General features: G+C 41.7%; 1 protein-coding gene across 1 annotated transcript; it reads right to left on the minus strand.

The window, feature by feature from the left end:
• Positions 1 to 87226: 87226 nt before the first annotated feature.
• Positions 87227 to 90751, minus strand: SOX11 (SRY-box transcription factor 11). The gene has a single exon (XM_030555484.1). It carries the CDS (start codon positions 90485 to 90487, stop codon positions 89279 to 89281), a length of 1209 nt encoding a protein of 402 aa, XP_030411344.1. The 5' UTR covers positions 90488 to 90751; the 3' UTR covers positions 87227 to 89278.
• Between the last annotated feature and the right edge of the window lie 53428 nt (positions 90752 to 144179).

Consider the following 144179-nt stretch of genomic DNA (forward strand, 5'->3'; position numbering starts at 1 on the left):
CAACCCTGACTCCAAGGATGAAACAGCACTGAAGATTATAGTTTGCAAATACATGTCACAAGTGGAGTTTGGCATCATATAGATGAGAATTATTCCAAAAATCTGCATTGTAAATTTCACTACTTATGTGCTGCTTTGTCACCTTATCAGCTTAATGATCTAAGATTATTAATATGACTGGGTGAACTGGAGCAGGGCCACATCCACTAATATCACACCTTTGAATAATTTATAGAATGCACAAACATAGTTGAAAGGAGCAGGCACTAAGGGAGTTCACTTCTTTATGCAGAGGGTAATTTCGTAGTACCAAAAGCAGCAATAGATGCTATAATCAGTAACATACTGAAAAAATGATCACACAAGCCCTTAGAGGATAAAATATTACAGGGTATGAAAGCTAGAGAGATACATGGATGACTCTAGATGAGCCATATGGCTTTTTTCCATCCCAAAATGTTAATTTTATGTTACTAAGTATCACAATTACCCTGGCATTCTAAGGGGAAACATTATGGGTATAGCCCAGCTAACAAAAGCAAAGGATGCTGGTTACCATGTCTGATACCCGCTTTGGGGGGTTGGCTTCTTTTTGTCCTATCTTTGAAGAGATTTTTCTTCTTCATGCATTTTTTACTCCAAACCAGTCCTAATAAACATCAAAGCAGCTCTGTTGAGGCAGACCACATGAATGCAAAGTCTTCATTTCAACACAAATAGAACGGGTAAGTATAGTTTATCAAATGGAAGAGAACTGCATTTTCTAACTTGCCAATCTCTTTCTCACGTAACGTCTTTTCTTTAAAGCCATCGCTTCATCTCTAAAACCAAAACATAATATTTCCTGAACTTGAGCTGAGCAAGACAAAATTTGTAACATCTTCCTGGAGCAAGTGTTTTCTGAATAAGTACAGAGATATTGCTGTCCATCCCAATCTGATTCCATTATCAGGGCTTAAAACTAGCTAAGAATAATGGGTGGAATGTAGTCAGTGACAGCCCCTAAGGTTTTTTTGTTGCACTTTTTTTGTACTTTGCTGATTTTTATATTATGTTTTATTTGGCTGCTTTGATTTATTATGGAGGAAGCCTACTTGGCAAGGGATCAAGTTGACCCCTATATGCCCTGAGTCCGTCTGATATTCTCTTCCGTTATTTTCCATTAAAGATGATGTAGTTTTTTTAAACACACATTTGTGGATTTTTATACTATGTTTTACTTGGCTAGATTAATGTATCAGGAGGGCTCAGGGAACTTGACATGTTAGGAGTCAGTTTTTGGGGGTGGGGAGGGGAAACAGAAACAGCCTTATTCCACAGTTGTCTAGCTCACGCCATTGTATGTTGTTGGCCCATGGTCCTCTCCCATCTCCCTGGGGAAACTTGCACCTCAAGGGCACACTCAAGGAACAGTCTCTGCATTTCTTTGAGTGCAAGAACATTGACCATCTCTGGCCTTTGCAAAGATGTGCACATGGGGAGAAAGGTTTGCTGTGCTCACGTGTACAAGAGCCAGTGATCTATAATGTATTATAAAGATAGAGAATTCACTGCCACATGAATTTACAATGTATCTGGTTAGTTTTATGATTAGGGCCCTACTAATTTCACGGCTGTGAAAAAATGTGTCACAGACCATGAAATAAGCCCTTCCCTGTGAAATCTGTTCTCCCCCATTCTGCTGAGAGCGCCTCAGTTGGGGGGTGCCAATCTGGGAAAGGATTTGTCCATCCCCTGCCTGGCAGCACCATTGCCTGGCAGCTCTTCAGGGGAAATCAGACCCACCTCTGAGTGCTTCCCCTTGCTGCAGGAAACTCTGGGGCTGGGCAGCAGCCCTGGAAGTTCCTGCAGCCAGAGAAGGCGAGTCCAATCTCCTGCTGCTGCTGGGAGCACCCCAGCCGGGTCGCTCCTAGCTGGGAGTCCAAGCCAGGCTGGGAAGGGACAGGATTTATCCTTCCCCTGCACAGCTGCTCTAAGGGTGGAGAGAGAGCAGACCCATCTCCTAGTATCTTTTGGGTTGGGACTCCCAGTTACATCTGAAATATCATGCTGTTGTAAACAGCTGAAAACGGAAAATTGACCAATTTAAAAACCATCTGGCCCTATTTATGATCAGCAACAACATAGCTAGTCATACGTAGGAATAGACGTGATCTAACTTGATGCTACATTGTGGATTCAGATCACACTTGCAGCCAGAAACCATTCCCCACATCCCACATAGCTGTCTATCCATGTTATAAAGGGGTGGGGAATAGACATCTTCCTCTGAAGCAATATTTATGAGTCACAGCTGGAGGCAGGATGCCAGACTTGATGGACAAACCAATGGTACTGTATGATCTAGAATGACAAATTGTATGTTCTGGGATCTCTACAATGAGAGATCATCTTCTGAAGTGCATTTAGGATGTATGTACAATGTGTATTGTAGAACTCCAAGGAGAAAAAAAATGTTCCGAAACAAAATAAAGGTAGCCAATTGCTAGTGTCCAGTTCAACTGTGTGTGCAAAGTTTCTGGCATTTTTTGAGTAGTGAAAAGCAGTTTTCATGATTTAGAAAAAGCTTTCTCTGCCTTAAACACCTCCTACATCAGGTAGAAAAATTGGCTTTGTGGTAGCAATGCTATCAGCATCATATTATCTAGCAGAAACAGACAACCCAGCCAAGACTGATTCTGAGATGAATGCTTCTCGCCTGTGGATACACAAACTTTTGCCTACGATGGGGAGATGCATCTGCAACATCTAATGTATTTAACCTCCCCCACCTTCATTCACTGATGTAGACTTGTAGATTTTAAAGTCAGAGGGACCATCGTGATCATCTAGTCTGACCTCCTGCATGTCACAGGTCACAGAACCTCACTCACTCTTGTACTAGGCACGTAACCTCTGGCTCAGTTACTGAAGTCATCACATCTTGATTTAAAGACGTAAAATTACAGAGAATCAACCAATTACTCTAGTTCAAACCAGCAAGTGACCCATGCCCCACGATGCACAGGAAAGCAAAAAGACCCCAGGGTCTCTGCCAATCTGACCTGGGGAAAAATTCCTTCCCTCTTCCAAATATAGTGATCAGTTAGACCCTAAGCATGTGGTGATACCTACCAGAGACAGACCTGGGAGAGAATTCTTTGTAGTAAATCAGTGCCATTCCTCTCTAGTGTCCCATCCCTGGCCATTAGAGATATTTGCTAATAGTCACAGGTGGACCATATGCTCATATAGGGAATTTTATCATACCATCCCTCCATAAATGTATCAAGCTCAGTCTTAAAATAAGTTAGTATTTTTTGCCCCCAATATACCCCTTGAAAGGTTGTTCGAGAACTTTACTCCTTCAGTGGTGAGAAACTTTGATCTAATTTCAAGCCTAAACTTATCAATGGCCAGTTTATAGCCATTTGTTCTTGTGCCACCATTGGCCCTTAAGTTAAATAACTCCTCACCCTCCTTTGATATATTTATAAAGCAATCGTATCTCCCCTTAACCTTCATTTTGTGAGGCTAAACAAGCCAGGCTCCATAAGTCTTCTCTGATAATAAGGCAGGTTCTCCATTCCTCTGTAGCTCTTCTCTGTACCTATTCCAGTTTGAATTAGTCTTTCCTAAACATGGGAGATCAGAATTGCACACAGTAATCCAGATGATGTTTTACCAGTGACATACATATTGGTAGTAATACTTCCTTATTTCTACTGGAAATTCCTCATCTGATACATCCCAGAATTGCATTAGCCTTTTTCATAGCCCCATCAGATTGGTGACTCAATCATCCTGTGACCAACATCTAGCTCTTTGTCCTTCTCTGTTGTTTCCAACTGATATGTCCCAAGCTTATATGGAAAAAAAATCTTGTTAGTCACTAAGTGCATGACCCTGCACTTTGCACTATTAAATTTCATCCCATTTCTATTAATCCAGTTTCCAAGATCATCCAAATCTTCTTGTATGATATTCTGGTCCTCTTCTGTATTGGCAATACATCCCAACTTCGATTCATCTGCAAATTTTATTAACACACTCCCACTTTTTGTGCCAAGGTCATTACTGAAAGTGTTCTATAAGACTGGTCCCAAGACCAATCCTTGAAGAACTCTACTAGTAACCTCCCTTCAGCCTAACTGTTCATCTTTCAGTGTGACCCATTGTAGTCTCCCCTTTACCAACCAGTTCCTTACCCACCTTTTGAGTCTCGTATGAATCCTCGTCTTCTCCAATTTTACCACTAATTCCCTATGTAGTACTGTATCAAATGCTTTGCTGAAATCCAGATAGATTAGATATAGTGCATTTGCTTTGTCTAGAAAATCTATTACCTTCTCAAAGAAAGAGATCAGGTTGATCCGGCATGATCTACCCTTTGTAAACCAATGTTGTATTTTATCCTAGTTGCCGTTTACCTTTATGTCCTTAACTTCTTTCTCTTTCAAAATTTATTGTAAGTCTTTGTGTACAATTGAGGTCCAACAAAAAGGGCCCACAATTTGGACCCAGTAAGCTGTTTGAATTGGGCTTCCACCTTGGATGTGGTCATTTCTACTTCCTTATCCTTGTTCCCATTAGCCATCCTGCCACTGCCCCCAAGCTCTTCATTACCCTTATTAAAAACTGAAACAAATTCATGCCATGGTCCATATCTGGATTATCTTTAATCTCTACCCCATCCCCAGTGTTTAGCAGTCCCACTTCTTTTCTTGTTTTCTTTTTATTTATATGGATAAAGAACCTTTTACTATTGGTTTTAATTTCCTTTGAAAGGTTCAACTCTGACTTTTGGCAGTTCTCACTTTATCCCTGCACTTTCTGACCTCCAAGAGGGAGCTCTCTTTGCTGATCCATCCCTTCTTCTATTACTTGTAGGCTGTTTTCTCTAAATGACCTGTCTGAGATGCTTATTTGTCCAATTTGGTTTGCAGCCCTTCCCTTTAATTGTTTGCCCCCTTGCTTGGGATACTGACAAAGTATCTGAAGTCTAAATTGCAGAAATTAATTACAAGCTTCCTCCATATTCATACCTTGAGTTCTTCAGTCCAGTCCACTTCCTTAATTAATTCCCTTAATTTTTTTAAGTTTCCCCTTTTGAAATCAAGGACTCAAATTATAGATCTAAACTAAATGGAAGGATAAACAAAAATAAACTGAATTAACTAATGATCAATTGAATCAAGGTTGTCCTCTACTAGTGGCGCTGGAACATTTTTAATAGTGGGGATGCTGAAAGCCCACCACCTGACTCTATCCACTCCCCCACACCCCCAGGCTGAGGCTGGGACCCTGGGGTGCACAGGGCCAGCAGCTGGGAGTGCTGCAGCACCCCCTGCACTGCTAGGTCCCATGCCTATATCCTCTACAACCAGTTCTTCTGTTGTCTTTGTTACTTGTGAATACTAAATCTAAAATGGAATCACCTCTTGTTGGTGAGAGAACAGGACTCTGTTCACTTTCTCTGTAAATGAACAAGATTGCATCAAAAAATAATTTTACTTCATGACTAGGAACAATTTCTCCTCTTAACGGAAACAATCTGCAAGACCGCAAATATAGACTACCCGCTCAGGTCAAAATGGGTAACATTCTTAAAATAGAAAAAGGATGGATTTGTTCCCAGTATGCCTGGCATACAGGCTATTGCAGAGATCTGATCACATCCTTCACATTAGGACCACACACATTCATGCACATGTAGATGTAAAGTCTGCTCAACAGCCAATAAATGTGGTTTATATCCTTTCCTCTCTCAGGAAGGAACCCAGCTATTTTTAAGTCTGGGTACACACACGGCCGAATATAACAATATTTCTTATATAAAAGACAAAAGATCTTAAATGTCTTAAAATTCTCTACTGTTTCTCTTCCTTAATGTGCTCACCCATTCTTTCCCTGAGAGAATCAAAGCACTTTCAGAAAAGCTTCTTATTTATAAAGTTTAGATCAACCAATCAGAGGACAGTGACAAAGCCACATATCTTCACCTACCACAAAACTAATATACTTGTACCAGGCAGCTTTCAAACAACAAACAATCTACAGACTAAAATTTGTTCACTCAAATAATTAAACAGTGGTGAAGAGTGACATCACATCTTTCTCACAGATCACTTGTGAAAAGGGGGGCTAAACTCTTGAAATAAATTGTTTGTTGCAAATTTTCCAGCCAGATCTAGTTACAGTAGAAACCATGACAAAGAACTTGAAAAACCATGATCCTCAGATTTCTCAGGAGCAACAATCTATGGAGGGAACATAAGGGAGGAAATATGCATTTGTTAGAAATTCCAGCCATTTGCATGCACTTTTCCAGTGCTGTTTTGGTAGTAAAGCACAGTAGCACATACACCCAGTGGTGAGCTGGAGCCGGTTCCCACAGGTTCCCAAGAACCGGTTGCTAAAATTAGACCTCCGTGGAGAACCGCTTGTTAAAGGGCCAGGGAGTGGGCAAAGAACTCCGGTCTGCAAGCCGGACCATCCTGTTGCTCCCAGGAGTCCCAGCTGTGGAGGCTAAGGCTCCCCCCGGCCCTTTCCTTGCTTCCCCCCAGCTGCAGCGTGGCCAGCCGCCGGCATCAGCTGGGCAGCTCAGCTGAGTTCTGGAGTTGTCCTGCTGCCGCTTTTTGAGAGTCCTGGCAAGGTGTGTGTGGGAGGTTCTGCTGCAAGCTCCAGGGCTCACCAGAGGGGAGGGGAGGGGTCAAGTGGCCCCACGAGGATGTCTCCCCTGGGCCCTCCCCAGCTTCCCCCACCCCGAAGATCCGCAGCATGGCCAGCAGCTGGGCAGCTCAGTTGAACTCTGGGCTGCCGGCAAGGTAAGGGGGCTGCAAGCTCCGGGGCTGTGTGGGTGGGTGGGTGGGTAAGCGGGGTAATTTGCCCTGGGCCCCTGGTCCCACGAGGATGTCTCCACCCAGCCCCCACAGAGCTGCAGCATGGCCAGCAGATGGGCAGCTCTGCTGAGCTCCTGAATCATCCTGCTGCTTTGAGCTGCCGGCAAGGTAAGGGGGAAGGGGCTGCAAGTTCTAGGGTTACCAGGGGGCAAGTGGGGCAATTTGCCCCAGGCCCTGCAGGGGCTCCTGGACCCACAGGTATGTCTCCCCCCCCACCCTGGCCCCCACTCCACCAGAATTTTTTATAGGGAACCGGTTGTTAAAATTTTGGCAGCTCATCACTGCATACACACAGGTGCTGACTTTCCAAAGGACCAGACAGTGCTTGACCCCCAGCTCTGACCTAGACCCTGCCCCCACTTCATCCCTTCCCTCAAGGCCCCACTCCATCCCCACTCCACCCTGCCCCCCCTCTTCCCACCCTCACCCTGCCTCTTCCTGTCCAGTTCCACCCCCTCCCCCAAGCATGCCATATCCTTGCTTCCCCCTCCCCCGCACACCACAAAACAGCTGTTCTTGGTGGGTGGGAGGTGTGGAGAGGGAGGGGAAGGCACCTATCTGCAGGGCCTGCCAGCCGGTGGAAGACCGGGGTGGGGAGCTTATGGGGGGCTGCCAGTGCTCCAGTCCCAGACCACTCACGGAGTTGGCACTTATGACATACATTGATGAGGGAGTGGCTGCTAGTTCTCAATCAACTGACTCTCAGTACAGTGTAAGTGTAGCCATGTTGGTCCCAGGATATTAGAGAGACAAGGTGGGGGAGGTCATATTTTATTGGGAGAACTTCTGTTGGTGAGAGACAAGGGGTATGGCTACACTTGAAATTTCAAAGCGCTGCCGCGGCAGCGCTTTAAAGTGTGAGTGTGGTCGGAGCGCCAGCGCTGGGAGAGAGCTCTCCCAGCGCTGCACAAAACCACATACCTTACGGGTGTAGCTTGCAGCGCTGGGAGCCGCGCTCCCAGCGCTGCGGCACTGTTTACACTGAGGCTTTACAGTGCTGTATCTTGCAGCGCCCAGGAGGGTGTTTTTTCACCCCCCTGAGCGCGAAAGTTGCAGTGCTGTAAAGTGCCAGTGTAGCCAAGCCCAAGCTTTTGAGGCACAGAGCTCTTCTTCAGGTCTGGGAAAGGTACTCCCAGTATCACAGCTAAATTCAGGTGGAACAGATCATTTAGCATAAGTAGTTAGCATATATTCTAATCTAACGGTCCATTCAAGGTAGAATGGCCTGTTAACACCTCTTCAGTCATAGGACAAAAGGAGGGGGTTAGTGGGTTACAGATAGTAAAAAAACATAAATCCAGTGTCTCTGTTCAGTCCTTGGCTTTTAGTGTGTAGCAGAGTTATTAATTTAAGCTTCCAGACTCATCCTTTGAAAGTGTTGTGCAGGTTTCTTTTGAGAATGAGAAATCAGATATAGAGTGGTCACTTTGTGAAAAGTGTTCACCCCCTGATGATATGGTGTTTTTGTCTTATTTTCCTGTGAGAGTTCATTTGAGAGTGTAGTGATTGTCTGGTTTCACCCACAGAATTGCTTTTGGGACATTTAGTGCACTGGATCAAGTATATCACATGTTGTGACAGGCATGTGTAGGACCCATGGATGTTAAAAGGTGTGTTGTGGAGGGTGTTGATTGGAAACCTGCACAACACTCTCAGAAGACGAGCTTGGGAGCTTAAATTCATAACTCTGTTCAGTCCATTTACTGTTGAGCAGATACACTGGATTTATGGTTTATTACAACAATCTGCAGAGCTGTCCCATCCATTAGATGGACTGGGGCAACTGCCCTGGGTCCCATGCTTTGGGGGACCCCAGGCTTCAGGGGGATGTGTGGTCCAGGGTGGCCTGTGGGGCTAGCGGGGACCTGGCGCAGGCAGCAGCAAGCGACCCAGACTCAGCCTGGCCGCTCCACCCCACTGGTTCCTGGAGTTGCTTGGGGGAGGGAGTGGAAGCCAGAAAGAGGCAGGACAGGGTTTGGGCGAAGTAGAGTGTGGGGGTTGTCCCAGGCCCTGCACTCCCCTAGGGAGAGTCCTGAAAATCTGTAACCCACTAACCCCCTCCTTTTATTTTATGGCTGCAGGGTTATTAACGGACCACTCTACCTTAAATGGTTCCTTATAATATGTGCTAATTACTTATGCTAAACTATCTGTTCAAGCTTGTATTTAGGTGCCACACTCAGAATATCTTTCCAAGATCTAAAGAAGAGCTCTGTGTGACTTGAAAACTTGTCTCTCTCACCAACAGAAGTTAGTCCAATAAAAGATATTACCTCACCCACATTGTCTATCTCAACATTTGTCTCACTGCTTTATATGATCCTAAGCAAGACAAATGCTGACAGGAAAAAAGAAAAAAAAACAAAACAAAAAAACAAAAAACAGAGTGACACAAGCAGCTCATTTATAAAGACTAATAGTTTTGTAATATGAAAAGCCAGATCCAATGCTTAATATAAGCTTGCTACAAAGGATAAGAATGATGGTGAGAGACTAAGCACTGCAACACAGCCTTCCACATAGTTTCCAAATTCCTGAAGAGATTTCAAAAAAGCATATGTGGCTATATAACAGGAGAGGCAAATCTGTGTTCCCTACTTCATTTCCCAAGTTCAGCCAGAATTTTCCAATGAAATACAGGTTTCTAGGCCTCAAAAGGTTTGGGTCACTTTGATTCATGTTAGTTTATTGCATTACACCAGATTTTTTTTGTTAAATAAAATCACTTTCATATATTAAGAAGTTATTACGGTTTTATATGTGGCACAGAGTCCATGATTCCCACAGCTACCCCAGCTGCTCTTACCCAGTGTAAGGGCCTCAGGAGGAAGAAGAGGAACAGGGGGCTTGGCCCTGGGCAAAAAAAGTCTAGGCCAGGCCCAACCACTTTCAAAAAGTGGGACAGCCATGTCCTCTTGCCCCCTTTTCTCCCCCTCCCCCCCCCGGCTCATTCCAGCACTTCTAGTGGAAATCATAATAGGAGTGCTGATAAAAGACTGATCTATGTTTCTGGTCCTTGTTATATGACATGGATCAGGTCTAGAAAAAGTCACATGGTGACATGTCTACTGACTTCAGTGCCAACTTATTACTGTTTGTATATTTTACAGTACATTAGAACCTTAGAGTTACGAACACCTCGGGAATCGAGGTTGTTCATAACTCTAAAATATTCATAACTCTGAACAAAATGCAAAAGAAAAATGCTGCTTTTAACCATCTTAATTTAAATGAGAGAAAAACAGAAAGTTTCCTTACCTTGTCAATTTTTTTTAAGCTTTCCCCTGTCCCCCCCCTTTTTTTTTAGTAGTTTACGTTTAACACAGCACTGTGGTGTAAAGTATTTGCTTTTTTGTGTGTCTCTGCTGCCTGATTGTGTACTTCTGATTCTAAATGAGGTGTGTGGTTGACCCGTCAGTTTGTAACTCTGGTGTTCGTAACTTTGAGGTTCTACTGTAGGTCAGAGCAGGCTCCACTAAACTTCTTGAAAAAACACTCACTGCCCCAAAGACCTTGCAATTTAGGTTTGCTGTTACTATTATAATGGTGATATTCAAGTGATAAGCTTTGAAATAATGAACTAACTTGCGTTTTGTCTGCACTTTCCCTTCTAATTAGAACTGAATGAAACTTTTTTGAAGAGTAGTTTATTTGCCTAAAAATACAGTTTCAAGTTTGTTACCAGATTTGCCCATTACTTTGGGGGTGGGGGAGTATGCACATTTATTAAGGTTACTCTTCAGAGTGTGTAGGGGGGTCTGTACTTCTATCAATGTTCTGCTTCTGTCACTGGTGTTCTAATGCAGAGCTCTCCTTCTCCCTTCTGCAAGTTCCCTCCCAATGGAGCTATCTTGCAGGATCTAGGTTCTTCCAGCCCCAGAATCAGACGAACACACATACACACTAACAGAGTGCATCTGAGAGGACCGGGTTGATCAGCATTCCGATGCTGACCCCTTATATACCCGTGGACTCAGTAGTCTGGGTCAAGCAGCACTACCAAGTTGCCACCCTCCTATGCCCCAGGTTCAGCACATCCCTATCCCCACTTTCACGCTACAATTGTTCTGGTGGTACCCCGGTTGATGAGCAAACCCCACAGGATTTGTGGGAGCTGCAGGGATCTTTATTTTAGGTACAAGGAGCGTTACTGCAGAGCACATGGGGAAGCCAAAAAACACTCACAAGGGGAGTGGGGGGAAGAGAGAGAGACAGAAGCAACCAGCTTAACCATGAAAGTTATTTATTTGTGAGGTAATAACTATACAAGGGAAGCCAAAACAAACAAAACAGTTATAATATAAAATCTAACTTAAATTTGATTATAAAAGTCAGATCACACAAGTCAGGGTCAGAAGGCTATACCTAGGGAGGGAGAGGGAGAGAGAGAGAGCTGGGTTCTCACCACTCCATGAAGCTTGACTCAATCGAGGTTCCCAGGTGGTGGTGATGGTAGCTGAGGGTCTGGAATGCTGGAGACAAGCAGAGCCCCTAGCACAATCAGGCAGGAGAAGATTAAGACCCAGTGGAACTGATGCAGATTTTGTATCCAGGGCACTTACTGGAGCATGGGTAGGGGTTTTTGTAGAGAAAGAATAATGGTTCAAAGTAGAACACTATATTTGTTTGTGGGTAAACTGATGGCTCAAGGCAGTGTACCAAAGTTGTTTTGTTCAGGCTAGACAACAGGAACTGATTATTCCTGGCTATGGGCAGTGTTCCTTCGAAGGAGCTCACAATGCAATTAGGCAGCTTCAGTATTTTGGATACCAATAAAGGATTTATTACAGAAATGGTCTGATAACTACTGAGCTGGGTGTGCAGGTGTGGGTACATTAACATCTGGAGCAGAGATTCCCCATCATGCCGTGCTCCCCTGCTTTTCTGGTCCCAGAGTTCTGTGCAGTTCTTGCCTTGGAATTTCTGTTCTCCATCCTGTATGCTAATGGAGATGCCTCCCTGTCCCATCTTTGATGCAAATGAGGCTAGAAGAGTTTCCTTAATCCTGTCACCCTTGTCCAGAGGGGTTTAGGTGTGTCTTCCACTTTCTTTTCATTGCTTTTTGTAAGCCTTTCTTCTGACTGGCTTTGGTTCAAGCAAAGGCTGGTGGGGGGAGAGATCTTTAGTGAGTCAGACAGGCTAGGTACTGCACCCTGGTTCCCCAAGAACACAGAGATGATAGGTAACAAGTTGATCGAAACAAATGGTGCGGGATTTCAGGAAGTCAAAACATTTTTACATTTTGAAAACTAAACCTTTTGACTTTTGCTTTTTTGTTTCTGAAGTAGAGCCAGGTTTATTTTTTTTTCAAGAAAGGGTAAAAAAACACTACACCTGATTTTCAATTATTTGCTCAATCCCACTACTAATGAATCGCTGGACTATCTCTAACATTCCCAAGCCTGAGAACCTTTCAAACAGCTGCCATTATTTTGTTTTATTACAGTCTGAGGTATCAGATTTTAAATGACATAATACATTTTATAGTTTTCCTATAAATCGTAAATTGTGATATTCTGTTCCTCTCACCAGCCCAGTTACTTATGCAACCAAAAACTAAGAGACCTCAGTTTCCATTCATACACTCTATTTATTAGGCTCTTCTAATGTACTAAGTGTAAGGAATGTTGCTTTACAAACAAGCTCAGCTTTCTCATCAAGAAGAAGAATTGTAGGCCAATTTTTTTTTAAAAATGTCCACTAGTTTTGAGTGGCTCAATTTCCGAGTGGTCATTTTGAGAAATCTATGGCCTTATTTTCAGAAAGGCTGTGCCCTCACAACTCCAAATAAAATAAATGGTAACAGCAGTTACTGAAATCAGATGCTAGGTATCTCAAGCTGCATATCCAAAACTTCAGATACCCAAAATCAGTAGATGTTTCTGAAAAACGTTGGCCTTAGTGGCCAACTGTTTACATAAAAAACACCTACCACTTTTTATCTATACATACACACACTGTTACATGACTTCAAACATCCCATATTAATAAATTCTTCAGTAATCCTCCTGCCAATCCCTAAATCTGTTCCTCTCGCTAGTTATTAGTTTAATATACTATGTAATTAATATTTGTTACATGTAACATTTTGTACATGTAACATGTACACAGCCTCAGCTGGTGCAAATTGGTGGAGCTTTCAAGTCAGTGCTAATCTGACTACACAAGATGAGAATCTGACCCACATTAATATCAGAGTATTTATTTATGAATAAATATTTATTTATAGATTAAAGATAGGTTTGTTCTATAGAAAAAAAAGTCTTCAACTTTTAGAAAGCTATGTTGATTCTTACATTAAGTGGACACAACAGCTAGCCACCTACCTCTCAGAATTTTGATTCTTAAGATAAGAGTAAAATGTACAACTTCCTGAAAACTCATCTAAACCTAGGATAGTACAGTACCGATGAAATGATGGTATGATATTCAATTCTACGACCAGATAGCCTTCCAAGCCACCAAAGAATGCATTTGACTAGCTGGATGATGAGCAGTTCAACACAGCCAAGAATGTTGTACTTATATCACTCTATGAAAAACTACCAGTAGAGCATTGGAAACTGGAAGAGTCGCAGTTTGGATCAGTTAAGAGAGAAAGAGAAAGTGAGAGAATCATTAAATAACATCTTGAAAACAAAGTAAATGAGCTAAGTCCAATCAGGAAGTGAAAACCTTAAGCAAGACTGATTTTTAATCACATTAGCTTTAATTATACTGTCAAGGAAAGAAAACTATTTACAACCAATCCTGGCACAGGAGCTATACTTTGGAGTGTTTGGACCTGAAGATATCTGTATTGGGCATGCAGCCTTACCACCTTGAGTTGCAATCTGTCAAATCTCCTAAACTAAACAGGGTTGGGACTGGTCAGTACTTGGCTCGGTCATCCCCAAGAAAGCCCAGACTTAACAGGAAATGCTTTTCTTAATGAGACTACTGAACCAGTGTCCCAGTGTGTAGCTATGTGGTACTCTGCTGCCAAAGATATCATCTTTGAGATGACAATTTAGGCTCTTACTCTATGTGATCATTAGAGATCCCACAGCATCTTTCAAAAATCTTTCAAAATTCTAATTTGAGTAATTGAAATCACCTTGTCTAAACTCCTTCTGATTATTTATATTACAGGGGCTCCTCTAGGCCCCAGTCAAGATTAGGGCTCCATTTTGCTAGGTACTACACAAGCACGTACTTAAAAAGATTCTCTAAATAGATAAGTCAGAGAGCAAACAGGCAGCGAGGGATGAAGTGACTTGATCACGGTCACATAGCAGGGCAGTGGTTGGGCTAGGAATAGATCCCATTTCTCCTGACTCCTAGTACCATGTCCTATCCATCAGGTCACAGCTCTCATCTTCTGAGGCCTTCAACAGTTCAGTAGGACAAGAATTATTCTTCACTTTTTATCCTGATCTCTCATATCATCTGTCTGTGTACTGTTCAGACACTTCCAGGTTCCACCTCACCAGAGCTACATTTCAGTGGAAGGCGAAGTGATCACTCTTCATGAAACGAACTACCTAAGTCTCCTTGTTTTTATTTCTATGTACACTTATTGAATTGCCATGAAAGGTTAGAGTGATTGAAGAATGCAAGGGCTTACAAGGATATTGTCTCTGTAGAAGCAGAGCACCACAGTGATATGCGTACCATTCTGCTCAGTGACAAACACCTAACCTATCACTGTATCCTGCAGACTGGCAGCAAAGAAAAGTAATAGAAAATTCATAATCTCTTAAATTAAGATGTCTCACTAGAAAGCAATTCATAATCAGAGGATGAAGTTATTGACATTCAAACTGGAAAGGAACATGAAGATGACCTTATTTCAAAAAATGTTGTTGTCGTGTCATTATCTGCATAAAGCTTGCACCATTGATTTGTACGGGAAATGGATCTAGTTCAGATCTCACCTAGAGACCACTTATGTTAGTAGAAACATAATACAGAGTTCTAATACCAAGTGTTTCATCAGTAAATCTCAAAGCATTTTACAAAAGTCAGTATAATTAGCCCCAATTTACAGATGGGGAAAACAACAGTAACATAGTTACATACCAGATCAAAGGTTCAGCATCATGTCTCTGGTCAGTACTAGGTGCCTTAGGGACAAGGGTAAAATCCCAATAATGGACAATAAGCTTCCCATGAGAACAATTTTCTTTAACTCCACGTACACAGCATCTAGTTCATATCATGGAGTATAAGGGTTATATCCTTTGTACTGTCTAATGTAATGGAGATGTAAAAACTCAATTAAGAAGAAAATTTGCTCACAGAATGTGTGCCCATCATCATTTTTTTATAAATTAAACCAAGAAAACTAATTGCAACACCCAGAACCCTCCATAAGCCCAAGACAACAAGCAAAAGCATTAGCATGCTATTTAAGGAGGACAGAAAATCTGAGGAGAACCAAAAATAGTGTGTGAATTATTAGTCAAATAATTTGTTAAAGCAGTTTTTCATTCACTCATTTAAACACAATATATTTTTGCAACATTTAATCATCTTCATTTCACAATTTGCCCTCACTCCTGTATTTTTTTCCCAGTGATCACACCTTTGTCTGCAGGGCAACTTCTCAAATGTGGGGCACTCAAGAGGATGTCCAAATGCAAGATCTGGATACTCTAATTGGCACGTACATAAATAAGGTCTGAATTTAGCAGTCTTATCCAGTACCCATAGTAGTCACTAGAAAGTTTCATGGAATCAGGCATAAGCGTGATGTGAGTATCCAAACATGATTTTGCAACCTGCTAAGATTCTCATCATGGAAAATAAAGTGTTTAGTCTTACCGGAATGTACATTTCATTTCTGTTCACAACGCTTATCCTTAATGCCCCTAAAAAGGGTTTGCATACTCTTCCTTTACTTCAAAGGAAATACTAGCTAGTGGGTCCACACTAGGCAGTTGTTTACAACTCTTAGCTATCAATGCTCATTTCTGAATAAAGAACACTCAGAAATAATGTTTCTAAGAGCACAAGCCTGGGTGATTTTGGTTAAAATATAACAGGCCATACAGAGGCCTAGATGGGGATATGGGATACAACGTATGTTTACAAACAGATACACACACACACACACACATAAGCAATTATCCCTCTCCCTGAATCGCCAAGCCTGTAAGCTCTTTGAGTCAAGACCTCATAATCAAAGATTTGAAGGCCAGAATGAACTATTAGGATACTCTGCTTTTACATGAGCTGTAGAAAGTAACCCAGTAATTCCTGTAGCAGTCTCATAACTGCTGCATGAACTAAAGCATATCTTTTAAGAAGACATTCAGTCTTGATTCAAAGATCATATGTATACTGATACACTCTCTAGTGCAACTGGGCCCTGATCGTTGCTCCCAAAGGCCCCAAAACATAAAACAAAAGAATTATGGCAGCAGTTAATACAAAAAACCTATTGGGAAATAGCTCGGTGTGTGGGGGGGGAAACCTATTGGGAAACTCCATCTCCCCGAAGTCTAATGTTATCTGTCATTGATTTGAGGGGGTGACATATATCCCGAACAACAAACATCATCCTGGCGTTGCCATTCAACAGCTCAGTGGGACCGTGGGCCTTCACAGCTTAACAGCAGAATAAAATAGTTACATCCATAATGATCATTGTCCCATATAGTTTGGACCTTCCAATCTTCTCTGCTCCTACTATTGTTCACAATGCACCATAGTATTTGCTTCTTCCTCTAGTAAAGTCATAAATGTCATTCCTGCTTCAGAAGAAAAATATAACCTAATTGGGTAGATGAGGAGTCAAAACACAGTCTTTGAGGGTAGGAGGGAAAAACAAAAGACAACTGGGCAATGTATGCAGCACTCATTCTTTTATTTAGTCATCTTTCCCTCAGAAAAGTCAAGATTAATTGGTGCCGTGGGATTCGTGTTCAATGGACTCTTTCTGAGTTTGTAGCCTCTCATCTTGAACTGACATTATACACTTCCCATCATTGTCAGTGGCATTAGCTATATAAGCATTTGCTTCACGGCAGCAGCATCTTCTGGATGAAAGTTAACCTTTAAAATGTCAAAAGCAGCAAAGAATCCTGTGGCACCTTATAGACTAACAGACGTTTTGGAGCATGAGCTTTCGTGGGTGAATTCATGTGACATGCATCCGACGAAGTGGGTATTCACCCATGAAAACTCATGCTCCAAAACATCTGTTAGTCTATAAGGTGCCACAGGATTGTTTGCTGCTTTTATAGATCCAGACTAACAAGGCTACCCCTCTGATACTTTAAAATGTCAGTCATTGAGCATTCCCTGTAGTCAAGCTCTCTTCAAGGTTAATAGCATTCCAAGTTGCATCGATAATAAGTACTGGAAAGACAGCCGCTCAAATACAGTTACTTAACATATACTAGGTATAGTCAAGGCCAAGGGGGGAATGGAGCAATGGTCCAAGACAATACCTAGCTCAGAACACAACATTGTGGCAAGTGCTCTGAAGTACCAGAGACAATTCCCAGGGGCTTCTTTATCTCATTGTTAAAATACTGCCTCCCCACTAAAAAGAAGCTTGGAATGATTTCCCTGCCTCTGATAGTTCATCCTTGGCTCCGTTCCTCTTTCTACTCACCAGCCAGATTAGCTGACTGGACACGCAGACTGGAGTAAGCTGCTCCATGAAAAGGAGTAAAGCTACTTACTTCCACTAGAGAAATGGGAAGCAGGGAAGGAATTTTAACTGTCACAATTCAATTTCTGGCCTGTTCACATGGCTATGCAGCTACATGCCATCCTTTCCCCAGGAGAGACTATAACATTACAATCTCGTTCTTTATCAGAGCTGCAAGATAACAGCCCAAGGCAGTATGAGGTAATGACAAGCATCAAATATTACTGTTCAGCTCCATGGTATCCAGCTATGCCAGGCTAATTAGATTGTGGTTGCTTTTAGCTGATAAAAACGGTTAATTTTAAAAGAAATTAGCCATCCTTTTGATCTTGTTGATCACCCAGTTGGTCTTATTTCCCCTCTCATGCAAGAAGCAGACCACAGCCACATCCATTAGCAAAATTAGTTTGTGCATCTTTGCATTGCTAAATTATTTGTTTCAGTTCTCGTGCATGTAGGATCTAACTCTCCTGCCACAAGTCATTAGAGCAGGCCTGCACAACTCATAAAGAGTTGAGCGCCATATTACTCCAAAGAAAACAGCTGAGGGCCGAACCCCCACCCCCGGGTGCTGCCAAGCCCTCTTGAAACACAACACCCCCCCAGCGCCACAAAGTCTCCCTGAAATACTCCCCCACCAGCACCACCCGCCCTGCGGAAACAAACCCTCCTTCCCCAGCACTGCTCCACCGGAACAGCGGTATTGAACCTTGGTAATATGTTATAGCGGGCCCCTAAGGCAGTATAATTAAGGTAAAAGAAAAATGTCTTTTTGCTCAAAATAGAATAAGATCTTCCCCAACTCTATAATCAATTGCCCTGTTGAATGAATGAGGTATGAATGAGGAAGGTTTGGAAGGCAGCATCTCCAGACAGCTGCAACCCTTGGGGAGGGGATGAGAACCAGACCAGATCAGTAGAACAGGTCAGCCACTGACTTCTCGCTCGCCTACTCACTCCCTGCCACTGCCCGCCCACTCACCTCCTCCTCAGGCCCCTACACCTTCGGTTCACCTCCTCACCCCCCGGCCTCTTCAGCCCCTCTCCCTCACCCGCTGTTTGCCTACTCACTCCCCACGGACCACACAGTGAGCCCACACAGGCCGCATGCGGCCCCCAGCCACATGTTGTGCAGACCTGCATTAGAGGCTTCAGTGAGGTCATGGAGTTACACCAGTGTAAAAGTGGTCAGAATCAAACCTTAGTTACAATATCATTTGCATGGTCTGTGGTACTGAAGGCTGCTGTTAGCACCCTATCCCACTCCCATTAAAGTCACTGGAAAGGCCCCATTTATTTCAATGGAAGCCGGTCTGGGCCTCATGCTCTTCTGTGCTTACAAATGAGAGCACCATTAGTTGAGATCACAGCACAACAAGGAACATTCCAATTCATGCAACAAACTCCTAATGCTGTTCTCACCCCATTCCACCCTTTGAAGACATTAATGTTAATCAAAGGTGGTTGCTACAATAACAAGCATACAATATATTGTCATAAGATACTGTAATATATTAAAACTAAAATTAAATTTTTACAATTTACCTCTTTGTTCATCATGTGTCATAGTCAGTGCCATTCATGGGCACTGGAAGTAGCTGAAGTTCAAAGGGATCTGTTCCTTTTATGATCAGTAACAATATTTGCAGTTAAGATAATTATAAGGATAGTCCAACTTCATGCCACATAGTGTGAGATGATCATCTCAAAGAAAGGGGTCAGAATGGACAGTTAGGAAAGGACCCAATCCTCTTCTTGAGGACAGTGCTGCAGTTTACTGAATATATTATGGGCTTTCTGAAAAGCATTAGGTGCTGCCCACTGCTTTCAGCAGGATATTGTACAAGAAGGTTAAGTGGTGTTGATTTTAATCATGCTGTGCCTGCCCATATCAGGGCTGAACTTGGCCAGAAAAGCCTTCCTTGACATATGGAATTGCAGGGGAATGCAAGGATTATTCAGTCCCTGAAGCACACAGAACCCCAAAGGAAGTGTGTAGAGGGATCACTCATTGGTCAGTGCACCCCCTCCTGGCCAAGTGTGCTATATCAGCACTTCCATTATACTTTGACTCTAGTATTCCTCTGTCAATAGCCATTGCAAGCCTTTAGTAGTTTGCCCCTTCTCACAACTAAGCCCTCCAGCCAGATCACTTATAATTTCATTCATTCCAGGTGATAGAGAGTACAACAAAATAGATGTCTTGTGACCTTTTCCAAGGCCTTCAGCCCCATGCTGGGCTCAACAGTCCTTGACCTGTCTTTGTATCAGGGGACTTTTACACCCCTTTCTAGGGAGAAGGTAGGGGAACACAGACCCTTCCTTCACTCTGGGTGCCAGCACAGGGTCCTTGTATTAAGTAGCTTAGGTCTCCTTCCTCAGGCTCACTGCTGTATGTCTGAGCCATTTCCTACCCACATCTGTCTCCAGGCCCCTTTCACAAATCAGCTCCTTCTAGGGCTTTCTCCCTGTGGCCTAGCTTCTTGTGCTGCTTCCTGCCAGTCTCCTCAGGCTCCCTAGCAACACACAGCTCCTCACAGGGTGAACATTCAGAAGATGTCTGGGAAGTCCCTACCTAAATACCTTTCTCTGAGATCACCGTCCCCGAGCTGAGATCTAATAGCCTTTTATCAGATTCAGGTGCTCATTAGCCAGTTAGCTGCCAACCAGCCACCTAGGCAGTTATTTACCTCCAGGTGGGCTGAGGTGGGCTCATTTTCTTAAAAGAAGCCCTCATCATGGGTAGACTGGGCCCCTTACTAGGCCAGGTATCCTATGATGTGGGCAGGGCTTAGGTGCCTGTGGATTCCAATAATTTTCTAGGCACTTAAAAGTGAGTCCCTGTGTGGATCTGGCCCAAAATGCCTTCAGGTGTTCCCCCTTGGACAGTGCTCCCTGTACTCTGAACTGTGCCTAAAAGACACACTTTAGCCTTCAAATAAATAATCACAGACCATTATTTCTAATTAAGCAGCAGATTTCAACTGCTGGCACAGACTTTGGGTCAGGTTGCAGCTGTGCTCAAGATGTACATGGCCAAAGAATTGTGGCAAGGAGTGGAATCAAACAAATTCTCGCTTCACTTCTGCCTTAATAAACTGCTGTAAGGCCTGGTCCACACTATGCAGTTAAATTGATTTAAACAGCGTTAAATCAATTTAACGCTGTACCCATCCACACTACAACACACTTTAAATCGATTTTAAGGGCTCTTAAAATCGATTTCTGTACTCCTCCCCAACGAGAGGAGTAATGCTAAAATCAATATTACTATATCGATTTAGGGTTAGTGTGGACGGAAATCAAAGTTATTGGCCTCATCATTTTACAGTAGCTACCCACAGTGCACCGCTCCAGAAATCGACACTAGCCTCGGACCATGGAAGCACACCACCGAATTAATGTGCCCTAATGTGGATGCATAAAATTGATTTTATAATATTGGTTTTATAAAACCGGTTTTCAGTTATTTTGATTTTATGCTGTAGTGTAGACGTAGCCTAACACTCTACATGCATTCCATGGGCAGATTGCTAAAAGGTCATGGTATGGCAAAGCTTGGGGGTATGGTCCACACACTTAAGCATATAAGCACTCTGACCCAGTCCCACACACCTCCATCTCATGTAGGTCATTTCTGCCACTGGCAAGAGGTTTAATTAATGTGGTTTCGTGCCTGGAACCAGAAGGTAGCCTTTGGTGTCTGAATTTCCTTACAGTTGTCAGGAAACTTCTGACATGTTCTGTAAACAGTTGTGCTTCATTTTTTTGTGATTTTTTTATAACATGCTTTAGGCAGACATGTACATTTAAACATTTTTATTGTACTTTTTTCCCCAGCTGCTACAGGAAGTAGGCTACTGATGTAAAAACAGGGACAGGAAAAATTAGAACAAATCTGCTATTGTACTTTATATATTATCTGACATGCAGCAAATTGAAAAAAGTAGCTCATGTTTAATTCTATACCTAACTGAATCATGTTAAGTGGTGCATCACGCATGCCACAGTCTATTAAATGTGGCAGTTCTTTTGTCTATAAATTAGGGCAGTCGGATGAGAATGGTTACAATAAAGTAAATTGTAAATACTCACCTTGTTGTAGTTGTTTTCAAAGCAATCAAAAGCAAAGTATGTTTTTGGATTCCTTCATGTATTTGTTAATTTTATCTTGAAGTGCTAAAAAGATTGCAAATAAATATTAAATAAGACTGGTGTGGGAGACACGAATGCCAGGGAAGAGGGGAGAGAAAAAATCAACAGCGTAAGATTTAAAACACTACTTAAAAACCGGTGAACTGTATCATTCAGCAGCTATTTGTTTGATGCATAAATGTGTGGGAAAAAGCCAGAGGGGGAGACTTTGAAATGCAATGCCCAACTCCCACTAATAGACAATGGGGGTTGAGTGCTTAATTCCAATTTATACCTTTGACAATCTCCCCCATAAAGTGCATGGGAAGGTCTGAAAGATCAACAACTGTTAGGCCTCTGCAGGATTTAATTAGATTGTCTTTGGAGCAGGGAACTTGGGTTGAAATGTAACTTAGGCTAGCTGTCCATGTAGGGGAGTAACAGTAAATAAGAACCCACTGATCCCCTCAGAGGGCTATTCAGACTGTGGGTGCAGGTGCAGGAGAGGAAGAGGTGCTATTTTCAGGAATAATGCTATGAAAAAACTATTGCATATCAACAGTGGAATGATCCATCTGTTTGAAAAGTTTCCTATCAGTCCCTAGCAGACATGGATCACAAGGTGAAAGCACACACACTTGGCACATTCCATGCTGACTCCAAAAGGATGAACAGTTCTTACTCATCAATAAGTAGGGGAGAAGATATAGGAAGTATTACAGAAAAAGATTCAGAAGGACCATCTGTAGCCCGGCTTTACAAAATTGTGATGCTTCTATTGAAAATCCAATACAATTTCACTGAGCCTGGAACAAAACAATTTTAAAGTTATTAGTGTAACACACACAACAACTCAGGCTTTCAATGTCTGAAGAAACCTGTGCAATTACAATAGCAAAATATTGGAATTCCATTCTTTAGACACCTTTCTCCAAGGTGGGGAGGTTGTACTGCAGTAAAAGGAGACAGTTGTGAGACAGACATTGAATTATTTAATTATTTAATATAAGATTCTGCCACCATTATTCCTATTGAATTGTACTTTAATTCACAGAAAGGCTATACAAGGAAATAAGAGTTTTAATAAGTTTTAAAAGTGCTCGTGATTTTTGTATAGGAAATCTTATTGTGCTAAAATTCATAGTACAGTATAAGTAGACTATTGAAACTCCCTAGTCCTAGAAATAAAATTAAGAGAAGTGAAACGGGCTACAGATGGTCCTTCTGAAGTTTTTTTCCTAACAGCTTGAACCAGCTGATAAATTCACTAAATTAAAAAGCCAACGTAACATATAGATTCCACTGCTTACTGTCCCTCTGAAGATCAAATTGTAGTGATAACCCTCCATTGACCAAAACATATGCCTTTAGTGAAACATAAAAAGATTTAAGCAAAGTTCAACTCAAATCCAGATTTTCACAAAAAATATATATATAAAAAGGAAGGTCTATTTGACCTGGTCAAATTCCTTCTTGATATCTAAGAAGCAGATCAGTGAATTTAACTGCATTGAGGTAGACAAGTGGATTTGATTAAATTTCCCTTTCATCATTACCAGCAAAGTGTTACCCTTTAATAAAAGCACACTGATCTGTTTATTATTTCCAGGAGCTACTTCTCCTTTCTTAGTGACCAGATTTTTTGGCAGAATTTAGAATCTGCTTTTATGTGAAAAATTTGACCAAGAGGTACAGCTGTACAAAATATTTGCATTACTCATGTCAAATGAAACTGCCTGACTTTTCACTAGAAAACATTTGCCTTGTTTGACTACGTTTGTTAAAATTCCATCCTCCTGCTTATTGATTCTGCAAGAGGTGGGAATGTTGTATTTGACTCTAGGGAAAAGACTCTCAGATGGTATAATTCAGAATAGCACTAGCTGAGGGTCTGGCTCAAGATTTGTAGTCTCTAAATCTAAAAACAATAATTGAAATAAAATTTTGAAGGTGCAGCTGCTTACTTACATCCATTCTCTTCCTTGGTGACTAGTGGGTCAATTGATCAGGTAGCCAGGTGGGCACACTCATCATCAGCATGACCACAAACACCACAAATCGATAAATACAAAAAGTCCTATAAGCCGCATTATTCCAGCCCTGTAGTCTAATAGGTTCTGTATTCACTGGTACACTAGACAATAATCACAAGTCTGGGATAAGAAAACAATGTACCCACTAACCAACTGGCAAAAAGAAATGAAAAGAATAGAAGACCACCATAAAAGGCAGGTATGCATCCTTATCTTCCCCATAGTCAAGAGGTCTGTTTCTGAAATAATTGGCCCTAAAAGGACTATGCAGTTGCACTCATGTGACGACATTAAGCAGAACTATTAGATAGAGCAGATCCAAGTAGCCAGCTGTGCAAAACAGATACTTTTGGACTAAGATGAAAGGTGGGAATAGAGAAATAAAGAAAATATCTCTTGCTGTGGTAAGAGATAAGGGCCGAAGGGGGTTTATTTGTTTTGGGTGCCTTGATATTTAGGTGCCCAGCTTGAGATGCAGAGCTTGATTTTCTTATGTGCTGATGTCCCAGACCACTCATTGACTTCAGTTGGGATCATAGGTGCTCAGCATTTCTGAAAATCAGGACCAGTTTGGGCTCTTGACAATTGAGTCTCTAAGATTCAGTTAATACTTTTGAGAATATTGGCCTTGGAACGTAGTTCATAGCTGAAGAAAGGAAAACACAAGGATTCCCCTTTCAAATTCTTGAGTATGGATGTTACTGATGCCAAAATAATCATTTTCATTGGAAATTATTGTTGCTTGAATTTAAAGAGAATGTTTAATTATTTTTCCATATAATAAAGACTTTGGAAGTGTGTTTTTGATGTTCACAGACAGTAATAATTAGAGCTGAATTAGTGAGGAATTTTTTTGCGATTATTTTTGCAAATTCTGCATTGCATTTTCAATTTAGCCACGTGTCTTTTCTTCCATTAAAATTTTTGCAAATGGCATTTTATCACAAAAATGTTGCTGTATGGTTGTTCTCTGTATGAGCACTTGTATTCACACAGGAACATGGGGATTCACAAGCAAATGTAAGTATTTGATGTCCACAGGGAAAGTTCTTGGCTCTTTATAACATTCAGTCCACAGACAGAAATAATGCTATCACTTAGGTATCCAATCACACACTACACATTAATAGACATATTTCAAACAAATAATATGCAAATGATCCATAGACTGCAATAGGCTTACATACAGTATTTATTATTATTTTTGTTATTGTATTGTGGTAGTGCCTAGGAGTCTCAGTCATGGACCAGGACCCCACTGTGCTAGGTGCTGTACAAACACAGAACAAAAAGATGGTCCCTGCCCCAAAGAACTTACAATCTAAATATTCTAAGCTGTGATCTATGATTGTTGTGCAATTATGAATAACAAGCAAATCAAAGTCTGTTCATAAATAATTCATGAACTGAAACAAGAGCCAGGACAAATATTTTCAAATGTGGGTGCTTAACGGTGAGATTTTTAATAGGGTTTAAGTGACTTAGGAGCATAAGTCCCATTGAAAGTTAAGTTATAGTTATCAAGTTCCTAAGAGGGAGATTTGCAAAGGCATGAAATGGCAGTTTGGCAACTATCCCCCATTGGAAGTCTGCCTGTAAGAGGCACAGTCATGAGATGGTTTCCATTAGGACTTATACCTAATAGCTGGAGGAACACGTGCATTGAAAAAGTTTCAAAACACTGTAATCAGTAGGGAAATACTTCCAGTTACATAGCCATACAGGGATTAATTAAGTGGCCATCAGGCCCAAGGGCCTTATTCGACATTAGGCCCTTTAATAGCTTCCCATACCTCAGACGCTGCCATTGGGACTCTGCCAGTGCTCTTCATCTGTTACACTAAGAGGAGAGATGATGATACAAATAGTTCATCATTTCACTCAATCTGGTTTGCAGAGTTTGAATTATATGGTGGTTGACAGAAATCTTTAAAGACCTTTCTAATTGTTCATATTTTAGTGCAACCGATTTTCTTATATTTAATTTCACCAATAATTCTGTAGCAATTTTCCTCATTTGATAAGATACGATTTTATCAGCTTAGCTAATATTTTCAAAAAGAGCTACTTTTGTATTCAGTACAAACCTGAAGCACGCTATGATTTTATGAACCATATGGAGAATAATAGTACCTAAATGGTCATGTACATTTACACTACCCTTACCCTACATCCCTGTTCATCACTGAAATGTGCTGCAGCAAATCTTTTGGTCCCAAAGCTCAAGGGTTTAGGATGATGCTCAGCTTCACAGATGACAATACACTAGGGTTTTTCCTAATGAGAATAGGATCCCGTAAGATGCTGGCGCTTCCAGATCTCTGAACTCCTTGAAACTTGGTTTGTGAGGATTATGATTGCTTTTGGCAGCTTTGGGCACCAAAGATAGCATTTATTTTCAGTCTTAAGTAGCTTCTAGGAACAGGGATGGTGAATTGTTATAATTGTTGAGGCTGTTGCACAAAAGTAGATCCTTTATTTAATTTAATTCTTTAGAAAGCAATGTGAAAGGATCCAGGTACACCTCAAAATGCATGTACTAGCAACCTCAACAAATACACAGTCCTATTGAAAGATCCCTTCTCTTCCCATTGCATACTCTCTCTTGGTTGTACCCATACCTTGCATGACTTGCGTAAACTTAAACTTAGATGGTGAGATTCTCAGAGAAAGGACACTATCGCTCATTTGTCTGTAAAGTGCTGAGACTTATTGTGCTATAGAAATAATAGATATATTAATTGAACGACAATTCTCCAAATGTTTGTGGCAGAGTCCCTCTGAATACTGACATTTTAGATGAAGGCCAGATCCTCAAACATATTTAAGTGCCTAACTCCCATTGAAATCAGTGGGAATTAGGTACCTACATACCTTTGAGAATTTGGGCTGAAGTACCCAGGAAAACAAGCCCGAGGACGTTTACTCAGATTAATCTTCAGTAATATTTTTCCTTCTTGCCTTTAAGAATACATATTGTTATTTTGGTGCTGCAGTATTTGTCTCCTCCCACTCGTACCTGTGCACTTTTTTTTATCTTGGAACAGCCTACCCTTCCCCATCAATCAATCTACCATTCTTTCTTAAAACCCTCTTGATTCACTTACTTGCTTTCAACTACCAATGATAATCTGCTCCCACTCTCATGCCTGAAATAGATGTTTGTTTTAATTGTCTAACTTTGGGCCTGATCCTGCAGGAACTACCAAGCTTAGGTGTTGATTAAGCAGGATTCTTGAGCCAAGGGCATCAGAAAGGAAGGGGTCAGGGGGCCATGGCCCCCCACTTTTTCCCAGCCGTAAGGGTGAGTAAGGGGAAAAAGGGGTGGAGAAGAGCAAGCAGGGGGCAGGGCCTCAGGGAGAAGGAGCAGCATGGGGGCAGAGCCATGGTTCAGGTGCCAGTAGCCTCCTCCCCCTTTTAGGAAGCTTCCACTGCCTCTGTCCTGAGCGCTTGCTTAACTATAAGCCCATTAACTTCAGTGGAAATACTCATGCTTAAAATTACGTATATGCTTAAATGTCACGCTGAATCAGGGCCATGGTGCCTACATCTATGAGTAGTCAGTTGTGTTGACTCCAGTAGCTTATTCATGATGCATTGACTTCAGTAGGAATACTTAAGCAATAAGCAGTGTGAGTTAGTGGATAGCACACTGAACTGAACTCAGACCTAAACAATAAAAAAGGTGCATTTTTTTACCTCAGAATGACTTACACACATGATCTATCACAAGTTAAAAACAAGCACTTTAATTGTACTGTGAGGTAAACATTCTAATTCCCCCTCTAGGGGCTGACCTGTGTGAGTGTACCTCATGATACAACTGAAGTGCCTGGTCTTCACTGTGTTTTTGCCTTTGGATAACTCCTGAGCATTAGTTATCTTTAGGTAAAAAATGCACCTTTTTAAGGAGTTAAGACATGTCCTCAGAAGACCTGTGTTCTGTTCTTGGCTCTGTCACTGGTATACCTGGTGATTCTGGGCAATTCAATGTGCCTCATCTTTCCCATCTGTAAAACGGATATTTTGTAAAGCAGATATTTATATAATTACATCACTAACATTACGTTTGAGTCACTTCTGTGATCATGTCAAAAGGAAATATGACTGAGACATTTTACATGTTAGAGTGGGCCCTGTCCTTACTGCTTGCACCTATTCCTTATTAACTATCCCTCACTAGGGCAGCTATATGATAAAAGACTTTTACAACTATCATTAACAATCCAAGATTGGCATTCTACAGTTACAGCAGGAGGCAGAAAGTTGAAGGATAGTTATCAACTAAAGAATAATTCAACTAAGAATAGAACTGTCTGCTTTAAAAATAGTAAACCCATAAGCATCTAGATGAATTTTGAATCAAATCACTTAGTTATGTTTTCATATTACAATCAATGTTATAGTTAAAGTCACTGGAGCTCTGCTGATTAAATTAATTGGAAATTCATCCCCTTCTGTATACAGTATTGGAGAAATTCAATTCAGAGAGATGTGGACATTGTAAATATGCTATATATCGTTTTAATTAAAGCCACAGATATCTTTTTATCATAGAACTCACAGTAGCTCACATTGTGATGTAAACACTGAACAAAGTAACTAGAGAATCATTGCATCTTGGCAGGAATATAAAAATATCTTCCCTTTCTGTCATGTATAACCTTGATATTGAATGCTGAAAATGTGCTGAATGACTGAACAGAATTTCAATATCCCACATCTTGGCAAAATATAAGATGGGGGAAAAAAATCTCTTTAACCATCTCTGTCCATGTTTAAAGTGTTCTCTTAAATACTTCTGAATGAAATGGAGAACATCTGCCCAGAAATGTTTGATATTTCAGGGTTGCTAATGTTAAAGGTGAAAAATATAATGGTAATAGTCATGAAATGATGATCAGAGACTTAGTTAAAATGGACATAAACAACACCGCACTTTTTTAGGAAAAACTAAAACACTTATTACAAGCTTTGTGGCTGTATCATAAGCTAGGATGGGCACAATAATGATAACAATCCTCAGATAAAAAGCAAAAAGTAGACTATGTGTTTCTCTGATCACTGTAAGTAAATATTGACTACTGGATAAAACTCTACACAAAACCTGGGGTAACTCTTGTGTTTAGTTTCCTGAAAAAAGGGACATTGGATAGTATTAGGGAGAAGAGGAAAATGAATTATACTGTGCTGTTTTTTATCTTGATCCAACTCCTATTGAAATTAATAGAAGCTTTTCCATTGATTTCAATGGAATTTGGATCCAGTCCTTAGTGTGTAGTAGGATTTTACATTTATTAGCACTAAATTTTGCCCCATTGCCTGCATCTCACATTGCTTTAATAATGAATCTCCCCTAGTCACTTTGTAATTTGATTACACTTTCCTGCTTATTTGCAAAGGGGGGCTGTTTTCAACCTATATAACCTATGCTGTTCTATACAGCCCATCATTTCTAGAGGCCCCCAAATCCCTTCCTGGCTTCCCACTGACTCTAGGGCATCAGTGGAAGCTGCAGAGACTCACAAACAGATCTGAAGAGCCTAGGGTGGCCTGCTTTGTAGGAGGCAGGAGGGGGCCTAGGGATGTGGTTATGACATCTGTGGATGGAGCTCAAAACATTATTTTCCAAAGGGTCCCAACAAAACCTATAGCAAGCTCCACTGCTATTGCTTCAGTTCTGCTTCAAATTTGTCACAAATTTGGTCACACTTGTGGTGATTTTGCACCAAAAGAATTGCCTGGTAAGGAAAGAAATGTAGCACTCAGTAGGATGCTTTCATTGATAAATAAATTAATTTGTTAATTAAGCTGGCAAAAAAATCTCTCTGAAAACAGCATCTTGAATAGGGCCAGAAAAAGCTTTACAGACTGCAGTTTGGAAACCACTGATTCATACTGCACTGTATGTATAAAATAAAAAATATTGTGACAAATTAGGTTCTCTCTTTCTGAAATTGGCTTATAATTTTTCAGAGCCTTATATAAAAGCAACAACGTGGGAAATGGTTCTACAGGCATCTGGCTATCTTCTTTTAAATGTTTGTTTTTTATTTTTCAGTCAGGGTCCCATCGGTGGCAGCAGTAAAGTGATGTGTTTCAAACTTTCCTTTGGGAAAATCAAATAAACCCCAGTGCAGTAAAAAACGGCAGTTTTTGAGAAGTCCACCTTTGAGCTTTTATATTAAATTCTGTGTGTGTGTGTGTGTGTGTGTGTGTGTGTGTGTGTGTGTGTTAGAATTAGTTACATGGAGGCATTCCTTCCTTCTAACATAGAAAAGAATTAGGCGATACATTAAAAGCAGATAACAGATAACCTTGTTTGCCTTTTACTCGACCTTTCTTCATCATTCTTAATAGCAAACATCTAGCTATTGATTAGTTCATTTTAAATGCTGCTAAGGTAAATGTCATACTGCTTTGAACTGATGAAAGAATTGAACAAAGAAGAATCACAGTAATTGTGACATGTTAAAGAATGCAGATCACAAGCTTTGAACACCCAAAAAGCTAATGTAACCATTTTCCTTCATGTATTATCTTAGAAATGAAAGAAAATGCATGGTATTGCTGTCAGATAAACTTAATTTAACTCAAGGCACATCTTTCACATCTCCCACAACATGCCTTTTTAGCAGGAACTGTGACTTCATTCTAAATCAATACGTTTTCTGAGGGAACCTGACTCCATCATAAATCATCATTTACACAACACATTTCTGCTAATAAATCTGCAGTGAAAAGGGATAAAGAGGAAACTGGTTAACAGTAACTGCAATGTTAAACTAGGGTAAAATAATATAAAATACAAGGTTGTTATTGACACCTGTATCTGCAATACACCTCTACACCAACCACTGTTGAATTAAATGTGCTTTTTTCAATAAAAAGCCATCTATAAAGTTCACGCTAATGTCCAAGGCAGAACCCAAGCTACTTGTTCTTTATGGGGAGATGAGGTATTATGAATGTAATGTAGCTGCAAACCTAGCCAACTGCATCTTGAGCAGATTTTCAACAGCCTCTCAAGGCAAGACACAATTTGAAACAAATACACATTTTGTGGTTTAGATGTAAAGCCAAGGAACTGATTACCCAATAGACTAAAAATTTCCTTTCAAACCTCAATTGAATGCACAGTATAATCAGTTATAGGGCTAAAAACACCAAATCTGGGTTAAACAAAGGCTAAGTGATTCTGTTGTTTTATTGATGATGACATAAATGACTGGTAGTGCATGGAAATCTGGAAGGTTGAGGGTTGTAAACTTTCCTTCTGCTCAAGAGCAGGGCTTAGGAAAGCTTACTTCTTTTGAAATCCAGGGTTTTCAGAAATAGGAACATAAGGTAGGGCTCCTAAATCCTGATTTAGAAGAGCTTTTGAAAGGCCCAATTGAGAGTTAATGTCCTCGCTTCCATTGGCTTTCAATGAAAGCTGGATGACCAGTTCCCCTTTCTGCCTTTGAACTGCCCCCACCCCACAACTCTTCAACATCTAAATAAGTGGGCAGATTTTCAAAAGTGTTTCAAAAGTCTCGGGCAGCTGTTCCTGAAAATCTGCTAATCTATTCAGGAGCCTGAATATGGGCTTAGAGGCCTAACTTCATGCTTCTGTTTTTGAAACTCTTGGCAACCCCTACCCCCCCAATGTCCTGGTCACCAAAGTGTTTACATCATTGAAAAATCATGAAATATTGAATCTTAAAGGGTGGGTGTCACCTAAACATGGGCCAGATTCTGCCAATGTATGCAAAGGAATAGTTGTGTATTTTTAATATATTAGAAACCACTTTCATGGGGTAGTTTTTTTTTATGATAAGGCTCATAGTAATACTTAGAGGAATATTGCAGGGTAAAAGGACAGGTGGCTGGATGGCTCAGCAACTTGGTAATATGGGCCATGATTGTGATTTTCATTGGTGTAACTCAGAAGTAACTCCATTAAAGATGACATAGCATTGGTATAAATGAGATCAGAATCAGGACCACAATTCAGAATATTTCAGGTTTAAGGCTCTCATCTTGCAAATACTTACACTCACTGACTTCAATGGGACCAGTCCCATGTGTGCAAGTGCTTACAAAGTCAGTACCTCCTAAGTCACTAGTTCAAATCCTGCCCAAGCTCTTTCTGTCTGGTGATATTGGTGGCTTAGGGAAAATGAGTTTGTGGTCTCAATCCAATTCCTGCTAGCAAGAAACAATATTGAGTGGCAACATTGTCTGCAGCCTTAGCAGAGAGGAAGGTGATTGAATGGGCATGGAAACTAAACCTTCAAACCCCTATTAGTGATCCGGCCAGGCCAGGGCAGAAGCAAAGGGAGGAAACTTGGAATGTTTTGTGGATCAGTAAAGGACTTCACTGTGAAGGGCTGTCACTCTGGTCCCTTACATGAGCAACAGATTTACATTGTTAAATCCTGACCCTTGACAATAATGGTGATATAACATTAGAGGAAATTATTCTCTTGCAGCACCAAACTCAAATATTTTAAATGATTAAAAATTGTTTTAGCAATTTATTGAAGTTCCTCTGCCCTTATCTATTTATCCTCAGAACCTGTCACATCCCAGAGGTTTTCTATTTTAAAGACATTGACATTGCACACACTTTGAATCAGCTTCCAAAGTTAAAACTGAAAGGGGATGAGACTTCAAAAAGCATGAATCAAATATTATTTTATTAACATTTCCAGTAGATCTGCTAAATAAAGGAGGACAAAGTGCTCTTTCTATTTTAGCTTGGGGAAAAAAACTAAGACTTAATGTGGGATTTAACAATGTTGCATTGAAAGAATAAAATATATGTTAATGACTTTCAGCATCTGTGTCCTTTTTATTGCTCTGCTAGACTTTTAATAAAGGAGTTTCTTTCTTTCCTTGACAATGATATATGGCATATAACCTCATTTGATAAGCTGATGACTTGACAATATTAAGTTTTATTTTGAGGTTACATTGCATTCATAACTTTATCTTACTGTGTCTTATTCCCTTTTCCTGAGTAGCCATAAATTCAGCTCATTTCTGGTAAGAACAGCCACACAAGCCATTGTCACTAAAATTAGTGTCCACACTGGGGCGCAGACAACCACCAACAAGGGTTTGTTTCTGAAAAGTGGTATGCATCTCCTGGGAAGTACTCAGGAAGTTCTTCCTAAAAAAACTATATTGTAGTATAGCCTTAGTAAAGGCCCTGACCCATAATCCTGGATCCAAATAACCCCTGTTTTTGAGTGAGTTTGGATCAAGAGCTAAACTATGTGGCAGAGACCCATTAGTAGTTACAATACAGTACTGAACAGAACCTTAGCTGGTGCAAATTGGCATAGCTCCATTAACTTCCATGGAATTACTCTGACTTGCACCAGATAAGTCAGCTGTTCTTACCTCTCTGAAGGGAGAAATAAAGTGGGACAAAAGAAAGGGAAATATGGAAACCCAGAGAAAGCAAGAGAGCCAAGGAAGCCCCAGAAAGTTAATAAGGACCAAGATGATGTAATTCTGCTTACATGTTTTTGACAGAGTCGCAGCTTTCAGATCCAGAGTGGCCTTTCTTATTTCAAATGTAACAACATACCTCACATATTGTATTTCACCCCAGGGAGTCCTTTTCAAGAACCCAGAGAATCCCACCACTTCTCCTAGTAAAGCACTCTTGAAGCTCATATTATAATCACCATCTCCCATCCAAGAATAGACAAGATTACTCTGAGAAGTCATCAACATTACTCCTGAATCAGAAGAACAATTTGGCCTCTGTTCAGTGACCCAGGTACCGCCTCAGGGTATGTCTACACTACCTGCCTGATCAGCGGGCAGAGATCGATCCAGGGGGATCGATTTATCACATCTAGTCTAGATGCGATAAATCGATCCCCGAGCCCTCTCCCGTCAACTCCTGTACTCCAGCGCCGCGAGAGGTGCAGGCAGAGTCGAGAGGGGAGCAGCAGCAGTAGACTCACCATGGTGAAGACATCATAGTAAGTTGATCTAAGTACATCGACTTCAGCTACATTATTCATGTAGCCGAAGTTGTGTAACTTAGATCGATCCCCCCGACCCCCACACCAGTGTCGACCAGAGCTAGTCTCAGAGACTGAGTGCACAAAATGCATCTCTGCTCCTACTGAACAGGGTACAATAATTCTTAGCATTTTTCATCCTTCAAGCATTTTACAAACTTTAACTAATTGATCCTCACAATACCTCTGTGAGGTAGTTTAATATTATCCCCATTTTCATAGGCAAAGAGGTTAAGTGACACAGAGCGAGTCAAAAATGGAACTGAGGAATTTTGTACTTGTTTTCAGGCCAACAGACTACACTTTTTGGTCTATAGGTCTTGTCCTGCATCCATGGATTTTAATAACAAAGATGTTGTGCCCAGTTCCTCAAAACTATGTAGGTGTTTAATTTCTATTTATTTTAATGTGAGTGAGAGTAACCCTGACAAACTCCGGTCATCAGCAGGTGGGATTGAAGCAGGGATCCCTTAGTACATGAGCCTGTACCATATGAGCTAAAAGCTAACTGACTTTTAGCTAAGGCTGTAAAGCAGACTCATTCTCTCTCTCTCTCTCTCTCTCTAAGTGGTCTCAATGCCACTAGATGGGACAGAACACAAAACTCAGAAGGCACCTACATACCTTTGAAAATTTGAGCTTTATTGACTTGAGTGGTTTCAGAATCAGGCCCTATGAGCTAAGGCATATATACCATAATGAGATTTTAAAATTCTGTCTTTAGATTGTCTTGCATTTGCTGTATTCTTTAAAGAGCTTTATTTGTTCTTTGTAACAGAATTAATCTTTGCAGGACCAAAGATAAGAAAGTCTTCCTATGCTTTTGAACACACATTAGTGTGTCTTTTAATTTATTGTGTGATATCTGAGATGATTATGTGTGCAATTGCTCTTCCACTCTTCTCTAAGGATACATTTGGAAACAAAATACTATATCTCCTAGTAAAACACATTAATAAATAAATAAGTCATTTTATCTAGTCTTTCAAAGTCTTTTTATAGTCTTGCTTCAAAAGACTTTAGTTGTCTCTTAAATCTTTTTCTTATTCTTTCCACTTCTAATTTCAATACAAAAAAAAATAAAATACTTTGGAGAGCCACTGAAAAACCTAGTTAAGCCAGGGATGAAGGCAAATGAGAGACTGTACTGTAAATATAAATGACAACTGGATTACATCTTACAGAGTGGTTTTGTCCTGTGTCAGCATTTTAGAGCCTTGCTGAATAAGGACACTTTTGTGCCCTCAGTTAAACACTCTACTTATTTTTAAATGTCTGCTGTCTCATATAAAGAACACAAAATTAGCATTCTGCTGTCTGGCTTATTACATTTATCCTATACAGCAGTAAACTTCCATGTGATGTGGTGTGTTTGTCTAAGAAAATAATAACTGACATTTACATAGCCTGATTTATCTAGAGGTCCCCAAGCACTCTTCAAACTGATTTGCAAATTTTCTACAGAGGGACAACTTCAGTCATCAGTGACATGCAGCCATGCCATGGCTGGATCCAGGCAATACTCAGCAGCATTAAATAAGGGTTCCCACCAAAAAATGATGAATACCCTATCTAATTGAAAGTACAGGAATTATAGAGTTAAAGGTAGGAAGACTGCTATTAACCAGCTGGAATATTAACAGGGCTTTGGGATTTATAACCCCTATTTATATATAAGCTCTGGGACACATGTAATGACCATAAGTGTCAGCACTTTTGGTTTACAATTTGGGAAGAAAGAGTCTACAACAGCATAGTGGCTCATAACACCATGCTCAGGCATGTGTCCACCAGTGACTTAGAGGGAAGAATACAGCCTACAAACTCCCTTACAGCATCTTGGCTTTCATTGCAGATTTCATCTGAGTACTGCAGAGACATAACACTCTTTAGGTTACAGTCGCTGATGAGATCACAGTAAAAGATGGTATGGCTTCAGGAGTCAAAGGAGTATTTCTTGCTCAAATAAGCACACCATGCCCATTTCCTTGTCATGTGATATGCTGTTGGTCTGATCAAGTAGAGGCAATGGCAGTGCAAACCTGGGGCCATAGGTCTATGAAACCAATGGCACATACAGTAGCTTTTCTTTGAGGATCTTCTTTGGCCCTCATGCAAATCTTTAAATCCGTACCAAGGAATACATGGAAAAATGATTAAGATGTACATTCATGCTTCTTAAAATGTGGTCTTACTGTGAAAAATGACTATGGTCCAGATCCTCAAAAGGTATCTATGTGCCTGACTCCTATTGATTTCAATGGAAGTTGGGTGCTTAAATAGCTTTGATGAACTGAGTCTATGTAAAAAATGGCACCTTCTTACTCAACGTCCTGCTGATCATTGCAGGGGAGGCAGTGTTGCCCTGTGGATACTGCAAAAGCTTAGCCTTTAGTCAATCTGGGTCTTTTCCTCAGTCTGTCTCTAGCCCCATGTATGACCTTAGGCAAGTATATACAGGATGTGAATAATGGTACTGAACTCCTCTGTGAAGTGCTTTACCTCCTCTGTGAAGTGCTTTAAGAGCTACTGATACAAAGTGCTATGTAAGAGGCATGCACTATTTAGTGGCAAAAATAAATAGAGCTAGTTGCAAAATGTTTCTTGAAATGATGAGAATTTTTGACCAGTGCTTTTTACTGCTGTTAATTGAAATGGTGCTCCAGTCCTGGGGCACATGTGCATCCCAGTGCACCTGTTCCAAAACTGGTTCTTAAAGAGGGTTGGGCTTTATGGAACCTGTGCCTGATTTAGCCTGCTTACCAGAGGGTGGGTCTGAGACCAGGGTGAATCAGGTTACAGCCATGTGACAGGGCTATACTATATAAGGCAAGTTGGTAGTTGAATCAGAGGAAGAGAATTACGGGTGAGGTATTCTGGTAAAAAGTTGAAAGATTTTTTGAGCCTGGGAAAGGGCTGGATTTGTTTTGAATTAAACGGTTAATTTATGTTAGGGCGCCTAATGGTTGAGGATGCCTAGAAGCCCACTCAGGTGAGGAGGTGGAGTGGAGGTGAGCTGGGGCAGGGGGGCATGGGGAGGGCCGCCTGCCATAACCGCTGCTTCTACCTGTGACTCCACTAGCCAATGAGAGGGCCCCATTTGGGATGTCATGCTGCCAATGCAGTAGGAAGGGAATGTGTCATCAAAGGTGGCCATTAGCAGGTTGTATGGTGATGAGAGCCATAGAAAAGCCTATGCATGGTCTGCAGAAATGCAGGCCCTGAACCAGCAGAGCTTAGAGCAGACACTTAGCCGCCATGTACCTCCTAACGGGTTTCTTTTCCTGTATTCTTTATGAGGGTTACAATAGCTGTGTTCATTTCCTATACTTCCGGGACAGGGATATGTTGTAAATTGGTTGGGGTAGGATAACGCACGTTTCCGTGGCCATGTGCCCAGTCCTTCTCCAAGCTGATCCTCTGAGATTACTCTGTGACAGTGCCACAGAGGCAGCTGACTCCTGCTCTGTTGCGAAGGGAGATCCTTGTGCAGAAGGAATGCCCTGTGCATGGCACCCAGAGAGAGAGAGTTCCCAAGAATATAAGTAGATTTCATACCAGGAATGTGTTTGAAAACAGGTGTGACTCAAGCCCTCCCTAATAGGTTAGGATACTTTGCATATATTTTGTTACATTAAAAATTGTATATCTGTCTGATTCTGATCATCGTGTTTGGGAAAAAAACATACACACTTTACTGTCACTTCAAATATCAAAATGTCTAGTCTCAATATTTATTATTGGCAGCTTATTTTTCCTTTCCAGCAATTTGCTCTTTTGGAAAGTTACTAATACATAAGATTGGACACATTGCTAAAAACTTTTAATTGCTTGAGAGATAATAAACATTAATTTTATTAGGGCCTGATTTGGCAGCCCTAAATTACTTGAATAAGTGCTACTGAATTTTCATGGGACTACTTGCATAAGAAAGTACTGTTCAAAGAGATGAGCATTACAGAATTGGCCCCTGGGCATGCATCTTTGTGAGCCTCAACCAAATAAAACTGATTCTTCTTGGGGGGGTTAACATGAGGTGCAAACCACTATAATGCATTAAAGCACTGAAAATTCACTTAAAGTAAAATAGTCTCAATATACTTTTAAATGTGGCTCATTAGTACTTAGCCTAGGGATTAGTGAAAAGAACATATTAATTGTAAGTCATTAGTTCAAATCCTGCCCAGGTCAGATGTAAATCAGGTTCTGAAGCAACAAAGCTCTGTAATCAATGAGACTATGCCTATGTTTAAACTTACCTGTGTGCTTAACAGCTTTGTTGGACTGGGGCCTAAAAGTCCATGTTTTTTGCTTGGCCTATATAAAATAAATTGATGGCCCTAATTAAATAAAATCTGCACCAAAGGATTAAATAGCAATGAACTATTTTCTCCCATCTAGAGGTACTCCCACTAAAGCATGGTTGAGTGACATGTTGGGAAGCTTTTGCTGCCACTGTACCTGCTCTATGTATAGAAGATTTAATTCTCCAGTACTGTAAATCTGGCATCTGTCACAAGACTCACTTTAGAGAGAACAAAACCAGGTCTTTGGCTTTTTTAAAATGTTTTTACAGCTACATTTAATCAGTACATTCCCTTCTTTGTTGCAAAAAGAGGTGGTAATTAACTTGCTGTCCAAAGAAAGCATACTCTCACACTAGCATAAAATCTGAAGGGGAAAAAAAAGATTTCCCCTAAACCAATCAGTGCCTTTCATTAAACTCATGCAATTACTGAGATTACAAAAAGATCAATGCAGTGTGTCTTCATTTTATTAAAAAGGAAAACTAGGCAGTAACATAAAATCCAAAGAGACACTGCCTATGTATACATCAAGGTCCTGCTTATATGTGGAAGTATGTATGCATAGTAGGATTAACCAGTGGTGTCATGGACTTATGATTTGCCTCTGGAGAAGGAAAGAAGATCAACAGATTTTATCTTGGTCAGGAGCAAACCACAGAAATTAGGATTTCTTTGTATTCCAGGATTTCCTGGCTACATAAAAGCAGAAATAATTAGCAATTTTTCAGTGGAGATTACATATCTGCCAATGTGCTTGTTTAACTCTAGTCCATATTGTGAGATGAATATGTGACTATTATTTGTCACAGATACACCATTTTCATAGGGCTGAATCTGTGCAGCAGAGGACTGCATGGCACACTGTAGGAATTTATACTTCTAGAGCTTTGGGGTCCCTAATTAAAAGTAGACCTATTCTTCCTTTGAGAGTGAGAAGTGTTGAGCTTCATAGCAGTGGTACAAGGCTCAGCATCTAATCCAGATGTGATAAAGCCAGGGCCATCTGTGTGGAGGCTTTGTGCCTTTGCACTGGTCCCAGTCAGCCCCCAGCTTCCTTGGCCCCTTCACAGCTAGGGTTGTGTAGAGCAGTGCCACCATGATTTCTGTGCCAGTTGAGGATGTCACAAGGGAGATCCAGCCACATAAGAAAAGTTTGAAAGGTTCCTATATGAAAATTAGAGCTTGTTAAACAATTTTGAACGACATATATAGTAAATACTGAGGTAAAGCTATTTAGTTGCAAAGGCAACTGAAGTTTCTTGGGGTAACCAAAGCTATAAAAGGGCTTAAAAGACACAAAGATTTGCAGAACCTAGTGTCAGACTATGGGGACCATGATAACCACCCACAAACATTTGAAGGGAGTAAAAACAAAGAAGAAGAGGAATTATTGAGAATAGTACCATCATAAAAGTCATATCAGGTATAGCTAGTGGTAAAGGAATCTTTACTGGTGCCACAATAATACTTCTGCATTTTACATAGCTACCACTATGGGTGTTTTCATGCCTAATTAAATTGTACTGTGCAGTACTTTGAAAATATAAAGCAGCGTGTAAATGTGGAGTATCTTTATTGAAATATATTCAATGTCCAACAAATTCAGACAGCCTATCAGATTTCCATTTAACCTAACTTGCACCTGATACCTGGCAAGTTTCCTTTAATTCAACAGAGCCATTACGCTTGCTTTGGAAACACACTCTGCATATTATTTAGACACATGCCTCTAGTAGTAAGATATTCAAGCATAGACATCTGTCTTTTCATGTGATTGCTAGATGTGTGTCACAGAGAGACAATTGTGAATGATAGGGAGTCATCATGCAGATTAATAGTTAAGAAATGTATGTTATAAGTTGGAAGGCTACACTGAGCATCTGATTGGATTCATTAGTGATGTTGACCTCAGTGGGAAGGCTCCAATAGTTTTCCTTTCTTTGATTAATATATCTCTAGATATTAATCAGCCTTTGGTTTTAGTCTTTACAGTAAGTCTGATGTTGCTCATTACATTTTTCTTGTTTTGAATATTAATTATTAACTAATTATTGTTTACATAGTGAAAAAAGTGTGCTCTTAATAGAGATGATGAGGTAATCTCTACCCAGAGAGATCTTAATCTGAAGAGTGATTTAAAATATAAGGGTGAAATAAATCCTGGCTCCATTGAAATCAATGGCAAAACTCTCATTGACGTCACTAGAACCAGAATTTATTTCACTCTTCCCCCACTTCTTTTGCCATCTTAAATCTCTATGTGGGGCCAGGTTCTCCAGTGAAGTGAAGTTGCTATGTGCTGCATTGCCATCTTAATATGGACCTACAGACAACTAAAAAGGGTGAATCTCCAGTGGTGCAGAGCTGTGTGGACACTCGCAGATTACTCCTTTTCTTTGCTACGGGTGTAGCGGGACATGAAGAATGTGGCTGGGGGAAAGGGCGCATGACAGGGATCCCTCCATGCTGCACAAATCCTTGGCTCTGTTTTCAGCACTTTCTCGGCAGTTGCAGCTTGGAGTATGTTAGAACCACAAAGCCTCCACACAGATGTTCCCAGCTTGATCACATCTGGAGAGATTCACTAGATTAGATGCTGAGCCTTCCACCACTGTTATGCAATAATAGCATGCATAGCACTGCATGAGATAATAGCACTGCATGAGAATCAGAGGCATCTCTCACGCCTAACTTCAGCAATGTGTAATTTGGCTGTAGTTGAGGTCATGGCCCATTACATTTACACACAATCTGAAAATCCTACAAAAACAGATGGAGAAATGGTAATGACAAGACAGACATAAGAAATCCCATGGTAGACAGTAATAGGTAAAATAAATCCTCATGCTGAGCCCAATCTCAAAATCAATGGTAATTTAGTGTGAAAGGAATGCAGAATCAGACCTAGAATATTCTGGCAAATGTCTTAAAAACAAGCTGTAAGATTTCCATGAATAAGTATAGCCTGTAGATTATTGTCTACCACCACAGTGAGAAAGAAGCCAAGAAGCCAGTGCAAAGTAGTTAGGAAGAAAAGAAATCAAATGCACACATACAAAATGAGAATAACTTGCTAGGCAGCACACACACACACACACACACACACACACACACACACACAAAGGATCTGAAGGTTATAGTGGATCATAAACTGAATACAAGCGTGACAGGTTCGGTCACAGAGACCCCCTTGGCGCTGTCACCTAATGTGCTGAAGTCACCTCTGAGCCTGTTTTCCCTTGGTACTTCCAGAACCCTGCCTTGTTGAGCCAGACATGCTAGCCTGCTGCAACACAGACCCAGGTCTGGTTCATGCTCCCAAAGCTGCAGACTTTAACCAAAAACTGTTCGGCAGGTCACCTATCTCCAGCACCCAGACACCCAGTTCCCAGTGGGATCGAAACCCCTAATTAATCTGTTTTAACCTGTACACGGCTTATAAAACATAAACTCATAAGTTGTCCACCCTCTATAACACCGATAGAGAGAGATGCACAGCTGTTTGCTCCCCCAGGTATTAATCACTTACTCTGGGTTAATTAATAAACAAAAGTGATTTTATTAAGTATAAAAAGTAGGATTTAAGTGGTTTCAAGTAACAGACAGAACAAAGTAAGTCACCAAGCAAAATAAAGCAACAGCATGCAAGTCTAATCCTAATACATTAAGAAACTGATTACAGGTAAAATCTCACCCTCAAAGATGTTCCAATAATCTTCTTTCACAAACTAGACTCCTTCCTAGTCTGGGTCAATCCTTTCCCCTGTTAACAGACAGTCCTTGTTAACAGACATCTTAGGAGGAAACTAGGGGTTTTCTCATGACTAGTAGACCCCTTTGTTCTGTTCGACCCCCTTTTATAACTTTGGCACTAAGGGGGAATCTTTTGTCTCTCTGGGTCCCCACCCCTCCTTCTGAATTGAAAAGCACCAGGTTTAAGATGAATTCCAGTATCAGGAGACATGGTCACATGTCCTGTGTGACCCAAGAATCCATTCTTCCAGGGCTGGCCCTCATGCACCCAGGAAGGTTTGCAAGTAAACAGACTATTTACAACCACTTGTCCTAGTCAATGGGCCATCAAACTTCCAAACCACCATTAATGGCCCACACTTTGCATAATTACAATAGGACCTCAGAGTTATACTTCATATTCCTAGTTTCAGATACAAGAATGATACATTCATGCAAATAGGATGAACACACCCAGAAGGTTATAACCTTTGTTATGATACCATATGAGACCTTTTGCATAAAGCATATTCCAGTTACATTATATTCACACTCATAAGCATATTTCCATAAAACATTATGGAGTGCAACATCACAACGAGTCAATAGAGTGATGCTGTTGTGAAAAAGAATAAAATCATTCTGGAATGTAAGACACAGGAGGTAATTATCCCACTCCACTTGGCACCGGTGAAGCCTCAGCTGAAGTATTGTAACCAATTCTGGGTTTCACACTTTAGGAAAGATGTGAATAAATTATAGAGAGTCCAGACGAGAGCAACAAAAATAAAAAAGGTTTAGAAAACCTGACCTATGAGGAAAGACTGAAAAAAACTGGGCATGTTTCGTTTTTGAAAAGACAGAGGAAGGGACATGATAACAGTCTTCAAATATGTTAACAGCTGTTGTAAAGAGGATGATGATTAATTGTTCTTCATGTCCACTGAAGGTAGGACAAGGAGTAATGGGCTTAATCTGTAGTGAGGGTGATTTAGATTAGATATTAGGAAAAACTTTCCAACTATAAGGATAGTTAAGTTCTGGAATAGGCTTCCAAGGGAGGTTGTGGAATCCCCACCATTGGAGGTTTAAGAACGGGTTGAACAAACACCTTTCAGGGATGGTCTGGTTTACTTGGCCCTGCTTCAGTGCAGGGGCTGGACCTGATGGCTTCTCAATGTCACTTCCAGCCCTAAATTTCTATGGCCTTGGCTACACTCACACTTTACAACGCTGCAACTGGGGTGTGAAAAAACACCCCCCTGAGCGCTGCAAGATACAGCGCTGTAAAGCGTCAGTGTAATCAGGGCAGCAGCGCTGGGAGCGCGGCTCCCAGCGCTGCACACTACACCCGTAAGGGATGTGGTTTGCATGCAGCGCTGGGAGAGCTCTCTCCCAGCGCTGCCGCTCTGACTACACTCACACTTCAAAGCACTGCAGAGCGCTGCCGTGGCAGCGCTTTGAAATTCCAAATGTAGCCATACCCTATGATTCTGTGAATCTTTTTCTAACGATAAGAGTAGTCAAGCACTGGAAGAGCTTTCCAAGGGAGGCTGTTGAATCCCTATCATTGGAGGGTTTTAAGAACAGGTTAGACCAACACCTGTCAGAGATGGTCTAGGTATATTCAATCCTTCCTCTGTGTGGCAAGATAGACTAAATGATTCTTGAGGCCTCTTCAAGCCCTATGTTTATATGATAAAGAAATAAAAGGAAAGGGGTTTTTTTCTATGATATGTTTAGAATGTTTAAAGTTTTACAAGGCTATAGAAGATTAACATAGGTTTTAGTAGCAATTGAAAGCTTGATCAGCCCACATTACAAAGAATTAAGTAACGGAGTGATAATTGCTCATTCAGGACTCACAATGTCCAATTCATGCAAGCTTTAAACACTTATTACAATCATGGCATCATAGGGAGCACAATCTTCCCAAAATAGTGCAGGTGATTTTCTTCATTTATCTCCCTGACTCTGTCTTCTCCTCCCCATTTATATTACCTCTTCTAAGATCATGTAATCCTTCCAGTCTACTAAAACTCAAAATGCAAGAATAGTCTATGTGAACATTTTAAACAGTTCCATTCAAGTCAATTCCTCAGCATCACATAGTACTACCTCAAGTTGGGTGTAATGGTACATTATATGACCAGGCTAAAAGTGTTCAACTTGAACTGTTATAAAATCTTGGAATTAAGAGACACACAGAGAGAAAATGTATTTGGTCATCTACTCCATTACCTGCCTGTGCAGGATATCTCTCCATAGGGTAGTTTTCATTAAGTTCAGTTTTAAATGACAGACGTAGTGGAGCTTCCACCAGTTGGCAAGTTCCTCCACAGGGTAAATAGACATTTAGAACGTTGTCCCTGATATTCTGCCTAAAGGTTCGATTGCTTAATTTCATCCCATTACCCTTAGTTATAACCCTTGCGCCGCCCTGAATAATTCCTTTCCATCCTTGGCATTCACACCATTCAAACTGGTTGTGTTATGTCCTACCCATCTTAATTCTCATTTGGTCATCTAGTTGTCTATAGATTTCTTAAATGTCTTTCCTCATAAATCAATCTTTCCAGTCCTTTCTTTATTTTTTGTTGAAATACTCTGAACTCCTGCCAGCTTGGTAACCCATTGTTATGTGACTTGCCCCAGACTTAACACAGTATATTTTAACAGCATGGTTAGTGGAGATATTCTCTAAACTTGCTCAACTGGATTTTAAAACAAATGTTGTAAAGGCTACTCTAACTTGTGCCAGCTGGCAATAATATCTAAAGTAGCTTTCAGCTGAGCACAGAGAGATCATGGTGTGTTCAACCTCTGACCACTCTTTTCCCCATTCCTGACATATGCATACATCCTCTTCCCCTCCTCGCCTGACATGTCCCCTCTGTTGGGGGCTCCAATGAGGGTGATACAGGAGATGTATATTCTGGCTCTATGCCCTCTTGGGACTCCCCCATACCAGGGCTACCTTTCAGCAGGGTAGTTGGAGACAAAATGGGACAGATATTCTAGACTCATTGGGGTGCTTCATCCTAACTGCTACTGCTACACAAAACATTATTATTACTAAAGAGTGTATTAAGTAGGTGCACTTATTAAACTTTTGTGGCCCTTTCTTGGGGAACAGATTGCTGGCCTATATTAGTTATGTAAAGGTTTGGAAATGACAATGATATTATAGTCTGGCTGTGAAAGCCTGAACAATGGCTTTCTAGGCTCTTCCTATGTAAAAGTTAATGTACATTTACTTTTATTTTTATATACTATTTATGAAGTCCATATGTAGTGAAAATTATAAAAATCTACTTCACTTGATTTTCCTCTGGAAAATACAGTAGCTTTTTCAGAGAAAAGCATCTTTGTCTTGACATCCAATCCCTGTACACTTACAAATGAACAATAATAACTAAGAAGAAGAAAAGGGCTCTGCACAGGTCAAAAGCTTGTCTGTCACCAACAGAAGTTGGTCCAATAATCACTAGTCTTTCTAAACTGCAGATGTCTTCAAAAAAGCCATCTCACATGGAATCTTTTTTACATTTACTGTTTCATTGCCCAGCTAATAGATTGACAGCCGTGTGCTAAAGGTGACTGCTTCCACATACACCAAAGAAAAGAGTGACTACAGATCACATTGCCCTAAAGAACACTGGAATGAGGACACACCATGCAGCATCAGCATCCAGGCTAAGTTCTACATGCAATGATTAAGCATTTCTGGACAACCTTCCTGCTGTAGGCATATTCCATCTGTTTCAGACTGCCCTACTCACTTCTACCAAATATGACAGGAAAATAGTTATGTGGGAAAAGGCTGCTACTTTATTAATGATCAGGAGGAAAAAATGTGCCATAAATTATTAAGCAGAATCCCTACTGATTTACAAATCAATAGTATGATTTGCCCCCAATTTACAGTAGTAAACCATCATAAATAACAACCACATTTATGCTAAATCTATGTCTGTGGTCCAACTCCCATTGATGTCAATGGAATTCTCCCCCTTGACTTTAATGGGAGTTGGAACAGGCCCTGTAATATCTAAAAACTACCCTCACTGTGATCATGGTCTTCCTGAAAGCCATATGCATTGGTCAACAGAATCTGCATCAAGGGTAAATTTGCTCACAATGATTAAGGATCTCTGCACAACTTCCTTGCTGTAAGCATATTCCGTCTGTTTCAGGCTGCTCTACTCACTTCTACCAAATATGACAGGCAAATAGTAATTGTCCTAGTGCTGTGGTCTCCAACCTTTTTACGGCCAAGCTCACTTTTTGAATTTAGGGGCAACCCAGGACCTACCCCGCCCCTTCCCTGAGGCCCCACCCTTTCCCCAAAGCCCCGCCGCACTCACTCAATTCCCCCCTCTTTCCATCAATCACTCTTCCCCACCCTCACTCACTTTCACCAGGCTGGTGTAGGGGGTTGGGGTTCAGGAGGGGCTCTGGGCTCTGGGCTGGGGCCAAAGGGTTTGCAGTGTGGGAGGAGGCTCTGGGTTGAGCCTGAGGCATGGGGTTGGGGTCTAGGTAGGGGTGAGGGTGCAAGCTCTGGGAGGGAGTTTGGGTGCAGGAGGGAGTTCTGGGCTGGGGCAGAGTGTTGGGGTGTATGAGGAGGTACAGGGTGCTGGCTCTGGGAGCTAAAGGCTGGGGTTTTGGGTGCAGGAGGGGGTACAGGAGGGGGTTTGGGGTGTTGGAGGGGGTATGGAGTGCTGGCTTCAGGAGGAGGCTCATGGCTGGGGTGTGGCCTCCCGCTGGGTAGCATTTACCTCGGGCAGCTCCCAGTTGGCAGTGCAGCATGGCTGCTGCTAAGGCAGGCTCCCTTCCTACCCCAGCCCCCTGCCACTTCCAGCCAATGGGATCTGCAGGGACGGTGCTTGCAGGCAGGAGCAGCATGCAGAGGGAGACCCATGCCTTCCCATCCCCGGGCCACGCTGGCCACTTCTGGGAGCAGTGTGTGGCCCGGGCAGGCAGGGAGCCTGTCTTAGCGGCAGCCTTGCTGCACCGCTGGAGACCGTGATAGAGTGGGAGATTTTCTAGGATTGACCAGTGGATTGCGATGGACTGGTTGGTGACCACTGTCCTAGTGTAAGCCATGTGCCTAATAGGGAGTTATCTCTTTAAGCCCACGTCCAGACTAACCCGCAGCATCGGCGGGTTAAAATCGATTGCTCGGGGATCGATATATCGCGTCTAGTCTGGACGCGATGTATCAATCCCCGAGCGCGCTTACATCGATTCCGGAACTCCATCAACCCGAACGGAGTTCCGGAATCGACACGGAGAGCCGCGGACATCCAGACGGGTGAGTACCTCGATTTTAGAAATTCGACTTCAGCTACGTTATTCCTGTAGCTGAAGTTGCGTATCTAAAATCGATTTTAATACCTAGTCTGGACGTGGCCTAAGAGACTCATTGTGGGGAGGTAGGAGTGAGTTGTGTCTGGGTCATTGTTACTAGGCTGATTAAGCACTCTACATCCACAAGCTTCTGGAACTGGGTGTGGTTGGTAGGTTTGGGACTGCTCCAATAAGGTTCCCTGTTGCTGGACTCAGACTCCATGAGGGCAAGCAGTCAGGGCAGCTGCTTTGCAGAAGGCCATGTGACCTGTGTCAGTTGGGAGAAGCTGAGCCCAGGAGCAGGCTGTTGTCTCTAACTCTGAAGCATTTTGCAGCAGGTTAGTGCTATTGTTAACCCTCTACCAGGGAAGCATGGGCAATGCTAATTACAGCCAGGGGAAACTGGGAGAGAAAAATAACTTCTATGTTAATTGTATACTGTGAATGTTGTTTTGATTTCAACCAAACTGTTCTAGTTAAATTGTCTTAACTAGTCTGAGTCACCAACTTTTCTTAAAGTGTAGTAATGGGGAAAGAGTAGTTTCTATTTTGCTATTCTTAGTTTTGTATTTTCTTGCAACAGAGTTTTCTTTAACTCTATACACTTAGCTGTGTGATTGGTTAATCAGTTAGCTGACTGGCTAGCAGTGATTTCAGCAGAGGAAGAGTCTGCCTGAATTTCAACTAAAGATTCCTACAAGCAAGTGGAGGAAAGATGCTGTTTTAGACTCAACAGACTGTGTATATTTGGTGATCAAAGGCTCTAACTCAGACTTAGGTGAACAAAACCTAAGCTTTTGGGACCTCTCAGTTTCTTCTCACTGCGTTTCTGTGGGGACTGAACTGTTCAGATTTTAATTTGTTTTCTTTATTTATGTTTATGTATAATTGTGAAGGTAATGTCTGTGGATTATAAAATAGCCATGTCATGCTGTAAAAATTAGATTTGTTTCTTTAGCATAAGATTTTATAAAGTTATTTAATTAAATTCATTTCTTTAGTTCCTTTTGGGACTTGAATGTGGGGAGATTGACCCTGTGTGATCCTTGCTGAAAATCCGAGCATTGGGTCCCCAGCTATTTTATATGGGAGTTGGGTTTTTTTTAAGGCACTGGAGAAAGGCAATGAAGTGAACTCTGTCCCACCCAAAGGTTACACTAGCAGATCAAATCAGTGGTTTATGCAGTCTAAAATCCTGTCTACCATTATCCTGTAGCAGATGCTTCACAGGAAGGGCAATAAACCTTATTGTAAAAAAATGAAAGCCCAAGGAATAAAGCCATTTGTGAGTAATAGGGACACCCAAAATGTACATCTGTGCACGTTTATACCATACCATACCATGCCATCCCATCCCATCATATATTCTTTATTTACCATATGGTTGCAAAAATAAGAGAATTTATCTCATTACCACTATAATCAAATAGAAAACACAACCAGATAAATACAAAAAACTCACCACCACCTTTCTTTTGCCACTGCCAAAGACTCTTCTGTTTTTTATACAATACATCAGCTCTGAGATCCATCTCTTAAGTGGCATTGTGACGGGTTGGATCACAGAAACCCTCTTGGATGCTGTCACATGATGTGCCAAGACTTCTACCTCTGCTTTCCCTGCCAGTTCAGGACTTCAGCACCCTGTCTTGCTGAGCCAGACACTACCGTCTGCTCCAACACAGACCCAGGGTCTGAATTACTTGCCCCAAAGCTGCAGATTTACCTGAAAGCAGCTAACAGAAGTGTTCTTGTCTTTAACACTCAGATGCCCAACTCCCAATGGGGTCTAAACCCAAATAAATCTGTCTTACCCTGTATAAATCTTATACAGGATAAATTCATAAATTGCTCGCCCTCTATAACACTGATAGAGAGATATGCACAGTTGTTTGCTCCCCCAAGTATTAATACATACTGAGTTAATTAATAAGTAAAAAGTGACTTTATTAAATACAGAAAGTAGGATTTAAGTGGTTCCAAGTAGTAACAGACAGAACAAAGTAAGTCACCAAGCAAAATAAAATAAAATGCACAAATCTATGTCTAATCACACTGAATATAGATAAGATCCTCACCAGTTCCAGAATGCTCCCTTTTACAGACTAATCTCCTTTTACCCTGGGTCCAGCAATCACTCACACTCCTTGCAGTCACTGCCCTTTGTTCCAGTTTCTTCCAAGTATCCTGGGGAGTGGAGATGCTCTCTTTTTAGCCAGCTGAAGACAAAATGGAGGGGTCTCCCAGGGGTTTAAATAGACTTTCTCTTGTGGGTGGAGATCCCCTCCTCACTTCTATGCAACATCCAGCTCCAAGCCCTCGTCCAGACTAACCCGCGGCATCGGCGGGTTAAAATCGATTGCTCGGGGATCGATATATCGCGTCTAGTCTGGACGCGGTGTATCGATCCCCGAGCGCGCTTACATCGATTCCGGAACTCCATCAATCCGAACGGAGTTCCGGAATCGACACGGAGAGCCGCGGACATCGATGCTGCGTCGTCCAGACTGGTGAGTACCTCGATTTTAGAAATTCGACTTCAGCTACGTTATTCTCGTAGCTGAAGTTGCGTATCTAAAATCGATTTTAATTCCTAGTCTGGACGTGGCCCAAGATAGAGTTTAAGAGTAACCTGGGCAAGTCACATGTCCATGCACGACTCACAGTTTTTACAGGTAGCATCCATTGTTTACATGCTACCTTGAACTTCCTCAAGTAGACTTCTTACGTGGATTGGAGCATTCCAAGATCAATTGTCCTTTAAGTGTTTCCTGATTAGGTACTTAATTTCAACATTCCTTTCTCCAGGAACTGACCAAATGCTCTACTAAGGTTATTTAGAAATCAAGCCAATACACAGCCAACATTCATAACATTCATAACATCGAATACAAAAATGATACATGCATGCAAATAGGATTAATACGTTCAGGAGATCATAACCTTTACGGAGATATGTTACATGATGGCATATGTAGCATAAAACACATTCTAAGCATATTTCCATAGAGCCTTATGGGAGGTACCATCATAGGCTTCCCACCTGTCAGGACCAGATCATGGGCAGTCAGACATAGTGGTCAGAGCCAGGGTCCACAGTCAGGAGCCAAGAGTCAGCTGGGTCATGATACCGGGAGATCAGAGACAAAAGACTAAGCAGAGATCAGAACCACAAGTTGGTAACCAGACTCAGGATATCCAAGGGTCAGAGACAGGGGACAAACCAGAGGACAAGTCAGATGCTAGGAGACAAGCCCTCAAGGTGCCAGGAAGATAAGCTGCAGGAATGGAAGCTGGAGGCACAAGGTACACAGTCCAGAGCAGGTAGATTCATAGATTCTAGGACTGAAAGGGACCTTGAGAGATCATCGAGTCCAGTCCTCTGTCCTCATGGCAGGACTAAATACTGTCTAGACCATCCCTGATTGACATTTATCTAACCTACTCTTAAATATCTCCAGAGATGGAGATTCCACAACCTCCCTAGGCAATTTATTCCAGTGTTAGAAACTTTTTCCTAATGTCCAACCTAAACCTCCCTTGCTTCAGTTTAAGCCCATTTCTTCTTGTTCTATCCTTAGAGGCTAAGATGAACAAGTTTTCTCCCTCCTCCTTATGACACCCTTTTAGATCCCTGAAAACAACTGTCATGTCCTCTCTGTCTTCTCTTTTCCAAACTAAACAACCCAATTCTTTCAGCCTTCCTTCATAGGTCATGTTCTCTAGACCTTTAATCATTCTTGTTGCCTTCTCTGGACCATCTCCAATTTCTCCACATCTTTCTTGAAATGCAGTGCCCAGAACTGGACATAATACTCTTGAGGCCCAACCAGTGCAGAGTACAGCGGAAGAATGACTTCTCATGTATTGTTCATAACACACCTGTTAATGCATCCCAGAATCATGTTTGCTTTTTTTGCAACAGCATCACACTGTCAAGTATCAGAGGGGTAGCTGTGTTAGTCTGGATCTGTAAAAGCAGCAAAGAGTCCTGTGGCACCTTATAGACTAACAGACATATTGGAGCATGAGCTTTTGTGGGTGAGTACCCACTTTGTCGGGTGCATGATCCAACGAAGTGGGTATTCACCCACGAAAGCTCACGCTACAATACGTCTGTTAGTCTATAAGGTGCCACAGGACTCTTTGCTGCTTTTAGCATCGCACTGTTGACTCATATTTAGCTTGTGGTCCACTATAACCCCTAGATCCCTTTCTGCCATACTCCTTCCTAGACAGTCTCTTCCCATTCTGTAAGTGTGAAACTGATTGTTCCTTCCTAAGTGTAGATCCCAGTTGTTCAAACAGCTTCCTTTTCCTGCTGATGATTTAAGTAGGACCAGCAGGTCAATTGGTGACTCTGCCAATGGTACAGCAGGGTAGAGCCTCAAACTGGGGCTCGGCTTCCTGGATTAGTAGCTGTCAGCAGGCTGCTCTTAAAGACCCAGGTCACAATACCACCTGTCAAAATCCTTGTCCTGGGCCAGTTTGATTCCTGTAATCTTACCTTTGTTGGCCTCCATGTATTTCATCTTGCTTATAAAAAATGCTCTTGAAAAAATTGTCTTCTCCTGGTGCTCTGACATTGCCACTCTTCTCTTTTGAATCCAGTCACTAGATTTCCCCTTATCTTTTCACATCAGGTTCAAGTTTCTTGCCATTACTTTCAAGGTGCTACACAGGTCTGCCCTTCCAACATTCCTTCTCCTGATCTATTTCTACAGCAATGCTCACAAAACATGACCAATATATCATTACTAATACTTAGGGCAGAGGTCCCTAAACTGGGGGGCACAGAGGAATGTTCTCAGGGCATGGCGGGGCTCAGGCCAATCCCTATGGGGGCAGGGAGGAAGCCCCACCCAACCCCTCCCTGTCCCTGGTTCTGCTCTGGCTACATCCCTGGCTTCCTGCCCCATCTCCAGCCTCGACCCCAGCTGCAGATCTGCACCCAGACATGGGCCCAGCTGCTGACCCTCATTGCGGACTAGTTACTGCTCTGCTCCCACCCCTGCCCCAAGCCTCAGCCCCTGGCCATGGATCCAGTCCCAGCCCTGGTCCCATTTCCAGCCCCACCCCCATCCCCAGCTACAGCTTGATCCTCGGCCCCCTTATCCTAGTCTGCGTCCCCTCCCCTTTCTCCATGGAAAGGGGCAAGGGAGGCATGACCCTGAAAGGTTTGGGGATCACTGAGTTATGGGCAGTTGGTGATAGCTGATTTTGAAAATCAAGGAGAAAACATCTGTTTGCAGGAGTCTTATCTACTATTGTTAATTTCATTGCCTTGCACAATGGGGCCCAATTACAGATGGTCCAATTTTTTCATCCAAAACATTTTTTCCAACAAAAAATGTTTAGTTTTTAAAAAAATGTAAGCCATTTGCAAATAAACTTACAGCTTAATAAAAAAGTTTGGATTGTTCATTGAAATTTAGACTCTGTATTTTTGTGTCCCCTCCTTTTCTACTAAATGCAATAGAATGAATGTCTGAGGTCCCCCTTCTTCCCCACACACAATTTTTAATTTTATTTTTGACAATTTGTAACTTTCCAAACCTTCCTTAACTTTGGAAAAGGTACAGAGAGGGAAAAGGAAAAAAGAAACTCTGTAACTCTGCCACACTAACTTTTCAAAAAAGCTGAGAAAAGCTTTTAAAAGGCACAGAGTTACAAAGTTACACAGTCTCATTTTTCCTTTTGCCACACACTTTTCTAAAGTTGAAGTGGTTTTGAACAGTTACAGAGCATTAAAAAGCAAATGAAAAAGTGAGAGGGGAAAACAAATAACAAACAAAAAATGGATATAATTCACTTTATTGCACAGTGACAAAAAGGAAAAGAAAAAAGGGGAGAAATGATGTAAAAAACGAAATTTTGACTGGGGCCTGTGGAAGTTATCAGAATACAAGTATTAAAACAGTAATGCCCTGATTCAGCACAGCACTTAAGCGCATGAGGAACTTTGAGAACATGCTCAAGTGTAATCACTGAAACAGGATTCAGGCATGTAGTCTTCTCACCTTTATGCCTTTATCTATGTCTCCCTTTCTCTTCTTGTGATCTAAATAATCTTCTCCCTGTTATCCTCATACCTCCATAAAACACCTCTTCCACTAACTCTTTAAGCAATACTTCACCAAATATCGAAGTGCGTCACTTGGAGACTGAACCTTCTGATGCATCATCTGTAATACTATATGAAGCTGATTTATCCAGTAAGCAATTTGAGATAGGACCAAGTCTTCCATTCTGTTTGTACAGCTCTAAATACATTGGTAGCATTCAATAAATAATAATTCGCAATAATTAATATGGGATGGCATCATCTGTTTGGCAGAGAGGTAAATTGTGGAATGTAAATGAAAAACTGTAGAGGTATCTTCAGAATCTTTTGTCTTGTTCTTAGAGTCCAGACAACACTGAAATACTTATGAAAATAGCCATGAAAGAGCTGAGAGCGGAAAGAGACTTCTGGGTACTGATATTAAAATGGGTATATTTAAACCCTGATCCTGTGACTAGTAATGCATGGATTAGCCCCATATAGAGCCCTAGTTACAAGTTTGGGGGCCTAAGTATCTCACTTTATTAAAAATGAAATTCCATATTTACATCAGTTTCCTATGTATAAAAACATTTCTATTTTCCTCTATAAATCCTCACAATTTTTAAATGAGCACCAGTAGTATCTTCTCTCCACATACATAGAAATGGATACCATAAACCGAATTACCATAACTACTTATTTAAAATCCTTGAATATAATACCTATTTAGCTGCAAATGAAGATTTCCTAATTCCTTCAAAAATATTCTCACTTGAAAGAAAAACAAACATAATTAATTCCTGAGAGATTTTATTTTCTGCTAGTAAAGTACTTTCTAAAACGTTAAAGAATTTTAGCCAATAACCTGAAAACAAAAGTTATATGAAGAAATACACTCTTTTGGCTCATGCTTAAACAAGTGTCCTGTCATTGTGGCAGGATTAAGAGAAGCTTAAATGCAAAAGAGTTACATGGAGGTATCCAGTATTCAAATAAATTCTGTTAGAAATTGTTTCTGGCAGTTAGAAATGCACAGTTATTTTGGTAAACTGGATTATAATACAAGGGACAGGGCCTGTCTTTATGTTCTCTGTTTGTACATCTAGCATAGTGAGGTCCTGATCCATGCCTGCAGATCCAAGGCACTATGGTAATGCAAATTATTATTAATAATAATTTATTTACTTAGTAACTCACTCATACTGCGCTAGACCATACAGCTGTGTTACAGCTCACCAGAACTTCCACAAAGCAAGATTAGACATGGACTGATGGGAAAGCTGTGAAGAAAGTTTGTGAAAATTTCGTCCATTTCCCCCCTGAAATTATGAACATAAAAACATTTCAACAAGTTCTTCTGCTAATCAAAAATCACAGGAAATTTCCCCACTCCAAAAAAACAACTAACATCAACAGAAAATAAAACAAACAAAAAACCAAAGAACATCACAAAGGTTTCATTGAAAACACAAACTTTGGAAATCTCAACCAGTTCTACTATTGCTGTAATAGTGAGGTATATAACTGTCATTGTTTTCTATTATGTCTGCATTCCATGCATAGTCAGGCCACAGTGACTCAACAGCTGAAGTTTTATCCTGGCATACAGTGTGTTCAATGAAAGACCTAGGATGGATCTGGATCAGGGGGGAGTCCCTTCTTTGGTTGGAATCTGAAGGGAACATACACAGGACATTACGTATGCCTGATGGTTTGGGTGGACATCTAGTCTAAGAATGCACCTGTAGCTCATTAGAACTGTTCATTACTGCTGTTGCCTCCACCTCCCTTCTTCCTTGTCTGAACCTCCAATCAGACCTCTACATCTCTGCAACTATTCTGGTCATATCCATAAATATCACCCAGTTGCCTCCCCCCCACCATGTATTTCATTTTATGAGCTAATCAACTTGACACCCTTTTTTTTTTAAATGTTAATATCTAAATAGGTCATAGAAATGAACTGTGGCTGAATCAAAAAATAATAATAATCCTGAAAAATCCACTTTGCTGAAACAAACCAAACCAAAAATAAACAAACAAACAAAAATTGTTTCAGGTAAAAAAAAATGTGTTTGACCTGAAATGCAGTCTTTTAAAAAATAAATCTGGCTAAATTTTGAAAAAAATTTTTGTCTCAAAATGAAGGTACAAAATGTTTCATCTGGAAACTGTTGAAACAAATCATTTCAACTAGAGCTGTCAAGCAATTAAAATAATTAATCTTGATTAATTGTGTGATTAATTGCACTGTTAATAATAGAAAACCCATTTATTTAAATGTTTTTGGATGTTTTCTACATTTTCAAATATATTGATTTCAATTACAACACAGATACAAAGTGTACAGTGCTCACTTTATATTTATTTTTTCTTACAAGTGTTTGCACTGCAAAAAGACAAAAGAAATAGTATTTTTCAATTTACCTAATACAAGTACTGTAATGCAATATCTTTATCATGAAAGTTGAACTTGCAAATATAGAATTATGTACAAAAATACTGCATTCAAAAATAAAACAATGTAAAATGTTAGAGCTTGCAAGTCCATTCAGTCCTACTTCTTGTTCAGCCAATCACTCAGGCAAACAAGCTCGTTTACATATGCAGGAGATAATGCTGCCCACTTCTTGTTTACAGTGTCACCTGAAAGTGAGAACAGGTGTTCTCATGGCACTGTTGTAGCCAGCGTCACAAGATATTTACGCCAGATGCGCATACTTCAACCACCATTCCAGGGGACATGCGTCCATGTTTATGACGGGTTCTGCTCGAAAACCATCAAAATCAGTGCGGACTGATGCATGTTTATTTTCATTATGAGTCAGATGTCACCAGAAGATGGTTGCTTTTCTTTTTTGATGGTTTGGGTTCTGTAGTTTCTGCATCAGAGTGTTGCTCTTTTAAGATTTCTGAAAGCATATTCCCTACCTTGTCCGTCTCAGAATTTGGAAGGCACTTCAGATTCTTAAATCTTGGGTCAAGTGCTATAGCTCTCTTTACAAATCTCACATTGGTACCTTCTTTGTGTTTTGTGAAATCTGCAGTGAAAGTGTTCTTAAAATGAACACGTGCTGCGTCATCATCTGAGACTGCTATAACATGAAATATGAGGCAGAATATGGGTAAAACAGAGCAGGGGACATACAATTCTCCCCCAAGGAGTTCAGTCACAAATTTAATTAACATGTTATTTTTTTAACGAACATCATCAGCATGGAAGCATGTCCTCTGGAATGGTGGCTGAAGCATGAAGGGGCATATGAATGTTTAGCATATCTGGCATGTAAATATCTTGTAATGCTGGCTACACAATGCCATGTGAATGCCTGTTCTCACTTTCAGGTGACATTGTTAATAATAAGGGGGCAGCATTATCTCCTGTAAATGTAAACAAACTTGTTTGTCTTAGTGATTTGCTGAACAAGAACTGAGAGGACTTGTAGCCTCTGAAGTTTTACATTGTTTTGTTTTTTATTTCAGTTACAACACAGAATACAAGATATACATGGACATGTAGAAAAACATCCAAAATATTTAATAAATTTGAATTGGTAGTCTCTTGTTTAACAGTGCAATTAAAACTGTGACTAATCACGATTAATTTTTTTAATCGCGTGAGTTAACTGCAATTAAACAACAGCCCCAATTTCAACTCTTTTGGAGAAAAAAAATCTTTTTTTTTCTTCTTCTTTTTTTGGCTGAAACTATTTGCCAAATTCATCTCAAACTCTGACTAGTTTCAATCAACCTGAAATCTCAATAAATCTGAAAATTTTCATCCAGTTCTAATCAGGACCAAGTACTGTATACTTTTCATGAAAGTGATACTATTGACAGATAAAATTATCAGAGCCATGCTGTGGATGGCCCTGCATCGATGCACTAGTGCATGGGAAAAAGCACAAAAACCTTACTTCACTTCTTTCTTTGTGCACTAGCGAGCCACAGTGTTTTTGGGCACTATCATTGCTCCCTGAAATCACTGGCTAGGCTGGCTAGCCTCCCCCCAAAGTGCTGAATCAGAATATGTCAAAGCCTCATCTCCTTTGCCACAGCCAGATGAGTTGGCTATGTACAGTGGAGAGTGCACCGCGCACCCACTTAAGGGGGGGGACTCAGCTGCCATCCTTTAAGCTTGAAGTAAAGCATTTTGGCAGGAAGACAAAATTCCTCCTCCAGCTTCTGTGGCAGCATGGATCCCTCTCAAAGAAGAGCCCTGACATTAAGATACAGACTAGCCCTTAATATTGGCAAAGCTTTGAAAGCGAAATCACAACACATGTACTGAATACTATTAGAACTGAGCCAAATTTTCAAAATGTCTGTTATGTCTGGCATACACACAATCACTGTACAGTCCTTGAAGAGAAAGTGAATTTGGCAAAATGGGGCAAACTTTCAATCACACTTAGTAAGAACACGCCGTTACCTTTTATGGACTCACCAGTTGGATCTTGGGACTCAAATGGATACTCCATTCTTTATGAAGCATTTACACCTGTTGGATAGTTTGTATATCCTGCACTTTTCTTTCCCACTGCACCATTGATACTTACCACTGAGTTCAAACTTTCCAGGCAAGTGATGTAGATTCGTCATATAACTTTTCTGTTTGTCATTTAGTAATCAGGTGCATGCATCATAAAGCAAAAACACCTTTAGAATTAAAATTTAAGCAAGTTGTATGTAACTTTTAAAAAAAGGGTGATAATCTGATTTTAGCTTTAAAATACAGAAACATATGCAAATATTTCTCCAAGTGCCATCCCTGCCTTGAATTTTGCTGGCATCAAATTACAGTGACCAGATTATTGTGACTGATGCTTCAAATGATGAGCTCCAGAATTCTATAGTCAGTGATTTTGAAACTGGCATCCTATGCTATTTGCCTCTGAAATGTGGAACGTTTTTCTGTTTCTAAATGTTGCTTCAAAGTACAGTACTCAGATTTCTTTTTCTGAGAAAAACATTGTTTTGAGAAACATTAGTTACTGCCACATTTTCTTGCACTTCCAGTAATGTATTCTGTACAGCTGAGAGCAATTAAAGTATTCTGACTATGTAGAATGAAATATTGTATTATATTTAAATACTTGGGCAGTAAATACTTTGAAAAGTAGCTAGTGAACAGTGTACAAATGTCTGTCATAATAATTGTGCATTCACATCTATTACTGATCCTCAGATACAAAATCACTAAGAAAAATAATTGGGATGGGGAGGAAGTAAACATTCTTTAAAAACAAGACTTGCCTAAGAGCAGAGTTTCTTTCCCTCTTATCCCTGGTTATCTCTTTTCCGTCTTACCCTATCCCATGCTCTCTGGTGGTTTATTTAAAAATACTATAAAAGGGTTTTTATTCTTCACAAAGCCAGCTGTGAATTTAAAGGAAACACAATAAACATGTATCATAATTTTTAGATGACTATATTTATGGTATTTACCTGAGAGATTGGAAACACTCTGAAGGAGCTGGTCTAGATTATTGGGTAATTAATGCATGTTTAAGCACATGACTCCAATAGCCCCTGTTGCTGGTTCATTTTGTTGAATGATTTATTTATGGTATGTTTGTGAATTCAGGCCCTTTGGTGGATGATGTCATCTTTCTCATGTATCACGCATGCAGTATTACTGGGAGAAAGGCAGTAATGGGGCTCACATTCTACTACTTCTCTCTGTGCTCCATTTGATTCCTTTCATCTCCACAGTGTATCTACATGGTTCACAAATGCATTTCAGCTGCTACTGTAGACAGAAGGCATCTTAAAAAATAACGTATATTTGCATGACAGTGTAACAATGCTGGTTCTGTGCCAATTCAGGACAAATTGCTTAAAACAGGGCAGTTACAGCCCAAGGCTGGGATTTTTCCACCTCTAAGGCAAACCAAACCAGCCAGACCAAAAGGACTTTGGTTTCACCCCACTGGCTAACCACAAATCATGCAAGCAATTCCCTTAGACACTCCAGTTTCCCAGTTTCACCACCAGTGCCACTCGTTAAGGGGACAAATGGTTATGAAAACCAATATCCCAGTAAAAGAAAAAAAATGTTCTCCTGATCCCGAAGGACCAAGCCCCAGACCCAGGTCAATATATAAATCAGATCTTACCTGCAAATCATGCTGTTGCCAATCCTTTAGAATCTAAAATCTAAAGGTTTATTCATAAAAGGAAAAAGATATAGATGAGAGCTAGAATTGGCCAAATGGAATCAATTACATACAGTAATGGCAAAGTTCTTAGTTCAGGCTTGCAGCAGTGATAGAATAAACTGCAAGTTCAAATCAAGTCTCTGGAGTACATCCACAGCTGGGATGGGTCGTCAGTCCTTTGTGTAAAGCTTCTGTTTGTAGCAAAGTCCCTATAGAGGTATGAAACAGGATTTAAGACAAGATGGAGATGAGGCATCAGCCTTTTATAGTCTTTTCCAGGTGTAAGAACACCTCTTTGTTCTTACTGTAGAAAATTACAGCAAAATGGAGTCTGGAGTCACATGGGCAAGTTCCTGCGTACTTTGCTGAGTTACAAGGCGTATCTGCCTTCCCTCAATGGGTCAGTTGTATAGCTGATGGTCCTTAATGGGCCATCAAGCAGGCTAGGCAGAGCTAACACCAACTTGTCTGGAATGTTACCCAGAAGCATAGCATAAGTTTCAAATACAGACAGTATATAGCCAATATTCATAACTTCAGCTACAAAAATGACATAATCATAACATAATCATAAGCATAATCATAACCAGCTACCATAACCTGGTCTCAGACACCTCATTTGACTCCCTTTATACAAGATTTGGTGCCACTTCAGGACTTTGGTTGCAACCATATTCTATATGGTCCCAGTTCAAATCAATAACGTGACAGACAACAAATGACAGACATTAGTTTTAAATCCATGTTCAGTGTATGCCTTGCTATTTCATGGAGAAAACAAACTATTCTATTTGGTATTATTCAACCATCCTATAGCCATATATGCAACAGATTTCCAGAATGCTTCACATACCTTAAGGCTAGTAGTCATTTAGGGGATATGTTATCCCAGGGGGTGCCAAATGAAGGCGACAGTACAGACACTCCCCGACTTAAGTTGGAAAAGTATACCCGACCATTATGCAAAAAACCTCCAAAAACAAACACACACACACACCCTCCTATTTCTAGCTTACACAAATCTGCATTTATGGAAAAAGTTCCGTAAATCAGGTTTGCGTAACCCGGGGGGTGTCTGTATGTGATAAACCTTGTAGAATAAAGATGGTTGAAAAACAGAAGTACTTCCTTTTTGTTTGTTTTAAATTAATAGGCAACAAGTTTAAAACAAACAAAAGGAAGTATTTCTTCACACAATGCACAGTCCTCCTGTGGAACTTGTTTCCAAGGGACATTGAAGGCCAAAACTATAACTGGTTTCAAAAAATAATTAGATCAGTAGCAATGATCTAGTGGCAATTAGTCAAGATGGTCAGGGACGCAACCTCATGCTCTGGCTGTCCATAAGCTCTGACGGCCAGATGCTGGGACTGGATGACAAAGGATGGATCACTTGATAATTTCTTTTCATTCCCTTTGAAGTATCTGACATTGGCCACTGTCAGAAGACAGGAAACTGGGCAAGATGGACCTTTGGTATGGCCCAGTATGGCCACTATACATTCAGAAACATTTTACATTAAATTTTTTGTTGAAAATTTTTGTCCCTTTTTCCATGATAAAATTCCAACCCTACTATCAGGTATGTGCATTTCGCACCTATAACTCCTATTACAGATTTATCAGAATGGAAACACAGCAAGATCATTAAAGCACATCCTCTTTCAGGAAGCCTGCTTTCCACTTGCCTGGGTAAGAAAGATGTCACATGCATTATCCTCCCCCTTAGAACTCACCCCTGCAAGATGCTGGGAACACTCAGCTCCCACTGACTTCACATAGAGATGTGAGTAGGTGTTCAGTACCTCACAGAATCAGGACATTACTCTCTCTAGAGAAGACCCTTAATTTTTGCCCTCCCAACATTTGCCTTACTTCTTCTCTCCTGAGGCTTGATAAAATTTAAAAAAGAGCCAACCTTTTTGAATGTTAGCTCCTGCAGGGTGTAGTGTTTTCAGGGGCAGCATTTCTGCGGATGGAACTAAACTTCCTGAGCTGCCTTAGATACCATCCACAGGGACTTGGCAGTCTCTTTAATAGTACATGAATCTTTCCTATAAACAGCATTTTGAACCTCAATGCTTCTTTCACATTTATCATGCGTATATATTTTGAAGAAGAAATCATTTAACTCCTTCTGTTGTTTGGGCAAGAATCCCTTTTAAATCCTCCCTGATGCCTATCAACTCCAATATCCCACCCAGTTTTCCTACATGTTGAATTCCTGCTGCCTTGTATGGAAGATATGTATGGAGATAAGAAAATTTGATTCAAGATCCATTAGTAAGATCCGAGAGGAGATTTTCGCCTAGGAACCAGAATTTTTTTCAATTAATAAATCTTTGACCAAACGTGAAATACACAACATAGAGTTATATGGTTTTAATACAATATCCTAAACAAAGGCCATTGGACTGGACAATTAATTTTCCTTTCACATGCTTATTGAGAAAGGAATATTTGAAGTAAGATTTGTGAATTTTTTTCTCCTTTCATTTTCACAACTTTATAGACTTTACTTTGATTTTAAAAGGTAGGAATACATTTTAGGGAAAATTTTAAATAGACACCAAAGATGAGAATAGCTTAGCTAAGCTTCAGATCAATGTATAACTTTATCTATGGGAAGCCTGAATCCATTAGTGAATTCAACTAATAGGTCAAGAAAAGTAATAGCCAAATAAATATTTTATTAGCATTTTGTGAAACTTGGTAATGGGAAAAGCCTACTAATCCAACAGAAGTAGGAGTCTTCTTTCAATAGCAGGTCATTACTCAACAGATACTGTCTCCAGTTTCATACTAAGTGACTTTCTCAGGGATAACTGGACAAAGATATTTTTACATTAATTTAATTTATCACTATAGGATATGGTGGGCTAAATTCTCTGCTGGTATAAACTGATATCTCTCCATTGACTATACTGAGGCAAATGGAGCTGCACCAGTTTATATTAGCAGAAAATCAGGCCCTTTTTTTCTAGAAAAACTCCTTTTTCATCATTCCTATATTTTGGTAGCAATGGTTGAATAAGGAAAAAAAAGTGAATAATTATTTGATTATAAAAAAAATTGCCAAAACTCGCAACTATGGGGCTTCAATCACCACTGCCTGACTCTCTCTTTACACTGGTGTTACTCCATTGAAGTCAATAGTGTTTCACCAGTGTCAAATTGGACTAACTTGTGATGAATCAGGCCAGATCTAATTTTCCACACTATTTTCTCATCATTCACACTTGAAGACGACATTAATACATTTAAAAAAAATCAGAAATGAAATACATAGAAAACTGAGTTGTATGTTTCCAATAAAATTTACAACGATGAAGACGCTTTGTCTAACAAAAAGGCCAGGGCACATTTAAATATTGTTGTGCCTCTCACCCCACAGGAACCACAAGAACTTTACAAATACTGTTGGCCAATGTTGCACTCCTCACTCAGGCAGAATAGCCACTGAAGTCAATTGCAGGGTCATTATTCTTGTAGCCCCTTCAGAAGTAGCGCTCCCATTCGCTTTTGGGAGAGTTCTGTGTGCTACGCAGCTGCAGAACTGGAGACTTGACATTGATATTTAAATAATACATGGGGAACATTTCTCAAAGAGAAAGAAATGCAAAGACTTTTTTGTTTATATTCTTCTAGAACTTTCCCTCTCTTGTTCAGACAGTATGGGCTAGATTTACAAAGGAACTGCCTCTCTAGGTGCCTAAGTCCAACGTTTAGATGTCACTGGCATTCACAAAGTCCTTGCCCAGCTGCTACCTAATGCTTTAGGTGTTTCTACCAGTAGGAGTGTGGAAGACTTCCTAAACCCTGATGACACTGAGCTGCACTACACCGTAGCTAAGTGTCAATGGGAGCAGGGCTGGCTTTAGGAGGTGTGGGGCTCAATTCGAACAGTTTCGATGGGGTCCCAGCAGGGATGACTAAAAAAAAAAAAACACATAAAAAAACACATGAGGCTTGTACTCACCAGCGGTGCTCCAAGTCTTTGGCGGCACTTCAGCGGTGGGTTCTTCACTCACTCCAGGTCTTCAGTGGCACTGAAGGACCCACCACTGAAGTCCCAGAGCAAGTGAAGGACCTGCCACCGAAGTGCCGCTGAAGACCTGGAGCGCTGCCAGGTGAGTAAAAATTAGGAAGGCACCTCTAGCCAGGGAAAGGATTCTCACTGGGTGCGGGGCCCTCTTACGCATGGGGCCCAATTCGGGGGAATTGGTGGAATAGGCCTAAAGCCGGCCCTGAGTGGGAGTCTCAAATTAGATGTTCCCCTGCCTATCTTGCCTGAATGTAGTAAGTATGAATTGAGTTCACTTAACCGGTATGGAAAACAGCGAGGGGCAAACTCTGCACATTTCATACCAGTAGTTTGAGTATTCATCAAGGAGGTGAGATGCTTAGGTTTGAATCCCTGGTCTGCTTTATTTGGAAATAGGGAGATGAATCCAGCTTGCCTTCCCTCCAGGACAGGGCTCTTAACCACCAAACTATTGGATATGCTGGGGGCATAGGGATGTCATTCTTCTGTTGATATTGTTCTATTGTGTATAGATACTTAATTATTCACTGGGGCAGGTACTTGAATCTGATGCTTCTACACCCAAGGCAACTGTGCTACCCACTAGGCTACAGACTCACTCACTCTTTTCTGACCCAATGGAAATGTAATGATTTACTCCAAGTGGAACAGCTTCAACAGGCGAGACAGAGAGACCCCACCACTGAATACCCAACATTCAGTTCATGGTTAGGGCACTCACCTGAGAGAACAGGGATCAAATCAGGCTGGAATTTGAAAACAACTCTCCCATATGGGTGCACTAACCCTTGGGCTATTGGCTATAATGGGATGGGACTCTCTCTCTCTCTCTCTCTCTCTCTCTCTCTCTCCTTTTTTACGAGAAAGAGCTGACCTGGCTTAGGTGCCTAACTCCAGGAGAGGGTTCACAGCTGAGAATCCTGATCATAAGGGGGCACATCCTTGCAGACTGTCAGTTAGCTGCCTATATACCTTTATAGAGCTGGGCCCTAAACCCTGCCTCTTCATTTCACTCTTGGCTAGCTTAGGCAGCTTCCCACTCAGTTGCTGGCTTCTGTGAATCCTGTTCTTAGGCACTTAATTTTAGACGTACAATGCATGGGGATCCTGGGCAGCTAACACAAGGCTGTGAATTCCACTGGGTGGTAGGGCACTTAGGAGACAAGTGTTTCCATGCATAGGTCTCTTTTCTGAATCTAGCCCTATTATCATAAGCTACACTCTTAGGAAAAGAAATCAATCCATCTGGACTAGATAAGAAGGAATCATTAAGTATTTTTCCTACTTAAGTATTAACTTAATTTAGTAACATTGACTTAGTGTCCTGAAAATGGAATACTCCCTTGATCAGTATCTTGTGGTGTAAATTTCAGTGATCAGTGAGATCACAAAGTAGCCATGCTTTAAATACAGATGGGAATTTTTACTCTCGAGGATAAGAGATTAAACTAGCAGTTCTCAAAGTGTGGGTTGGGAGTCGATAGTGGGTCACGATCCCATTTTAATGGGGTCGCCAGGATTGACTTAGACTTGCTGGGGCCAGGGGCCAAAGCCAAAACCCAATCCCTACTGTCTGGGGCAGAAGCCCTTCGGCTTTGCCTCCCTCCCTCCTGGAGCAGTGGGATTTTGGCTTTGCTCCCCCTCCCCTGCCCTCCAGGGTGGCAGGGATTGGGCAGGATCAGGCTTTGGTCCCCCTTCCTGCGGTCTTGTAGTAATTTTTGTTGTGAGAAGGGGGTCGCGGTGCAGTGAAGTTTGAGAACCTCTGGATAAACCAAAGCTAGAAAATCATAATGAAGGTCATACTCACTGAGACAATCCCTCAGATAAAACAAAATGACATATGTATAATGGACCAGACTCTGATCCCTTTCTCATGCTGAATACTATCAGTGCCCAGCTCCACTGAAGTTAATGACATTACTCATGGAGCAAGGTCCTGATAAATTTCAGTAAGGGTATCAAATCTGGTGGAGTGCTTCTAACAGCACTAGCAGGCTCATCTTTAGCCAAAAATGACTAGACCAGGGGTTCTCGCAATACATATTTTGGTGGCCTCAGAGTGCAGCCACAAACTCTTGCTGGTGGCCAAATTGACACTTTTTCCTAAAGTTATTTATTTTTTCTAAAGTTAATAAAGTTATAGGCACATATATACATCTAAATCATTGTAATTTATTTATGTAAGGTTTTGGGTATTTTGTTTTTTTTTTTTGCAGACTCAATAATTAAAAATCATGCACAGTTATCTCTATTCTTTACTGGACCTAACAGAATAGAAACACAAATAAGGTGCTTTGCACATTCTTGTTTTTTTATTATTGTTTCTTTTGCTTTTTTGGCAAAAGTGGTTATCTGTATAAAAATTCTGAAGTAAATTTAAAAGTGCTTTGACATAATTGAAGTCCAAATAATAATGAAAAACATATCTGGGTGGCTTGGGTTTGCGGAGGGGAGGGGATGCACGGCTGCAGCTGGCCCGGGGCTCCTCCGGGCAGATGCATGGACTCAGGGATCTGGGCCGGCTACAGGAGGGGGGTGCTTGGGGCTTCTCCGGGTGAGGGGCTTGTGGCTCCAGGCACAGGGGTTTTTGGGGCTCCAGCTGCCGGGGATGTGGGAGGGAGAGTGAAGGCAGAACAGATGGAGTTGGGGGCTAACCTCCCGAAAGGGAGGCTTCTGCCCATGAGCCCGCTGCTTGCCTCCTCACCCTCCCCATCCTCCGCTTGCCTCCTCTCACACACCCATGTTTGCCTCCTCACTCCTCAGCTTGCAGCCCTCCCCACCCCCGCCTCCCTCCTCCTCACCCTGCTTCTGGCTCACCGCTCGCCTTCTTACTCCCCAACAGGCACCTCCCACTCACCGCTCACCTCTCTGCTCACTTCCTCACCCCCTCAACCTGCTGTTTGCCTCATTGCTCACCTTCTCACCCCCTCCTCACCACCTCATGTTGCTCCTTAAGCATTGTGTGTCCCATCTGTGTCTCCAGAGATGGAGCGCATGCAAGAGCAACAGGGAGGAAGAGGAGGGGTTGATGCTTCCTGCACCCTGCCCAGGAAACTGCCGTGGCCACCAGGAAACCTCCTGGTGGCCACATGTGGCCATGGTGGCCGCATTTGAGAAATGGTGGACTACACTATGTCCCCAGTTACACCTGTACAACCTCTTTGAAGTCATAGGCCTTATTCTCATGTACACGAATGTCCCTTTTATACTGTTCTGGCAGCGTAAAGGAAAACCTTACTGTAATTGAGAATCAGGATCCTTGGGCTTAATGCCATAGTCCTTATTCTCACTGAAGGCATAAGAGCAAAAACTGAGTGATTAGAATTACAGGCTGCAATTCACTGAGGCATGTATAGTTTCTATATATGATTCTATGTATGTTATTATTTCGATAAGCTGCCTATGTGTAACTGAAGGTACAGTTCATCACTGAGTGCATTAGTTATGGATTTTTTTGGATGGAATACAAATAATATGTGCAGTGGATGAAAGAGTAATTGTTCTCAGGCTCCAAATTCAGAGTTCAAGCAGCTGGTTTCCCCTTAGGGCACTAGGAGTAGGTGTGTTGTGAGAGGGATGGAGAGGCAGGAGCAGGTCCCACCAGGCAGTGTGGGTGGAACAGGGAGACAGATTTACATCTCCAAGTAGTGGAAGCAACAAGGGGGGATTGGCTTCTGCCTGCTCCATGCAACACCTCACCCCAAACAGTGGAAGCAGATGATGGTTAGTGGAGGAGCTTAGAGTCTATCCCCCTGTACCCATCAAAGGCAGTTGTGGTTTACACATAGTAGAGACTTCCTAGAGATTCACAGCAAAATTCCCTGAAGATTCCTTCCATACAGAGCCTGCTCCAAACCAGGGCAGAGCAGGGCTTGCCTTATAATTGTGCTCTGGGTTGTTGCAGGCTGTACCAGGTCCAGGCGCTAGAAAGGAGAGCAGGGAGCCTGTCTCTCCTATGCTTTCCTTCTGCTTAAACCCAGCCAGCATGGAAGAAGAAGCGGTATCGTTCAAATGCAGAGGGGACAGAATCCAGACTGAAGGGGGAGGGGTGATAGATTGAGACAAGGAGGTGGGGTGGGGAGTGAGATATGATTGCTGCAGTTGGGCCTGGGAGTAGCTCGTGTGTTCTCCAGGCAGGCAGACTAACGAGCCCAGATGGGATACAGCAGAACTACCTGATTGGCTGAAGGGAGCTAAAAGGTGTGCTCTTATTCCCAGTAACACTGAGGAGGCTGCTAGCTAGCTGTTCAATGCGTATGCCCACAGCTGTGATTGTTCCTGTGCCTATCTTGTTCCCAGTCCTCTCCAGTTTGTTCCAGCCCGACTCCCATGTTTGATTCCTGCCTGGTTCCAACTCAGACTCCTAGTTCCTGAGTTTGGCTCTGACCCTGAGAGCTGTTCCTGGTCTCTGACTCTTGCCCGAACTGCTATGCCTGACTGGCTCCAGCTCTGATCACTAGGCATGAGTGCTGACAGGGGACAGGTTGTGTAGGCTGGCACAGGGTAGGGAGAGTGCCACTGGGAGCTGAGGTGAGGGACAGACTGGACTGGTTGGGCAAATAAACTGAAACTGAGGACAGAGGTAAAAAGGGACCCTGGCAGCTCCAGTCAGCACCACTGACCAGACTGTTAAAAGTAACCAGTCGGTGGTGCAGAGGGATTAAGGCAGGCTTCCTGCCTTCCCTGACTCTGTGTGGCTCTCAGAAGCAGTCAGTACGTCCCTGCAGCTCCTAGGCACAGGGGTGGCCAGGGCAGCTCCATGCACTGCCCCTGCCTGGAGCATGGCTCTGCAGCTCCAATTGGCTCAGCACCGCGGCCAATGGGAGCTGTGGGGGCAGTGCCTGTGGGTGGGGGAAGCACACAGAGCTGCTTGGCTGAGTCTCCACCTAAGAATGGCAGGAATGTTTCCAGGGAGCTACCCAAGATAAGCGCCACCCAGAGCCTGCACCCATCACCCCCTCCAGCACCTGAACCCCCTGCCCTAGTCTTGAGCCCCCTCCCAAACCCAAATTCCCTGCTAAGGTCCAAATCTGGGACTAAGGTTATGACATGGTGTAGCAGCGGTTGGGAGATAGACAGAATCCAGAAGCCAGTAGGAATATTATATCTTTCTTTTCTCTGCTAAGGGCTTTTTAGCAGAGAGAAAAAGTTTGGTTTTAAAAGGGAAACAGAGAGAATTTTTTTTTCTGCTCTCTCTGGCAGTTTGTAGCTTGCATCTTAAGCAAGAAATCATTAAGGTGCTATTAAGAGTCTTTTGTCACACAATAGCACTCCCATTGAGAGTCATTACCAGCACTATATAAATGCAAATAAAGTGGTTTTTCAGGTTTACTTAACATTGAAGATTAGCTAAAGGCACTGACTTCAGGAGGCAACAGAGCCTGCAGTTCAGAAGAGAAACACCGGAGGGCACCCCAACACAAGAAAACAGGAACCATGTCTACCAAGACAAAAATGGAGGCCGAAGAACAAATCAAAGAAGCTGAACACAGGCGACAACTGGAAAAAAGACAAAAAGAGGTGGAGCTGAAAGAAAAGGAAGAAAGCATCAAACTGGCAGCCTACCAAAGAGAACAGGCAGCCAAAGAGGCAGCACACAAAAGAAAACTAGAAGAAGAAGAGGTGGCCCACCGAAGGAAGCAAGCAGAAGAAGAGGCAGCCCACAGAAGACAGATAGAACTCCAGAGGGAAGCCCACCAACAGGCCATGGAATTAGAAAAGGCTAAGCAACAGACTCCAGCCAATCCTAACAACCCATTGACCATTATTGCTCCACAGCACAGGAAATTTCCCACCTACAAGGCAGGTGATGACACCGAGGCCTTCTTGGAAAATTTTGAAAGAGCCTGTCTTGGGTACAGCATCCCCGAAGACCAGTACATGGTAGAATTAAGGCCACAGCTCAGTGGACCTTTAGCAGAGGTGGCAGCTGAAATGCCTAAGCAGCAAATGAATGACTATAAACTTTTTCAAACCAAGGCCAGATAGAGAATGGGGATAACCCCAGATCATGCCCGTCAGCGCTTCAGAACCCAAAAGTGGAAACCAGAGGTGTCATTTCCCAAACACGCCTACTACATTGCAAAAAACTATGAGGCCTGGATAACAGGAAACAACGTTCAAACCTTGGAAGAACTGAACCTCCTCATACAAATGGAGCAGTTCTTGGATGGTGTTCCTGAAGACATCACACGGTACATACAAGATGGAAAACCCAAAGATCTCGCTGAGGCGGGGGAGATTGGAGCCAAATGGATGGAACTGGCAGAAAGCAAGAAAGCTACTGTCAAGGGGAACGATTACCCCAGGGGGCACACAGACCATAAACCCTACAACCAAGGACAGCCAAAGACCCCACATACCACCCAAGTAAAGCCACAGACACCCTACCCTTCCACCTCACCAGTCTCCAGTAACTCACCTCGGCCCAGTGACCCATCAGATGGAAGATGCTTTAAGTGTAATGAACTGGGACATATCAAGGCCAACTGTCCCAAGAACACCATGTGAGTGCAATTCATTACACCACCATCACACCAAAGATCCCCAGGCCCAGATGCCTCTCAAATACCCTTGGAGCGAAGGGAAAATTTGAGAGTGGGCGGAAAGAAGGTTACTGCGTGGAGAGACACGGGGGCACAAGTGTCAGCTATCCACCAATCCTTCGTTGACCCCAAATTCATCAACCCAAAGGCCAAAGTGACAATTTACCCCTTCATGTCACAAGCTGTAGACTTGCCTACAGCTCAACTGCCTGTCCAGTACAAAGGCTGGTCAGGAATGTGGACTTTTGCAGTCTATGACAATTATCCTATCCCCATGCTACTGGGGGAAGACTTGGCCAACCAGGTGAGGCGGGCCAAGAGAGTGGGAATGGTTACCCGTAGCCAAACCAGGCAAGCTTCCAGACCCATTCCTGTTCCTGAGCCATCCACAGAGGCCCCGTCTGTGTTACCAGAGACCCAGACAGAGGTAGTGGACCCGGATTCCATGCCTACCACTGAAACAGCCACAGCATCTCCAGTCCCAGGCCCGGAACTGGAACAGCAACCAGCACCAGCGATTGCAACCCCATCTTCAAACTCAACGCCAGTGGGCGCCAGCGAGCCACAACTGGCAGAAGCAACAGACAGCCATACCCAAAAGGCTCAGCCAGAGCCTGAAATACCCTCAGGTGCACCAGCGGAGAGCGGTTCACCAGCAACGAAAACAACCCCATCACCTACATCGCTTCCAGAGGGACCAAGCCCAAGTCCACAGTCTGAGGAAGAGCTGGTGACCCCAGCCTCAAGGGAACAGTTCCAGGCTGAGCAGGAAGCAGATGACAGCCTTCAGAAAGCTTGGGCGGCGGCACGGAGCACCCCACCGCCTCTCAGCTCTTCTAATCGATCCCGGTTTGTTATAGACCAAGGACTTTTATACAAGGAAATTCTTTCTGGTGGACACCGGGAAGAATGGCAGCCGCAAAAACAGTTGGTGGTTCCAACTAAGTACTGGGGGGAGCTCTTAAGCTTAGCCCATGATCATCCCAGTGGCCATGCTGGGGTGAACAGAACCAAGGACCGGTTGGGGAAGTCCTTCCACTGGGAGGGGATGGGCAAGGATGTTGCCAAGTATGTCCGGTCTTGTGAGGTATGCCAAAGAGTGGGAAAGCCTCAAGATCAGGTCAAGGCCCCTCTCCAGCCACTCCCCATAATTGAGGTCCCATTTCAGCGAGTAGCTGTGGATATTCTGGGCCCTTTCCCAAAAAAGACGCCCAGAGGAAAGCAGTACGTACTGACTTTAGTGGACTTTGCTACCCGATGGCCAGAAGCAGTAGCTCTAGGCAACACCAGGGCTAACACTGTGTGCCTGGCCCTAACAGACATCTTTGCCAGGGTAGGTTGGCCCTCCGACATCCTTACAGATTCAGGGTCTAATTTCCTGGCAGGGACCATGGAAAAACTGTGGGAAACTCATGGGGTGAATCACTTGGTTGCCACCCCGTACCACCATCAAACCAATGGTCTGGTGGAAAGGTTCAATGGAACTTTGGGGGCCATGATATGAAAATTCATCAACGAATTCTCCAATAATTGGGACCTAGTGTTGCAGCAGTTGCTGTTTGCCTACAGGGCTGTACCACATCCCAGTTTAGGGTTTTCACCATTTGAACTTGTGTATGGTCACGAGGTTAAGGGGCCATTACAGTTGGTGAAGCAGCAATGGGAGGGGTTTACGCCTTCTCCAGGAACTAACATTCTGGACTTTGTAAGCAACTTACAAAGCACCCTCCAACACTCTTTAGCCCTTGCTAGACAGAACCTAAAGGATGCTCAAGAAGAGCAAAAGGCCTGGTATAACAGACATGCCAGAGAACGTTCCTTCAAGGTAGGAGACCAGGTTATGGTCTTGAAGGCGCAACAGGCCCATAAGATGGAAGCATCATGGGAAGGGCCATTCACGGTCTAAGAGCGCCTGGGAACTGTAAACTACTTCATAGCATTTCCCAATTCCTCACTAAAGCCTAAAGTGTACCATGTTAATTCTCTCAAGCCTTTCTATTCCAGAGACTTACAGGTTTGTCAGTTTACAGTCCAGGGAGATGAGGCTGAGTGGCCTGACGGTGTCTACTACGATGGGAAAAAAGATGGTGGCGTGAAAGAGGTGAACCTCTCAACCACCCTGGAACGTCTGCAGCGGCGACAAATCAAGGAGCTGTGCACTAGCTTCGCGCCATTGTTCTCAGCCATCCCAGGACGGACTGAACGGGCATACCACTCCATTGATACAGGTAATGCTCACCCAATCAGAACCCCACCCTACCGGGTGTCTCCTCATGCCCAAGCTGCTATAGAATGGGAGATCCAGAACATGCTACAGATGGGTATAATCCGCTCATCTACCAGTGCATGGGCATCTCCAGTGGTTCTGGTACCCAAACCAGATGGGGAAATACGCTTTTGCGTGGACTACCGTAAGCTAAATGCTGTAACTCGTCCAGACAACTATCCAATGCCACGCACCGATGAGCTATTGGAAAAGTTGGGACGTGCCCAGTTCATCTCTACAATAGACTTAACCAAGGGGTACTGGCAAGTGCCGCTAGATGAACCTGCCAAGGAGAGGTCAGCATTCGTCACCCATGCGGGGGTGTATGAATTCAATGTCCTTCCTTTCGGCCTTTGAAATGCACCCGCCACCTTCCAGAGGCTGGTAGATGGTCTACTAGCTGGACTGGGAGAATTTGCAGTTGCCTACCTCGATGATGTGGCCATTTTTTCAGACTCCTGGCCCGAACACCTACTACACCTGGAAAAGGTCTTTGAGCGCATCAGGCAGGCAGGGCTAACTGTTAAGGCCAAAAAGTGTCAAATAGGCCAAAACAGAGTGACTTACCTGGGGCACCAGGTGGGTCGAGGAACCATAAACCCCCTACAGGCCAAGGTGGATGCTATCCAAAAGTGGCCTGTCCCACGGTCCAAGAAGCAGGTCCAATCCTTCTTAGGCTTGGCCGGATACTACAGGCGATTTGTACCACACTACAGCCAAATCGCTGCCCCATTGACCGACCTGACCAAAAAGACCCAGCCAAATGCAGTTAAGTGGACTGATGAGTGTCAAAAGGCCTTTACCCAACTTAAGGCAACACTCATGTCTGACCCTGTGCTCAGGGCCCCGGATTTTGACAAAGCATTCCTAGTAACCACGGATGCATCTGAGCGTGGTATAGGAGCAGTGCTCATGCAGGAAGCAACAGATCACAACTTCCATCCTGTCGTGTTTCTCAGCAAGAAACTGTCTGAGAGGGAAAGTCACTGGTCAGTCAGTGAAAAGGAATGCTATGCCATTGTGTACGCCCTGGAAAAGCTACGCCCATATGTTTGGGGACGGCGGTTCAAACTACAAACTGACCATGCTGCACTAAAGTGGCTTCATACTGCCAAGGGGAACAACAAGAAACTTCTTCGTTGGAGTTTAGCTCTCCAAGATTTTGATTTTGAAATTCAACACATCACAGGAGCTTCTAACAAAGTTGCTGATGCTCTCTCCCGTGAGAGTTTCCCAGAATTCAGTAGTTAAAAAGTGTTCTTAAAATGTAGAAGTCTGTTAGTTATATACTTAGGGGTATATGTAAAGGTGCATGTGTTGTATTAATCTGTTTATTTTCAAGTTCTAGAAGGAAATCGCCGCCAGTGAGCTTCCCCACTGTCTGCAATTTGGGGGGCGTGTCATAAACAGATAGCTAAGGGTTAATGTCTCTTTCACCTGAAGCACCTGACCAGAGGACCAATCAGGAAACCGGATTTTTTCAACTTTGGGTGGAGGGAATTTTGTGTCTGAGTCTTTTGTCTGTCTGCCTGCTTTCTCTGAGCTTTGGAGAAGTAGTTTCTACTTTCTAGTCTTCTGTTTCTAAGTGTAAGGACAAAGAGATCAGATAGTAAGTTATATGGTTTCTTTTCTTTGGTATTTGCATGAATATAAGTGCTGGAGTGCTTTGATTTGTATTCTTTTTGAATAAGGCTGTTTATTCAATATTCTTTTAAGCAATTGACCCTGTATTGTGTCACCTTAATACAGAGAGACCATTTGTATGTATTTTTCTTTCTTTTTATATAAAGCTTTCTTTTAAGACCTGTTGGAGTTTTTCTTTACTTCAGGGAAATTGAGTCTGTACTCACCAGGGAATTGGTGGGAGGAAGAAATCAGGGGGGGAGATCTGTGTGTGTTGGATTTGCTAGCCTGATTTTGCATTCCCTCTGGGTGAAGAGGAAAGTACTTTTTGTTTCCAGGACTGGAAACGGAGAGGGGGAGTCACTCTGTTTGGATTCACAGAGCTTGTGTCTGTGTATCTCTCCAGGAGCACCTGGAGGGGGGAAGGGAAAAAGGATTATTTCCCTTTGTTGTGAGACTCAAGGGATTTGGGTCTTGGGGTCCCCAGGGAAGGTTTTTCAGTGGGACCAGAGTGCCCCAAAACACTCTAATTTTTTGGGTGGTGGCAGCAAGTACCAAGTCCAAGGTGGTAGCTAAGCTTGGAGGTTTTCATGCTAACCCCCATATTTTGGACGCTAAGGTCCAAATCTGGGACTAAGGTTATGACACCCCTCCAGCACCCAAACCCCCTGCCCTTGTCTTGAGCCCCCTCCCAAACCCAAATTCCCTTCTGGATAAGGAGCTGGGCTCAGGTACACTGAGACTAGACAAAGGTTCTATGAATATATGAGTGTGGAGGGAGAGAGAATGGGTGTGTGTGGCGAGTGGGGCGGGGGGAGGAAGAACTAGGACTGAGACACAGAATCCAGAGGGCTGAGACTAGGACTGTGTGGGCAGAGAGACTGGGCTGGGTTGAGAAGCCTGAGGGGCAGAAACTAGGACTGGGTAGGTGAGGAGAATGGGACTGGAATGAAGAGCTGGGGAGGGGAAGAAATAACACTTGGGGCAGTGACAAGTTGGAGAGGACAGAGCACAGGGGGTCAGCATGGGGTGGGGGAATAGTCAGAAGAGTCAGAGGTGCCATTTCAGATTGGGAGGAGGGGCAACTTTAACCGTGAGTCCAGGGGTTACTTAGGCATCTGAAAACTCTAGCATTTTTTGTTGTTTTTTTTGCAGATAATAACTTAGAAATTAGCTGACAAGAGCCCTGTATCTAAATCCTAAAGAAAGAAAGAAAGAAAATATATATATATATATATACACACAAACACCGATTAAAACCATATTTTAAGCTTATATGTAAGTTTGGAATAGGGTTACCAGATAGCAACTGTGAAAAAAACGGAATAGTGGGTGGGGGGAAATAGGCACCTATATAAGAATGGGTCATCTGGTCATCCTAGTTTGGAACAATTAGGCGATAATACAGCAAGATATTCCAAATCCCAAATCTTGGAGTTTTAACACAGATGTCAGAGATACAAGTTTGATACTTTATACACTATCTTTAGAAGAGAGAAATAAAAATAAATACAATCTGCTTAAAATCTGCTTACTTTCTCTAACAGACACACTCTGTGTTACTGTCATTACCTACTCTATTTTAGCCAATTGTTTTTCACTCCACTGAAAACGTATTTACTTAATTTTAACATAGGTAATTACATTTATTTTCTCTTTTCATTAAAAACAGGAATTTATTTTTCAAATTATTTCGGCATTTATGTTTACCAATCACAAGCATATACATTTGACTCCATCATTACTATTAGTATCAGACTTGAAATTACATTTATTTTCATATGAATTTTAAGGTATTTACAGGTATAATTAAAAATACAATTTGAAAATAAGTGACCTTCATCTGCCAGATGTCCAAAGTTATGTGTTTAGCTAATATTTGTTTGTTTTTTGAAACTGACATTGCTAAGATGAATGCAAGCTAAATTTACATTCTAGAAGGATATTAGTAGAAATAAAATTATGAAATGCTCAGACCAATCAAAAAACTAAAATAGCAGCACTGTAATCCTTAACGAGCTTTGAAAGAATAAAATTACAAAGAATGTTATGTGCATTGCACATTTCAATAGGAAGTATCAAGAAGTAACAACAACAATAATAATAAAAGTGTGTGTGTGTGTGTGTGTGAGAGAGAGAGTGTGTGTGTTGAGGGGGGCAGTGTGTGTGTGAGACTGTCTGTCAAAGAGAGAGTGTGTGTGTTGGTGGGGACTGTGTGCCTGAGTAAACATGCCAGCACACTATCTCTTTAAGCCAAGCACTCAGGAGCCTGAACACTTGTTCAGTATGGCAGTAGCCACAGCTCCCACTCCTGAGCCAGAGGCACCAGCACATACAGGCTCCCTGCCCTGTCCCAGCTCAGTGGAGACCCACTCAGGCACGGTAACGTCTAGCATAGGGCAAGGCCCTCAGCACCGCACCAGCCATGGATCAGCTTCCTAAAGAAGGGGAAACTGCTGCAACAACAGGAGCTGGGCTGCCAGAGAGCAGCAGCTGCTGGCCCAGTGCCCAGCTCTGGGAGAGGTGACTCCGGGGGTGGGGGGGAGGGTTGCAAAGGCAAATTTTGGGTTGGCTATAGCCCCCACAAAGCCCACCAGCACCACCCCATTCATAAAATTATAATGTGGTATAAAACTGGGAGGGGGGATGGGACAGGTGCCCCCTTGTACTCCCTAAATGGTGCCCCTGAGAAGAGTCTGCTTGCATAAAAGCACACTCCTCTCCAGAGCATGACTCCCCATCCAAGAGTCACAAGTCTCGCCATTCTTCTGCTGTCTGCTGGTGTCTCTGAAATCCACTAGCAGAGTGGTGCATCCCTCTCTAGAGCTGGTCCACATAGAGACAACCTACTTCTCAATCAGCTACTCCATTAACTCAAGAAGCAGGGTTTTGAGCAGTCGATCAAAATGTTCTGACCCTGCTGATGACCCATGTGGGAGTCAATATGATGTTACGTGACGGAGTTTATGCTTTTTCAGATTCGTCTTTTAAAAATATAGGAAATTACACACAAAAACTGTTAAAAGAATATTTTTAAGACTGCAAAATCAAACACTCGAAAGTTAAGGGATGTCAGAATTGGGGTTGCCTATGTGTTTGCATTATGATAGTGATTCATTACATGATTACATACTATTTTTTTCCACAGGACCCCCACCTCATTCAAGATGGACCTGCTCTGGGGATGAATAAGAGTTGTGTACCTATTGTCAGTACCAGGAGACGGTGGGCCTAAGCCTGCTAATAGTTAAGGCCCTCTCCTTTAGCTGGCTGGGGGGGCACCAGTAAATCCAGGTCATAACTGAATGCTGAGGTCCGGGGACAACAGGAACCGGAGTGAGAGCATAGGGAAAAATCATGGGACTGAAAAGAGATGCCAAGCAGAGAACCACAACAGGACTCACTGCTCCTCAAAGGCATCCAAGGAGGCAGTGGACACTGCCCAATCACTGCTGTATAGTGAAGGAAACTGTGGTCTGTAGGATCCTGCTTCACTTGTAGAAGTGGAACCTATTCTGTGAATGAGGCAAGGGACTGCAGAGAGAGAAAGGTTAAGGCGATTGAATTCTGCCCTGGAGAACTGGATTCTATTCCTGCTCTCTGCCACAGAGTGATATTAGGCAGAACACTTAAACTTTTCACAGGTGGGGATTTACGGTATGTTCTTAATTTTGAGTACCTAACTTGAGACCCTGAAGTCTGACTTGCAGAAGTGCTGAACTCTTACAGATGCAGCTGAAGTCAATGGGATCAGTGCTTTAAACTGTACATAATGCTATATACTCAAAAGTGTCTCAAATGGGGCACCCAAAATTAGTGGATACTTTTGACCTTAATGTCTCTGTGTGTCAGTTTCCCATCCATAAAATGGGTATAATACCCACTCACTTCACAGGGGTGTTGCACAAATAAATTTAATGTTTTCAGAGCCCTCAGATACTGTAGTGATGAGAACCATCAAAAAGCCCATAAGGAAATTAATTCTGTCTTCAATGCAGGGTTTTAACATTATACAATAAATAAGGTGTGGGGCCATATATTGAACAGAGAGGACAAAACCAAAATATTGAATAGTTGCCCATTAAGAGAGCACCATCTATTCTGTGCACTGAATGAGGTCCTGTAGAAAAAAATATTGTGTGATGATGGAATTAAAGACTATATTATAATGCATACGCACAAAGGGGCCAAATTAAAGTTACTTAAGCAATCTTAGTTTTGGTATATCCTGACTTTTGAGTGATTGACTCTGCAACTTTAATAATCTTCTGTTGATGTGGGGGTTTTGTGTGTAATATATATTAAGAGCTACCTTCCCACAGCCCCAGGGAATGGCTGGAAAGAGAGCCTGTGGAGAAAGGAAGATGAGGGCTGCCACAGCCTCTTATATGACTTTATCATATGCCTTCAGTATCATTTTATTGTAAAACTTTGTATGATATTTTATGTAAATGATATATAAAATCATCGACTGCAGTCTTTGAGGTGTCGGAGGGTAGTATAGACACTTCTTTTGCACCAAAACACCATCTCTACTGTATTTTCCTAACCACTGTTGTGATATGTGGGAATGTCCTGAATTACCAGATGCTACATAATTTAAAGGCTAGGTGGCTTATTAAGTGTGATTATTTCTGGATTACATATGGCAAAACTGAGGCACAGGGAAATTAGGTGTTTTGCCCAACATCACACTACAAATCATTATTAGAATTGCAAATAGAACTCAAGACTCCTGGCTTACAGTTTCCTACTCTATCCAGCGGACAATGTACTCAATGTAAAAAACACTGCAATACAAAGTATGTTGTATTTTACTCAACTACCTAAGGAGAAGATTAACAAAAGTATTAGGAGGGATATTTTTAGAGGCATGAGTGGGAGTTGTGTCCAACTTTCATTGACTTTCAGTAGAAGCTAGGTGCCTATATACCCTTGTATCCTTGAAAATCTACCCGTAGGGGACTTACAAGTGAGAAGATTTGCACTGTAGTAATATCATCATGTCAGCAACTTTATTCTGACCTCTAAAAAGTTTGTGTACTAAAACTCAATAAGCAACCAAAGTGACAGTCAAATATGAAGGTAAAACTGTTTTGAAGAGCATTTTGATGTGTTTTTAATTACACTTGTATACAGACCAAAACTGTCACAATAGTGAGAGGGAGTATATGTAAAGCTAATTTACAGATAACTAGCCCAAAAGCAGTCTGTCTTATTTTACAGCAAAGACTTAAAAACGTATCTGCAGTGCACAGAGGGATGTTATAGAGGGTTAATTGCATGTACACTTAGTGTCACAGACTAAATAAATAATCATGAATTTGAAATATAAGGATGCTGCATTATTGTGAAGCTTACAGGCACAATTGTGCTAGGATGACGGAGATTCACACCTTTTATTCATTTTGCATTTTTGCCAGTTGTAGCAGCTTACAAAAGAGTTCTGCCTCATTCCTTATGCGCCCTCCGAAGTGTACTACTATTATAATGTCTGAAAAGATGATGCTGTTTTCTAGTTTACACACATCTTGGTAGATTTTCAAATAACTCGTTTTCCAAATAACTTCTGAATCACTGGAAAACACTAACTACACGCTAAATCTTACAGAGGTGTCAAATTTCATCTGAAAGGAGGAAGGTACCTTATATTACCTATGGAAAATAAAAACACTGCCATTTTTAAACTGTTGGGGATTTTTTTTTGTATGCTTTAACTCAAAAATAGCTGTAGGAATTATGCTTCCGTAAAAAGATCATGTTGAGATAGACTCCTAACATGAAAATTTTCAGTCTAAAAGGTGAAACCTTCCAAAAGTTATTAGTAACTGAATTTGGGAGGTTATAATGGACACTTTTTTGTGTATTAGGATGGTCACTAGCAGTAATCATTTTCATATGTACACACATACATGCATGTGAATAATTCTCTAAGTGGTGGTGTTATCTATGTAATAAACTGCATGTATTATTGACATGTACCTTTGACTGTGTGTACCTACTGTGACTGTCTCTGCATATGCATCCATCTCTGTTAGACAACTTCTGACATTCCAAATTTCAAAACAACGTCAGTCAGTCACCAAAACCAATTTGCTGGAAAAATCTTTCTTTCTTTCCTCCCAAACCCTCTTCCATCAAGTAACACTGACCTAAAGCTCTAATCAGACAATACCTCCAAAAGTGACAGTTTTTAAGTCTAGTATCTTATGGCCCATCAACTCAAGAAACAAATGTATACAACTAGGAGAGATTCCTAACTTTCCAGTGGGGCACACACCTTATTTGTTTCTAGCACTAGTAGGATCTCATCTATATCAAATCTTAAACTCATAAGATTATGTATAAAAAGCCTATTTTAGTAATCCAAGTGTTTCTAAAATGCATAGATTTTTCTCTCTCAGAAGCCTGGATAGTTGGAATCAGGGATGGGAATTTTCAAAAGCACTCTGGAGCAGCTTATTTCTCCCATGGGACACAAAGCAAGATTTACCACTGACATCAATGGAAACAGAGTGTGAAAATCCCATCAATGGTGATTAAAAACCTGGGCTTTACAGGCAGAGGAATATGAAAAATAGTACCAATAACCTGCCAGATTAATGTTTCATCTCCACCTCCCCCCCCCCACACTCTGGAATTTCCCTCTCAAAGGTGTCATTTGTCTGTAATCCAAGATGGGCAAATATTCAGTCCTGGACCAGAGATGGATTTTAAGGTCTGATATCCTGTAGACCCCCAAATTAGAAAATGGGAACTTGACCACTGGAAAGTGAATATTTCTAGCTTTTTAATGAGCTACTGGACATTGGTTTCTAGCTCTGGAAGATCCTAAGATACTGGATCATAAAATTGTGACACTTTTTATAAGCTATTTTATACTATTTTTAGAGGTTTCTATGTTTGCCTTGCTTCTTAGTGCTGTACAGTGGGACTTAGGGTAATTAAGGCTTTATAGGCATAAGGATTCAAAAATTAGTCCTACACTAGGTTGATCAGATAGCAAGTGTGAAAAAAATCGGGACGGGGTGGGAGGTTATAGGTACCTCAGTAAGAGAAAGCCTTGAATATCAGGACACTCCCTGTGAAATCAGGACATCTGGTCACCCTACCCAACACGTTATTTTAAAACTGTGTAAAACAATTATAAAATAGCTTTTGTGTAACATTTGTAGCATGTACAGAATAAATGATGGTGTGGTGCTGTATAAAGGGTTCATTGGCACTGGTCTGGAATGACCAACATGTGCCCATGAATGCCCCTATGTCTATCCCAAATTCATATTGATTAAACCTTTATACTACACCGCACTGTCAGATAGCCACATGCAGATAATAAACACTTATTAATGGGAAGCATGCTTTTTTTTTAAAGAAACCATATCCGTTTAATTACTTAAAATGCTCTCCATACTCTGGGAAAGCTAGGTAGGTGTTATTATTTCTTCAATATTTCAGCCTTAGGAAATAAGACAAATAACCACAGTGATTTTCTGCTCAAGAGGTTCTAATGTTCCAGAATGTCTAAAGAACTCTTTTACTTGATGAATCAGTTGTACAGGTAAGAGTCTATTCTCAGGTTTGGAGGCCTTAACCTGCTCCCATTAACTTTTCTACTGTTGACTTCAGGAGGAGCATGTCCTTTATTATTATTTGCATTATCATAGCTACTAGAAGTTCCAGTCATGAAATACGACCTCATTGTTCTAGGTGTTATACAAAGACAGAACAACCCTCCCCCACCCCCCCAAATAGGCACTGCTCAAAAAGCTTATGATCCTTTCCTATGTGCAGGGAGCTACAACTCACCATACATCAAGATGTGGATACAACAAAGTTTTCAGGTTTATATTTACATATCCAAGTCAATCTTTGAAGATATACATATTAAACAAAAGTTAACCCAGTACAAGTCTTGTTTGTCCTTTGGTGAATGATGAAATGTGTACACGTAAGACCTTTGGAAGCTGAATTTTAGCAACAGATGGGTTGTGCTAATTGTGCATTTTTAATTTGTTACAATATAACACAATCATTTCTATAAAATCATATTTAATATACAACAAACTCTCACCACATAAACACATTAAAACACCTTATTATAGTTCCAAGAATCAATTACAGGTTTTCATAAAAACATTTTCATATCTAGAATCTTAATACAGAATGATTTATTTCTATGCCAAAATACATTTAGACTGTAAACTGTTTGTAGAAAAAAGACAGAGAATTGGGGTTTGCTGGTATTTAATCCATCTTATTTCTTTCTTTCATGTTCTACTTTGAAACATATCTGAAATGTTTACCTAAACATTGTTTTTTAATCCAAAGTTCTAACCAAAAAAAAAAAAAAAAAGCGAGAGAGAGGAAGAAGAAGATAATTGTCTCTTCACTTCATTGTCTTTTGGATGTGCACAGAACAACATTCACTGTCTGTACATGCTACCCTGGTCAGGACTGTTGTGTGCCATGTTGGTTTTGAAAGAAAGACACAACATTCCCTTTTAATACAAGTATTGGGTGCTCACAGAATGAAGAAGGGAGCCCTGATAATAATTGAACTGCATTTAGCAAATACAAAACTGGAAAAAAAATCCACATAAAAACTCATATGAAGATTGATCACACAATTTTATTAGAGTCTTTTGAACAATTGTATTACGTTGTTCCTTTATTTAAAAACTCTTGCAAAAAAAGACATTGGAGTGGACTGTTTTCAACCCTGAGCATTAACACTGCATATCAAGTACTGTAGTAAAGAAGCTGGTTAAGATTGTAGCACTAGCACAGAGTCACTGATATTAATCCTCTAAATGATCAGGTTTTTACAAAAAAAATACATAGTTTTCAATAAATAATGCTTAATTTTACAACTTTGATACAGCAATGTCATACACTGTTTTGACACATACTAAACTCTGCATGCTATATAGTCTACTAGAAGACAAAACTTTGCCATGCATTTTCTTTTTCTAGTGCTAGAAAACACTTTGTCCTCCAGTGCATTGCCTCAAGCAGCCTTACCCTCTTCTTTCTATCTCATAGCAATAGGCCGTGCACTGACATGCAAAACCTTAAGAAAAGGTTCCCCCCACCCCCCACCATCACTCAGCCTTCTAAACAAAAGTACTTTTCAGCTTTTCCCCCCAGACCTGGAGTGTCTATGAAAATGAATTTAATGTGGCCTTTGAAAAGGCTTTGAAATTACATATTTTAAAAGTGTCATGCTGAAAAACGGCTCTAAAACATTCAATTTTCCCCAACTGTGGCCATCATGCAACATCTTTGAAATGTTGTAACCATCAAATGTCCCACATTGGAAAAATAGGCCTCCATTTTAAAACAGCCCCCATCCTCAAAAAAAAAGTATCACAGCATTTATGTAGAGACTCCAAAATTCCAACATACGTACAAGAGCAAAACCAGATAGAAACTGCAAATGAGCTAACAATGGCATATAACTCTTCGCCCTGGTATACCCAGGAGCTGAGGCAAGTTGGCTTTGGAGATACGCAGGAAGATGGAAACAAAATCAATTTGTGACAATAGGAGCTCCTGGAATAGTATTTATTATTTGATCAAATTTCTTCAGATGGTAAATCACTGTCTTGATTTTCTGTGAGGTGAATGTTACTATAATGTAATACTATGATAATCAACCCAATCTTAATTTCTGAAGGTTCACAAATTTTAGTAGCTTGATTTCCTCATGTTCATTCATTCTGCAAGATTTCACTTCACAGAAAATCCACATATAATAGCTAAGCACAAAAAAGTTTGATTAAGTAATAAGCACTGGAACTGCCATTCTCACATTTCCAGGTTGTTTGTTCATCATTGAAAACCACTCACCCCTTTTTGACCATATTGCTTTAGGGGTTTACTTTTATATATAGAAGTCATTGCTTTGAAACTACTGTTAATCATAATCTTCTAAGAGTTTTTAAAATATTCCTATCTTTGCACTGGCATAAGTATTGGGTTTCCTAAGAGAAACTCTACCCAACGAAGGTATTACTTTTTATACATGAAACAATACAAATTTTGTTTCCTTTTTTTTGTAAGTCTTCTACACTTTCTGCACATTTGTGCTTTATACTGAATATAAAAATAGGTCTTTAAAACTCTATTTACTTTAAACTCACTAAAAAACTACTTGCTTGTGAAATTCTCTTACAAATTCACTGCATCCATGTAAAGAAGATAAGACTAATTAGGCAGTTAATTGATACAGGTAGTGTGTAAAAAAATAATAAATTTTTAAAATCACAGCCTGAAATCTGGGAAAAAAGAGAAATTGAAGGAATAAAATTGTATAGTTGAAATATAAGGCAACTCAGTATAGGGAGTTTCTTTCTGGTCATTATCATAAGTGAAGATTAAGAGGAATTTAGAAAGAGAACTACATTCTCCAAAAAAAACAGGAAGAATTGGGGCACAATTCTGCATATCCTTCTTGAAGCAAAAAGCTCTCATAAAGCTCAATGAGAATTTTTGTTAAGAAGTGCAGGTTTAAGCGCATACCAGGGCATCAATATGAAGATGTGGCATGGGTAGAGATAAAAGGAATGAACTATAATGGAGTATCAAATAGCTTGAAATGATATGGCCCTGATTCGACCTCACAAGAGTTCCACACTAGAATAACTATAGAGTTGCACTTGATTTACACTTGTGTGAATGAAGAAGCAGGACACATGGATGCAAACCACATTCAGTAGACTTTACCTTTGGGAAAGTTGACCCTGGGTGGATGTGGATGCCTACACTTTAGACCATGAGACATTTAAAGGACATTTTGAATATGTCTACCTGTTAAATTTGAAAAATATTGTCCTTTTACACAATTTACAGTGAGTTAGTACTTTATAGTTGAGAGAGTAAACAGAAGAAAGCAACCAAAAGGGAAAATGTCAACTGAAGTTAACTTTCCAAAAACATTCATTTTCAAAATCTGAAAAATATCACCTTTTTCTGGGTCTTCTATTTAAGTGAGATCCTAAGTGTTGTAAAGAAAGTTGTTTTTTTTCCAATTGGAAAAAGCTGAGTTTCTTCTTTTGTGCCCCTAAGTCAGCTTACACATAGAAAAGTACTATACAAAATGAAAACAGAGGCAGCAATAAGAAAGTAAATGGGAGACACTAAGCCTGGAACATAAAGATTTCTCCAAGAGGGTAGTCAACAAGAATTCATATGTATACTTAAAAGGAAAAACCGGGAATAGGATTATTCAATTTGACCAGAAATACTCCACACATAAAATATGAGGATAACCTAGCTGATGTGATCTTTATTAACTGTAAGACTGCTCTATCATTGAAATGAGTGGGAGTTCAGGCATTGATTTCAATAAGGAGCAAGTTCTGGCCCTAAAAGTGTCATGGCTTAATTAGAATATTCATTCATTTTCCTTGGGCAATATGCAAAGTTAAGCTCTCAAATGGATGAAAAGTCAAACTTTTTGGGAAAAAAATATGTACTGTCCCCGTTCATTGCATCATCACTCAAAATATTCATTTTACATGTAGTTCCCTTCCAAAAGCTCTTCCAAGACTCTTTTGGCAGGGTGTTTTTTTCCTTTGACTAAAGTAGACCTGTTGCTCTTTAAAATCTGCCTGACTGCTCTATACTTTGATATTTCATATTAGTTATTCTTGATTAATATTTGGTAATGATAATTTTAAAAAATTTCCTTCAAAAATACATCAAGGTTTTTGTGACCTGAAACATAGACCTTATTACAAACTGAATCCAGCTTAGATTTGACCATCACTAATACATAACTCACTGAACATTTGCAAAACACAAATGTTCAATTACACTGCCTATCATTTTAATAAACAAGGATGCATATCAGAAAGAAGGGAGTGGAAAAAATTGCCCATACCCTCTCATGATAGCTTGAAGAATTGCTAAGAGAATTTTGGCTCAGTTTTAAAAGATTGGAATATGATCATCTAATGCGATCACCCTAGCCCATGAACACGAACTGGTTTTCAACAGTAGGACAGCTAATGGCTAGGCTGTAGAGCACTTCAGATCCCTTTTCTTTTTTTTGCCTTAGAAGAGATAAATGTCATTTGTTTTCAATCTAATTGCTAAGTAATTATATAGAGAACATACTAATCATTTGAGACCAAAAAAACTGAAAATTCAAGATACTGTTTTATTGAGGACTATCCATTGCCAAGGATATTTTGTGTGTTGTACTTGTTTGTTTTAAAACAGTTTTTTTTCCATAAAGAATTATCACAATGCAAGACATAAATTTAGGTTCCCAGATATGCTACATCTCTTTTCTGATAGCAAGGATTTAGGCCAAACAGCTTTTATTTAGAATCATACGTAAGTTTTTTTTAATTATTATTATGAGAGAGATCAGATTATATGAATCATTTAACTAACCTAAAGTAGCTATCTCACCACTTAAATGCCTAAGAGTTGTCTTTGACTAAACATAACATGCATGCAGGTTTAAATGTTGTGTTTTATTATGCCTTACAAATATGTATGCAGGATTTTCATTTTCAGCAAGTCTGAAAGCCTGTAGCAGTGGTTGCCACCAAAATTACCAGCACAGTGAATTGTCCTTGTAAACAGCTGGATCATTTATTAGTGGATAAAGATAAAGGATCGACCAATGCCTATCAGATAAAAAGTAAACTTCTTGAGAAACACACTTCCACCTTGAGTCTGTTTATTGCCATCAGCAGTTCTTTCAAAACGTAAAACTGAAATCTGACGGCTCCTAAGGGGGGAAAAAATGCACATTTACAAAGTCTGTTCATCTGCAGCAGTCGCTCACATCCGCCCTTCCCACGCCCCAGCTCTCGGACAGGCAAAGGCAACTGCAAAGGAGAGGGAATTGGAGCAGATCCCCTGGGTTCTCCAGCTGCCGGCGGGGCGGAGGGTAGCGCCGTGGCACTGCCGAGGAGGGCGGCAGCACCCTCTGGGCAGGGCATCGGTAGCTACGGGCCCGCCCAGGCCGCTGAAAGAGAAGGGAGGCAGGGCGGGCTGGGGGCAGACCGCTCCGGTTCGGCTAGCTCGGGCCCAGCAGCGCCGGTGCGCGCCAGGCTCGGGCGGTGGGCGGTGGGGGAAGCTCTGCACAGAAGCGACAGGGCAGAGATAAAGCTGGCTGCACCTCCGCCCCTGCGGCAAACAGGAAGCCTCAGCCCGCCCCCTCTTGAGCAGGGTCCCCTGGCTGCGGCCGGCCTCCCTCGCTTGGAAGGCCCGTACCCGCTGCTACCTCGCCTGCCCCTCCGGAAGGGATGCACGGGGAGGCGGGAAGCAGCTGCCAGCCCAGCATCGCGCTGCCCAGGCTGGCGTGTGGGGCGTGGAAAAGGGCTGAGAGGCTGGCGCGGCGCGCCCCGCCCCGGGGGAGCCAGCCGCTCTCCGGTCCCTCCCCGCCGCTGCACCCCGACTGCTTCTCCCAGTTTCCCCATTTAAGACTGACTGGCGGCGAGAGAAGCTGCTAAAAATAACCAACGCCGCCGCCAGCCCTTGCTAGCCGCACATGGCCGGACACACCCCCTCCGCGCACAGCCTGCCTAACCCGCCGCATAGCAGAGCCCACGTGGAGGGGACCCCGGGAGCCAGCGCAGACCCCGAGCAGGGAGCGAGCTAGCACACTTGGGGGGAGGGAGCCAGAGCATCCCCGCCTCCCACGCGCACGCATCTCGGCCTGAAAGGTGTTCCTACCCCCGTCCCCCTCGGAGATGGGGCGAGAACTAGACCCCCCCCGCCCAGTAAAGGGCCCGTCCGCCAGCCACACACAGCTGCGATCCCCCCACGCCGCCGAGGGGCGATGCAGCAATGACAGAAGGCAGGTAACCGGGCACAGAACCTAGCACTAAAGCGTGTCTGGAATCACATTCTCGGAGACCCTCTCCGCCATCTTTCTATGGACTCCTGGGGGCCAGCCACCCCGGGGGTCTCCCCTTCTAGACTAGCTGGGCGCTGAAAGCCGGGTGGGGGGCCGGGTAAAATCAGCGATTTCACACGTTTGTGGAATAAAAAGCTGTCTAACATTCTCCCTTCTGGCTACATGCAGAGAGCCGCCTACAGCTCCGCAGGTGGGGCGTGGGCCAGGGCATCGCCAGCGTTACTTCTACAGACACTAATAGCGATACGAGTTTCTATCAGTTCCAGCTGATTTATTAAAATTGTCAAGATACAGACTTTCAGCATAAAAAAAAGGCAATGATGTTGACAGTGCACAAGTCTGCTTTTGCCATCATTTGCTACAAAATATGCAGATGGTCTGTACTTTAGATTATATTGCACAAAATGAGAAACTTTTTTTTAACTATGTGCCTTTTTTTGCTAAAAATCGAGAATCCAGTTTCATACCTTCCATCTGGGGCCCCATCCACATATCACAGCGTATGAGATACATAAAGTCCTACTATAGTACAGTACATATACAATCTTTTAAACTAAGATAACAGCTCTGAGGTCTATATCACCATTTTCAATAAATCTTTACCTACAAATATTGAACAAATCTGAACTATAGCTGTACAAAAAAGTTTCTTTTTTTGTTTTAAACCACAAGGCCTTTAGATGCAAGGATTATTTTTAAAATTTTAATCCTTTTAAAACCAGGACGTAACGTACCAACAAACTTGCATGCTAAAAACAGAAAAGAAAAAAAAATAAAAGGGAAGAAGTGCCTGAAAAGTCTTACTGAAAAAACACAGCAAGAATGTTCCCTTTTCACTGTACAAAAATACGCCTGAAAATATATTAATTTTTAAAAAAGACTGAGGTCTGTTATGTATCAAAAATGTTTCAATACCTTTTTGTACTGAGGTCTAGGCTGTCTGGTATTCAATCAAGGAGGTATAAGGGAACAAGTTACAAAAAAAAAGTTGGCAAGTAGAAATCACATTTGTAAAACCATAGACAATTTGATCTGAAAAGTAAACTCTGATCTTAAGTCAGTTCACAGTTTTTATTTTCTTTTTGTAAGCGTTTGTACAGTCTGCATTTTTTCAAGCTCCCTGCAGCTTTGTTAAGAATCGGATGCATAGAAGACATCAGTTTTCTCCCTCCAAAAAAAGTTGCAATGGTCCCTTTCAGAAAAAAAAAAAATCAGAACAGTTCTTTTAAGATCTCTCACGGGAAAAAAATCCACAAACCCCCTTGAGTAACAGTTGTGCTGCCAAAAGACTTTTTTGCAGACCATCTTCCAGACTTCAATCACAGACCGACAAGCTTCGAACATCGACTTCTGAATCATTTTTCCCCCAGTCCCCCATGCCTTTTTGTTGTTGTTGCGATCACCAAATTAAAAAACAAAACAAAACAAAAAACATAACTCCGGGCTCGGTTTGGAACTAACTTTTGAGACTTTTTTTTTTAAAAAGAAAAGACATTTTATTATTTCATTTTTTACTCCACCACTTCCATCACATCATCACCAGCATCATCTTTCCTTTCCGATTTCTCTGCACCGTTGTTCTCATCAGCGACACGCCTTCCAGCGGCTCAGTAAGTGAAGACCAAGTCGGAAAAGTTCGCTTCCAGCCAGTCCCCTGCAATCATTTCGCTCAGCTCCGGGGTGCAGTAATCGGGGAACTCGAAGTGAGAGCCCAAGCTGCCCTCGCTGAACGAATCCAAATCTTTATCCACCAGGGACAGAGACAGGTTCCCCGAAGCGGAGCTCACTCCCACCTCCGAGGCGGCGTGAGGGTGCTGGGAGAAATTCAAGCTCAAATCGAACATCAGGTCGTCCGTCTCTTCGCTGCTGGAGGAGGAGGTGGAGATGGACCTGGAGGAAGCCGGGGACAGGCTGAGCTGCTGCTGGGTGCTCTGCTTGGTGATGTTCTTGAAGTTGTAGTACAGTCTATTGCTGCCGCTGCTGCCGTGCGAGGCTGCGCTGCCCCTCACCTCTTCGTACAGGCTGGCCCCCTCGGTGGACTCTGCCGAAGAGCTCAAGGTGGGACTAGCCGGGACTTTGGCTACATTATATCGCCTCTGCTGCTGCCGCTGCTCGTCTTCCTCGTCCTCGTCCTCGTCCGCCTCTTGCTTGATCCTGAGCTGCAGCTCGTCGTCCTCCTCCTCCTCTTCATCATCTTCGTCCATGAAGACGCACTTGACGGTTTTGCTGCTCACTTTCAGGGTGCCGTAGACATAGTCCTCCCCCGCGTAGTCCCCGGGGTGGGTGGCTTTAGCCCCGGTCTTGGCGGGAGAGGAGGAGGATGACTTCAGCTTGCTACATTTCTTACTGGAGCTCTTGGCGCTTTTGCTGCTGCTGCTGCTGGTGGTGGGTGCGTTTTTCTCCGGGCTCTGGCTGGCACTGGGCTTGGCTGATGGATCCATTTTGGGCTTTTTCCTGGGTCTGTATTTGTAGTCGGGGTAATCGGCCATGTGTTTGAGCCTCAGTCTCTCTGCCTCCCGGATGAAGGGGATCTTCTCGCTGTCCTTCAGCATTTTCCACCGCTTGCCCAGGCGCTTGGAGATCTCCGCGTTGTGCATGTCCGGAGACTGCTCCATGATTTTTCTCCTCTCGATTTTAGACCACACCATAAACGCGTTCATCGGTCTCTTAATGTGCCCTGAAGCCGTTTTGCACCAGTCCGGGTCGCTCTCATCCAAAGCGACTGGGCTGCATGCCATAAACTCGCCCTCTTCGGTGTCCATCGCCTCCCTGGGCAGGTTGCTTTCAGTCTCCGTACTTTCCGCTTGCTGCACCATGCCGGGCTTAGAGCGATTTCTTTGTGTGTGCCAGCCCCTTCCCTGCCCCGCCACACGAGCCCTCGGGAGTCACAAGGTGGAGCCCAGCGTGCGAGTTGCAAGGTCTCTCCTGGCGCCTTTCCTTCCCCGCTCGCACACTACCGCTACTGCTGCCCTTGCACCAGGCACCAGCAGGACCGGGACTCTCTCCGGCTCGGCTCTTTCCCCTCCCCCCTGCAGCAGCAGCAGCAGCAGCAGCCTCCCGGACCCCGAGCTCTCACTGGATCTCACGCCCCCTTCTGCAAAAGTTGCGCTGGGGTTCTCTCTGAACTAGTTATCAGGGTTTCATATGGGTGACATCACTCCTCCAGCTAGCCAATCATGTAACCCGGGCTCCTCCTACTGGCTCCTCCCCTCTTCCTTTATTTAAGTCACCACATGCGCCCCCCGCCTTTCGCACTCTTTTAGTGGGGGAGGTGTGGGATTGGAAGAGGCTGGGCTGGGAGCTTAATCTTAATATACATATATTAAAAATGACTTGCATGGGTCATTTAAGATGAGTTGTATTAATGCTTTCACTATCTCCTGCTGGGCTGGCTATTAGAAAGCACAGCAATTTGTTTTGCTAGAGAGTATGGGATAGTGGATGTGAATCTGGTGCGATTATTTCCCATTGCCTAGTGCAGTCAGGCTGGTTCAGCTCATGTCCTAGAGGATGAGGTGCATCCTCCCGGCATCTGCTCTATGCACTTCCAAGTAACTGAAGGTGGCGCTTTAGCACTGCAAGCTTTTCAAAAGCATGCATCTATTTATTTATTTTGTTTGCAAGGCAAAGAAATCGGTTTAAAGATAAAGTGCTGATCTCTCATTCTTGTGTTTGCATAGTGTCTATTTTATCCCTTCTTTCTCTTATTCTCTTCCTCCAAACTTCCCCCACAGCCAGGGCATCACCTCTTTACTCATGCTTCCCTATCTGCCTTTCTTAAACCAATAGCAGGAGAAACAGTCAACGGTTTTGTTTTTGATCAGTTAATGTCAATGACAGCTATTTGAGATGTGTGGATGTTTTGTACTTCAAAATCTGATGGCTGTGACATTTAGGCCTGGTCTACACTATGTGTTTAAACAGAATTTAGCAGCGTTAAACCTATTTAACCCTGCACCCGTCCACACAACGAAGTCCTTTATATCTATATAAAGGGCTCTTTAAACCGGTTTCTGTACTCTTCCTCAATGAGAGGAGTAGCGCTGAAATCGGTGTTGCCATGTCGGATTAGGGTTAGTGTGGCCGCAAATCGACAGTATTGGCCTCTGGGCGGTATCCCACAGTGCACCATTGTGACCGCTCTGGAAAGCAATCTGAACTCTGATGCACTGGCCAGGTAGACAGGAAAAGCCCCGCAAACTTTTGAATTTAATTTCCTGTTTGCCCAGCGTGGAGCTCTTATCAGCACGGGTGGCGATGCAGTCCCAAATCCAAAAAGAGCTCCAGCATGGACCATACGGGAGATACTGGATCTGATCGCTGTATGGGGAGACAAATCTGTTCTATCACAGCTCCGTTACAGAAGACGAAATGCCAAAGCATTTGAAAAAAATCTCCAGGCTATGAACAGAGTCCACAGCACAGTGCTGTGTGACAAGCATAACGGAAAGCCAAAGAATCAAATGTACGCTCATGGAGGGAGGGAGTACTGAAGACTCCAGCTATCCCACAGTCCCCGCAGTCTCCAAAAAGCATTTGCATTCTTGGCTGAGCTCCCAATGCCTGTAGGGTCAAACACATTGTCCAAGGTGGTTCAGGGTATAGCTTGTCAATTTACCCCTCCTACCCCTCTGTGAAAGAAAAGGGAAAAAAATTGTTTCTTGACTTTTTTCAATGTCACCATATGTCTACTGGATGCTGCTGGTAGACGCGGTGCTGCAGCACTCAACAGCAGCATCCTCTTCCCCGACTTCCCCGACAGCAGATGGTACAGTGCAGAATGACTGATAGCCATCTTCATCATCATCCTGTGAGTGCTCCTGGCTGGCCTCAGATGAAGTCGGCCGGGAGCGCCTGGGTAAAAATAGAAATGGCTCCTGGTCATTCCCGGCAGATGGTACAGAACGGCTGGTAACCGTCTTCATCATAGCAACTAGGGGCTGAACTCCATCAGCCCCCTGCCTTTCATGTCTAAAGAAAAGATTCTGTACTGCCTGGACTATGATAGCAGCAGGATGCTGGGCTCCTTTCCCAGTCACCGTTTAATGTCCTGCCTGGACTATCATAGCATCTGGAGGCTTCCTCCCCCTCATTTTATCTCACAAAAAGTCAATGTTTCTTATTCCTGCATTCTTTATTACTTCATCACACAAATGGGGGAACACTGCAATGGTAGCCCAGGAGGGTTGGGGGAGGAGGGAAGCAACGGGTGGGGTTGTTGCAGGGGCACCCCCTAGAATGGCATGGAGCTCATCATTTCTGTGGGATTTGACACAGAGCAGCTGTACTCTCTGGTTCTCTAGTACACTTGCCTTGTATTGTAGGCAGGACTGACTCTATTTTTAGATAAAGCATAAAGGAAGGAATGACTCGGGGAGTCATTCCCATTTTTGTCTTTGTGCCCCCGTCCGACCTCAGCAAAGGCCAGCCAGGAGCACCCATGACAGCAGTAGATGGTACAGAACGACTGATAACTGTCATCTCATCACCAATTTACACTTGCACGGCAGATGGTACTGAACAACTGATAACCATCTCTGCTACCTTGCAAAGGCAAATGAATGCTGCTGTGTAGCGCTGCAGTACTGCTTCTGTCAGCACCATCCAGTACACATACGGTGACAGTGACAAAAGACAAAACGCACTCCATGGTTGCCATGCTATGGCGTCTGCCAGGGCAATCCAGGGAAAAAGGGCGCGAAATGATTGTCCGCCGTTGCTTTCACGGAGGAAGGAATGAATGACGACATTTACCCAGAATCACCTGCGACACTGTTTTTGCACCATCATGCATTGGGATCTCAACCCAGAATTCCAATGGGCGGGGGAGACTGCAGGAACTATGGGATAGCTACGGGATAGCTACCCACAGTGCAACGCTCCAGAAATCGACGCTAGCCTCGGTACATGGACGCACACCACCGAATTATTGTGCTTTGTGTGGCTGCGTGCACTTGACTTTATACAATCTGTTTTACAAAACTGGTTTATGTAAAATCGGAATAATCCTGTAGTGTAGACATACCCTTACAGGCACAAATTGACCCATGGCCACCTCTGGCATTACTTACACCTGTGATCATTTTTTTAAAATCATGAAAAATATAGGATACATTAAACAATCTAATTTTGCCTTTCATAAATCATTTATTTTCACTTCCTAATTTTGACTAGACCATAATTCCAATAATTAGCCTTTTTCCCCCCCCGGTTGGTAGTACATCAGAGTAAATAGGGCACTGTGTCACATGGTGATTTAAATCCACCCTTAACAAATCAGGGTGCATAGATGGTACTTAAAATATGTTTAAGTGGATCAAGTCCTCCCCCCTTTCAATTTCATGGTGCTGGTAAGGCTATCTATGTGTTAGCTCCAGATGCTGGGGAGAAAGGAAGGTCTGAGCCCCAGATACTCCCTGTAGGGAATTGAGTCGGAAGGGTGGGAAAGAGGCAGAACCATAGCTCCCCACCCTACACCTTCCCCAAGCACTGGCCAGATGCACAGAGTGGAGGGGAAAGGAGTCTTGCAAATTACTGTCCCCATAACAAAAAGAGGGCCATGTGAGAAATGTTGTCTCTGAGGCACAATGCTTCCTAGTGCTCTCTATGACAGTGCCTACTGAACCAATCTAACCCATAATAATGATTATTGTTTATCATCTGGATTGTACGAGGTAAAAAGGAAAATTTGTGTTGTGTAAGTCAGCCTATCATAAAATATTATGACTTATATCATAAGTCGATTCGTTTATAAGCTGACCCTATAAGTAAAAATGACAAATTTTTATGTCCCATTCATAAGCCAACCCTATAATTCAGGGGTCGGCAAACTTTGGCTCTCGGCCCATCAGGATAAGCCATGGGCAGGCCGAGATAGTTTGTTTACCTCGAGCATCTGCAGGCATGGAGGTAAATCTAAGTAAACAAAATATCCCGGCCTGCCAGCGGCTTATCCTGACAGGCTGGGACAGGAACTGGTGGGGCAATTTTTTGGGAGGGAAGAAGCTGGGGGTCAGGAGAGTAACCCCTGTGATCATCCCCCACATGACCCCACCCCTAACCTGGGACCTCCCCACATGACCCCTCCTTATGTAACCCCTCCATGCCCCATCCCTAGCCCGAGACGCCCACACTCTCCCCATCCCATCCTTTCCCACCTTACCTGAAGCGGGCCAGGAGAGGATGTCTCTGGCCAAGCCAGAGCTTCTCTGGCAGGCCGGGCAGCGTGGCCGCAGCCTGCTAACCCCAGAGCTGCAGTGGCTTCGGAGGCTGCGGGGAGAGCAGTGTGGCCAGAAGTGGAGAGACTCTGGCCCCACCTCTTCCCTTCTGGTTCTGCTGGCTGTGCTGCCTCTCCTTGCCCCCTCTGTTGGGGGGAAGGGCAGGGGCTGTGTCCCACCTCTCCCCCTCTCTATACCTGCTCATAAGCCGAACCATTTCTCTGATGCTTCCCTTTTTTACTAAAAAAAATCAGCTTATGAACAAGTATATACAGTATATTAAAATAGATGTTCCTAAAAGGGAGGAGCAGACTCTTTTAAAGCCTGGCTTACCTGAGGGATTGCCTATTTTCCTATGTAATACTTTCACCACTGTGGTTAGCAGAGGAGCCTGAGTAGAATTCCTCTCATTATAAAAAGAATGGGAGAGGGTTGCCGGGCATTCTCTGTGAAGGCTCCAAGACTCTGGTTTCTCCCCAGACTGGTCTGAAGTAGCTTGAATTTGGTGCCCATGTGGGCACACTGCAAAGGCTATCTGCTTGGTAGGGGTTTTGGAGAGGATGAGGGTATGCTTCCCACAATGATGAAGGGGTGGAAAGGAATCTCTACAGATGTTTGGCTGGCTGAGTTCCTGTGAAATGACTACTGGCTGCTGGAATTTTGTTATTAATGATGTCAGGGTGCCTAGAACCTTGGAGAAGTGTCAAAAAGTCAAACAGAATGTTAGGAATTGTCAGGAAAGGGACAGAAATTAAGAGAGAAAATACCAAAATGCCACTGTATAAATCCATGTGCTCCCGTGTCCAGTTTTGGTCACCCCATCTCAAAAAAAGATATAGTGGAACTGGAAGGTTGCAAGAAGGGCAACAAAGATGATCAAGAATATGGAATGGCTTCCACAAAAAGAGAGACTACAAAGATTGGGGCTGTTAAGCTTATAAAAGAGAAAAGTAAGGGATGTTATGATGGAAGGTTATAAAATCATGAATGGTATGGAAAAAATGATTAGTGACATGTTATTTAACTTTTCCCACAATACAAAAACCAGGGGCCACATGATGCAATTAATAGGCCACAGATTTAGTACAAACAAGGAAATACTTTTGGAACTCATTGCCCTGGGATATCATGAAAGCCAAAAGTATAACTGGGTTCAAAAATAGAACTGGATAAGTTCATGGATGGAGGGCCATCAATGGCTGTTAGCCAAGATAATCAGGGATGAAACCCCATGCTTGGTGTGACACTAAACCTATAACTACCAGAAGACTGAGGTGGATCACTCCAACTGCCCTGTTCTGTATACTTCCTGTGAAACTCTGGTACTGGCTACTGTTGGAGACAGGATACTGGACTTGATGGACCATAGGTCTGACACAATATGGCCATCCTTATTTCTGTTCTTATGTTCTTTTTGTTATTTTAAATAAATAACGTGAGTAGAGATGGTTGAAAAATAGAATTTCCATTCTGCGGGAAATTCTGAGATTTGGTCACATTCTGAATCAGAGTGAAAAGTTTAAATCTCAGAAATTTTGTGAAATACTATATTGCAAAATATTTTTTCGACCTTATCAAAACATCTCATTTTGGTAAGATTCAACTTTTTTCATTTCAGCTTTATTATTTTGACTTTTATGCTATACCATATAATTATAACGTATTGTAATTTATAATAATATAAAAAGTAGAAACGATAAAGTCAGAACAGAACATTTTGACCTTATCAAAATGAAATTGGCATGTTCCTATGAAAGTTTTTGATTTAATTATGCTGGAAATCTGTTTCAATGCAAAATTTCCAACCAGTTCTAAATGTAACTAAGAAGCCAACCAAAAATATAGGGCCTTTCACGATTGGGATGCCATCTAGAAAGCATCGCAGTATCAGGCCTTTAACCAACAGAACTGTTAATGTAATCAAATAGCAATAACAGTCCAAAATCAGACAAGAAAAAGCTTTACTACTATAACTAGTGGAGGGAAAAAATAGACCAGATTACTTCCTTCTTTTTATCACTGTCATTGCAACCTAAAGAAGACTATTCTGGTTGAAACATTTTTCTTATCTGAGTTTGTCTCCATTGTAAAGATGAATATAAATACTATGGAGGCTTCCAAATAAACCCTCCTCCCTTTTTTTTTCTTTTTTTTGAGTGCTTTTTGTGTATTTTGGTAACATTTAAAAATCTTTCAAACTGGTCTTTTAACTCTAAACAGATATACTGCTCTTGTGGGCTTGTTAATGTTGATCTTCTGTCTGATTATTTTTTTGGAGGGTGGTGCTGGAGAGATGATGAAGTTTGAAAAACAGGGCTGACAACTAATAACGACAATCAAGAAAGTGAGTGTCCTGCAGATTTCAGAGATCTGCTGCTGCACAGGAAAAGGTCTATGTAAAATGAATAAGGGGCTGGGTTTGCCCTCAGGAGTGCACCTGAGACTGAAAACCACTATCAAGTGGAGTGATCTGTATTGAGACAGACTCCGCTATGCAGAGCCGGATTAATGCAGGGGCTTTAGGGGCTGCAGCCCAGGGCCCTGGCTCAATAATAATAAAAAATAAATCACAGGCAGCAATCTCCAAATCCGGGCTGTTTAAAGTCCTGCAGTGCAACGGGAGCTCTGCAGGCTGCCTGCACTTCGTGGCCCCACGCTGCTCCCAGAAGCAGCCAGCTGCTAGCACATCTCTGTGGCCCCTGGTAGGGCAGGGGGAGTCGGCTCCACATGCTGCCCCCTCCCCAAGCACCATCCCCGCAGCTCACATTGGCCAGTTCCTGGCCAATGGGAACTACAGGGGTGGCGCTCGCAAGGACAGGGAACCGCACAGAGACATGCTGTCCTCCTCCCCACCAGGGGCCGCGGGGACGTGCTAGCAGCTGGATCTTCCAGGAGTGGTGTGGAGCTATGGCATGCAGGCAGCCTGCCTGAGCCCTGCTGCACTGCTGGCCAGGAGCTGCCTGTGGTAAGCACCTACTGGCCAGAGCTGCACCTCACACCCCCTCCTGCACCCAAACTCCCTCCCAGACTCCACACCCCCTCCTACACCCCAATCCCCTGCTCCAGTCCCCTGTGGCACCAAACTCCCTCCCAGGAAAAAGACTTGTCTGCAGGGGCCCCACAAAATCTAATAGTCCAGGGCCCACAGGAGAGTTAATCCAGCCCTGCCCCTATGTACTGCTCTTCTAATGGGACATCTGCCAAAATAGGAATTAAGTTTGTCTCACGGATATGTCATGTCTGCTGTTGAAGAAACAGAGCTGGGTTTCTACAACCGTGGGAGGTATGAGTCAACAGTTGTTCTTATATCAAAAGCCCAGTGTGGCATGCTAGATAAAATTTGATGACAGGCTCCCTGCATTTTGTGCATCTTCACCACGATTACCACCACTCTGCAAAGTTTTTGCATCTGCTCAAAGTTTCATTGGCGGGAGAGCTTGGTGAGGGGATAGCCCAAACATTTTTAATCAGTGATCCCGTACTAAATCAGTATGGCTGCTGCTGGAGTGGTCCAAAGCATCACCGTGGCTGTATGATCACAACATCACTGAAATTTGACCTGTCTGCCCCTCTGTACAGGTGGAGGGGCAGCTGGGCCAGATTTCAGTGAGTGGTGTTGCAACATGGGACAGGGGGTCACAAGATCACTGAAATTTGGCCCAGAGTCCCCTCCATCCAGATGAAGGGGTGGTCAGGCCAAATGGTGTTGCAATCTGCCACACAAGGAGTCTGCTCCTGTACTATGGAGTGCCGGGGAGTCTGCTGAGAATTTAATTCCTGGTGGCACTGGCTTATGAACTGTGTGGGTAAGAGAGGAGAGACTCCCTGCTTGAGGGACACCTGATTCCTGTGGGAGGAGTGGGGGAGATGAATGGAGACCAGAATGGGGTCACTGCCAGAGAGAGTGTCAGCAGGGCCAGATTAACCCATAGGCTAATAAGGCAATAGCTTTAGGCCCTTCTATTTTTAGGCATTACTGTAGGCCCTCCATTCCATATTGAAGTAACAGCTGAGCAATGGTAGTGGGGCCAGCGGAAATTTTTTCTCTTATTAGATATTGCTTTGCACAAATTAATCCATCAAGATTGTGAATTCAATTTATGGTGGTTGTGATTTTGTCTTTATAGGCTAAGGATGTGTTTGTGGGCCCAAGCAATATTGAACTTTGTACACAGTCGGACTACACAGGACAATAGAAACCATATCAAAGGAAGGAGGATGGCAGAAATGGAAGGAGGACAAAGAAAGATGGCAAAGACAAGATGTAGTGCTGAAAGGTACTCCTCTCCTAACATTTTTTCCTCCTAGTAAGACTGGTCGTGAGGAAATCCAGGCAAATATCAGCCCAAGTGAACATGCTCAACCTGCACCTGATGAAAAGGAGCATCCTCCTGTGACTTCTCTAGCTGCAGTCTCATCCCACTACTCTGAAGACTTTCCCAGTGATAGTAATACAAAAATATCCTTCTCCAACAATCCAGGACTTCTCAAGATCTCATTGCACATTGGACTGAGAAAGGCCCACAGAAATGCTAGAATCTAGATGCTGACTTTTCATTGACAAAGCAAGAGTACGCCAGTCAGAATCGCTATCTGACCAAATCAGTGTTTGAATACATGAAACCTAACAAACAGATTCGCAAGCAAGAATGTCTCATCTATTCACCTTCTAAGAAGAAAGTGTACTGTTTTTATTTCCACCTGTTTTCTCATACCAAAAAGTGAGGAATTTTTTGTGAAGGCTTCAATGATTGGGAGAATACTGCATACATTACCAATCAAGCAATGAGTGAGCAGCATACACTGTCAGCAGCTACTATGTCTGAAAGAAAGTTAGTGGCAGAATTGATACCCAAATGGAAACTAGTTTTTGGAAGCTCATGCTTATTGGAAGAACGTTCTCAGACACGTAGTTGAAGCCATAGTTTTTCTTGCTGTGCATGGTCTGCCATTTCATGGTTCAGATGAGACTGTTGGATCGAAACACAGTGGCAATTACCCTGGCCTTCTAGAGCTAATCGCTAAGTTTGACCCTTTCTTAGCTCAGCACATCAATGAACACACAAGTAATGGAAAAGGCCATACATCATATCTATCAAAGACTGTTTGTGATGAATTAATTGCACTGCTGGCAAAGAAGATGCTATCAGCCATTGTAGATGAGATCAAGATGTGGGATATTTTCAGTGTCCATCAAGTCAACCCAGATGTGTCACATGTAGATCAGCTGACTGTCATCTTGCATTATGTGCTACTCAGCGGACTGGTTGAGCATTTCATAACCTTCATAAATATCACCAACCACACAAGGGAGAAACTTGCCTCGTACCTACTCGATTTCCTCATGGAAAATGGGATGTCGTGGCCAAAGCTACAACAATGCAAGTAATATGAGTGGCAAATATTCAGGGTTGCAGGCAAACTAGAAGAGCGCAATGCTTTGGTTGATTACATTCCATGTGCTGCACACACACTCAACATTGTTGATCATTCTTCCATGGATTGTTGTGTTGAAGCAGGTTTTTTGGGTGTTTTTGGATTTGTCCAAGAATTGTACAATATTTTCTCTGCATCAACCAGTCGTTGGATGATTCTTAGAGATTCACTACCAAAGGGATTCCCAGTCTCCAAATCACTCTCAGGGACACGGTGGAATGCCCGTGCTGGAGCTGTGAATGCAGTTGTTCTGGGATACCTCAACTTCCTTGAAGCACTGGAGAGCATCAAGGATGATGAATCTCAAAAATCAGCAACAAGAAAAGATGCGAAGATCTTGAGTGATGCAATCCGCACTTTGGAAACTGGTGTTTTGTGTGAGGTCTGGAATGATATACTTCAACCATTCAGCAGGTGCAGTCTAAGCTTGCAAAGTGCTCAATTGACCTTTCCACTGCTGTAAACATAATGAGGAATCTTGGAAGTGTTCTTCAACAAATGTGGGATAGTTTTGATGAGTATGAAATTCAAGGGGCTGCAAGGACTGCTAACCATGAGTATAAGACAGAAGACATGCTACGATTCAACTGCCCACTCCTTTAGTGACAAGGAGGCCTTCAGAGTTAATACCTTCATCACAATTATTATTAACAAACTGAAGAGTTCATTAGAACATCAGCTTGAGGCTTACAAAAATATTGACATAACCTTTGTGTACTGACAAATTTTTCTCCTGACATTTCAAGTTCTGAAGTCAGTGAAGATATCAAACGTCTGTGTCAGAAGTACCCAGACTATATCCCAGTAGATTTTACTTAAGAATTTCTCCAGTGTGTTGAATTCACATCACTCTCAGATATATAGAGAAAAGATGACGAAAGCAAATCTATTCAGATGTACTGAGTTATCACTGAATCCAATGTGATAGAATCTTTCCCAAATGTTGAAACTGCTTTACGGCTGTATTTGTCACTAATGATCACTAACTCTAATGGAGAACATTCCTTCTTTCTTCTAACAAGGGTCAAAAATGTCCTCCGGTCCACCATGACTCAAGAGCATCTCAGTGCTTTGTCCTTCTTGAGCTTTGAGAACGAAATCATCAGGTCTTTGAATTATGACAGCATTCATGACTTTGCCACAGCTAAAGCTGTGGGGGGAATTGTTTGTTTGAAGAATTGAGTGCAGTAAGAGTAGAATAAACTTGTTAATTTTGCATAAATAAATAATATGTAAATATGTATGTAGGTAAATGTTTGATTACTTCATTTTTTTTTCAATATGTAATTTATACTTAGGCCCTTCCTCCCATTAGCATAACCTTAATCTGGCCCTGAGAGTGAGGTAGGGATGGGAATTTGCCCCAATCAAAAAATAGCTGAACTGGTGCCACTGGACGTTCTTTTGTTGAATTTTGCATGGATCTGAAAATTCTGTGTCAGCTTTAAGTAAATTGAAAAATGCATTTTTATTTAAATATGAAAATGAATAATATAATCAGTGCACTCTTTATCTGTCATTTATTTTAATGTTAAATTTAATGTAGTTCCTTCTGGCCCCAGACTTTCAGGGTACCATAGATTTTTGCCCAAAGTTGCTTTGTAGAAATTATCAGGTGTGAAACTGGAACTTGTATCTGTAGAGTACAGGCACAACTGCAGATGTTAACACCCTGGAAGGTGTGGGAGATGGTTTAACTCAATGTTTAGATTCAAACAAGAGGAGGAAAATGGGGTGATACAGTTATAGGGTCAAGGAAGGTTTGTTTTAAGATAAGGGATACAATAGGGTGACCAGATGAGATGAAGAAAATATCAGGACACATGAGGGGCGGTGTCCGCCAGCAGAAGGGGGGAAAGAAAAGGTGGTGCTGCCGGCGGAGCAAAATAGTGGGACAATTTTTTTCTGGGAGTAAAAATATATAGGAGCCTAGAAGTGAGTTAGAAAAATAACTGGATTCATCAAGAGAAAGAGATTAATTGAACTAAACTGAAACAGAAAAATAATTTGATAGATAATTCCAATTTGGTCTGAATCCAAAGAAACTCCATCCTTACCAAACTCTTAACTAGGATATCAAGTTTCATGTCTACATCAATCGAACAAACTCTTATTGTCTGATTGTAATCCAAAATCCTTTTCAGAATTTTTCAAATTAACTCTTGTTTTTGGCATTTTGTAAATCATAAAACCATTTGAACCTAAGAAGTTACTTTATGAAATTAGAATTGTGAGGTTCCACATTCATTATGTCCATGTCAAAATTGCTGCTTGCAAGTAAAAGGATGTTTTTTTCCAACTGCCAGCTTCTGAAATTTGGCCTAGGCTCTGAAAGTCAGGCTGGGTTCCTTCTACCTTATGTATCCTCACCAGTACTAGTGATTCTGTAGGCCAAATGATTCCTTCCACTACATCTATATAACCCCATTGCTTGGAGATTATGCTTCTAGTGACACCTGTGCAAATCCAGGGATGGCAATGGGATTGCACAGGTGTCTCTGAGGGCATAATTTGGCATACAGAATATTTATTACTGGCTGTGATACATGAGATGGAAGGAATCCAGTGTGACTGTCAGAACTCCGGCTGAGTTTGTGCAGCTGGCATTTAGAAATGTACTTGTAAACTGAGTTCACTGGATAGGAAAATCAATGAGATGATGAATCTGGAGCCCCACAAGGTCATTTTTACCAAGTCACTTTTTAGGATAGAAGCATAATTTAGAGGAGGTGTATCTTTTATCAAAAGTGACCGAAAATTGTACTTGAAAAACTGAAGGGGAGCCCATAAAAGATTCATTACACATCTTTGATATCAGAAATGATGTTATTGTTTCTAAACCTCTTTAAATGTAAACACTTGCCAATATTTATTTCTATAGAGTGCATGGAATACATAAATACAATAAAAGCAGAAATTTAATGCATAGTCACAAATAGCCATAAAACTGACCTGTTTGCAAGTTACCTTACATGCAAATAAAATAAAAAATATAAAGTTTTTTATGTTTAACTACTGTCTTGTGTTTAATGTCAAAACTTAAAACAATACAAAGAAATAAGCAAATTTCAGGGTCTTTTATGTATAAATTTGTGTGTTTATATATACACTGCAGGCCTTATAGGACTGACATCCTAAACAGTTCAGCAGGTCTCTTTGGAGAAGGTACTGTTGTATGTTTGCCAATTCTAGGCAATCTCTGCTTAAAACATGTATTTTGCTTAGTACTGTATTAGTAATTCAACATTGTAAAATGCTCGTCAATACCCTGTCGTCTCTTAGGGCATACAGGCTTCATTGCATAATATTTCCCAGTCATACATTTTGGTTAAGATGTCTATCTGGAGATTTTTTTATGACTCATAAAACTTCTCCCTATCAAGTCCGTAATGTAAACCACAGTTATTATACTGATTTTTGTTATGTCTAGAAAAAAAATCTCCAAGAACCTTGCTCTGGACTGGACAGCCCGAACAAGACACAAGGTAGGAACTAAAATACACAAAGATCTGCTCTAGGTATAGATGAAACTCTGATACATTTGTCAGAGGCACAGATACATAAACATACTCACAGTTGAATCCACACAGAAAAAGTTGTCTTTAAGCTCTTCCCCCTTCCAAAGAGACCAATAGAGGGATAACATTTGAACACAAAAAATAGAAACAGACATTAGTCACCCCTTCTACATTGCACTGTGGAAGGCTATGGAGAAGCAAACAGAGGAGTTCTACCAGCACAGGGCTGCTTTAAATTGTTGGCGAAGGCTACTGGATGCATTGAATAAATACATCCTCCAAGTGCCCTGGCGATGTTCCTTCTTGGGCCTGCTCTGACCACTTTTGGGGTAGTGCTGGCTGGGCTTGTATGCTGTGGTCCCCTCCTCCTGGCAGATTTTCCATGGCTGGCCGCTCTGTGCCATGGTCTGTGCTGGCAGAATCTGGATGAATCTAGCCCAACATCTGTACAGTTGCAAGGGAAATTAGTACTAATTGCTTCATAAAACACTACACTGGAAAACATTCCTATTAGTTATATGTATATGGAGGAAAGGTTACATGAAGATCTTTAGAAAAATCTTTAATTCCTTATTTATTTTTAAGTCAATGTAAATCTTTCCACCTCTTTCTCTCTCTCTCTCTCTCTCTCTCAAAAAGTTTCATTGCCTAATTTTGCCATTGGAAAACAAACAGCACTCCTAAAATAAGTGTCAGCAGTCACAAGCAACCCTAAAATAACAAAAAATGTACACCACTAGAAATGCTATTTATTTTACTCACAAGAGTAATTCCACAGATTTCACTGGGACTCTTTAAGTGAGTAATGCAAGCATGTTTGGGGCCCTCTGAAGGCAAACAATTTAGAAAACAAACTTATTTTAGTTTCAAGTTTCTAACGCTTTATTATAATAATATTACATGGAGTAGTCTGTCAGGTACCAAAGGAATGTGCTCAGCAAAAATAAACTTACATATACACACCAAACGCAGGCCCATGCCAAAAAATATGACTACTTCAAAAACCCTCTATTTTGGAGTAAGAATAAAAAAACTGGTATTAATTTAATTTACTAATTTACATTTTTTATTTATTTTATGAAGCAAATAAATAGGTGCATGCAAATAAAAATCATACCAATCATTTCTTGAAGGTGAAGAACATACTCATTTAAAAATATTGCTTACTCTAAACCTCTCCTTTTCCCCCACGACATTGAAAGTTATATATCAATAGGTGTGGTACCACCAGGATATTTAACAACACTAAAGAGTCATTTGCTATGAGGTTTTCCTGATGCTATAATCTGTAACGAGGAAAACATCATAACACGCCTAACTTCCTCAGATCAGGCGTTTCATCTTTACTAGTTTGTGCAACAGCATGCTGTAAGCACAGAAAACTGATTGTCTTGTATCAACATGGCCTGAATCCAGTTCTTGCATATGAGAGACAAGGTTACTAACGATCTTTGTAAATCAGCTGAAACTCAATCTTATTTTCAGTATCTCCACATAAGGAATTGTAAGTCAGTCAAAGCAACAAATGGAAGGTGTTCATTATGGCTTAGGATATAATGTATTTGGCAAAATGTTCAGTCAAAACAGAAACAATAATAATTAACAGCGTTTACTATGTACGTAGGGCTTTGTATCTTTAAGGTGCTGTACAACGTTACTCTGTCCTCATCCCAGTGATTTATGTAAGTAAGCATTATCACCATTTTACAGATGGGGAGGCAGAGACAGTGGGCCAGATTCTCCTCTTCACCAAGATCCATCAGCACAGAAGAGAGGAGGGAGCTGGATATAGTTTCTTCATTTCCAAGCTATTCTGGGCCTGACACCATAGGCCTGCCTTGAGGCTACTCTGATTTACAACAGCAGGCGTATGTCCCTAAGGAACCATACACAAGCTGTGAATTGGTGTAACAGAACTCTGCTCTACATCCCATCCCTCCCTCATTATTTCCCATCACATCTCTTTCGCACAATGCCACCCCCCAGAGTAGCTTGAATGGGGAGAGCTGGCTATTATGCCAGCTGCCCCCGATCATCAGCCTTATACCAGACTTCCTCTCCATGAGGATAATTCTCAGCTTGATAGTTTTCGCCTGATTCTGATTCTTTTGTGCCACTCAGATGGCATAAAGGGATCCGGACAGGAGCAGAAAATCTGATTCATAGGTTACGTAACATAATGAATGTGGTAGGGCTGGGAATGGAACTCAGAATTTCCTGATTCAGTTTTGTGTTCATACTTCCAGACCACACAGCCTACAGACTATGATAATATTTACATCTTAAAATCCCATTTATAAGGACAATTGGGTCAATTGGAATTACTCCTGATTTACACCAGTGTAAAGGAGACCAGAAATGGGCCAACGTTAGTAAGGGACTATGTGAAAAGGGAACTTGTATTTTGCTGGTAAACAGCTGGGAAGGCTGGTATAATTTATTCTCTGGAAGAGGAGAATTATTTTGGATAACCATCTACCTTTATCTGAAAGAAGGAAGAACGACTGATAACAGTTTGTTGAATTTCTGTGTTATTCTGGTAATGTCTTTTAGTGACTGTGTGCATTTCTTATTATTCAGAACCACTTCATGGAGAGATTGGATTTACATTTTATCTAGACACTGCTCTCACCCAAGAATATCTTTTTCATTTCATTGCTGGCTTGAAAATCTATTATTTGCTGTTCAGCATATGGATGTTTTCATTTGCAGCAAGATAGCTGTAGCACCAGAAATAGGGACCAAATCACCAGCTCTGTCAGTTGTGCATTTTTTTTGGAATATAGATAAGCCCCACCAGTTTCCATCAACACTGAAGTCCCATCCACACTGAGTTTGGAAGCTGTGGGCCCAATCCTGCAAAATACAGCATTTTTCCTGAATGATGCTTAGTATCTTAAAACTCCCACTTGCACTCTGCACCATTCAGAACTGGGCCTGACATTAGCTCCTTTTACACTTAACAAGATGCTAACATGGTTTTCCTGATCAGTGCAGAAAGGCTGTAACCATTATAAAAGTAATTTACAAACTTTTTGAATATGGAACTCTGAATTAGCTGGAAGGGCCAAATTCAAATCCTACAGTCTTTATTCAGTCAAACCTCAGCATTTCCCACTTCAAACAGTTTTACATTAATGTGCACTAGGGGACTTTAAGTGTGTTCCAGCAAGGTCCACACAAACTATTTAGTGCACAATGTGCTAGCACGCACTAGAATGTACACTTTCTAGTACAGACTAACACATAGTGTAGACAAAGCTGGAGAGATGAGAACTGCCTTAACCACATTAATCCAACTGGGGAATTTATCTTCAATCTAATGATGAGAGCTTCTTTGGGAAATGGAATTTGTTCATGTGGGAAATTTTGATATTACTCTGATTCATAGATTTGTAGAGTTTAAAGCCAGAAAGGACCATTAACCCATCTAATCTGACCTCCCCCTCCCATTTTTTGTAACCAGTTCCTTGTTTTTTGTTCTAAAGTTGTTGTAATTTTATGTGCGAAATTAGGACCTCACATTATCAATGGGTCCATTAAAGGCCCAGTCCTGAAGCCCAAATACAAATCCATAGAGTACAACCACAGAAATGCACAGCTGTCCAGACACCTATACAAATAAATCTGTAGAAAATGACTCCCACACCTACATGCAGATACACATGTGTATTCATGTGTACACATCTAGCATTCACTAACACGTATACTTCTATATTATTTATTATTACAATTGTTGCTTAATGCCTAGAGACCCCAACTAAGATCAGGGCTCCAGAGTGGTAGATGCTGGACGTACACATAAAAAGATAGAGTCTGCAGCAAAGAGTTTATAATGTAGCTAGACTAAGGTGGGGAGAAGTGTATGATCCATTGGCTCTTCTGCAATTACTAGTCAATAACATTCGCTTTAAGAAATAATACATTTCTTTTAGCGTTTCCTTCTCTTTTAAAAACTTGTTATGAAATGAATATACACATATTTTATGCCATCACATTTTTTGTGCACAAGCCAGCAAAAGGAATAAAAGTCAAAGAGTTAGGCTGCAAATTTTATTCACACAGCTATACACACATGCGGCAATACATGCACCTCCCTACACAAAGACACGCAGTCTTTACACCCATATATTATATATTAAGAGCCCCAATAAAAACCCAAGAGCTTGTCTATATTTCTGAATATCACACACTTCATTGGATCTCCAGTAGAATTATGCAGTTATGGCAAGAAAATTTTGATATTGACAAAACCACATCTTTTGATTGAAATTGTATTTGTGCAGAAAATGTAGATCAGCTACTAATGATGCACTGTAAATGTCAACATTAACTATTTAATTGCTGATCATTTTAGAGAATGGACAGGGAGGAGGTTGGGAATGAAACTTGTGAAGGTTTGGAATTAGGAATTGCTGCAGGAAAGGAAATAGAGAGAAAAAGAGGAAGGCACAAATGGGAAAGGAGGAGAAACAGAGAAAGGATGATAGGGACTAAGGGAAACTGCAGGAATAGTGTTGAATTAAACATGAGCATATTATTCCACAGGTGATGCTGAATGTTGACCATATGGTATTGAACAAATAATGCATAATGATAATAACTAAACTTTATTTACTACATAAAGGTCAAATTCTATCCTTGATCTTTCTGCCAGCCTCCTATAGTCATCAATGATAGATCTGAGGTGGACTGGGGAGACTATGAGGAGAGAGACTTGTATCTTGCCCCAAGGAATGCTGTGCTCACTTATAAATGAGCTCCTGGTCTGGAGACTTCAGGAAAAATAAATAGAAAGAAAGAAAATTTGAAGCACAGGAAAAAGTGTTGAGCTGCCATAAACTGCCAGTCTGACCCCTGCTCTTAACATGATGAGGTTTCTTAACAGTAATAAAAATTAGCTATGTTTCAAAATTTTGAAATGTATGATGGGTCCAACTGTCTTGTCCATTCCCATTTACACAATGTGCAGGCATCAGGTACTTTTTCCACAACATAGCACAGCAGTGTTCTCTTCTGGTTTAATCTGCTAGTGAAATGCTTAAACAAATAGTTCCAAGAAAAGATGTTTTTTAGGGCAACTATGGTGTCATCCAAGTGCACGAGATAAGGTTAGTGATTGCTCTTCTTTTTTATCAATCACACAAATATAAAAGGAAATAGTTAAAGTTTCAGTGAAGTCTTAATTCAAATTTACACAAAGACAACTGTGTCAGGGTATTTCTGCCCCACACTGGGCCAGAAGTGGTTAACCCCATACCATGGACTGAGGAAGTTACACTCCTTCTCCACTGCTGGGCATGATCCAACTGGAATCACAGTATAAAAGGGAGCAGCTCAGCTCAGTCTGCCCTGACCTGGGAGGAGAAATTATGTATGTTCCAGGCTCCCCCTTGGAAGCCCAGACCACAGAGGCTAGGCATGCTGAGACTCAGGCGAATACTCAGCTGTCCATGGAAACCCATGAGGGGAAGGAGTCGTTGGGAACTTTGCCTGCTGACTACCCTAGAGGCTCTGCGGACTACAGAGCAGGAAGACAGGGTAGGAAGAAGCCCATGGGAACCAGATATTGATGCAGTTGTGGTACTGGGAACAGAGTCAGCTTGTTCCAGAAGGATCCCTGCTGACCCAGCGATGGATACACTCGCCTCTGATAGGCCCTGGGCTAGGACCAGGTGGAATAGGAAGGGCCTGATCCCCCAATCCTGGTCACCAACCCACCCTGGGATGACAGCGTATCCCTCTCTGGCACTAGACCATACTACCCAGCACAGAAGGGCGGGCCCATAGACTGTGGCCACTGAGCCCTACTGCCCAGTGTGAAGGGTGATCCCCTTGACTGGGGCCACTGGGCCCTACTGCCCAGTGTGAAGGGCGGTCCTATTGACTCTGGCCGCTGGGCTCCACTACACTGAATGGAAGGGTGGTCCTATTGACTCTGGCTGCTGGGCCTTACTGCCCTGAGCTACAGGGTCACCTCATAGACGTAGGCCATTAGGCCATGTGCCCTGAATCTAAGGACAGCCCCTCTGACTCTGACCATTAGGTCACACTGCCCTGAGGAGAAGGGCAGTTATTTGGACATAGCTGCAGGGCCATAATGCCCTGCAACAACAACACAGAATCATAGGGTTAGAGGCACTGAACGGGTCATCTAGTCTAACCTCAAACTAATTAGACTAAATAGTGTGTTAAAATGTATCTGTTCCCAAAGGAACTTCATTGAAAAAACACATATAAGTATCTATCACAACAAAGTCTAACTCATGTCTCTTAAAAAAAAAACAAAAAAACTTTCCTTCTTTCTATACTTCTCAACAACAACAGCACTGAGAAGTGCAGCCCTAAAACACAATTTCCTACAGTATGTCACATAGCTGCTGAAATGTATGATTTTCAGGGCTAGCCGAAAAGAGCAGCTGCCCTCCAGGTTGTGTTCCATAAATGCTCCCCAGCACTCCAGCAGGAAGTGGTCTAAGTTCAATTTGGTTAAATTAATTTAAACATTTGCCGCTTTGTAAATGGACCATAAGCACATGCACACACAAATTAATATTTGAAGGATTCCAACAAAACAACTACCTAAAAACTCATACACATTTTAAGGTTTATCTTACATCACTTGTATTTTGAGTAAATTTAATAGGGGCATCCTAACAACAATTTTGCTTTTAAGCACTGTACACAAGATACCAGAAATCCCAGTTTATGAATATATATCATTCCTTGCATGTAGAACTGAAAATGTAATGGAGACTAGAGTATTGGAGGGAAAAGAAAATGCTTTAACTAAAGCTTTTTGTAAAGACAAAGCAGTTTTTCCAACCAGTGGATGAACTTTCTAAAAAAAATGTAATTAGAGGCAGCACTATTTCATTAAATGTGAACACATTTATGGATTTTCAGTTTGGATTATTATTATTTTGTTTCAATTACTGTCTGCAATTTAAAAGTACAATAGCAAACCTACCATGCCAAAGCCCTCTTTAATACTAATGATTGCTTAGTGCCTAAGATTCACAGTTATTCATCACAACCATCATCAAAATTTACAACTGACTTTATTACTACATCATGTCATAAATCAAAAGGATATGCAGCCAGGCTTATTATAGGAGAGTGTTTGCACTATATATTGGAGTTAAGTGACTGGCAGCATTTTCATCTTAAAATATGTATTTTAAGGGGTTTAATCTTTGCCTTGTAAACAAGACTGAGATGATTTTCCTCTCAATTTGCTAGACACGTGTTTTTTTACTTACACAGGTATGAAATACAATAGAGAGTTAATGGTGTAAGACACCTACTGTACTCATACAACTAAATAACAGCTTTGATTTGTAAATAGGAATCGGGCATACGATTCATCCATAATCTCTTGTGGTACTATGAGGGGAAAACACCAGCTGAAATACTAGGTACTAAAGAGTTCTAATAAACACAGTACATTTTGTTAGCAATATCTCAGAAAGGCTTTGAGATTCATAGATTGCGTGCATGGATGGGCAGCAGCTACATTAACCTGATATCAAGTTAATGATCTAGAATCAAAGAGTGCACTCAGGGAAAAAACAGGCCTCATTTACATATCATGAAAGGCCATTCAGGGTCTCGCAAAACTGGATTTGGTGTCTGCAATTGGCACTGTAGCCAAATGGCAAATCACAAGAGTTCCAAAGCAGTCATCAAAAGTCAACTTTCATTTATGACTTTTATGTCAAAAATTCCTTTTTATAGGGTGCCTGTGCATGAATTTACACAAACCATAAAATCTCTAAAGGAGCCATAAATATCTAATGGGTAAATAATGTGTGTTATCAGAAAAGTATGCAAACCAAAATAAATATCTGACTGACAGTCATTATAGTACACTGTGTCATCTGCCATATTTTTATGACATATATTTTATTAACTACGTTATATTTAAATAATGTTAGCACTGATACTCAAATGAGAAAATTGAAATTTAAGATTGTCATTCTGTCCTTAACTCACTCTGTTTTGCTCATCTTGTAGCATACACTGTTCATATTAATATGCAGTGATTTCACATCTCCGCCCTGCAACATTTAAAGACACTCGGGTAATTTAAAGATGGATGTCTAAATTAATCACTGTTGTAAGCAGGCACAATTCCATTAACTTTGTGCAGTTGCACCCATTTGTGCCAACAATGAATTTGGCCCATTTAAGTTAAGGAATGAATTTCACTCTTGAATTTCCTAGCTTTTTTTTATATTTATACTCTTCACCACATTTTGAACATATATACCCACACTTATTATTTAAAGTGAAAACAAATCCCTAAAAACTACTAATTTGTAGTAAATTGTTTCTGTAGCTGTTGGCCTCCAGTGGGTCCAAGAATATTTTCCTTAGCTAAGAGACTCGCCCTCATTTTGAAGAGTATTTCTGAGCATGTTGTGTGCATTCTCAAATGTTCTAATGAAGGGGTCAGTTACATGTCTGGGTGATGGACTGTTATCCAGCCAGGGAAGAGAATTTTTAGGTGTCTTACTGTTTGAGCATTAATGCTACATAGCTGACAACATTCCTACAGAACCCAGTGAGGGCCCATTGGACCAAAGATCTCCTCCCCTACAATGGTATTCATAAAGAATAAACAGAGGAAGGAAGGAGCACCCCCTCCCACCATATTCACCCACTGTCCACATATAGAAAACGTGTGATGGGGGCTATAACTTTTTGCTCATAACGTTGGGAGTCCATCATAATCTCCAGTGCTAAAGGACAAGAGCTCACTCTCAACCACATAGTCTTTCCATCTTCACAGTATAACACAAGCCTCATATCTGCACAGGCCTCCCCACTTTAATGGCTACTATAACATGGCCCACAGCATTTTTGCCAGGGGAAAAAGCAAAAGCAAATCCAATTTCCCTGAGGAAATGATGAAATTTATGAGAACTGTGGAGATAAGTCTCACCTACATCCTGCATCTTCATTGACTTCTGTGGAGCTACTCCTGTTTTCACCAATGTCAGCAGAGCATCAGGTCCCTACAAAAATGATCCTTTCAGATGAACTATTGCTTTTCTAATTATTCATGTGTCACCCAGGGGAGGATGCTCTAGAGATAGGCTCACCTAGCTAGAGATCATATAAAGTGATCTAAAATAGGAGAAGACCCTCCCCTCAAAATTCAAGATGTTCTAGATATTTTAAAAAACAAAAAGGAGAGCTGGTCAAATAGTTTTTTTCTGAACCAATGTCAGCTGAATGTAGGTCTTTTATGGGGTTTGTGAACCATTCATGAACAATTCCCAGTTTCTGAAATGATATTTGTTATTTCTTAAATAATTTGGCTAAAACATTTTCAGTTGCAGAATGGTTGGTGAATTGCTCATTCACAGTTTGTGGGATGGTCAAATGGTATTGTTTGTGCTTCTTGATTGCCTGATTAAAACTGTCTGAAAAGGATAGTGATGAATAGTTAATAAGGAGTGATGGTCTTCTTGTATGAATGTGTGATATTTGGGAGATTCACAAATGTTTTCATGACTAGTCGTGCTTTATTAAGGAAATAAGTAGGAAAGAGCATGACTGTTATTGCAACTCCCCCAATGACAGAACATCCAGTTTAAGTTGCTATTCACAAATATAGTTGTAGATCATTCTTTTTCATTGTTTGACAAGCTTTAATAAGCCCTGTCTTAGGACTTATCCCTCTCCTCCTCATGGATCCATGGGATTTGAATGGCCCTAGCAGGAATGAAGAGTGGACACAAAATAGAGAGAAGCAGTGTGTGAGAAGCAGGGAACTGTGTACATGAATACCTCTTGAGCAGCTCTGTAACTCTTATGTGCAGAACTGAGCACTCATCTAATTTTTGACTTTATATACCATAACCTGGAGAGCTCAGTGTGCTCTGCAGCCTGTACATATGGCCTTCTGGGGCTTGTGCATCCTACATGTTGACATGTATTTCCTTTTGAATAGGACCTGATCTGCACTTCTAATTCTACTAGCTAGATAACAATTTTCCATACAGATGATACCTTTTTTGCTGTTGGATTGGATTGAATCAACAAAGAAATTATATTAATGCAGGTTCTTTCAAAGATTTCACATTTTTTCTGCACTTGTTTTGTCAGCTGCTTGGCAATCTACATGGAATTATTAAGGCTTCCCTATTTCTATTTAGTTTAAAATGGAAACTTTCCCTATAGATTGTTTCTCATACACTTTAGTTAGGTGAGTGTATACAAATAAAATATATTCTATATTGTTGTATTAAAGCATAGTTCTGTATAATTGGTATGTTAACTACAAGCACCTGAAACACCTTATAAGGATTCAGGCAAAGAGATGCCACACTATCTGCTGAATTTTGAGAGGATGGTTTTCCCCCTATTTTAGATCACTTTATATGATTTCTAGGCTGGTGGGTCTACCTGAAATTTACTGAGCAGGGGACAGATGAGTGCCTAGCCCAAAACAGAAGATGAAATCCTAGCCCCATTGAAATCAATTGTGAAATTCCTATTGAGTTCAGTTAAGCCAGGGTTTCAGCCAGAAACTCCAATAGCCACAAGGACTCCTTGGTTTTTTTGCTGATATATGCTAAGATGGCTGCCACTGAAACCTGTCACCTTTTTTATTTTAAGCATTAATACTAGGGATGAACCAAACTTTTTGGGGAAAATGAAAGCTCCCTCCCCTCTGAATTTTTACTCATTTCTGGAACCATAACCATTTGGCCTAGTTTCACCTGTGTCCTCTGCTCTGTGCTGCTCCAATGAGGCTAAGCAGCTGCAAACTTAACCTGAAGCAGTGCAGAGCATATCAGTGATTGACCCTTTCCTTTTGCAGAGGTTATGAAGTGTTCGGAATCTTATTTTTTCATTTATAATTTGTTCTCTCAGTGTTTCATGCTGTAATCTGGAGTGGAAGTGCTAGCAACCAATTCCCAGCCATGCTCCAGCTATGCTTCTGGCACTGACCTGAACAAGTCACTTCAGCACTCTGTGTTTCTGCTTCTGCTACCCCATTGTCTTTCCTATCTGTTTAACTTGTAAGATCTCTGGGAGAAGGACTTCCATTGTGGCATATACTTTCCAAACACATGGCAAGAGGAAGTCTCTAGGTCCTACTGTAATATAAATAATAAATACTGCTAAAAGGAAAAGATCTTATATGGTTTTCTGGCCAACTGTGAAGACTCAGGTTTGGACAAACAGTTTTGATGGAAATTTTTTGACCAGCATTGTAGTAAAATAGTCCCAATGTTCAAGAAGTCAAGAAGAATTTGGACTTCTGGACTGGGTTATTTCTTTGTTGTGAAAGAAAGGAGTGGGCAGACATAGGTCCACGATATTCATTACTAATCTATTTTTATTATCACATGCACATGCTCTTTGAACAGGGATGGACATACTGCAGAAGAATCAGTAAAGCTTTCCCTTCACTGGCTTGGGACCATTTTCAGAACTCCAGGAAAAGCACATTTGATATCTTCTGTTGCCCAACAGCACGTTCTGGGCCAGATCCTCAGTTAATGTAAGTTGCCATAGCTTCACTGACTGAGAGACTTCAACGCAATTACATTAATTTACACTGTCTGAGAATCTGGCACTTTTCTCTGTCTAAATTGTCCAGGATACTATTTCCAACCCTATGGTCCAAATTCAGAGCTGTGCCTAATGGAGTCTTACCTGGTGTCCTTTGTGCCTTTCAGCCTGCACTGATTTACACCCCCTCAGACTCACAGCCACTTACAGACATATACTTAAAACCCTTTATGCATCACTTGTCACTCTGGCCTTGTGTGGCTCTGTGTTACTGTATTTGAAAGATCAAAATGCCTCTGTTAGATCATGTTCCTCAGCTGTGCTATGCCATTCAGGCCAAGCCCTGTGTGGGAGTGAACAGTGCCAGTGCCAGCTCACTGGGGGCCCTAAGCAGGAATATTCCCCCTCCCCATACTAAAACAGGCATTTTCTTATAAGAAAAAGAGAATAAGAAGCCTCATTGAGCTACTCTGAGCCTTAAGCAATTGCTTAGCATGTGTGTGGCTAGCACCAGCTCTGGGAGCAAGTAAGGATACTCATCGCCCCTGGGGAAAGTCTGGGGGAAATTTGTTCAGGGAGGCAGAATTCCTCCTGATGCTTTCTGGCATGAAAGCGGTTGTGCCCAATGCTGCATCCCTTTCGGGGGTGGGGAAGAATATTTCCACCTTGTCTGTTGGCTGATGGATGGGAGAGATCACCTCTTCTCATCCCTTTGGGGTATTTTGTGCCCCAGGAGCTGCACAAAGAGTAGTCCATGCGGTCCTTGCATAGCATTTCTGATAAGTGAGAGAATGAGGAAAGGGAAAACCACCAGGGAAAAGTGTGTGGTACATACTAACAGGGAGGGAAGCAAAAAGGACCTAAATAAAAAATTAAAGAAGGCAAAGGAAGGAAAAGAATTGGAGGGAGAGAGGGAGATAGAATATGGACAGGGGAAAAAAGTCAAGACAATGGCAACTGTGCTGAAATATGACACCTTTCATCTCATGAGATCCCCGTAAGTTTGGCACATTCTCATGATATTTCACCCACATCCTGACCAAAATTTAGGTTCCTTCTGGTTTGGGATCTGATCAGAAATTAAGACCATATGGCTGGATATGGATACAGAGCTTCAAATTTGAAACCCCTTGAAATACAAAGGGATCCAGACCCACTTTTGGCTCATTCCTAATAGCATCAGCACAACTGTGCTCAGTGACCTCTCACAACAAAAGACGAATGCCAGATTGTTTGGTGCAGATCTATTTTAAGTTGGTACTGAAATGGGGGGGCCAAACTTATTTGCACATGTGACCTAAAGACATTATATAAAAAGGAGGTACCATACAAAATACAGTTCCTGACTTTCAGATTTTAGATACAGGGCTTATTTTTAAAATATGCCAAAATAGGATAATGTGCATAATGCATACTTTAATTATTATTGAAAATATCATTTACTATTTTAGGGAGCTACTTGTAGATTTAAGAAAAAATGCAAGTATTTGCAACCAGTAACATTATTTTTATTTTTAGGAATGCAGATATATCAATATTAAAATCATTTATTCCCAAGCTTAGAATTTGTATTCCAGTGTCAGTTGAATAGGAATTTTTGCACTCAGACTATAAATTCTGGAAATTAAGGGTTCATAACAGGGAAATACTGAGAAATCCTTATTTATAGCAGTGCCAGCAGATGCTGCAATAATGAACACTGGCCTTTAAACTGTCGTCATTCTGGTATTCAAATCATTCATACCAATTTTAATTATGAGCCATGTAATGCAATGTAATGTGCAGCTTCTCTGCCACACAATCATAACATACATTTCATATACATATGTCTTTTCTTGGGACTAGGGCTCTGTAATTGAAAACACTTTATCAGCTCGAGAGTTAATGATATTAGTGTGAGTGTGTGTGTGTGGGGAGGGGAGGGGGTTAGGTGCACAACTCCCAGTGATAATGGGAGTTTCACTGTGCTGAAAATGTATTACTAAATGTTTACTAAAGATAAGAACAAAATATATTTGTGGCATGAACTTCAGATAATATTTTACCTGTTCTTTGAGAAGGTAAGCAAAACAAATACTTCACTCTAACATTTGCCATAGCCAAATCAGCAGTAATTTACAAAGGGAGGAGGGGAAAAAGAACAACCTTGACTTACTCTGCTTACACTGATAGAGCTAAATGGTATTAGAGAGACTAGGTAGGTGAAGTAATGTCTTTTATTGGACCAACTTCTGTTGGTGACAGACCCGCCTTGTCTGTCTAATATTCTGAGACCAATATGGCTACAACAACACTGAATAGGGCTAAATGATACTATCTAGACAGCCAAGAGCGGAAGATGAGACATAGCCATAGCTTCCAGGGGAACGATTGTGTGCCAGGGGTCTGTGGTAGTGCAGCTTCCTCCTTCATATGTGCTCAGCTGCTGTCAGCTGGTGTGGAGCAAGTGGCACCATGATCCTAGCTCCTCCCTGTCCCCTTCATGGTAAAGTATGTCCTCAGAGGCACATGGAGGGAACAGTGCCTGCATCTCGTCTATTACAGGACCTGTGACTCTGACAATCTCCTTGCAGGCTTAATCTACCCTTCCAAGAATTTTCTCTGGTCCATATTTCTGTGAAAGGCATATTCCATCTAGGTACTGAATGACCTCCATCATCACAATGTCAGAGCAACCTCATCTGAAATGTAGTAACATGGAAGATGGCACTGAGTAACTGGCACAGGGACATGAAACAAACCTATTAATGTAAGCCCTCATCTGAAATAAGGTTCTCTCAAACCTACAGAAAGTACCTGATATGTTCTCTCTGGAATTATAAAATTATCAAAAGGATCCCAATGAGGGGATTTGTTTATGAAAGGATGGTTAGATTTAAGGTGATGTTTGCTTCTCTAAATCCTTCTATACAACAGTGAGACAATAGACCCTTGTTAAAAAATCCAATGTATTAAATGCCTAATAGGTAGAAAAAAGAGAAAATATATTACAATGACATCTTTGGAGCATTCTAAAAAGGAATTTGGTTCTAAGTCAACCACTGGACAAATCCTGAAGTGCTTAGTCAGGCTAAACTCCATTGGTGGTACACAGCTCAGATTCCCATTACCCTCACACATGAGCACGCTGAACAAGAAAGGTGACAAGATTTGTCACTAATCATTCACCGATAGAGACACTAGGCCTGATTTATCATTTCCTGAGGCTCCTTTATGCCATCTAGGCTGGTGCAAAGGGTCCACATAGTAGGCATGAGTCCATCCCAGACAATACCCCTGCAAATGGGACTCCTGTGCTCAATCACAGAACTGTCTCCAGGAGCTCTGTGCCAAATACTGGGTGCAGAGGCATTCTGGGCTGGGGCTGGGGACCAAATGGGAGGAGTATGTCAGGGTGGGGAGGAAGCATGGCCAAGACACACCTTAGTGTGATCAGACAGCAAGTGAGAGAAATCAGCATGGGGGTGGGGAATAATAGGAGCCTATATAAGAAAAATACCCCAAAATCGGGACTATTCCTATAAAATCGGGACATCTGGTCACCCTAACACACCTACACCCTAACAATTCTGTGCCAGTGAAGCAGGACTACAAATTTGGGAAGTACTCAAGCTGCTCTGGCCTGTGCTTAGAAGTGAAATGCCCCTGTAGCTCCTGAATGAGTGATAAAAACTGCCTCCTGTCCTGCCCATATTGGCACCTGCCAATGTCTCTGCTAGCTAGGTCTCTTGCTGTCACTTCCCAGCATGTTATCCATAAAGTGCCCTGACCTGCATCCAGTTTAGTCAACATCCGGGGCATGGCATAAATAAGACTTGGGTGCTCAGACATCTAGCTGACTACCCACATGGTGAGGATAAGACATTTTTGTGCAGACTGGTATGGATCATTTAACATAAGAACATAAGGATGGCCATGCAGGGCCAGACCAAAGGTCCATTTAGCCCAGTATCCTGTCTTCTGACAGTGGCCAATGCCAGGTGCCCCAGAGGGAATGAACAGAACAAATAATCATCAAGTGATCCATCCCCTGTAATCCATTCCCAGCTTCTCCCAAACAAAGGCTAGGAACATCATCCCTGCCCCTCCTGGCTAATAGCCATTGATGGACCTATCCTCCATGAACTTATCTGCTTCTTTTTTTAACCCTATTATAGTCTTGGCCTTCACAACATCCTCTGGCAAAAAGTTCCACAGGTGGACTGGGTGTTGTGTGAAGAAATACTTCCTTTTGTTTGTTTTAAACCTGCTGCATATTAATTTCATTGGGTGATCCCTAGTTCTTATGTTCTCAGAAGGAGTAAATAACACTTCCTTATTTACTTTTGCCACACCAATCATGTTTTTATAGACATTTGGTGACTCACTTGGATGTTCTGTGTGTTTGTTTTATTTTAAAAGTGCCCAGGTGATGCAGCAATGGATGCCAAACATTCATGTATACATACATAAAATAACTCCTCGTTTCACCACTTAAATCCGAAGTCCAGAATTCTATTTGAGGCTTGTGATATTTAGCTAGTTAGTAACATTTAGTCACCTTCTGGACCAGCATTTCCTTCTCTTTGGTCATGAAATTTATTTTCTTTCGCTGCCCTGTGAAGATCCTGGGTGTGTCTCCTGTTCCATTGCCCAAGATGGAGCAGGAACACTATGAATAGAGGAAGTTGAAGCAACTTCAAGCCCTGTACCATGAAACCATCCAGTCTTTGTGACTTTTAGCCAAAAACTTGTGCACTTTGGACTAAGGTTGTGTCCTGAGGAGTAAATAATTCTCTCCATCAGGTCAGAGAGACCACGTGGAGAGCAGCCAGCTGATACTCAAAGAGGCAAATTCACTGTTCTGCCCTACACATCCCCACAGAGGAAGGATAGCGCAGGGATTAAGGTGCTGGCTTGGGACTGGGGAGATCTGGGCTCAAATCCTTGCCTTATCACAGTGTTCTCTTATGACTGTTGGCACATCACTTGGTCTCTGTGTGCTCCAGTTCCCATCTGTAAAATGGGGATAGCAGCACTTTGTGTGTTGTAAGGAGAAATACATTAAAGATTGTGATGTGCTCAGATACCATTAGGGGCCAGAGGTGCCTCAGCTACATCTGTGATGCACATGAAGCCCCCCCAAGCTGTCTCTGTGATGCTCAATGGCTGTGCACCCCTTCAGCAAACTGTCCAGATCACAGTGGAGTTGTATTGGGGCTGCTTCCGAAGTGTTTCGGTGATTGTGGAGGGGGCAAAATACTGATAGAAGCTGCCCATTTCTTACTGAATAAAGCACACACACTGACACAGTTTGTTTCCATGGTTTGAAAAGGTTCTCCCGGGGCCCATATTTGAGATTTGTACTCATGGGAAGTTGCATATTTAGGATGGTCTTTCTGCTAAATACTATTCATATCCAAGCTTCCACATAGGAGATATGCACAAATTAGAAGAGCAATAAATATCCTTGGGAGACTGTGAAAGGGGATATAAATCCTACACTGGTGACAAAGTGGTTAAAGAGCTTCTGTGGGCTCTCCTCTCTGGCTGGCCTCTCCTCTCTTGCTCTGTCAATCATGTTGGAGGTGGAATAAAGGTTTAAAAACAGGAAGTTCCAGTCAGTTGTGGTATAGTGTTGGGAAGAAGTAGATAGTGGTGTCCAAGAGATACTCCTAGAAGGTTTCAGGGAAACTTCCTTCAAGAAGGTCATATTGATCCTACAAGGAGACAGTAGACTCTGATATACTGGTGGACAGGATAGGTTTGGCAAGTTCCAAGGTGAGCAGTTAAGTGGTAAGTAGGGGTATCCTTGACCCCTTCTGGGGTTAGACAATTAGGGAACTATGCAGAAAGTATTTGAGCAGTGGGAGCCAGGAACTCAACCTCCTTCAAATGCAGTCAGGCTCCTGGGCCCTGAGACTCTTGTTTATACAGATGCCTTCAGGTTTTGTAGTGCCCAGGCAGCAGGGGTGCCTGTCAGTAACCTGAGAATTGTGATAGAGGCTAAGCCCAGTTGTGACTTTGCAGGCTTACAAGGCCATCAGAATGATAACATTTTTAAAAAATCTCACCGGTTTATAATCCCCAACTGAAAACTTCAAACATGGAGCTTTGGGTTTTGTATTTCAGGATTGGTCATGAAGATAATGAGCTACTAGCTTTTTATAAAAAATATGGAAAGATCTTAGAAGCTTTCTTAAAAACAACAAACTAGCACTTGTATGGAGTTTGCAGTGACAAGAAAAAAGAAAGCAGTAAGCCAAATTTTGGGCTCATATCTACTTTTTAATTTCTCTTTAGGTAGTGCTATGTCAGCTGTTAAAGTGGAGATGAAAAAGAGACCCTATCACACTATGTAAATATCTTGGAAGAAAGGATGTCAATGAGACTAAAGAATAGGGGGATTTATTTACTGGGACATAATGGTTTTACTATTTGACTTTAAAGGGCAAATAATGATATTTTTTCCTACCAATTTGAAAGAAAAGTTGTCCTAATATACATAAATTTACTGAACCTCCATGGAACAAAGACCATTTCAGAGAGATGCAAAGACCTGTTCGCTGGCCATAAATCCATCTAAGCTGAATCTAAAATGTGAGGGTGATGGATCTTTGAGGCATACATTTAAACAATCGTGTCTGGGCTACTTAAACACGAAGATGATGATTCCCCCCCCAGACACACACACCAATGATGCCTTGTTTAAAACTCACATTTGACTAAATAGGCACAAAGCTTCTCTGTCGAGACTGACTTTTCTGTGAAAACAAGTTTTTCTTGGTTTTCATTTGTGCATTATTTTATTTCAAGCTCTTACACGGACACCTAAGAAATCTTCTCTAAAATATATTAGGGAGCCAATAAAGGATGCTATTCAGTTTTATTTTATCAGGAAAATTATCATCCTTTTCTTATTTGTTAAGCCACATCAGCGTGAATGGATTGAGGAGCAGAGCTGCAGTAAGCGGTTCACCACTGATTCAAGCTGTGGAGAGCCGGCCCCTCCAGCCTTCCCACTGGGAAAGGTCACCAACTCGCTGCCATTCGATCGCTTAGTCAGTGGAGGAAAAGCTAGCCTCAGAGCCGCCAGCATTGATATATATGTTTGACACAGTTGTTTGAGTGAAACCAGCAGCCAAGGAAAGAAAAAGCCTGTGAGCCCAGAACCAAACTGGTGTGTGTTTAAGTGTTTTCTTTTTGTGGATTTTTCCATCCATTTTTATAAAGCTTGTCTTAAGCTGGTGACCTTGCAGGGGTTTATTCCCCGCTCCCTCCTTGTTTTAAAAAAAATCCCCCACACAAGAAAAGAAAAGAACTTCTCGCCAGGTGGATTTATTTTTTTTACACTCTTCCAGTTCTACTGATGACCTGAATTTAAATGATTGACACTATCCTTTTAATGTAAAAAGAAAAAAGGATATTGCATACATTAAGCAGAAGCAATTAGCATACTTCTGTAACCACTTGCCTTTTTCATTGCTCAGTCCTTGCATATGCATGTTTGCGAGCCTTGAGGCAACAGAAGGTTTGTCAGGAAGAGTAATGAAGAGGAAAGGAAATTGAAAGCAAATGACAAAATTGGGGGCGAGGGGAAGGACTGAGCAGAGGGATAAAATCAGAAAAGGTTTACAGCGAGGATATGCAGAGGTAATGTCATTAGAATGACAACATGTAAGCTACTTTGGTTTGTTGTGGTTTTTCTCAGCCTCTTGCCGGAGGTAGATTTAATGGAGTAACATCAACACCCTTTATTTCAAACAAACCAGTCCCTGAAGTGCAGTTCAGATTCTTCTAACTTCCCTACTCTGATGTTTAGTAGAAAATAGACTCAGTTTAGTCTGGAAATTCTTGTTGCTAACCCCAGAATCAACACAAACGTCTTTTATAAGGGGGGCTGTAAGTGCATGGGGCCCTAAACAAGGTTGTGGTATTTCCATCGTAAAGTTTAGTCAAGTTCATGACACTAAACAGTACCACAACTAAGGAGAAACCCTTATCAGAAGGTCTCTGCACAAACACAAAATCATTTGCTCTCAAGAGTCACTCATGATTTTCAGTCAATTGTGTGTACAAGGCATGTGTTATGGTTTTCTCTGTTTAGCAGATATAATAGCTGAAATAGACTGGTTTGTTTATCATGTGCAGGGATTAAACTTTTCTTTCTCTTGGGACCTAATTTAAAGGTCTGTTTTTCATTCTGTTCTCCATTTACTCATGTTTTGAATAGTAAATTGAAGAAATTAATGAAATATCTGATTGTGAATTAAAATCCTCCCTTCATCACTGAATTGCTCTTTGCAGTGACAAATAGGAAACCTAAGTTTGGGGATAAATTCAGAGTTTTTGCTCTGCTATTGTGGAGGTGGAAAACATCACAGGGATAATTCACTCAGTCCCACCTTGCTAATGCAACACTCTCTTGCAGCTGATCACTCTCAGAGGAGGTTATTTACTCGCTCTTGTATGGAAAGGAGATAAGACAAAAAACAAGAGAAAATGCAAATTACAGTTACAACTCCCTCAGCAATCCTCATCTTAACCACCCCGCCCCCGAAAAAAAGAGACAGTCTTCAGTGATTCCTATTTAGTTTCATTGATGAATTTTATGTGAATGTAATGCAATGAGACTTAAGTATGGCATAGGCTAGGTGCTAGCCTTCTGCAGGGCCCTCAGTCTTTATACTTTCTGAGACTGTTGACAAGCAGGCAAGTAAATCGCAGTGGTGGTGGTGGTTTCTGTGAAGTAGTGTCACAACCCAGAAACGATGCTCCTGAGTTCAGGTTTCTAACTCCCCATGGTAAAGACAAGAGGCAAAAATGACTGAGAAGAAAATTTGCTCCTAAGAATGGAAACTGAAATTTTTAATAAAATTACAGACTCTGGAGAAGAGAGGATGACTTAGATTTACAAAGGCCAGTGCTGGATCATCTCACCGTTCTCAGAGCAAAAGGAAACTTTGGCAAGTTACCTACTCAGTGTGTGAAGATAGAAATCTGTATTATCAAGTGTCAAGATTCAGTGTGCCTAAGGAGTGTAGAATTACATACGCCTTACCTGAGGTGCCATTCCAGAAATTCTTAGGAAACAGCAGGGGGTCAATATCACTTGCTACACTAATTGACATTAATTATTACTTACTTCTGAATTCTTTAAAAATATTTCTTCAAGAAAACTTGTTCTATTATGCCTGGTATTTACTGGACCTTAGTCCTGTGCCATTTTGTGATTGTACAAACACTTTAGACAGAAACGAGTTTTGGAGACAAGAGGAGGATGTTTTCATGGGCTGCATTAAAAAGAGAAAAGGTAAGACTGACAAATATCTACTAAATATTAATATTTTGGGCTACTATTGCACCTTTCACTTGATCACTTCATTCATTCATGTTTACAAGGCATTTTGAAGTGCAGAAATATTCCTTGTGAAGTAGGTTGTATGGAGACCACTTCACCCAGCACTGGAATGTCATCACTTTTGGGGTTGGAAGTTTTGTATAACAGTACACAGAAGCATAGCATGGTATTTTAAAGAGGGAAGCACACTCCCAAATTGAAACGTCAGAGGAATTTAGGTAAATGGAATTTAAATTACATAAATTTTGGCATTAACACTCTAAATCTTGCAAAATGCCAGGAAGTCTGTAATGACAAGTGGCCAGCCCCAAGGCAGCAATCCCAGGACAAGTGCTCAGGACCTTATTTTTATGTTTTATAAAAATAAAATAAAGTATGAAGACAAAGGAAGTCCTGATTAAAACTATATTTAAAGAAGTGTGATAATATATGTGAAACTCAGCGCCATCATCTCAGTGCTTGCCTATGTGGGAAAATTGACTGGAAGAGTTTCCCTGTGGACACTATTTTAGAATGAAAGTCACTTTCTTCCAGAATAGAGTACACACATGTGGAGCTATTCTGCAATGTTGGGAGCATCCCAATGTGCGGATGAGAGGACAGTGTTCAGAGGAGGAAGTTAGAGCATAAACTCTGGCAAGTCAAAACAATATAATTAAGCAGGCCAAAAAAAAATTTGAAGCACGATTAGTTTCAGTGCTTTTTGCTAACATTAAGTTTTTGTAAAGTACCTGGGAAGCAGGAAGCTTGCCAAGCAGTCAGTGGGGCCACTGGACAATCAAGGTGTTCAAGGAGCACTCAAGGAAGAGAAGGCCATTGCAGAGAAGCTAAGCAAATTCTTTGCAGTCGCTTTCACTGCAGCAGATGTGAGGGAGATTCCCATACCTGAGTCATTCTTTTAAACTGAGAAATCTGAGGAACTGTCCCAGACTGAGGTGTCAGTAGAGATGGGTTTGGAACAAATTGATACATTAAACAGTAATAAGTCACCAGGACCAGATGGTATTCACCCCAGAGTTCTGAAGGAACTCAGATGTGAAATTGCAGAACTACTGTGATACGTGATCTATCACTTGAATCAGCCTCTGTATCAGATGACTGGAGGATAGCTAATGTAATGCTGATTTTTAAAAGAGGCTCCAGAGGTGATCCTGGCTGGTAAGCCTAACTTCAGTATCAGGCAAATTGGTCAAATCTCTAGTAAAGAGCTGAATTATAAGACACATAGATGAATAGAATGTTTTGGGAAAGGGTCAATATAGCTTTGTAAAAAGAAATCGTGCCTCACCAATCTATCTGAATTCTCTGAGAGTGTCCACAAGCATGTGAAAAAAGGTGATCCAGTGGATATGGTGTACTTGGACTGTCAAAAAGCTTTTGACAAAGTCCCTCAACAAAGGCTCTTAAGCAAAGTAAGAGGTCATGGGATAAGAAAGAAGGTCCGCTCATGGATCAGAAACTGGTTAAAAAATAGGAAATAAAGGGTAGGAATAAACAGTCAGTTTTCACAATAGAAAGTGGTAATTAGTGGGGTCCCTGAAGGCTCTGCCCTGGGATCAGTGCTGTTCAACACATTCACAAATGATCTGGAAAAGAGACTGAAGAGTGAAGTTGCAAAGTTTACAGATGATCCTAAATTACTTAAGAAAGTTAAATCCAAAACTGACTGGGAACAGTTACAAAGATCTCACAAAACTGTGAGATTGGCCAATGAAATGATAGATGAAATTCAGTGTTGATAGTGTATGCACATTGAAAAACATAATCCCAATTATACGTACAAAATGTTGGGGTTTAAATTATCTGATACCACTCAAGAAAGAACCCCTAGAGTCACAGTTCTCTGAAAACATCTCTTCAATGTGCAGCAGCAGTCAAAAAAAGCTAACAGAATGTTAGGAACCATTAATAAAGGAATAGATAATTAGGCAGTAAATATCATAATGCCATTATATAAATCCATGATATTACTACATCTTGAATACTGAATGCAGTCTCAGTTGCGTCACCTGAAAAAAGATATGTTAGAATTAGAAAAGGTTAAAAGCAGGGCAAGAAAAATGATTAGGGGTATGGAACAGCTTCCAAATGGGGAGAGATTAAAAAACCTGGGATTGTTCGTTTTAGAAAAGAGATGACGAAGTGGGGGATATGATAGACGGCTATAAAATCATGAATAATGTGGAGAAAATGAATAGGTAAATGTTATTTGCCTCTTCACATAACACAAGAACCAAGGATCGCTCTGTGAAATTAATAGGCAGCATATTTAAAATATACACAAGGAAGTACTTCTTTATATGATGCACAGTCAACCTGTGGAACTCATTGCTTGCAAAGGCCAAAAATATAACTGGCCTTCACAATCATGCCCTGGTAATGATTTCCAAGAAAGAATTAGATAGGTCATCAATGGCTATTCGACAAGATTATCAGGGATGCAACAGCATGCTCTGAGTGTTCCTAAACTTCCAACTCTTATTGGGGGGGAGGGATAGCTCAGTGATATCCGACAAAGTGGGTATTCGCCCATGAAAGCTCATGCTCCAATATGTCTGTTAGTCCATAAGGTGCCACAGGACTCATTGTTGCTTTTACAGATCCAGACTAATATGGCTACCCCTCTGATCAGTGGTTTGAGCACTGGCCTGCTAAACCCAGGGTTGTGAGTTCAATCCTTGAGGATCCATTTAGGGATCTGGGGCAAAAATCTGTCTAGGGATTGGTCCTGCTTTGAGCAAGGGGTTGGACTAGATGACCTCCTGAGGTCCCTTCTAACCCTGATATTCTATGATTTAAAATGCAGCTGGAACTGGATGACAGGGAAAAGATCACTTGATAATTGTCCCAGGGGCCGCTCCAGGCACCAGCACACCAAGTGTGTGCCAGGGGCGGCAAGCCATGGGGGGAGCTCCGCTGGTTGCCACGAGGGCGGCAGGCAGGCTGCTTTCGGCAGCTTGCCTGCAGGAGGTCCCCAGGCCCGTAGATTCGGCGGCGTGCCTGCGGGAGGTCCGCTGAAGCCATGGGACTAGCAGACCCTCAGCAGGCATGCTGCCGAAGGCAGCCTGCCTGCCGCCCTTGTGGCGACCAGCAGAGCGCCTCCCATTGCTTGCAGCCCCAGGCACGCGCTTGGTGTGCTGGTGCCTTGAGCTGCCCCTGAATTGTCCTATTCTGTTCATTCCTTCTGATGCTTGTGGCACTGATCACTGTCAGAAGACAGGATACAGAGTTAGATGGACCATTAGTCTGACCTAGTATTGCCTGGTCATTCTTATAGTGTTAGGTTCTTAATAGTTATTTGGGTCAATTTCCCCTGTAGACAAGTCCCCATGAACTGTAGGATAGGCCAATGCAAATATTATATTCAATGTAGCTGTTTGACTTCTATTGACTTAAGAAGGAAAAGGAGAAAATTCTGCGTGTGACTTTGAATGTTGCAGGGTCTCTTTCTTCACTCCAACAGCTGGAATCTATGCTTTCATGTCTGTCTTTTGGTGTCTGTTAAAAGAAAATTACTAAAACAATAATTGGGACATCAAGATGGATAAAATGCTCAATAGGGATTTAATGATAATTTTGTCACTGCAAAGTCTCTGGGGCAGGGACTCTCTTTTGCTATGTTTGTACAATATCTAACACAACAGGACTTCTTTTGGGTCTTGTAATACCAATGTAGAATGATAACTTCTGAACCTAATACAGTTTCAAAGGCAATAGATACATATTTTACATATTAGTGAAAGGTACCCATATCTGGGGTGTAATGTTGCAACCATTTAACAGAGTGTAAGCTGTCTGAATGATCCAGAAGAGTAAACATTCATAGTCAGCAATGTCTTCTCCTCAAAGGTTAGTGATTATAATAAGAAGACACATAAGACAATGTAGTTGGAAAGTAAATAGGAAAAACTCCCCTATTTGGTCTTCAGTTTTAATTTACAAGCTCCGGACATAGACCCTCACCTTCCTGAAGGCATCCTTGCTAAGTAGCCACTTTTACCGGCCTTCCCTACAGCACTGAAGTAGAATCCTCGGCATTCAGATGAGTCACTGAGATACATGCTTCTGGCTTTGGCCTTATTCCTGCTACTGGGAAGCTATAACTTGGCAGCCAGGCCTCTTATTAATGCAGTATCATGTTCCCCTGCATTGCCTGTCTTGCTGATCATTTTACATGCTTCACACCTATGCCATGCAGGACCAGCCTAGAATGTAATTACCTTTGTTGGAAACCATAGCTAGCCCCTTCGCTCTTTGAAAGACTGCCATGGGATCTTTAACAAACACCAGAAGCCAGGATCTCCATTTTATGACTCATCCAAAAAACAGTAATGCCAGCAGCATATTACCTCCTATTTTCATTCAGGCAGACTGACTCAGAAGGTCTGGTTCTCATTTACCCAAAGTAACTCACTCAAAGGCCCTTTTTTGCTGGCAGAGTAGTGTCATGGGGTTTTAATGTAAATAAGCATCAGGGCAAAAAAGAAGAGCACCCAAATTACTACGCTGCTTCCTGTACTATACGTAGGTATAGCAGTTTTGCTGGTCCACGAATATTTGGAGGGTCTAAACACCAAGGAGAGAGGAATTGGTTTGGTTGGACCAAAGGGATATTACTAGCAGTAAAGACAGAAGGGGCAGCCAGGCCAAATTTCAGTGAGTGGCACTGCAACCTGGTGCACTGGATTGCAACACCACTCATATTTGACCCAGCCACCCCGCTGTCCAGCTAGAGGGCTAGCCAGGTTAAATAGTGCTGTGACCTGGCACACAGGGAGTGTGGTAGAGTTTAGGGGAGTTCAATGAAAACTCAACTCTTAGTGGCGCCAGTTCATATCCTGTGTGGGTAAGAGAGAGGGGAGACTTCCTGGATGAGGAGACCCAGGGACCTTGAATGTGGCAAGGGGAGATTCTGAAGGGGGAGAGAAGGTATGAGCTGAGACAAGAAGGGGGTCCCTACTGAGGGAGGGCCACGTCCAGAATCCCCTTCCCCTCTAAAAAAATTATATCTGATTTGTTGCCACTGACCGCTGGGGAGAGAGGAGTATTCTGCACTGCAGAAGGAGTGCAGCAATCAGTATGTTCAATCTGCATACTGTGGAGTTCCAAGAGGAATTCCTCCTGGGGCTGTCTAATGGCCCCATCCTGAAAGGTGAGCTGTATTTAAACAGCACAATGAATTCCTGGTGTGCTCTGCATGCTCACAAAAATGCAAATACAAAATGCACAAAACAGGTACTTTTACATGATAATGGCTACTTTCCTGCATATACAATTATCTGTATGTCAATTGTAAACACTTTTGGTGTTTGCTTCATTCATGAATCTAAACTGAGACCAATAAATCTTTTCCAGTCTGTTTCCAGCTGATTAGCAAATGGGAAAACAATTTTCTGGAAAAACATAATTGGAAATTTGTTTAATTTTTCAGATTTTTTTTTGCATTTTCTTGCAAAATACATTTGAAACATTTCAAAATTTCATTTCCCTCTTTCTCTCCCACACCTCCCCTCCCTGCCCCTTTGCCACTGAGTAAAATATTCTCTGTGGCAGTGAAGTACAGAGGGTGGAAATGTCATTTCAACCCTACATTTTTGGTTTTCAAAAATTGCAATTTTTGATTGAGAACTGACTTTTTTTTGTTGAAAAAACAACCAACCAAAAAACAAAACCAAAAAACTTGTGTGCAATTTACAAAATCCTGCAAAAATGGCATTTTTAACAGCTCTGCCAAGCAATTTGACCCAATTTTTGTTAATTTTATAATAATGTAGTTTTAAAATGATACTATTAATTATTTCAGAAAGGTGGTCTAGCAATCTAATATCAGCTTGTTCCCTATTCCATGGTTGATATTATGTTAATTGAAAAAAAGAATGCTGTAATATCAGTTAAAGCAGGATATGATGTTTTGTGGGATGCCAGGATGTTGTGAGACCCAACTGGAAAGAGTTGTATGTTTTTAAGTTAATTATATGCTGAATGCCCCTCTTGGCTTAGTTATTAGGGGCATTTAGAACATAATTACAGTCTTGATAGCTTGTTATTTTAGTGTTGCAGGTTACATTAGGGATAATACACTTTTATAATCATCTGCAATTAGTGTACTGAATTGGGGTTCAAGACTGCCTTCAGTAATTCCTTGCTACATTTATCTATTTTCAGACGCAAAGTTTGGTTACTATTAAAATAAAATATAATCTGTGCCATTTGCACTGATATGGGGAGAAATGGTTTTAAAAAACACTTTTTTTAAGTGTCACTTTAAAATGTAATCTTTTGGTTGCCTCAAGGCTAAGAAGTTTAGTTTGAAAATTCATCTCTCAGGATGTCCCAGCATTTCCTTATTCCTCCTTCCAGTATCCAGCAAATCATGGCACTCTCACACCCTCCTGGTGTAGTTGCCAACTTCAAACTAAGGGCCAGCTTTTGCCAATGCAATCCTAGTAACTTCAGCGGTGAAGTCCAGGCAGAATTTGGCCTCTCTGGAGAAGTTAGTGTCCAGATATAGATTCACAGATCCTAAGGCCAGTGAGGACCTTTGTGATCAGGGCCGGCTCCAGGCCCTAGCGCGCCAAGCGCATGCTTGGGGTGGCACGCCGAGGGGGGCTCTCTGCCGGTTGCCGAGAGGGCGGCAGGCGGGTCCAGTGGACCTCCCGCAGGCGTGCCTGCGGAGGGTCTGCTGGTCCCGCGGCTCCGGTGGAGCTTCCGCAGGCACGCCTGCGGGAGGTCCACCAGAACCGCAGGACCAATGGACCCTCCGCAGGGACACCTGTGGGAGGTCCACTGAAGCCGTGGGACTGGCAAGTGGCACAGTGCCCCTCCCGGTGTGCCGCCGTGCTTGGGGAGGCGAAATGGCTAGAGCTGGCCCTGGTTGTGATCATCTATTATAACACAGGCCATGAAACTTCCCCAAAAAATTCCTATAGCAGATCTTTTAAGAAACATGGAACCTTGACTTAAAAATTGTCAGTGATGAAGAATCCACCATAACCCTTGATAAATTGTTGCAGTGGTTAATTGCTCTCACGGTTAAAGGTTTACACCTTATTTGCATTTTGTCTAGCTTCAACTTTCAGTCATTGGATCATGTTATACCTTTCTCTACTAGACTGAAGAGCACATTATAAAATATTTGTTCCCAGTGTAGGTACCTATAGATTGTAATCAAGTGACACCTTATCCTTCTCTTTGTTAAACTATGTAGATTGAGCTCCTTCAGTCTATCACAATAAAAACATGTTTTCTAATAATTTAATTATTCTCATGGCTCTCCTCTGAACCCTCTCCAGTTTTATCAACATCCTTGTATTGTGGACACCAGAACTGGACCCGGTATTCCAGCAGTGGATGCACCAGTGCCAAATACAAAGGTAAAACAACCTTTCTATTCCCCCTCAATATTCCCCTGTTTATGAATCCAACAATTGCATGAGCTCATGTTCAGCTGATGTTCTGCCCCCAAATCTTTTCCAGAGTCCTTGCTTCCCAGGATAGAATCCTCCATCCTGTATGTATGGCCTACATTCTTTGTTCCTTACATTTAGCTGTATTAAAATGCATTATTTGCTTGAACCCAATTTATCAAGCCATCCAGATTGCTCTATATCAGTGGCCTGTCCTCTTGATTATTTTCCATGTCCCCAATTTTAGCGTCACCTGCAAACTTTCAGTGAGGATGTTTTGTTTTCTTCGAGGTCATTGGTAAAAAAATTTGCATAGGGCCAAGAATTGATCCCTGTGTGACTTCACTTAATGTAATCATCATCGAGCAGCTTTATATCGACTATGAAGAGTTACAGAGGGATCTCACACTGGGTGACTAGTCAACAAAACGGCAGATGAATTTCAGTGTTGATAAGTGCAAAGTAATGCACATTAGAAAACATAATCCCAACTATACATATAAAATAATGGGGTCTAAATTAGCTGTTACCACTCAAAGTTCTTGGGGTCATTCTGGAAAGTTCTCTGAAAACAACTTCTCAACATGCAGTGACAATCAAAAATGCGAACAGAATGTTAGAAACCATTAGGAAAGGGAGAGCTAGCAAAACAGAAAATATCATAATACACTAGATAAATTCATGGTACACCCACACCTTGAATATTGTGTGCAGTTCTGGTCACCCCGTTAAAAAAAAAAAAGATATATTAGAATTAGAGAAAATACAGAGAAAGGCAAGAAAAATGATTAGGGGTATGGAACAGCTTCCTTATGAGGAGAGATTAAACTGACTGGTTATCTTAGAAAAGAGATGACTAAGGGATGATATGATAGAGGTCTATAAAATCATGTATGGTGTGGAGAAATTGAATAAGGAAGTGTCGTTTTCTCCATTTCATAACACAAGAACTAGGGGTAACCAAAAAAAATTAATAGGCAGCAGGTTTAAAAACAAACATAAAGAAGTACTTCTTCGCACAACACACAGTCAAACTGTAGAACGAATTACTGTGGGAAGTTGTGAAGGCGAGAAGTATCGCTGGGTTAAAAAAAGAATTAGATAAATTCATGGAGAATAGATCCAATAGTGGCTATTTAGATTCATAGACTCTCTAGAACTGGAAGGGACCTCGAGAGGTCATTGAGTCCAGTCCCCTGCCCTCATGGCAGGACCAAATACTGTCTAGACCATCCCAGATAGACATTTATCTAACTTACTCTTAAATATCTCCAGAGATGGAGATTCCACAACCTCCCTAGGCAATTTATTCCAATGTTTAACCACCCTGACAGTTAGGAACTTTTTCCTAATGTACAACCTAAATCTCCCTTGCTGCAGTTTAAGCCCATTGCTTATTTTAACATTAGAGGCTAAGGTGAACAAGTTTTCTCCCTCCTCTGATGACACCCTTTTAGATACCTGAAAACTGCTATCATGTCCCCTCTCAGTCTTGTCTTTTCCAAACTAAACAAATTCAATTCTTTCAGCCTTCCTTCGTAGGTCATGTTCTCAAGACCTTTAATCATTCTTGTTGTTCTTCTCTGGACCCTCTCCAATTTCTCCACATCTTTCTTGAAATGCGGTGCCCAGAACTGGACACAATACTCCAGTTGAGGCCTAACCAGCACAGAGTAGAACAGAAGAATGACTTCTCATGTCTTGCTCACAACACACCTGTTAATGCATCCTAGAATCACGTTTGCTTTTTTTGCAACAGCATCACACTGTTGATTCATATTTAGCTTGTGGTCCACTATAACCCCTAGATCCCTTTCTGCCGTACTCCTTCCTAGACAGTCTCTTCCCATTCTGTATGTGTGAAACTGATTGTTCCTTCCTAAGTGGAGCACTTTGCATGTGTCTTTATTAAACTTCATCCGGTTTACCTCAGACCATTTCTCCAATTTATCCAGATCATTTTGAATTATGACCCTGTCCTCCAAAGCAGTTGCAATCCCTCCCAGTTTGGTATCATCTGCAAACTTAATAAGCGTACTTTCTATGCCAACATCTAAGTCGTTGATGAAGATATTGAACAGAGCTGGTCCCAAAACAGACCCCTGTGGAACCTCACTTGTTATACCTTTCCAGCAGGATTGGGAACCATTAATAACTACTCTCTGTAGTACGGTTATCCAGCCAGTTATGCACCCACCTTATAGTAGCCCCATCTAAATTGTATTTGCCTAGCTTATCGATAAGAATATTATGCGAGATCGTATCAAATGCCTTACTAAAGTCTAGGTATATCACATCCACCGCTTCTCCTTTATCTACAAGACTCGTTATCCTATCAAAGAAAGCTATCAGATTGGTTTGACACAATTTGTTCTTTACAAATCCATGCTGGCTATTCCCTATCACCTTACCACCTTCCAAGTGTTTGCAGATGACTTCCTTAATTATTTGCTCCATTATCTTCCCTGGTACAGAAGTTAAACTAACTGGTCTGTAGTTTCCTGGACTGTTTTTATTTCTCTTTTTATAGATGGGCACTATATTTGCCCTTTTCCAGTCTTCTGGAATCTCTCTCATCTCCCATGATTTTCCAAAGATAATAGCTAGAGGCTCAGATACCTCCTCTATTAGCTCCTTGAGTATTCTAGGATGCATTTCATCAGGCCCTGGTGACTTGCAGGCATCTAACTTTTCTAAGTGATTTTTTACTTGTCCTTTTTTTATTTTATCTTCTAAACCTACCCCCTTCCCATAAGCATTCACTATGTTAGGCATTCCTTCAGACTTCTCAGTGAAGATCGAAACAAAGAAGTCATTAAGCATCTCTGCCATTTCCAAGTTTCCTGTTATGGTTTCTCCCTCCTCACTGAGCAGTAGGCCTACCCTGTCCTTGGTCTTCCTCTTGCTTCTAATGTATTGATAAAAAGTCTTCTTGTTTCCCTTTATTCCCATAGCTAGTTTGAGCTCATTTTGTGCCTTTGCCTTTCTAATCTTGCCCCTGCATTCCTGTGTTGTTTGACTATATTCATCCTTTGTAATCTGACCTAGTTTCCATTTTTTATATGACTCCTTTTTATATTTTAGATCATGCAAGATCTCTTGGTTAAGCCATGGTGGTCTTTTGCCACATTTTCTATATTTCCTACCCAGCAGAATAGCTTGATTTTGGGCCCTTAATAGTGTCTGTTTGAAAAACTGCCAACTCTCCTCAGTTGTTTTTCCCCCTCAGTCTTGATTTCCATGGGACCTTACCTATCAGCTTTCTGAGCTTACCAAAATCCGCCTTCCTGAAATCCATTGTCTCTATTTTGCTGTACCCTCTTCTACTCTTCCTTAGAATTGCAAACTCTATGATTTCATGATCACTTTCACCCAAGCTGCCTTCTACTTTCAAATTCTCAACGAGTTCCTCCCTATTTGTTAAAATCAAGTCTAGAACAGCTTCCCCCCAGTAGCTTTTTCAGCCTTCTGAAATAAAAAGTTGTCTGCAATGCAGTCCAATAATTTATTTTATAGTCTGTGACCCGCGGTGTTATTTTCCCAACATATATCTGGATAGTCGAAGTTCTCCATCGCCACCAAATCTTGGGCTTTGGATGATTTTGTTAGTTGTTTAAAAAAAGCCTTATCCACCTCTTCCGCCTGGTTAGGTGGCCTATAGTAGACTCCTAGCATGACATCACCCTTGTTTTTTACCTGTTTTAGCCTAACCCAGAGTCTCTCAACACTTCTGTCTCCTATGTCCATCTCCACCTCAGTCCAAGTGTGTACATTTTGTATATATAAGCAACACTTCTTCCCTTTTTCCCCTGTCTATCCTTCCTGAGCAAGCTGTACCCATCTACACCAACATTCCAATCATATGTATTATCCCACCAACTTTCAGTGATGCCAGCGATGTCATAGTTGTATTTATTTATTAGCAGAGATGGTCAGGGACGCCACCCCATGCTGTGGGTGTCCCTAAATGTCTGACTGCCAGAAGTTGGCATTGGGCAACAGGGGATGGATCACTTAATACATTGTCCTGTTCTGTTTATTCCCTCTGAAGCACCTGACTACACTTGGAAGACAGGATACTGGGCTAGATGGACCATTGGTCTGACTCAATACAGCCATTCTCAGATTCTTACAGCCTACCAGTTAGCTAGCTTTTAATGCATCTGATGTATGCCATCTTAATTTTATGTTGTTCTAGGATTTTTTAGATCAAAATGTCATGCCTTACAGAAGTCTAAGCATTGTATCAACACTATTATCTTGTCATCTCATATAATGTATGTGGAATGTACATTGGGATGTTTCTGCAGAGATGCCATGTACGTGTATCTTCAGGTGAAAAAATGCAAATTTTTGAAGTTTTCTATTTTACCTGGTTATTATTGTTTCAATTTGTATTACTATTGTTCTTTCAAGTCTTGCTTATGGGGTGTAGAAGCCTCACTCTGGGCAGGAAGGTGTTAAAGAGCTGCTGTGGGATAGGGCACTGCCATGGCATTTCAGCATGGAAGATGGTCCTTAAAAGAGGCAAGCACTGGGCATGTTATGGTATGGCACCAAGGCAGTTCATGCAACTATTCCTTGTTCTGTTACCTGTCCAGTGTCCTCAGGTTCTTCTCTCTGAAATACCAGCTGTGTAATGTAAACAGGCCTTTCAGAGTAGTTATTATGTTATAATTTGAAATACATCTAAGGGTCACCCCATCCCCAAACCACCAACCAGTAATGGTCTGTGACAGTGATGGTACAATTTACTGAGCAGCTGCAAGCTGGGGGAGAGGGTTGGAGGGCGGTTACACCATGACAAAAGGCTATTTATTGGTAGCCTATATAATACAACTGGTTGTCAAAAAAAATAACATAATGGGGATTTTATTTAAACCAGGACAAAAGGTACTAGATTCCACCTCCTTACAATATTATTAAATAAATGAAGTGTGTGTGTATATGTATGTGTGTGTGTATATACATATATATACATATACACTAACTTACTAAGGGCTTGTCTCCACTTACCATGGATCAGCGCTGCAGCGATCGTTCCACCAGGGGTCAATCTAGCAGATCTAGTGAAACTGACAACCAATTGCTCTCCTGTCAACTCTGGTACTCCACCCGAATGGGAAGCATAAGGTAAGTCGACAGAGTTTCTCCTGTCAACCCAGCATGGTCAAGACACCACAATAATTCGACCTAAGGTACGTTGACTCCAGCTACATTATTCATGTAGCGGGAATTGTGAACTTAGGTTGACTTAGCCCTGTAGTGTAGACCTGCCCCAAGTGGACTTAATTAAAGATAACTCTCTAAATAAAGAAACATATCTATATCTCTGTATGCACAGGCTACTATCTTATAGGTTATTTTGTTCTAGTAAAGGTTCTCCTTTCCCCACATCTCTCACTGGGTACTGTCTAGAACCCAAATCAGTCTTTGACTTCAAACAGCTCTTGTGCCTTCCTGAAGAGATGGACTCAGCTCCAGTGGTATTTGCCTGTAGGACTATGCACTAGGCCAGACCCACTGGATTGAAGGGACCTTGGTTGCTCCTCTTCTGGATCTCAGGGGCTACATTAATTAAGGAAAAGAGATGACCAGAACTGTTGCTCAGAAACAAACAGGAATGGACACTGATAACATGCCATCAAACATAGACTGATGTGACCAATGAGTTGTAAACTGCTGGGATCCTCTCCTGCCCAATTTCAGCTTTCCCATTTGCTCTCCATCCTTTGGGCCACGCTCTCCACATTTCACTAACACTCCCAAACTGTCCCTCTGCCATCCCCCACTTCTCCTCCAATTGTCACTTCCCCTCCCCCTGAAGGGAGGGGCCACCTCCACTCCAAAGAACAATGATAGCACCTTCACCATGAACATAGACTACCTCATGTAAACTCATACAGAGTCCAGTTCCTATACCATATTTCCATTAAGTTCAGCTAGCCATAGCTCTGCCTGATTGCTGGGGTCGTGGGGCCAGAGAGCAGTCCCCTTCTTCACTCCTCTGGATCCAGCCAGGGACTGACCTGCTAAGACCAGGCAGCTCCTTTTATCTGCACCAAGAGAGGCCTGATTGGTTGTTGCTAGCCCCTCTAGCCCTTGGAGGACCAAATCTGTGACTTCCAGAATGTCCACTCTGAAGAGTCCTCTTTAGTCGAGCCTTGAAGACCCACAATTGCTGCTCTTTTCCTCTCAGCTCACTGCTTCATAGGACAGAGTGTAATAGGGTGTAATAGGATCACAGAGTCAGCAGGGAACCACAAAGAACAAATACATCCTGTCACAACACCCCAGAATAACACAGTAACTCCTCACTTAATGTTGTAGTTACGTTCCTGAAAAATGCTACTTTAAGTGAAACAATATTAAACGAATCCAATTTACCCATAAGAATTAATGCAAATGAGGGAGTTAGGTTCCAGGGAAATTTTTTTCACAGACAAAAGACATATACACACACATACAGACACACACAGAGTATAAGTTTTGAACAATTTAGTACTGTACACAGCAATGATGATTGTGAATCTTGGTTGAGGTGGTGGAGTCAGAGGGTGGGATATTTCCCAAGGAATGTCTTGCAGTTAAATAATGAACTAGCACTCTGCTGAGCCCTCAAGGCTAAACACATTATTGTTAATGTAGTCTCACACTCTATAAGGCAGCACGAATGGAGGGAGGAGACACAATAGACGCATGGCAGGGGCTGCAAACATTCCCTCAGAAACTGAACGTGATAATGAACCCACGCTATCCCATTGGTGTGCACCACTCCCTCCACTTTCCAAAGTGCCGGGGTAGTGCTGCATGCGTGTGTGAGATAGAGACATACACCATGTGAGTGTGTGTGAGAGAGAGAGAAAGACACAGACAGAGACACACACCGTGTGTATGTGTTTGTGTGTGAGAGAGACAGAGACACACACCCTGTGTGTGTGTGTGAGAGAGAAGCGCATTGACCCTTCAAGTACACTGACCCTACTCTAAGTACACTGCCATTTTAAATAGATCAGTAAGTTGAGACAACAGCTGCTGCCAGCAAGCTCCATCTGCCCTGAGCCCTGTCGTGTCCCCCACCCTGGATTTGTGGAGATGGGGTACAGGAGTGGGGGGAAGGGGACACCCTGACATCAGCACCCTTCTATCCCCCATCCCCTGCACAGCAAGCAGGAAGCTTCTGGGAGCAGCTCCAAGGCAGAGGGCAGGAGCAGCACACGTCAGTGGGGGGAGGGACACCTGAATAGTCTGGCAATTGATAGCCTGCTGGGAAGCAACTGAACAAGGAATTTAGGGGAGCTGCTAAGGGGATGCTGGCCCACCCTAGTTTCAAGCCCCCCCTGGTTCCAGCTTGCTTCAACAGGCTGCTCTTCCTGCAAGCACTGGACAAAGCAGGCAGCTGCCAAACAATGTTATAAGTGAGCATTGTGCAACTTTAAATGAGCATGTTCTCTAATTGATCAGTAACAAAACAACGTTAACCGGGATGACGTTAAGTGAGGAGTGACTGTATTAGCCTATTTTTACAATTGCATCACATTGTTGACATATTCTATTTATGATCCACTGTAACTCCCATATACTTTTCAGCAGTACCATCATCTACACAGTTATTCCCCATTTTGTAGCTAGGTATTTGAATTTATTTTCCTTCGTAAGTGAAGTACTTTGCATTTGTCATTACTGAATTTCATCTTATTGAATTCAGACCAATTCTTCAATTTGTCAGGGTCGTTTTGAGTTTTAATCCTGTCCTCCATAGTGCTTGCAACTCCTCCCATTTTGGTGTCATCTAAAGATTTTATAAGCATACTCTCCACTCCATTATCCATCTCATTAATAAATATATTAAATAGTACCACACCCAGGACTGACCCCAGTGGGATCCCACTAGGTACACCCTCCCAGTTTGACAGTAAATCATTGATAACTATTCTTTGAGTGACAGAGAGTCCTTTGGCACCTTACAGACTAACAGAAGTATTGGAGCATAAGTTTTTGTGGGTGAATACCCACTTTGTCAGACGCATGTGGTGAAAATTTCCAGAGGCAGGTATAAATATGCAGGCAAGAATCAGTCTAGAGATAACAAGGTTAGTTCAATCAGGGAGGATGAGGCCCTCTTCTAGCAGCTGACGTGTTGAGTATGGTCTTTCAACCAGTTGTGTACCCACCTTATGGTAATTTCATCATGGAATGAGGGGAGGAGAGAAAGCATGAAAATGACTGACTCTGTTGCCTGGTGGTTAAAGCACTCACTTGCGGGGTGAGAAACGCAAAATCAGTCCACCTGCTCCAAAGGATTTTTTTTTTTTAATTTAATCTCAGGCTTTGTGAATCCCAGTGACTTTCTTGATGCCTAAAAGTTAGATGTGGTGATTATCACCACAACTAAGTTTTTTTTTTAATCTAGCCCAGAGAGACTAAGGACTAAATTTTTTTAAAAAGGTATTAAGGTGCCTAAAAATGCAGATAGGTGGCACCTATATGTGTCTTCAGATGTCAACATACCTTTACAAATCTAGTCCAAAGTGACTTTCCCAAGGTCACCCACTGTCAAAGGTGGATATGTTTCCTGTGATAGGCTAGGCTCAATTTTAAGGCCAACAGCAGGCTGGTTTCAAGATTGGGCCTTGTGTGACCTTTTTCTGTCATTATAATGTCCAATGTATATGAAAATGAAATATGATTTAAAAAGAGGGATTTTTTTAATCTACATATGTTCAGCATTTGCGAGCACTTGAAGTATATGGATATCCTGCTGGAAAAGGGCCATAAAATCATCTTCCGTTAAAAGCTATAGAAAGTCATCCAAGTACCAAAGAGAAATTTTCCATTTTTTTTCTTTTTATGCTTGGGTTGGACTGTCTCCATATAAAGTTCACAGGATTGTAACCTGCACAGAAGTGTCAAAATGCTTTAATTAAAAGCTTTGTTTTTAAATGAAGCTGTTATGTTGTATTTTTTTCCACTAATTATAGAACACTTCTCTGTGAACATGAGGATATGATTAGCTGAAGTGAACAATATAAATGTGAGATGGGAAACACACTAGAGGGTCCCCAAAGACTAAGATGAATGTAAGAATGAATGCCGATAAAGCTCAAATCAAATTTCCCCATCTCTTTCGTTTTCATGCATTCATTTTTAAGGTGGAGTCACTTGTTTGTTTTTCAAAGTTTCACCCATTTACTATATCCTCCTTCCATGCCCGCTCCCCCCCGCCCCATTTTTAGCTACATCTGCCTAAATCATCCCTGGCATTTCATTTGGAGAACATATTCTTCACTTCCTCTCTTAACCTCTTGTGTCATGTTGTTATAAGGTGTTGAAATAGCTGCCATCACATTCATCCTAGAGGTGGTTGCATTTCAGTGCCGAGAGGGAAGTTGTATATATGAGATCCTTTGCGACGAAAGGTACCGTATCTATCTATTTTAGGGTTTTGTACTGACCATAACCATGGTGCCTGAGCACCTCCCGGTTAACTAGTCAGCGATCAGCATAATAAAGTTCCTGGGAGATCACTGGCAAGTTGCAATGCTGTTATTTATTAATTAAAGCAGACACTGATAAATAGTAATATTCACTGGGCATGGGACTTTCAAATTGTCATATACAAACTCTTTCATGTAGGAACTGATTCAAAACCCACTGAAGTCAATATGAGTCTTTCAACTGACTTTGGATCAGGCCCCTAATTCTTTTTCTTCCTAGCTATTAGCGTATTTGTCATCTAAATCAAAAGTCCCTAGTCTTAGTCACTTGATGTAAAATCAGCTTATTTTTTAAGCTTTGGCTGTCAGATCCCAAGTTTGCAGGCCTTCAGGGCTTGTTGCATAGCCTTCCTTGTTTTTTTTTCTGAGAAGGTGAGTTGTATTGAGATGAGTTGGATAAAGGCAAAGGGCTCAGACATGATGGAAATAAATCTAAATACATGCATGTAAATATATATAATCACATTAATAAATGCTGCTTGATACATTTTTATTCATACATTTTGAATGAAAAGTCAAGCGGTTAAAGTGATTTATGAAAATTGACGCCAGAGGGGTTTTGGTAAGGTAGGTGACTGGAGGAATTGTTAATAGTATGAGTCATTCTGAAGTTGATAAGAGAATAAAGCTCACAAAACACAAGCTGCATGATTTTCAGAGTTCAAATTAAACAATTGACATAGAAATGCAATTTGTGGGAAGGGAGGAAGGGGAATCAGAGATTGACAGACCTGTTTATCCATTTGTGTTTTACAATCCTGAAAATCAAACCTGTTCAAAATGTGAGTTTCTGAGATATAAAGTCTTACGTACCTTTTTTTTAAATCAACACTTCACATCTTCTGTTCAAAACTGCCACATCATTCAGTAAAAATGAAATGCTAAACTGTGATTTAATCAGTACAGGGATGACCTATGAAAACATATGTTTGTAATAGATAAACTACTATGAAACAGACTACTTGAAACTTTTTTAATGATTATGATAGGGTGTCCACCCCACAAGGGATTGGAAGGGGGTAAAATGGCCAAGCTGGCCAATTATCTCCCCAGGCTGCACCTGGAAGGGAGCCAGGGTTCAGGAACTAATTGATGGCATGCAGACTCACCTGTGCAGGAACAGGTGGGGCCTATAAAGCCTGGAGCTGGCTGCAGAGGAGCAGGGGATAAATTGCAGGAGTTTCAGGCCAGTTGGGGCTGCTTTCTGAGTGGAGGGAGTTGAGATGCTGGCAAACCCAGAGAGAGGGGAAGCCTGATAAGTAGGAAGAAGCCCAGGGAATCAGCAGCAAGGGATAGGTCTCTGCAGAGACCTTGGCTACTTGTTATAGGGTCCCTGGGCTGGAACACACAAGAGAGAGTGGGTCTGGATCCCCTACCAGCTGCTAGGACATGGCAAGGATATTGGAGATGGCAGCTAGACAGTGGGTCTGGAAGGACTTTGAATTCCACTGAAGGAGAGGACCTTAGTGACCTGGCCAGAGGGCCAAGCCATGAAGAGGAGATTGCAGTCCCTGGAGTTAGAAGGGCTGCTGGGTGAGACTGTATGGGAGAAGACACTGCTGGAGCGGGAACACAATGCTAATTCCCAGGATAGTCAGCAGGAGGTTCTGCTAGTGGTGAATGAAACCTATGACTGATGAATTTTTTGTGTTTTATTTTTTTAAAAAAGGGGGTTGGGTTTAGAAAAAAGAAGTTAGAGGACTTTAGGTAACTAAGGTTATAGAGGGTATAATAAAAAGTAAAAGTGATCAGTCTCTTTTTTTTTTATTCTCTCCCATATCTGAACAAAGTTTTACATGATGGAACTGACTGGTAAAATAAAAATGTATACTGTTTTGTGGAGTTTCTGAGCTTATGGAACTCACTGCTACATGAGGTTGTAAAGATAAATGCTGCAGCTGATTTTAAAAGAGGATGCATTATTTTATTATCAATAGCAATGGGCCAAACTCCATGGCCCTTAATGGAGCAAAATTTTGGTTGACATTAATGGAAGCCTTACTCTTTTAAGGGCCCCAGTGTAATTATTCATACAGAGAATCCTGTGCCAGTGGAGGGGAGCCAAAGTAAGTGGAGATGAGGCCAGGAATATGGATAGAGGGGAACCTTCCCAGCATGCCCACCTTCCTCTCGGAGTTCATTATTGATAGCCTGTGACTACTATTGTACTAAAAAAAACCTGGCTGGTGCTCTACAAACCCATGTAAAAAGACCTGATCCCCTACTCCAAAGAGCCTACAATCTAATTTTAGATGTGACACAATAAGAGGATGATAAAGCTGGGATAGGAAGGAGGAAAGGAAGAGTAAGGAAACATAGGATTGAAAGGGACCTTCTGGGTCATCAATTCCAGTCCCTTACTATCGCAATCAACCCTGTCCTATAATCCATTCCCATTCATGAAGTTCTCAAGCTCCATTTTAAAATGATTTGGGTTCTTTGTCCCCTTTCTCTCACCCTTTCCCCCCTGCCCCAGTTTGAAGGCTGTTTTAATTTGTCACTTGCTTTTTTGGAATTAACTCATTTCTTCTAGATGATGCAGAAAAAGCTTTGTTTTAAGGA

This window comes from Gopherus evgoodei, chromosome 3, assembly GCF_007399415.2.
Source record: "Gopherus evgoodei ecotype Sinaloan lineage chromosome 3, rGopEvg1_v1.p, whole genome shotgun sequence".
Taxonomy (NCBI): domain Eukaryota; kingdom Metazoa; phylum Chordata; order Testudines; family Testudinidae; genus Gopherus; species Gopherus evgoodei.

What these genes read in the sequence shown, in the direction of transcription:
- SOX11 (XM_030555484.1), bottom strand. Translation starts at nt 90,487, where the DNA reads ATGGTGCAGCAAGCGGAAAGTACGGAGACTGAAAGCAACCTGCCCAGG.